The 144,179-nt window shown below is 43.3% G+C and overlaps 2 protein-coding genes across 6 annotated transcripts; one reads left to right on the top strand and one right to left on the bottom strand.

The window, feature by feature from the left end:
• Positions 1–40,573: 40,573 nt before the first annotated feature.
• Positions 40,574–86,068, top strand: CHD1 (chromodomain helicase DNA binding protein 1). 2 transcript variants are annotated; one of them, XM_082191386.1, is made up of 37 exons: positions 40,574–40,726; positions 42,454–42,653; positions 51,141–51,342; positions 52,135–52,239; positions 52,753–52,820; positions 54,236–54,385; positions 56,201–56,469; positions 56,909–57,134; positions 61,298–61,398; positions 61,667–61,845; positions 62,311–62,438; positions 63,307–63,523; positions 66,485–66,574; positions 66,844–67,034; positions 68,347–68,535; positions 68,703–68,865; positions 69,304–69,456; positions 69,564–69,635; positions 70,015–70,164; positions 71,576–71,724; positions 72,333–72,429; positions 72,510–72,605; positions 73,419–73,595; positions 73,736–73,896; positions 74,831–74,872; positions 75,900–76,030; positions 77,300–77,438; positions 78,106–78,256; positions 79,361–79,483; positions 79,564–79,701; positions 80,431–80,688; positions 81,090–81,230; positions 81,820–81,998; positions 82,946–83,042; positions 83,201–83,255; positions 84,336–84,546; positions 85,282–86,068. In XM_082191386.1, the coding sequence occupies exons 2-37, from the start codon at positions 42,601–42,603 to the stop codon at positions 85,622–85,624; spliced, it is 5,394 nt and encodes a 1,797-aa protein (XP_082047512.1). In that variant the 5' UTR covers positions 40,574–40,726; positions 42,454–42,600; the 3' UTR covers positions 85,625–86,068. The 2 variants fall into 2 exon arrangements, with proteins under 2 accessions (XP_082047512.1, XP_082047511.1); XM_082191385.1 differs by having other exon boundaries at positions 40,575–40,726; positions 83,198–83,255.
• Positions 86,069–91,329: 5,261 nt separating this feature from the next.
• RGMB (repulsive guidance molecule BMP co-receptor b) lies at positions 91,330–134,130 on the bottom strand. Of its 4 annotated transcripts, none has more exons than XM_082191489.1 (5): positions 133,995–134,130; positions 131,912–131,998; positions 125,566–125,792; positions 113,777–114,288; positions 91,330–95,502 (listed from the first exon to the last, which is right to left on the bottom strand). In XM_082191489.1, exons 2-5 carry the CDS (start codon positions 131,914–131,916, stop codon positions 94,837–94,839), a joined length of 1,410 nt encoding a protein of 469 aa, XP_082047615.1. In that variant the 5' UTR covers positions 131,917–131,998; positions 133,995–134,130; the 3' UTR covers positions 91,330–94,836. The 4 variants fall into 4 exon arrangements, with proteins under 4 accessions (XP_082047615.1, XP_082047617.1, XP_082047618.1 ...); XM_082191491.1 differs by lacking the exon at positions 133,995–134,130 and adding an exon at positions 133,229–133,968; XM_082191492.1 differs by lacking the exon at positions 133,995–134,130 and adding an exon at positions 132,526–132,542.
• Between the last annotated feature and the right edge of the window lie 10,049 nt (positions 134,131–144,179).

Raw genomic sequence — 144,179 nt, 5'->3', positions numbered from 1 at the left:
TTATTTTATTTTTAAATGTGGAGAATTGCATTTAAGATTAGGAAAAACAAGAAACTGAAATTGACAGCGTCTCCCATCTCTACCTATATGCATTTACAAGGGCAAAAGTGCCAATTGATTGGCACAGGATTTACTCCTGTGTAGCCCTCAAACTGTTAGTGTATGAATGTAAAGAAAGTTTAAAGCCATTTGACCAGTGAGTGCTTTGGCCTCCAATACACGAAGGTGTGATGTTACACTAAAAGCAACTCCAGTCCTCATATAGCAATTTGTCTTTTTAATGAACAATTTTAAATGTCATTTTGGAGTTACACAATGGGGGGGAGTAAACCCATAGAATGAAGCATCATTAATATTCATAGAAACAAGCAGAGTTCACATTTTGCAGTGATTTGGAATTTGACTGATCGCCATACAAAAACTCGTCTCACTTGAAAATAAAAAAAAGATTTCTTTCAAGTTAAGGATTGATATTTGGCACAGCTCCTCTGGCAGAAAGTGCAGAAAAACTACTTCAAAAGTCTGTGTCATCAGTTTCTACAGAATAAAAAGATCAATCTGTCCCCATTCGTCGAGGTCAGTGATGATGGTCTGAAACAGTAATGTCTGCAAAAGAAAGAATATTCTGTGATGAACAATCAAATAATTTCATGCCCTCAAGTGGAAGAACTCTGCTTTGATAGTTAAATTTGACAATAATAATAATAAAATAGTGAACTGAGGATGTTGGTTTGTTTTCAAGGGTACTTCTAGATGGGAGCAATATCTCATATAGATGGGTCATTCCAATCTGAGTTTTTTGTGCTCATGATTGACACACAAGATTCAACACACACAGCTTAAGTCTTAACACACTTCAGAGCTATGGCATAGTCTCCCACCCACATCAACGGAGGGTGGTGGTCCTTGAGATAATGTTTCCATGCTACCAGGCATTTAATTCTTGATTACTACTTTGTACTTGTGCTCACGTTTCTATATTCTCATATGCATGACTTTTTTTCAGCTGGAGTTCACCAGAATTCAGTTCCATCACCTCTCAGATGAGCTCCATTGCCATTATAAGAGAACAAGGGAGGTGTTTGTGATGAATTCTGGCACTTCTTTTTCTAGAAAAAATAGCATAGCTCATACTAAATCTTCTTGGACAGAGACAAAGAAAATTACATAGCCAGTTTGGGGGCCATTTTACTACCCTGAGCCAAATTCCAGTATTTCTCAAGATAGCAAAATATCCCTTGTGCTGTCTCAGGAAGAGGACATTGGAATCTAGTGGTTAACATTGGCTGAGACAAAAAAAAAAAAGACACACCATCAATACACTTCTAGATTTGTTTTTTCTTTAGGGCACTTTATGTGTATAGAAAGAAAGTCATTCGTTGTATAGGCAAATATGGGAAGAACACAAAATGTGTGCAAGGAAACAAAGGGATGTAACGTTGAAACAGCCTTGCTAATGCTCCGTTCAGCTGTAGATTTTATTCAAGCATGCACCATTTAGGAAACAGATGACATATCAGTGGGAAACTTAATTTACAACAGTGGCATCAATCAACCCTTTTCCCTGCTAATGAAAAAGCAATTCATCTTGCCTCTGAGCATATGCAAAGTGCCATCCCTGCACCACTGAGGAGCACTCAAAGCCTAGGCCCACACTCACTTCAATGGGACGTATACAACTAACTTGTTCCATCCATGGATTTCCGCTTGTGCAATGGAGCGTCTTCTCTGCCTCCATCCCACATGCTTCTTAAATCTGTTCTGGGGGCTCCCCAACCCTCCAGGGCAGATTTGGGGAGAGTGTGGTCCGTGCATGGGGAGAGGAGGTAGGAAATCCTGTTGCATGCAGCTCAAAATCCTAGCTCTGATAGAATGAGTTAATTGGGTATTGCCCAATGGCCAGAGAAACTTCCTTAGAGGATGCCGACCATTAATACTCCTTCCTTGTGTAATCAGAACTTCATAATGGGGCTGGCTTGTGCAACACAGACCCATGCTGAGTCTGAATTTGAGCTGCACTGTGAATAAAAGCTACTCTCGTAAAACTATACTGATGCTCTGACAATTCAACAGATGCTCGTTTCATCATCAACAAGGCAGGCTTTGTTTCTTTCCAGCAATTTGCATCAGGAACTCTACTCCCCCTTGCCATTTGGAGCGAACAAAGCACCACGAGTCCTCTTTGGCTTCCCGTATTTAATTCGAGGACTGGGGCTAATTTATGGCACTCCTTTGAAATATTTTTATATTGGGCCACTCCACTAGGACAACATAAAGCAGAGAGTAATTTATTTCTATGCAGTCGTTACAACAGCAAGTGCCTTGATGGATAGGGCTGAGTGCCGTGATGAGATATTTAACGATCACTAGTGATCATCATGAATAAAGTCCATTTGAAGCTAAAGCAAACATCGCCATCCACTGCAATCAATGACCCCGGCAATCAGCTCAGTAGTCCAAACGAAGTCAGCAGGAGTCTGGCATGAGATTTCCCAGAATTACAGCCAAGAATCCAGAAGCAATGTTGTCAGGCGTGGAGAGTCCTCCCCTCCCTTCAGCAACTTCACAGATTCGAATTAACAAGCAGTTGATAAGATTTATGGTCCGTTTATTACAGCATCATGTTGCAAGCATAGATACACAGCTCTCCTCAAGGAGGGCAGTTGGCTAGTCTAATCCCCCTTCCGACTTCCACAGCATTTTGGGCGCCAATGGGGAGTCCCTCCCTCCCTCTGACTCCTTTGCTCTCTCATATGTTTGGGCCTCCAAGTCCGTGGTGAGGGGAGGGGTCCCCCACGCTCTCAAGTGATGTCTCAACTAGCTGCCCCCTCCCTTCTGGTTCTGTTGTCATTATCTCATAACTGGGTAACTCCTCCCTAAGCTGTTCAGCTCCTGTCTCTCTCTCTGCTTCTGAACATGCTGTGGACAAGTGGGAGCGACTTACCCCTCCAGTTCTCCATTGAAGAGAAGCTGGTCTGCCATAGAACACATTCGCCTGTCCTCATCCTCAGATCATTCCCTCACAGATGTTGAGCATGAAGAGAGACTAGGCAAGAGCTTCTTACCCTCTGGTATACACAGGGAAATGACCCGTGACTCCACGTAAACCACTGTTTCTCTGCCTGCAACACAGTCAAGCAAATATATAGCCATTTTGTTAACTTTTTTTTCAATCATTTGACAGTTAATAATAATAATCAAAAAAAACTCTGCCCCAGATGAAGTTACTTCAGATCATAATATTCTGCAAGAATATATATATACACATAAAATTATGTTAATAATCTCAGAGCTGTTGATTTTGCTAAGCAAGGTTTGGGTCAGCTGACTTTCCAGATGTGGAGATTCTCCACATCTCCACATCTCGTATAACTTAGGAAACCATGCTGAAATATCTGTAGGGAAGTTTTCACATCAAAGAGGATGCAAAACAATTGTTCCAAGGGTTTGCTATTTTTCCCCTCTTGAAACAGAGGCAGCCTATGGTTCTGTCCCCAAGCATGTTCTTCCATTTTAAAGTCAGTAAGAAGGAATTAATAGTTGCCTCCAGTTTTTCTGGATGATGACTTGGGTAAATATTAATGATGGGCAAAGCTCAAGAGAGTTGAGGGCTTGGTTTGGAAGAGTATCCAAAACCTAACTAAAAGAGTGTACCTTCTTTGATGTGGAAATCAGGCTGGAGATCTCAGAACAAGCTATTATGAAATTAATGCTGATTCTTTGCTTGATCCGGATCTGAGTTACCTTGAATGTTGTTTGGAGTGTGAGAGCAAGATGCCTTTGCTGTTGAAAAGTGTTGCCAAGGTGGAGTTTAGCAAATTTTCAAAAGTTATTTTCTTTGTCAGATAATGTTTAGACTGAAGAAAATAAAAATCACACTGGTAGCTTTACATGTTTTTTTAATGATAGCTGAATATTTTTCCTGCTCTCTTTCACGCTATGTGTTAGGTCTGGCCCAAGGATATTTAGAAAACAAATGTTTAAAACTACCCAAAAAGCAAAAACTCCAAGCGCTATTCTCTACATTCTTTTTTTCCAACCCCACATTCACTGCAGTGGTTGGAGAGAGAAAAAACTGTGTAATGTGTTTAAGACTGAGTGCAAGTCAGGGACTTTTTGCACATTATGCACAAGTCTCTGGATTAAAATCTAGGGAGCAGGTTTGGCATAGAATGCTGTGAATCAGAAAGCCACTGGTTTAAATCTCACTTCTGCCATATGCCTACTGGTTGGCCATAAAGCAAACCACTTTCTCTCAGCCTCAGTGTTGCCATTTGCGATTACAATACAGTGGTACCTCGGGTTACAGACGCTTCAGGTTACAGACTCCGCTAACCCAGAAATAGTACCTTGGATTAATAATAATAATAATAATAATTTATTATTTGTACCCCGCCCATCTGGCTGGGTTTCCCCAGCCACTCTGGGCGGCTTCCACAGAAACCAAAAAACACTAAAATCATACATTAAAAGCTTCCCTGAATAGGGCCGCCTTAAGATGTCTTCTGAATGTCAGGGAGTTGTCCATCACCTTGACATCCGATGGGAGGGCATTCCACAGGGCGGGCCCTCTGCCTGGTTCCCTGTAGCTTTGCTTCTCACAATGAGGGAACCGCCAGAAGGCCCTCGGCGCTGGACCTCAGTGTCCGGGCAGAACGATGGGGGTGGAGACGCTCCTTCAGGTATACTGGATTAAGAACTTTCTTCAGGATGAGAACAGAAATCACGCAGTGGCGGCACAGCGGCAGCAGGAGGCCCCATTAGCTAAAGTGGTACCTCAGGTTAAGAACAGTTTCAGGTTAAGAACAGACCTCCAGAATGAATTAAGGTCTTAACCCAAGGTACCACTGTACTTTACAGGCAGTGCTTTTCCCTCAAGAAAACAAGTGCCAAAACTCACCATGAAGTTGTTACAGTAAGTTGCCAGACAACTCCGGGCAGTCCTGAACAGATGCCGGTTTGACAACAGCCACATTCACCACCTGCGGAGGTGCTAAGAACTACAGCAAGCTGTCTCCCTGTCTGGTTTGGGGGTCACTCCTGGTGCTGGTGCAGGACAAATAAATGCACCACTGCCTCCCTCTATGTCTTAGATTCAGGCAGATGGCTAAGGCAGCCCTCACACAAACACACGTGTGTGCAATGGTAGAGGCCTGGCAGGAAAGCTTGAAGTCCACCGCTGGTACACAGGAGATGGACTGAAGAAAAGGAAATATGAATTGGCCCCATTTCATAGCTTGACCAATTGTGGCCAGGAGTGGCTAGGAGCTAGATCTAAAAAAAAGTGTAGACTGGTCAGTTTCTGTTTTGACTTGAAATATTCGTTTTGGGCTTCTCGGAAGTATGTAAAGGCAAGATGTGGGCTGCGGCAGCAGTAGCCCTCAATGGCACTCACCTGAGAGGTGCCGGAACTGTACTCTGACGCAGAAAAAAAAGCACTGTTTACCAGATTGTTGTAAGGATTGCAACTAAATAGGCACAGGAGGGGAGCAAGATTTGGAGCTGAGATGCTGCAGAAGAAGAAGAAGAAGAGTTTGAATTTGATATCCTGCTTTATCGCTACCCTAAGGATTCTCAACGCGGCTAACATTCTCCTTTCCCGTCCTCCCCCACAACAAACACTCTGTGAGGTGAGTGGGGCTGAGAGACTTCACAGAAGTGTGACTGGCCCAAGGTCACCCAGCAGCTGCATGTGGAGGAGCGGGGAAGCAAACCCGGTTCCCCAGATTACAAGTCTACCGCTCTTAACCACTACATCACACTGGCTAAATGGTGGTTAGCCCTTTCTCTGACTACAGCTTCCCACACCAAACTGGTCCTTAAAACAACTTCCACACACTTCGTTCCAACGGTGTTCAAAATGCATACGTTCATTTTGAAACCCACCACAGCGGGGATGAAAACAGTTTGGGGCCATTTGGAATGGGGAAGATGTGAATGGGAAAGGGTTTGGCACCAACCCATTGTTTTTTGTTTGTTTGTTTGTTTTGTTTTTTGTCTTATGCTCTTATACCTATGATGTACTTTTTAAACTTTTTTTTTTTGCTTTAAACAGGTACAAATAAATATAGACAACCAAAATTACACAGGAAAATTCCTTAATAGTAATGGGGGGGACTTTAAACACTACAAAAAATATCGAAACACATGACACAGAACATATAAGCAATTATGGGAAAGATAAAAGAAAAGAAAAGAGGAAAAAGAGGGGGGGAGAAAAAGGAAGATGAGCCAAAGCAGAAGGCTCGTCTATTGTACACTTCCGTCAAGCTCACAACAGATCGTTATTCTTATCAATTATCTCTATCTGCATTCCAAAGGAATCCCTCATCTTGGTATCAGGGAACATATCTCTATGTGGTATCATTCTAAACATAGCCAGATCTTTCTTGCTAAGCCCTTGTCCCCTAAATAACTATTTAAACATTCCCATTCTTCTTTCACCAATTTTTTAGGTTTATCTCTCATTGCAACCCATTGTTTTTAAAGAAGTGGCTTGCTTTATAAAATAATAAATAAATAAATAAATAAATAAAGGCAGACATGTGTGTGCATAACATTTGTTTGCCCACTCTGAGACGCGAAAGTTCCTGTGCTCAGTTCCTCAGTATCTCCTGTTGGGCTGGGAGGGCCCACTGTAGTGTAGACAGTATTGAGCTATATGGACCAACGCCCTGACTCAGGCTGGATCTAGACACATCAAAAAAAGCGTTTCAGGAAAGCGCATTGTAAACGTCATATTGGCAAATCACATTTGCGAAAGGCGGAACTCTACAGCGCCATCTGGTGTCAACGGTGTTATAATAATGCATTTAAAACTATTTCTCTACTAATGTAGCTGAGTCCTCAGTAAGAGGCAGCTTCATAATTTCTATTGTTTTTAATGCATATCTCCGAGTTCATTCATATTATCATAGAATTGTAGAGTTGGAAGGTACCCTGAGGATAATCTAGTCCTTGCAACGCAGGAATATGCAGCTGTCCCAAATAGCGATTGAACCTGCAACCTTGGCATTATCAGCATCATACTCTAGGTAAAGGTAAAGGGACCCCTGACCATTAGGTCCTGTCGCGGACGACTCTGGGGTTGCGGCGCTCATCTTACTTTATTGGCCGGGGGAGCCGGCATACAGCTTCCGGGTCATGTGGCCAGCCTGACTGAGCTGCTTCTGACGAACCAGAGCAGCGCACAGAAACGCCGTTTACCTTCCCGCTGGAGTGGTACCTATTTATCTACTTGCACTTTGACGTGCTTTCGAACTGTTAGGTTGGCAGGAGCAGGGACCGAGCAATGGGAGCTCACCTCGTCGGGGGGATTCGAACCGCCAACCTTCCGATCTACAAGTCCTGGGCTCTGTGGTTTAACTCTAACCAACTCCTTATCCAGGCTAATGCACATCTTAAGCCATTTTCCGGCCATCCCAAACTTTGTTAATATTGGGATGGCTGTTTGTAAGGTAGTTGGTGGGCGGTGGAGGGTGGGGAGAATGAGAATTTCTAAAGGAACATCTTTGCCAAGGTCTGTTGTATGTCATTAAAATGCATTTAACGTAACAGTGCCCTAGGCTCCGTGCTATTCAAGGAATCTCTCTCGCTTTTTGATAAGTGAAAAGAAAAGTGGCCTTGAAGAGCTTAGAAACAATCCGCCTTCCTGCCGAGCTCTTCTCTCAACATCTTAACTTGAAATGGTGCAAATCATTTGTAGGACGGAATGGCAGAGAAAGGCAGGGAGAGGAGTACACAGCGAGGAACTCAGGAGAGGAAAATAGACATGATCAGCAACAGCAGGGACATGGTGGGGTAGGACTAGATCAGGGATGGGGCACTTTCAGCTGTTGGTGAAATCCAACTCCCGTCAGCCCCAGGCAGCATGGCCCAATGGTCAGGGCTGATGGGAGTTGTAGTCCACCCCCCCTCATCGTTCAGCCTGGAAACTGAGGTCCAGCTCTGGTGGTTCCCTCCCTGCGAGAAGTGAAGCTATGGAGGGCCTTCTCGGTAGTGGCACCCGCCCTGTGGAACACCCTCCCATCAGATATCAAGGAGATCAGTAACTACACAATTTTTAGGAAACATATGAAGGCATCCCTTTGTAGGGATGTTTTTTATCTTAGATATATGCTTTTATATGGGTTGGAAGCCCATCCCCCGAGTGGCTGGAGCAACTCAGGTGGGTGGGGTACAAATAATAAAATTATTGTTATTTCCTCAGAAGTAAGCCCTCTGAGTTTGATGGAGCTTGCTCTGAGGTACATGCATCAAGGATTGCAGCCTTAGCTGGCATTTCAGCTGATTGCAGCTGTATTTTACAGGCAGGGGGGAAAATCCAGTTTGATCCCACGCTAATTATATACCTGCATGATGTTCTTTTAAGAAATGAAATTACGGTAAGTGTTTTAAATATTATGAGGTTTTGAAAAAGCCAGTAATGGAAGGAATAAATGGTTTTGGAAACCATTAAAGCCTTTTGACAAACACTGACAAAAGCAAAGAAATGAAAAGCGACGCTGAGTCCTTGTAGCCTGCTGTTTGTCATTTGAGGTTTTTCTTACTTTCGCACCACCACTCAGCATAATTTAAAGGAACGGGGCCGATTCGATCAACAATTCATGATCGTTTCATTGCACAAGCCCTGGGGAGGAACCTCTTTCTGTTAGAATGCCTCAGCTTAGTGCTAGGTGTTCCGAATCAATGCAGCTTACCTAGAATTGTAGAGCTGCAAGGGACACGGGGGTCATCTAGTCCAACCCCCTGCCATTATTCCAAATTCTGTATGAAATGAACAGAAGCTAAATGCAGGTGCTTTGGGGGCATTATTTGACAAGGACTTTAAAAGTTACTTCATGAAATAAGAGCTGACAGTAAGAGCTGTCAGGAAATCCGCTCGACTTCCTAGTGGGGAGGAGTTGTGGTGGACCACGTGACCACCCACTCCCCCCAGGGGCAGGGGACGAAGTTCTACATTTGCCCTAGGGATCCCGGCCATGTCAGCATGCAGCCAGCCAATCCGTCGGCTGGGGGGGCTTCCTCTTGGCTCGTTTCCTGAATCTCCCACCCTCCGTGCCTTTTGCAGGTTTTCATTGGCCTTGCTATGGACCTCGGTTGATCGCCGTTGAGGGGCCTGGTAGGAATTTTTCCACTTGGCAAAATTGGCACAGGCCATTTGGTTTTCACCTACCTTGTAGCAATCGTCACAACTTTGTGAGGTTCTGTGGTTAGGCATTGTTTGACCTTTTGATGGGGGAGGGGAGGTGTGGCCATCACCTGCCCCTCCAAGTTTAAGGGTATTCCATTAAAGGAATCTAGGGGCATGGCTCTTGTCCAAAGTCCGGGGCGGGGCTAGGGCCATGACATGACCCCGTCGGGAACACCTGGGGGAGCTCGAGTTTGTCTGCATCGATGGGGCTCCCCCTTCTGGTGGTTTACTGTTATGTGGCACTGTGGGTTAAACCACAGAGCCTAGGACTTGCCGATCAGAAGGTTGGCGGTTTGAATCCCCGCTACGGGGTGAGCTCCCGTTGCTCGGTCCCTGCTCCTGCCAACCTAGCAGTTCGAAAGCATGGCAAAGTGCAAGTAGATAAATAGGTACCACTCTGGAGGGAAGGTAAACGGCATTTCCGTGCGCTGCTCTGGTTCGCCAGAAGCAGCTTAGTCATGCTGGCCACATGACTCGGAAGCTGTATGCCGGCTCCCTCGGCCAGTAAAGCAAGATGAGCACAGCAACCGCAGAGTCAGCCACGACTGGACCTAATTGTAAGGGGTCCCTTTACTTTTACCTTATAAAAAGGAAGGTGGGGAACATGTGGCTCTCTAGATATTGTTGAATTTTAGCTCCCATCAGCTGTAACCAGCATGGCCCATGGCCAAAGGTGATAAGGGCTGTAGTCCAACAACATCTGGGAGCCACAGGTTCCCTACTCACATATTAAAACTGTTTTATTTAATGGCTTCTCACTGCAGGCTCCTGGAGTATTTTTATGGGGCTATAATAGCAATGGAATAAATAATGCATTCAGCTCATCAATAAAGCTACATATCAACCTCAGCAATTTATAACATTGGGTATTTTTATTCATTTAAAATATTTGTATCTCCCCTACCAAGCAACAGTTCACAAGACAGCTCTGTAGAATGTCTGATGGTTGCCCGATGACAGCTATGCCTCCTGACTGCTAAACATAATGTGTGAGTTATTTCTTACACTTAAGAAAAGGCAGATTAAGAAATGTGGGGCAAGATGGGTTCTATTTCTTATGCAACTGATTCCACGAATGAGAGTTATGCATTTTTACAATGTAATCTTTGCATCGGCACTTAAAAAAAGAAGACAAGAGAATTAGGATCAGATTGTGTTAACTTAAGTTTGAGTGCTGCTTTGAAACAAGTTCTGCAAGTAAAAACCAAAGAAGCTCATCACAAACCAATTCACTTAGGATTCAATTTCTGTTGCACAAAGTAAGATATCATTTGTAGCACAATGTGATGCTTCTTCTGAGCTGACAGAAGGACCAGAGGCCATTAAAAGCATATAAAATGTGTATTTCAGAGGGATCTCACTGTGTGCATTAAGTATGTTATTTAACACAATCCTGAGGGCTTCTACACAGGATGTGGTTGCCATGTTGAAGCCACTTTAAATTGCCTCCTGCGGTAACGGGTTCTGCGTGGCAAGCTACCTGCGTCCAAGCCCACCCAGGGATAGCTGTGGGTGGTATTCCTGCATTTCAGGGGATTGGACTAAATGATCCTTGGGATCCCTTCCAACTCTACAACTCTGTGATTCCATGATTCTAATGGGTTGCCATGTGATATGGGGATCTGTCCCATATCTTACAGAAATGATTTGGTCTCAAAAACTACCTTCAGAATTTCTTCATCAAGTGTTAATGTCAAATATAACTCGATATATTTTGAATATTCAAGCAGTCACTGAATCATCGGTATTTGACACCTGGTGACATTTGATTTCAGTACTTGACAGCCTTTTATCATTGATTTGCAGTGATATTTAGCACTGGACTGTGGAACAGGTGGCATGCAATGATATTTAGTATGTGACAGCCCCAGACAGACAACATGCAATGGTATATACATATTATTTGACAGTTGGGAGATTGATAGCTACTCTATTAAGCACCTGCCAAACACAAAACAATCAAAAAGTGACACCTCCAAAATTCAAGCTTGAAACCTAAATGCAGAAATTAGGAATTCTTTTTATAACTTTCTTAAATTATCAAACTTGGTCACCAAAATTCAGGTGGAGGCATCCCTGACACAAAAACTGCCCCTACATGCTGTCCTCTGTACTCCTTGTTTCACATTTCTGAACTCCAATTCCAGGTGCATCATTTCCAATGAAGCAAGAAAACTCTACAATTGTACCTTGCTTTTCGAACAGCTTAGTTCTCGAACGTTTTGGCTCCCAAATGCCGCAAACCCAGAAGTAACTGTTCCAGTTTGCGAACTACCATATTGTATCTTCTCATATCATGTCATACTTCTGGAACATATCACTTTCAGTCGGTGTCACCCCTAACTTGGGGCGTTGTCCACATTCAGCATCCCATTTTTGCTTTCTGAAAATCGAAAAGTATGCATTGGATTTCACAGCTAGCCAGACACGCAAATATCAGGGCATTCTAAGAAAATAAAAACAGAGCTCCAGCAACATTTTCCCCAAATCAGCTCTGCCGTTGCCACCACAGAAAGATAAGCCCAGCAATTCATATGAAACTTAGTATAGACGTGAATGACGAAAGAGTTTCCATTTCTTATTTCAGAACCAATGGAAACTGAATAGAATGGTTCCTATTTGACTCGATTTTTCATTCATGGCAAACAAACACCTCCAAATGTAGGACAAATGCCTCGACTGTTGCATCACACTGGAATACACTTGATTTACAACCCGCCTGCCCAATTTGAATCCATACATGCTGGCTCAGTAGGGGCTTGATAAACTTCCTGTTTTTCATCTCTGCCTTGAATGGTAGAAATCCAAGTGTTTTCAAGCACCTGGTCGGCTACGCTCCATGGCTGTAAAGTCACAAGTTGTTCAGGAGCAGATTACAGTCTTTAAATTACAGTCTTTATATAAAGTTTCGCCAAACCCCTGCTCCCCTGCACTAGCTTACCAGCAGGATGTTTTCCATCTCTTCTTTCCATTCATTTATACCTGTAAAGTGTGCGTGCAAAAACTGTGAATATCATGACTTGGTATTCTGATTTGAATCCACATGCTGCAAGAAAAGAGGCACAAAAACAAAGGGTTTGATAGAATGATTTTTAAAGGGAGTTTTTAAATTATATTTGTTGTTAAACATTTTGCTGCCCTGGGCTCCTTGGGAAGGAAAGGCAAGTTATAAATTATTACTATTATTGATTAAATTTGTATACTGCCCCTATACCTGCAGGTCTCAGGGCGGTTGCAACGTAAAATCGCAATATTAAAAGCACACAGTACATAATAAAAAACAAAACAACCCAATAACGCCCCCCTAACACATGTTAAAAAGGCATTGGGTGAATTGAAATCATCATCATCATCCAGCTTTCACGGGGCAGATTATAAATTTTAAATAATAATAATACAGCTTTCACATTTCAAATACTGGAAAGTATTAAAATAGAAAAGACACATCCCTCAACTTGTTTTTCTTTATAGCCTTTTAAAAAATGTATTTTCTCTCTTGCGCCCCCCCCCCCGGCTATTTTCAGAGAAGGAAGAACTAAAGGGCAAATTGCTCCAAAAACAATTATAACTAAAGCATCGTCAGCCTGTAAACCTACTTCAGCCTCTAACAAGACCAAGATGCTCTCTCACCTCCATCGTGGGGAGAAACGTTCTTCATGCACCATTAGATGAGCAAGAAGCACTCAGAGCAGTTAATGAGGCACAGGTATTCTAAACTTAGAACAGGCAACTGATTATAAGCATAGGCATTGACAGTAAACAAAGAAAAGCGGAGGTCAACTGATGTTCAGAGACGAAGCTAAACACCACAGTACAAGCCTAACCACGTCTACTAAGAAGTAAGTCTTGTTGACTTTAACGGGGCTTACTCCAGTTAAGTGGTGCCTGGGTTGCAGACTCGGACTGGTTTAAAGGAATACTCACAGGTAGGTAGCCGTGTTGGTCGGCCATAGTCAAAACAAAATACAGTGGCACCTCAGGTTACATACGCTTCAGGTTACATACGCTTCAGGTTACAGATTTCACCAACCCAGAAATAGTGCTTCAGGTTAAGAACTTTGCTTCAGGATGAGAACAGAAATCATGCTCCGGCAGCGCAGCAGCAGGAGGAGGCCCCATTAGCTAAAGTGGTGCTTCAGGTTAATAACAGTTTCAGATTAAGTACGGACCTCCGGAACGAATTAAGTACTTAACCTGAGGTACCACTGTAAAAAAATTCCTTCCAGTAGCACCTTAGAGACCAACTAAGTTTGTTGGTCTCTAAGGTGCTACTGGAAGGAATTTTTTATTTTGGTTAAAGGAATCTTAGTGAACCGATGAGGCAATTGACTCTGCAGAATTTTGCGTATCAGTAAAAAATGATTTGGAAGAAAACACATCACCATTATTAATATTATTATTATTTTAAAGAAATAATCTGAATTGTTTCTCCAAACAGACAATAATAAAAAAGAAGAAAACAGAAGAAAATATAATTCCTTGGAAACAAAAACTAATGTACACTGAAACTAATAAGGTAACAATGTGCTCCTCCTGTTTATTGCAGATTTGCCTTGATTTGCTTGCAGCACTTATGAGGAGGTTAGACAATGTCCAGTTTTATGGAGCATTCGCTCGGATTTGCTTGCTCTCACAAACATGTGACAATGAGTATTCATCCTGAGTTCATTGTGATTTGCTTACATGGTTATATGTACATTTACCTGTCACTTTTCTAACCACAAAAAGTCAGTCTGGGTTGTTGTTGCTTTTTGTGGATTTGTTGCATCAGAGTGCTTTAATCCACTTTAATTGCACAAACCTATGCAACTGAATCCCTCCTGCAAAATGTGGGCAGTCTGGAGGCAAGCAATATGAAAAGTGTTGAACAAATTCCAGCAGCATAAACTTAACATGGAAGGGAACCAGCAAAATATACACTGCTGGGGGGGATTTTTCACCAACCATTTGAAGTAGTGTGATGATATTTCAGTGTAGTGAGAGATCAGTGGGACAAGTGGCGTAGCGTGGGGGGTGCCAGGGGTGCCGGCCGCACCGGGCGCAACATCTGGGGGGGCGCTCGCTGCCTCCGGAGTTGCCGAAGAGCCTCGGGCGCAGGCTGTAGCGGAGCCGCATGTCTCGCGGAACCGATGAGCTGTGCGCGCATCCGGGCTGAAGGCGCCCGGCAGGCAGCGGCTCTCAGCGCTCGCCGCGGAGGACGCGCCAGGCAGCCCCTCCTCACAGCCCCGCCTCCCCCGCTGCTGCTGCAGCTGCTGGGCCATGTTGCATTTTCCTCACCTCTCTGCCCCCCTCCTCCTCCAGGCAAGCGGCGTCGTTTGGGCGGCAGCGCCAGCGGCAACTCGCAGGTTAGGGGTTGGGGGGGCGCAAATTACTTGCCTTGCCCCGGGTTAGGGGGCGCAAATTACTTGCGTTGCCCCGGGTGCTGACAACTCACGCTACGCCGCTGAGTGGGACAACTCTCCGTTTCACTTCTCACTAGAGAGAATGCAACTACCAGTATAGGAAGAAGAATTTCATTTTCTAGATGTTAGCTTATACCACAAGGCGTATCTTTTAACACAAACAATGGGCAAGTTCCTTCTTCTATTAATATCCCAGCACAGTAATTTTAGAGGTGATTGCATGAACACCCTTCCCAGGATAACTAGCTTTTAAGTACATAAAAGGAAAGGACCTATACCACCTGCAATTTTTGCAATGAGAGTGGCATAGTGTATCTTGTCTGATCAATTACAATTCAACCCATATGCTAGAAAAAACTTTATGGGGTAATCCAGATTTGAGGATAGGGAGGCAGCTTTTTGTAGAAGGAATGATTGTGGGGTATATGCATTAGATCAGCTCATAGTTCCAGATGTAATTTTTTTTGCCATTTTCCATATTGTTGTTTAAATATCATTTACCGGCGAGTGCTGAATGGCAATACTGTCAATGACAACACCTATTACAATGTCCGTTTATGGAACACCTGCTTTGAGTGCTTCAGTATCTCCTGAATTATTTAAGTGAATTATTGGATATCCTAATAAAGCTGAAACCATGACTGCTGCTTATTCAGAGAGTTCTGGAACAGGGAATTAGAATGTGCTGTACAACCTAAACAATGGGAAATTGTTTTGGAATCTACACAGAACATTTCTCTAGAGTTGAAATGTGGGGGTGGGTATCGTTTTGTTTGTTTGTACATTAAATATTTTTGTGTTTTTATACTGTAAACTAACCTGTGATCCATGGATGAAAGGTGGTATATAAATTAAATGGATGGATGGATGAGATACTGACCCACCAGTCTCAATTTGAGTCCACAATGTTTGTACTGGAAGGCACTGTCTAATAATTATATGATGAAGGTCTAATGCTAAAAAGGCTTTATTGAGGCATATGATGTATCTGGTAATATATTCATCCTAGCCTGAAATTGTTACCCATATGAATTGTGTACTAGCAAAATCTTCAGTATTGCCAGATGTTCATGTCCTTTTGAACTATATTTCTACAGTATGGGAATTAATAGCAGCACAACAAAAGTGGATGTTAGAATCCCTTATGGTTGACAAGAGACTTGCACTTTGAGCCTAGAAGAATCAATACCCACCATCCATTATGCAATGGTCTGAGGACCTTACCACCCTTGCTGCATTTGAACATATATATTTTTAATAAATACCAATTCTGTGTGGATACCTGTTTGGACATCTAGGGGGCTTATATTGATTTATATGTTTAATTTTAGAAGGAAAAGCTTGTGGCTATTACAGTCTCAAATGAACTCATAGTGTGTATTGTTATTGTCGGGTGTGTGTCATCCCCCCAACTTTTTTTAAAAAATCTATCTTTGTTATTTGTTGTTTCTTTGTTAAATTTGACACTTTTTCAAAAAAGGCCAGGTCTTCGCCAACCACCTGAATTAGTGTTGCGATGGGGCATGATGGAACTCACTCAGCAACACATTTTGGCATGAGGGAAATGGCTGTTTACAACCCATATAATAACCTTGGATGCAAATAGACTACCTGACTGCTAAGAAGCAAAGTTGCTTTCACCTTCCAGTGTTTCGTGCAATGAGTGCAAAAGCACAGGTATAACTCACAACCACTAGGGCATTGTAAAACATCCCACTATATAACCTTTAAACATTTTCTTATTAAGATTCAATGCAATAATTTGAAAAATATCAAAGCCTCTGTTCTTCTGCATTAAGTCCTGTCTCCGTTGGCCTCCTCACCACAACAATATCTGCTGAAGTTAGATAATTCTGATGCAGCCTAGTTGTTCTCATAGAACTTAGGGGTCACAACTGCATGTCACAAGGTGCCACGGTTGCTGGCTTAGCGTGTTTGATTTGGAAAAAGCAGCATGTTGGTGTTCACTGCCCAGTCACCCCCACTTCATTCTTTCCCTGGTGTGATGGGGAGAAACAAACCAGGACGTCTTGGCTTCTCACGGCACCTGAATGTCGGGTCCTGGTGTCTTCCTCCCAAATTAGTAAGTGATCCTGGATTGTACGGAGAAACAACCACGATCCTGGATTCATATGTCATAGAAAGCTTAACCGGCTTTCCTGTTCACGTACCATCCAACATTCCTCATAAGAAAATAGTGACATTTCTCACTCCCAACCCCCATTTTTTGTCATCTCACCTGCCCGCAGAGCATTCCTATCAGAAGAAGGCGATTGCCACCCCTGTTTACTCCAACAGGACACAACACACACACTGTCCGCCATCCTGAGAAAACAACTTAATCCCGATTTTATTTTATTTTATTATTTGGTAGATGTACAAAAAGGAAAACATACACCAATAAATAGATTTTAGAAAGGAGCAAGATTAGACATGAGTGCACAAAGCACTTTTTTAAAATCGAGATGCATCATACTCTGCTCCCCCTTTCTTCCTGCCCAGGGCGGCCCTGCCCTCTGCCTGCCCCTTCAAGCTGGCATGTCAAGCCTTGCTGGGAGCAGGCTCTCCTCCTCCTTGCCCACGCTCCTGAAGCTGCTACAAGGTGCCCAAGGGAAGAGGCCAGCAGTAAAAGGTAAAGCTAAAGGACCCCTGGATGGTTAAGTTCAGTCAAAGGCGACTATGGGGTTGTGGCACTCATCTTGCTTTCAGGCTGAGGGAGCCAGCGTTTGTCCACAGACAGCTTGCCGGGTCATGTGGCCAGCATGACTAAACCACTTTTGGTGCATTGGAACACCGTGGCGGAAACCAGAGCGCATGGAAACACTGTTTACCTTCCCGCTGCAGTGTTATCTGTTTATCTACTTGCACTGGTGTGCTTTCGAACTGCTAGGTTGGCAGGAGATGGGACCAAACAATGGGAGCTCACCCCATCGCAGGGATTCGAACTGCCAACCTTCTGATTGGCATGGGGCTATGGAGAGGCAACAGGATGCTCAGGACAAGTGCCAGCTCATCCTCTTCCCTAAGCTCTCCGACAGTGGTGCTGGTGGGGGAAATAGGGACATTCCAGGATCGAATCAGAAGCCAAGATGGCTTTCATGATTCTGGGACTGTCCCTGGAATATAGGGATACTTGGAGGGTATGTATTCACTCTAGGCAAAGTGAAAACAGGCAGCCTGCATGAGCACAATGCTCATTCTCAATAAACCATGATATGCCATTACCTCTGGTTTATCCTGATGTATAAACAATGTCAATCTGTACAGACCCAGGAAAAAAATAAGTTTTAGATTTTCTAAATCTGCACTGATTTATACTCAGTCAGACCACTGGTACATCTGACTCAGTATTGTCTACCTTTGGTCTTCCAGATGTTGTTGAACTACATCTCCCATCAGCAAACATGGCCAAAGGTCCTCCCCACATCTGGTCTAAACTGACTGGCAGTGACTCTCTACTTGGAGATGCAGAGGATTATACCTGGGACCTCCTGAATGCAAAGCAGATGTTCTACCACCAAGTTAACACCCTTTTCCATTCAAGAGGATGGAATGGAGCAAGTGACCAATGTGGGAGGAGGGAACACCCAGAAAAAAGGAACCATACGACAAAGTGTGATCTGAAGTCCTGTAGTTGCAGACACAGCCTCCCCTCCTTGATACAGTGGTACCTCGGGTTACATACACTTCAGGTTACAGACTCCGCTAACCCAGAAATAGTACCTGGGGTTAAGAACTTTGCTTCAGGATGAGAACAGAAATCACGTGGTGGCAGCAGGAGGCCCCATTAGCTAAAGTGGTGCTTCAGGTTAAGAACAGTTTCAGGTTAAGAACAGGCCTCCAGAACAAATTAACTTCTTAACCTGAGGTACCACTGTATTGTTGTATGCACAGCTAAAAAAATGCTGGATAGAGGTTGATGCTATTTTGAAGTTAAAAGGCCATGTTGAAATAGCAGGAAATACTAGAATTTGCCTACTTTCTGGCCTTTAAAAAATGCCCATTCCCTAACATGACAACATGAAACAAGATAAATATATCCAAATCTCTGCTACTCCATGGAACTTCAGGGCCCTTTGGAATGATGTGATTCAGGATGAATCACATAACATTATTTAATAGGTTGAACTCTAAAAATAGGTTAAAGATTCTGCAATTGAAGTTTGTTTTTCTCTGAACACTCGGCTGCAGTTTGGTCTAGTTTTCCCCCAAATATTAGGAAGCAGGCAAGCTGGGCAACACAGAATCTCATCTAGGATAGCTGTGGGATCATCCTTCCACACTACCATCACAGAGGTCTGTAAAGAGCTTGTGGTTCCACCTTCAAATTTTGGCACTTGGCTAAGGTATGCCTCAAGATGACCTCTTCACACACCATGTAAAATGACTGAGTTGTTTGCCACACTGCATCAGTATTAAACTGGTGTTTCCTTCAAGAAATCTAAAGCACAAAAGGCAAATGCGTGAAATATGCTGTAGAGTTGTCCGCAGAGAACTCTTGCTATCTGGGCTGCCTGACAAACCTCCTGGTGTACCAAGCCCCATCTTCAGAATGTATTTAAGCAGTATCATGCCGCTTTAAACTGTCATGGCTTCCCCTCCCAAAGAATTCTGGGAACAGTAGTTAAGGGTGCTTAGAGTTCCTAAGAGAACCCTATTCCCAGAGATGAATTTAGGAGAATTTGACCCGTTTGGTTGCACAGGCATGGAGCCTTTGGGGCGGGGGCGCCAGGGGGTGCTGCAGCTATGATATAGAATGGAAGGTGAGAGGCAGGGAGAGCCAAACTTTGGTGTTTCACAGGGTGTCGCTGAAATTAGACACCCCAGGTTCTGCCACTGCTATTCCCCTCTTCTAGCTACAATTCACAGAATAGTTGGACAGCCCATGCCTCTTCCCAGGGAATTGGGAACTGTAGCTCTGTGAGGGGATTAAGGATCGATCACCTAGGAACTCTCAGCATGCTTAACAAACTACAGTTCCCAGGATTTTTGCAGTGGGGCAATGGCTGTTTAAAGTGGTATGTTGTTGCTTTACAGGGGGCCTGTGACAAATATGTGCCTTTGACAAATTATGCACACAGAAGCACTGCAAGAAGCACTCATGGAACCATGGCAAACACAATTGCCATGTCAAATGGCCTACACAATTTCAGAATCACTACTCTGACGACACCACAGAAAGTAGTCGTGGATTATGTCTGTGTTCTCTATATAATTGCTACATTTTCAAATACAGGATTTAAGTGGGCACCTAGCATACAGGATTTAAGTGGGCAAGCTTTGTGTCGCTATTTATCAATATTTACTGGTTGTTCCAGCCAATCAGTTTCCCTACCCACCTCTGTGCACAAAGGTATTATGTTCATTTTTACATCAAGATCACTTTTCAAAGCAACAACTGCAAGCTTGATAGTTTAATGATACTTTGTTCAAGAACTGGACACAATGCTTAAAAAAACCATATAATTGGGATATAGTGACAGCTGCTCTGATCCTCAGAGAATATCCTAAGTCACTGCTTTGAAGTTTGTTCTACATGTCAGCACCACCAAGCTCACTCACAATGGATAAAACACTGATAAGCACTAGAATTGCAGCAACCCAGAGAGATATATGTTGTAGGAAACAGAAGTGCTGAAATCTTTGTTGCCATGACAACAAACCCCTAATTCCATTTCCAAGGGGAAGCTATTTCCTAAATGGGGAGGGGGGAACGACTCTGCTTCTCTAAGCAAAAATAGCATGTACACATTTTGGGGGATCAATGGATCTGAGAAACAGAGGGAAAGGGGAGCCATCTATAGGCAATTTTGCCGAAAAACAAAGAGCAGTGTTATTTTTATTATTATTATTTTTTAGAAAACAAATTACTTGCTGTTATGCAAACATCCCATGTATGACTGAAGCAGAGAATCGTTTCAAGTGTGCCCAGGGGTTGCATTTCAAGAAATGTATTCAGTTCGCCAAAACTTGTTCATTATAAAACCTCAGACAGATCACCGAAGAGCCAATTAGAGGAAGCACTGAAAATATTCTCTTTCTCCTCACCCCAAACTGCCGTTTTCAGAGGATCATTTCAATAGATGAAACTGTCATAAGGGCGGGGGGGTGGATTGCTGTCGTTGTGGATCTGTTCTGTTCCCAAAACCTCTAAGAAAAGTCCAGTCCATGCTGGTTTCTACCAGTTCACAGCGATAGGGCTGTGAATGCAGAGTTTTGCACCTTCCCACTCCTAGCACAGGGAGGGAGGTGTCTGTATTTTTTCAGGGACACTTCATTTCTGACTGTACTGGATGGACTGCCAAAACATGAGCTGACTAATCTACCCTTAGCGCTCTCAGCCCAAAGCGATGAAACCTCGCCTGGGTTGTGTCAGCAGCGTTAACAATTGGGAAAATGACAAGCTCAAGTGTGCAGAGGCCGTTATGTGTTTATTTTGAAGAAGGAGAGGAGCAGAAATGCCAGCTGATGCCAAAGGCTGCAGCACAATCTCCATCCCTCACCCCCACTCTCCCACAAGCATAGAAAAGGGTTCCCCATGCAACTGGGAGCCCTGGGAGGAGGAAGCAAACTCCCTGCAACTGCCTCTTCACTGGCCAATAGCATACCCTCCAACATTTCTCCGATGAAAATAGGGACGTCCTAAGGAAAAGCGGGACATTCCTGGATCAAATGAGAAACCGGGATGGCTTCTGTAAATTCAGGACTGTCCCTGGGAAATAGGGACACTTGTAGGTTCTACAATGGATGGAGCCAGACTAGTTTTGATGTGATGATCTTCTCATGTGGCAGGAGGTACTAACTCCCAGTGGCTCCTAACTTGTGGAAGAAAGCAAAGTGTACCCCACTTCATCTCCACAGTCCCAGTTCAGAGACAAAAACAGAGTTCAGGGTAAGGAGAGAGAATGCAAATAAAGTTATTCCAAATTTAAAAGCACCCCGTGGAAGTGCAAGAGGAGTGGTTTTGTAAAAACAGAAATTATTTCTTCTAGAATCCCATTCCCCCCGAAAGGCATCTTAATTTAGCTGATATGTGCCCCCCTCAACCTCCCCCCACCACTCATTCTCAGCCTTGTCTTATCCTCAGTTCTTGTTTCCAAAGTCTCCTGACCCAAACTTTCAAAAAATTCCCAAGCAGCAGTTTGAGAAAGTTGCAGAGGGTAAACACGAGACTACCCACAATGCTTCAATCCAACTGACGTGCCCTTTTCATTCCTACTTCAGCCCATGTATGTTTCCACCTCTCTGTTGCTTTGCCCTTTTGCTCATTGGTGCCAATCAGACAAGTCCCAGAGTTGCTCATGTTGTGCGATAAACATATCTTTCTGAGCACCTTGCTAATTCCATTGGGCTTTTTAACACCTGAAAGGAACCTCCACGAGCCATGATTTGAAGGTACTCTGGCTAATTACAAGGAGTGAAATGTGAAACACAAATACCAGGGAAACTGTAATTTGAGGACAGAGCTGTTGTGAGTAGGCAAGCACGATGATAAAGTGTGGCACTGAGGACATCTACTGACAGCTGAAGAGAATTATTTCTTCAGTAAATAGGACTCTGGCGAGAGAAGAAAGAGCAAGTTCTTTTCCTTTGGTCATTAGCTTTAGTTAAATCTCTGATAAGGGTCTTAAGTTTACAAACTGAACTCCATTGCTAAATTTGCCGTTTGGCCAATCATTTTGCAGTTCAGGGCACTAATCTTTTATTATACTCATTTGTTCTTTCCCCTTTAGAGAACATAAGAAGAACACAGCTGGATTCGCCCTCAAGGCCTGTCTAGCCCAGCAGCTGTTCTCACAGCAGCCAACAAGATGCCTTTAGTAAGCCTGCAAGTGAAATCTAAGTGCAACAGACAGAGTGAGGATGCACATTCAACTGCCTAAAGGTGCCCGGGTCACACAGGAGATTGCAGTCACTGAGATAAGGAATAAAGAGTCGCTCCATTGTCTGGAGAGGCCACTTCCTGTTTCACACAGATAAGCTGTTTTCAATGAAGACCAGTAACAGAAGCACACAGCTATACAGTGGTACCTCGGGTTACATACGCTTCAGGTTACAGACTTGGCTAACCCCAAAAATAGTACCTCAGGTTAAGAACTTTGCTTCAGGATGAGAACAGAAATTGTGCTCCAGCGGCGCAGCGGCAGCAGGAGGCCCCATTAGTTAAAGTGGTGCTTCAGGTTAAGAACAGTTTCAGGTTAAGAACGGACCTCCAGAACGAATTAAGTACCTAACCTGAGGTACCACTGTAAAGGTAAAAAGTAAAGCAGCCCTGGACGGTTAAGTCCAGTCAAAGGCGACTATGGGGTTGCGGTGCTAATCTCGCTTTCAGGCTGAGGGAGCCAGTGTTTGTCCACAAACAGCTTTCCGGGTCATGTGGCCAGCATGACTAAACTGCTTCTGGTGCAATGGAACACTGTGGTGGAAACCAGAATGCATGGAAATGCCATTTACCTTCCCACTGCAGTGGTATCTATTTATCTACTTGCACTTTGATGTGCTTTCGAACTGCTAGGTTGGCAGGAGCTGGGACAGAGCAATGGGAGCTCACCCCGTTGCGGGGATTCGAACCGCCGACTTTCTGACTGGCAAGCCCAAGAGGCTCAGTGGTTTAGACTACAGCACCACCAGCGTCCTACAGCTATAAAGGTAAAAGATAATGGACCCCTGGGTGGTTAAGTCTAGTCAAAGGAGTTTATGGGTTTGCAGCGCTCATCTCGCAGCTATAAAGGCAGCGGTGTAGCGTGAGTTGTCAGCACCCGGGGCAACGCAAGTAATTTGCGCCCCCTAACCCGGGGCAAGGCATGTAATTTGCGCCCCCCCTAACCCCTAACCTGCGAGTTGCCGCTGGTGCTGCCGCCCAAACGATGCCGCTTGCCCGGAGGAGGAGGGGGGCAGAGAGGCGAGGAAAATGCAACGGCCCAGCAGCTGCAGCAGCACCGGCGGAGGCGGGGCTGTGAGGAGGGGCTGCCTGGCGCGTCCTCCGCGGCGAGCGCTGAGAGCCGCTGCCTGCCGGGCGCCTTCAGCCGGGCGCCACAAGACATGCGGCTCCGCTACAGCCTGCGCCCGAGGCTCTTCGGCGACTCCGGAGGCAGCGAGCGCGCCCCCCCAGATGTTGCGCCCGGTGCGGCCTGCCCCCCTTGCACCCCCCACGCTACGCCACTGTATAAAGGTAAAAAGTAAAGGACCCCTGGATAGTTAAGTCTAGTCAAAGGTGACTATGGGGTTGTACCTATATTGAGGCAGCACTGGGTATTGTAAATTTTGCACTCCTAGCAATTCTCCACCTGGGGCAACCATCCCCTGTGCTGTCCTTCACACATACTAAACCACTGCCAGTAACTGAGCAAGGGCTGTGTGAAGGGGAAGATCCCAATTTAATCATGAATTCTTTAAATTGATAGACAATTTGTTGGGATTCGAAGAGCTTCCTTGGTTGCAACTTTTTAATTCATTTTCAACAGCACAAAGAGACCAGCTGAATTATTACGTCTGCAATCTGGTCAGAAACGTGGAAGGGAGCATATCTAGCTCCTCTTTGCCCCCCACCCCTGATGTCTTGACCCTGCCTTTGCAGGAGAAGCAGCGGCAGCGTTGGTTTCCAGGTTCTCTCACTTCTCCTGTGGTGGTAGTGGGCCACTGCTGGAACCCAGAAGCTACCACCAAGGCCACATGACTCTGGTAAGCGAGGCTTGGGGGGGAGCATGGGTGGAGCACCTTACTGTTTTGCCCTAGGTGGTAAAACGGGACAGGCTGCCCCTGGCGCATCTATTGAATGAATCAACCCTGCCAATAAAAATTTCCTGTTTGAGGAGCAAGTGAGGAGTCCAAGTATTGTGTGCATCCCTTCCCCGGAAGCTGATTTGCTGGCAGAGTGAAGATGATCTATTCCACATGGAGATGTTCTTGATCAGGGGAGATGCTGGGCCTTCACTGCTAACACACACACACACACACACACACACACACACACACACACACCACTTCATAGTATTACTCCAGCCTAAGACACAAACAACTGAGCATATTTCTGAGCTGTACCACATACAGTGGCAGAGGAAGCCTTTTGGCCACCTGGGGTGGTGCACCCAGGAGCAGGGCAAACCACCCATAGGGACTGGACACACCGTGCCACGCGGTGCCCATAGGGGCTAGGGATGGGGCGTGCCACACCATGCCCATAGGGACAAGCAGAGGAGGAGCTAGCAGCGGCGCTGCGCATCCCAGGGGTGTGTGCTAGCAGCAATGCGCATCCCAGGTGGGGGCGCCAGCGGTGGGGAGAGTTACGGGGGGTGCCGCCTGCTGGAGATGGAGGCTCATACGACTGGGGACAAGGCAATAAAACTTATCGTTGGGACAGAAAGCTGACTTAAGAAATTGTTTCAATATACTGCTGGTTTTACATATACTGATGTGTATTATATCTGTATTTGTTTTTAAAGTTTGATTTTATCTGTATTTGTTTTGAATATTTTATATTGTCGTATATAAAGAGCTTAGAGGTTTTTGCTGATTAATCAGCACGATCATATCTTACGCACATTTAATTTAGTTTCAAGAGATCCTTCTGGAGCTCTTCCCAATCCATCTTTGTTTTAACCCTGAAGAATTTAGGACAATTGGCAAACTTGGCTACCTCACTGCTCACCCCCAACTCTAGATTGTTAAAGTTAAAAAGGGGTTGTCCTAAAACAAACCCTTGATGGGTGCCACTTTCTACATCCTTCCATTGGGAGAACTGTCTATTTATTCCTACTCTCTACTTCCTGCTACTTAACCAGTTCCTGATGCACAAGGGGACCTCTCCTCTTATTCCTGGTAAGCCTGTTCAGGAGTTTTTGGTGGGGTACTTTTTGGAATTCAAGGAACACTATGCCAACAGCATCACCTCTGAATATATGCTTGTTGACATTCTCAAAGAACTCTTAATAGGTTAATGGAACAGGACTTGTCCTTTCACAAGCCATGCTGATTCTGCTTCAGCACCTACATATTCTGCAGTTTATCTTCAACCATACTCCCCATCCATTTTCCTGGAAGACACATAAAGCTAACTGTCCTTCAATTTCCAGCATCTTCACTGGATCCCTTTTCAGAAATTGGTCTCATATTCACCACTTTCCAGTTCTCAGGTATGTTGGCTGGTCTTTGGGGCAAGTTGCTTATTTTTGTTAGAAGACATTCTTTGGAACACGAACGGACCTGATTTGAAAAGTTTATAAATATAAAATTTAACTGAAATAGTTACCCATTTCCTAAATTTTGTTAGTTTTCTCCCATCCCCCATTCCCCCCCCCCCAGTCACTTTCCCGTCAAATCACTTTAGAAGCCATTTTCGTCCAAACAGGCCTGTAATGTCTGGTTTCAATGTTACATCCTCCGTTTTGTCTAGCTCTACCCATTACTGCACCTTTGAGAACTTTAAAAGTCCTAAGCAAACAATCAGCAACACACCATCTGTTCCGGAGTAATAGAACTGGAAGCACGCAAGTCCACGCACCTGCTAAGATCTACAGTCTGAATATTTATATTTACTTTTATTTGAGTTGATTGTTCGTGTGAAGTTACCCCAGTGAGATTGAGTCAATAACAACATAGAGATTTACCCAATTACTGCTTAATTATAGCTATTATAAAATCAATAACCCTTGTATTTTGATCCTAAAATCTCACACCTGCAACAGTTATTTGCCTTGCATAGGGGCTCATTTTCTAGATGAATGGAGGCTTTCACTGTGTAAATCATTAATAATACTCTTAGTTGCTATTTAACAGCCTCAGGCAAATCTGGAAAAAGATTGTGTGTTTTTTAAGCACAAGTAGCAAACTGGAGCATACATATTTATTTTCAGAGAAAAATTATAATCCTGAAAAACAGATTGATTAAAATGATAGAATATTGTCTAGCACAATTTTCAAATAAAACATGTATTGACATTTCATGGTCTACCTACATATCAGAAATGCAGATGTATTCCTATACTTATACAGCAGTGATGTCATTAAAAACAAACACCCCAATCCACAGAATCATAGCATAGACACATTCCTAATTATAAAGCAGCTCACAGAATGGGTATAAGGAGCTGCTTCTTTAATTAGAAATGTGTATAAGCTATTATTCCACAGGAAGCGATACGGGGAAGGGAGGGAAATCAGCTTCCTGAGAAGCTCAGGTTTCATTTTTTCAAAAGGTTTTCTAGCCCTCATGAGGGTAAAAACTAGTTTGAAAGTATGTGGGCAATGCTTGCAGAAATCTCAAAATCCAGCAGCACATTTTACCCCTTGCCATGATTAGCTATGCAAAACCAAACAAAAGCAGAATTATAATAACCCAGTAAAATATAGAGTGGTTTACATTGCAGTGTTTATGCAGCTCACAATTATTCATTTTATGCTATTTTAAAAAAGAGCACATGTAGATGAGGCCATTGGCATACTCTGACCAGCTGTAAGGTCTCAGCCACAGGTCTTTTGTAGCTTAAATACACAAGATTCTTTTAGCTGAATATATCAAGGAACGAACCTGAGACCTTACACATACAAAAAATGTGTGCTTTATTAATGACCAGATATTCATCACCTGCCAGGGAAAGAGGGCATGCAAAGTGGTACGCATAGTCTTCTGGAAAACTCACAGCATGCCCAAGCAAGATGCAGGAGTCAATGGATTCTTGCCCCCATTTTCCTCTGCAGCACCTTCTTGCAAATGATAGACTCACAGAGTTGGAAGGGACCCTGAGGATCCTCTAGTCTAACCCTCTGCAATGCAGGAATATATACAGCTGCTCCATATGGGGATCAAACCTGCAACCCCGGCATCATCAGCACCACGTTCTAACCAACTGAGCTATGTATGAGCTGTATGTATGCAGTAGCCAAGGGTCACATGGAGAAAAGTGTGCAGACTGCTCTTTGCTGAGTTGTGGCCATCTTTTACGATTAGCTGATTTCCACTGGTAAGATCACAGCAAGGGATGATGTCTCTTATCCTCACCTTTAAAAATATTTATACAGAATTTTAGAATGGGAACTTTTTACAAACTACTTTAAAAAACAACGAAAGATTTTGGCAGATTTTGAATAAACACACACAAATTTATTATTGTTAACAAAATAGACAGATAATTTAAGGATCTTTACAATTTTACAATATGCAGAGAATAACATGGGTTGAAAAAACAGAGGAGCTGAGGGAAGTCTGGGGGGGAGGGAGGGAGGGTTTTTCTTGGGGAGGGGGGAGGGGAAAAATGGGGGGAAATGATGAAGATGATATGTTTTTGATAATTGTTATGTTGAAGTTTTTAATAAAAATTATTATACACACACACACACACACACACACACACACAGAATTTTAAATGAATACAGTGGTACCTTGGGTTACATACGCTTCAGGTTACAGACTCCGCTAACCCAGAAATAGTGCTTCAGGTGTAGCAGGAACCCCCCACCCCAATCATTCAGTTTGTACAAACTTCACACACTCACACTCACACACTACATATGGCACACTTCTGTTATAAATTCATAGAAAAACCAACCATACATCGGATTTGCACTGTTCCATTTTTGTTTTACTCCATATGACAAGGACTATCAAAGGGGGGTGGCTTGGTTCTGGTCAGCCATAATCCCTTCACCATCCCAGCACATCCACAGGAGCCCTGCCCAGTTGCTATGCCAACCCTGATGGTCCTAGACAGAAGACCATCAAGATCACAAAGAACTTGCATATGGGAGTGGACTGAAACAAAGGACAATGATCAGATCTTCCCTCTGGGGGCAGGAAACTGCCAACTCCCCTTTGTCTCCTGGAAGTGACTCATGGGGAGGGGGAAAGGAGGAACCAGCCAGGTGACAGGACACTCAGGTTACCACCACAACTCCTCCCTCAACCCCTCCTTTCTGTAATGTATGCATGATGTTTCTGGGGGTGGGCTTGACCTAGAGGATGGGAATTTCAAAAGTTTTTATAAGGTCTTGCACACCATCTCTCTGGGTCTTTCCTCTCTCCTGCAAGTGAGGGGAACACCCTGTTGCAACAGTTCAATAAAGGCCAAGCCTACAGGCTGCTGTTTTGCTCCAAGTTATCCTGGTTGGTGTCTTTGTTTTTGTCCAAGGGAGCCCTCGGATTTTCCTGGTAACACAGGTTAAGAACTTTGCTTCAGGATGAGAACAGAAATTGTGCTCTGGCGGCGTGGCAGCAGCAGGAGGCCCCATTAGCTAAAGTAGTGCTTCAGGTTAAGTACGGACCTCCGGAACGAATTAAGTACTTAACCTGAGGTACCACTGTATGGTGCTTAATAATCCTTACTAGAGATCTGAGGCCACAAATTTGCCTGATTATTTCAAACCAATGTGGCTCCTTCCTTTTCTCTACAGCTCCTCGCCATGTGTAGCTCTCATATCTCCTCCTCCTCCATCTGCATAATCCTCTTTACCAGGGGGTGGCTAGCCTGCGATCCTCCAGATATTATTGGACTACAACTCCCTGGCCATTGTTAGGAGTTCAACATCTGGAAGGAACTAGGTTCCCCATTCCTTCTCCATACCAAGCCTTTGGCAGCCAAGTACACTCCTGCCTGCTGAATCCCTCTACCATGTTAACCTGACTCAGTCAATTGAGGCTAAAAGTTATGCCACCCACAGTGGTACTGTGGATGAGATGCCTCTCTTGCAAGCTGTGTTGTACTTCGACTTCTCGAAAGACTTAGTAAAAACGAGCTATCAGAGAAAACTTAAGACTTTCATAAAAAGTCACTAAGAAATGTTGCGGGTGGGTGGGGTGGGGTGGTAGACAAGCCCGGAGGAGCTGGTCTCCAGACTTCTCTGCCAACCTGTCATTTCCCCAAGCAAACTTGCTCTTGCAAAAGAGGATGTGTTGGCAAACTTGGTGGCTGGAGGAAGCAGAAGCTGCATATGGCTCATTCTCAAGGGCTCTGTCAAGGAGATGCGTGGGAATTGTAAGTGCCAGTGCCTACCAGCACAATTTATGAAACTGAGTGGAACTGGAAACCACAATTCCCATGCTTGTGGCAGTGGATACCCCAAGAGTATACATGTTGAAATAAATTAAAGCATTCTGGATTGAGCATTTTGGACTCAAATGAGGGTAGTTCTGAAATACTGAAATTTGTCACCATCAGTAGTTTTCACCCATGTACTTGGTGCTTCTTCTTCTTATTATTATCATCATCATCATCATCATCATCATCAATGTGCAATTACCATTCTTTTTTAAATAATCCAGTCAACTCTGGGGAAAAACTAGCTTTGGGGACAAAACGGTGGCAAAGGAAACAGTGAAGGGAGTGTTTAATCCATATGGCATAGAACCTTCATATACTTGGGCTGAAGGATGGTGGAGCAAATAGGGGTGCGGCAAAAGAATTTACCAGCACTTATAGAATCGTAGAAAGGGACTCAGGTGGCGCTGTGGGTTAAACCACAGAGCCTAGGACTTGCCGATCCGAAGGTCGGCGGTTCGAATCCCCACAACGGGGTGAGTTCCTGTTGCTCAGTCCCTGCTCCTGCCAACCTAGCAGTTCGAAAGCACATCAAAGTGCAAGTAGATAAATAGGTACCGCTCCGGCGGGAAGGTGAACGGTGTTTCCGTGCACTGCTCTGGTTCGCCAGAAGCGGCTTAGTCATGCTGGCCACATGACCCGGAAGCTGTACGCCGGCTCTCTCGGCCAATAAAGGGAGATGAGCGCCGCAACCCCAGAGTTGGCCACGACTGGACCTAATGGTCAGGGGTCCCTTTACCTTTACCTATAGAATCATAGAACTGTAGCATTGGAAGGGACCTGAAGGATCATTTAGTCCAACCCCCTGCAATGCAGGAATATGCAGCTGTCCCATACAGGGACCAAGGATGCGACCTTGGTGTTATCAGCACCACACTCTAACCAACTGGGCTATCCAGGCAACCTTTCACTGTCCCTTGAATCATCCATTCACATATTAGAATACAGTACGCCTTGAGAAAGATGATTTACCAAACGCTCCTCAATTTTGGCCATTATCACAATGAACTGAAAACTTAGCTGCCCGAGCCCAACAATGCTTGATGTAATGTTCTCTGTTGCAGTCGCTTTCAAAGCTTGCAAAGCTGGAGTTGAATGAGATGGCTATTGGCAACTGCTGGATAACGTGTCTGCAATTAACTTATCATTTGTTAGCGTTACATTTTTTAAAAGTGCCATAGAAAACTCTAGGGAAGGAAAAGGGAACCAAAAATAAAATCACGTTTCCCCAAACGACCATTACCAGTAAGAGCAAATTGCTCAATCTATTCCACCTGCTCATCTTCTGAAACGACTCCTTGTGTGTGTATTTTGCCCAAGGCCATCCCAAAGAGACTTGTAATGTCAGCATGGGGCCACGTGCAGACTCATTACGATAATATTGTTCCTCTGGTGGAGCTCTAGCCAGCTAATCTGCATCTTATGAGCAAAACAAAATCCCATGTGCCTTAAATTAGTGGAGCACGACCATTAACCTCTCACTTAAAAAGCACAAGTGACACACAATTATATTGATATAGTTAAGCTTAACCTAGCAATTAGACCTTAATGACCAAGACACGGGGAACTTCCTGGGGATTAATGAGTAGAATTCACCTCAGGTCAGCAATTCTCTTCAGAATGGACTAGCCTTTGAAGAAGTCACTGCAACCAGTTATTGTTGTTAGCCTCCTCAGAAGATAGATGCTTGGCCTTTTCTTCTTATTCAAGATGTGGATTCCATGAGGCAGGTGAGGAGAAACACGCAATTGATTAATTTATTGTTGAAATTACAAAATACCCAATCCACTAACGGAGATACATATTTTGTAAAAGGGCCAAGGGGAGAACGGATGCAGTTACAGCCTCTTCTGTCCACCAAAATTGCCTCCCGCTCTCCTCATACATTTATTTTTGCTGTAGGGCAAAATTAGAGCCCTGCTCACAACAGGAAGTGGGGACAAGGGTCCAGGCCTAGGGGATGAAAAGGACAGCTGTTCTACTGCCCCAGTCTTCTTCGTCATAGGTACATCCCTGTCCGAGATCTAGCAACCTGAGTCAGAATTTTATTTGCTCCATAGAGCGCATATCAAGCATGATAAGTGTTGGGGGCTAAGAAGTAGGAACAGCAAATGGGTACCGCTGTGCTTTCTTACTCTGAGTTGAAAGACAAGTTACAGCCAAGTGGTTGAAAGCTTCTCTTCACCAAATGGATGGCCTTAGAAACATAGGGCTTCTCAACAGACGATGGAATGAAGAAGGGAGTCCCAAAATCACCTCAGCTGTAAACTCAGTTTGCAGCTATAGTTACGCAATTCACATGAGGAAGTAGAACCAATTTCATAACAACTCTCTTCCCCGGATGTTGAGTTGGCAACGTCACAGAACCTGATTGAACCAATTCAGCACAGGTAAAACTGCAAGAAGCCCGCCTTTGCTTTTAAATCTTACAAGGAAGGAGCTGGGGATAATGCCTAGAGAAGCCTTTCTCCTCTGTTCTGTTAAGCCAAGGCCTTTGTTGGAGCAGTGCCTCAGATACTAGTGAACTCCAGACACATGGATTTAGGCTTTTGTAGGATAATTACCAGGGAGCACCTATTCTAACCACCTTGTCCTAAGATTGTTTATCATTCCTCTGTACTCAGACTCAGTGCCACACACCCCCAGCTTTGTCTATATTGCGTTCATATATATTTATCCTAAGAAAAGGAAACCAACTTACGTAAGCCGGAGGAGGTGGCAAATGGGGCTTAACATTCTCAATGGTTTTCTACACAAGGCTTTCTGGGAGATGGGTTCTGACCTCTATTCACTAAACCTGATCCCTGCAAGCCATGTGGCACTCAAAAAAAGATAAAAATTTAAGTTTCTAGCAGTGGAGTCTTACGAACAGTTTCCTTATTCCATGTAGGAATGTGTTGCTTTCACATATAGCTATGAAATTCTACATGTGACCTCTCACATGCAAGCATTTTATACATCGATATTTGGTATATTTCAACTAACTTGGGACAATTTCTTTCTTTCCTATCTCCAGCTATCCTTACACACATTTCTCCATTAGAGGGAGTCAGGATCTGCAATGACTCAGAACTATTGAGCCACAAACAGAATTATGTTCCTCTCATTTGTTTTTTACAGCTCGCAAGCCCCAATATTATGAAACTACTTAAGAGCCTATAAAATTAGAAGCAAACAGTTACGATTTATGAGCTCAAGTTTAATTTCAGAATTGTAACCTGAACATGTAATTAAAAGGTTAGAAGAGCTTGAAGGTGTTGCGTGGGACGAGGCAAATCTACACTTTCTCAGGACACATTTCCAAATGTAATGAACTTGTTGTGTAAGATTTATGATCAAGTAAAAGGGGGACAGTTGGAGTTCTAAGGTTGCAGATGCTCCATTCCATTCCAGCTTCTCTCACAATTGCAGGGGGTTGGACTAGATGACCCTCGTGTTCCCTTCCAACTCTATGATTCTAAGTGAGAATTCCGAGCTCACTGAGCATGCTCAGTCCTCACTGGGCTACTTTTGGGGTCCTCCCCTTCAGCGGTTTTTTTCTACAAGTGTTTTATACAATGCAAACTTTGGTGTCCTCCCAAGCCCTCTTGTACTTTGATGGCACTATTCTGGCAGCGTAAAGAACAACACTGAGAATCAAAATGATTATTAGTATGAATGTGGATCTCCTTTTTTTCAATTAAAAATGCATTCTGCTTGGTATTGCTATCCCATTCTGAGACTGAGGCAGCAGCAGACTTTCTCCAGTTAGCTTTGATTCACATCTTGGCAGATTTAAATCCACATTAATAACACTGGCAAGTCCTAGAGGTATTACTGCACTATTTCAGGATCTTGCAGTCACTTCATTGATACCGTTTGAAATAATAATCAAGAAAGGGTGCTGTAGAAAAAACACAGAAAAGTTCCATTACCAACAAAAATACTATATTCTCTGCAACAAACAAATTTGTTGAAAAATGGGCTATTACGTGCAACATTTTGGAACTACTTATTTCAAGAAAACATCCACTTAAATGTTGTGTTTTCTTTGCTGTTAGTTTTTGATACAAAACAAAGAAATACATACTTAAGCAAAAAAACCCCAACAACCTTAAAACAGTAACTTTTGGCAGGTTTGACATGTTTTAACAGCATTGATCAAGTTAAATAATCAGAACTGATGTTTATATCATAAATTGTCATAATGATTTCAGATAACAACATGGTTTGGACAACTGAGTCAATCTTCCCTCCACCTCATCTGCACATTTATTTATTTGGTATTATTTTGATTCCTTTCTTCAGCTTTAAGATCAGTAATTCAAAGCCTGTCAGTATGCTCTCGCTTCAACAGATGACTGACCTTCATGCATTTCTCTTAATGCCATTAACTGATATGCCATTGCCCAGTTTTGCACTGACTCTGTGCAGACAAGCATGTGTCACAGCTTTTTCTGATATTGCAAACTGGATGGGTAGCTCAAATCTAAAAAACTGAACACTTAGAAGTGAATTCAGATGTCCACAAGCAGTTTTTCTTAAGATTCAAAGCTGCTTCTTTATCATTTAGAAAGGGTCTTTCAAATTACACCACAAAGAACATTGTTTCAGAGCTGAGTTGTCACAGAATCTGCTAGATCCCCTTTTCTTTCTTTTTTTTAAATATAATTTTCATTATTACAATTTCCAAAATCACATTGACATTCAAATATACATCTCCACTGTTAATATATTTCTTTATACAGTGGTACCTCGGGTTAAGAACTTAATTTGTTCTGGAGGTCCGTTCTTAACCTGAAACTGTTCTTCTTCCACTGCCGCCGCCACACAATTTCTGTTCTCATCCCGAAGCAAAGTTCTTAACCCAAGGTACTATTTCTGGGTTGGTGGAGTCTGTACCTGAAGTGTCTGTAACCTGAGGTACCGCTGTAATGACTTCCCTTCTTCCCCTTCCATTTAGTTTACTGTCTCCCTTTATTCTTCATTATATATTATACTGTTGAATTTACCTTAATCGCTTGTTTAGTTATTTTCCAAATACTCCAAAAATTTCCCACTCCTCTTTATATACTTGATCTTCTTGCTCTCTTATTTATTAGACCTACTAACTCTACATATTCTATCATTTTTGATTGCCAATCCTCACTCACCCACCATTTTGGGGCTAACGAGATCTGAGCCGCTGTAGCGGCATAAATATTTTTTTCTGATACCTGGGTACTTCCATCTGTACCATTCCCAAAAGGAATGCCTCTGGGTTTTTTTTTAACATTTAGAACCTGCTAGATCCTGAGCTGACCCTGTGACACATGGCAGCAACAGGCCTGATCCAGGTCTCTTTGCTGCAGCAGCCTGAGAGCTTTCCTACATACCCCACACCCCATGAAACTTCTGTGGATCCAGCACCAGTTGCATCATTCGATTAAGGCCTGCTGCTCTCAGCCAGCAGCTATTGGGTCATTTTCTTTGGATGAGATAGCACTGGAACTTATAGTAACTTTGCAATATTTCTCTTATTAACAAATGCAGTAGAGCATAAGTAGAGGCATTCAGATTAAATAGCAACTCTGCTCCCCGCCCTAACAACACAAAGTAATTTTTTTTACTGCCAGTTATTCCACCTTCAGACAACTCTGATGTGCACCTCTTTTAATGGATTGCTTTCCGCACAGTTGCAGTGTCTTCAAAACTACCTTGGTAGATTTCAGACAACAAAGCAATGTACTTTGTGTATGTTCACCATATACAATTTCTTTATTCTTCATTATGGACCGCTCAACAAAAGCAAGAAGACTTTAAATGCTTTTTATGTGCCTCTCTCACAATATCCCATGTCTTCTTAGCTTTCTGTTACAGTGCTGCTGCTTTTTTTCTGGCATTTAGTGCAACATATACCATGTGGTTTAGACCACGTGGGTGGCGCTGTGGTCTAAACCACAGAGCCTAGGGCTTGCCGATCAGAAGGTCAGCAGTTCAAATCCCCGTGACGGGGTGAGCTCCCATTGCTCGGTCCCCGCTCCTGCCAACCTAGCAGGAGCACATCAAAGTGCAAGTAGATAAATAGGTACCACTCTGGTGGGAAGGTAAATGGCGTTTCCGTGCGCTGCTCTGGTTCGCCAGAAGTGGCTTAGTCATGCTGGCCACATGACCCAGAAGCTGTACGCCAGCTCCCTCGGCCAGTAAAGCGAGATGAGCGCTGCAACCCCAGAGTCGTTCACGACTGGACCTAATGGTCAGGGGTCCCTTTACCTTTATACCATGATAATATGCCTTTTTGTCAATGAAAACAGCAACATTTATACATGTCAACATTCAGTTGCTTCATGTCCCTTTCAAGGTGGTGGTGATGTTGTTGTTAGGAATCTATGTAACTTAGTGCTTTCACCCATGGATGAAGGATTCATGATTCTCAGGTCAGTAACTCATGAAAGCTTTATTGATAAAATCATCACACGATCTTAGCATCAACTCCAAGTACAGTACAGGTTCAATCGTAAGCAGAGTTCCAGGATACATGGCTAGGTATAAGCAAAACTGTTGTCCCCAAACTGTTGACACATACAGTCCAATACCTACCTAGCTGTTTCCTGCTTCTGATATATTTAATGCAGTGTTTATTGTTTATCTTTCTTGCCATTTATTTATTTCTTACTTTCTTTCCCCTCCCACTTATTGTTACCTGCAATTCTTTTTCCCAGTATTACTGCTTCTTTTCATTCTCCTTGCATGAACAAGACCCTCCAGGCTCCACGGAAGCCTTCTCAACTATTATAGCTTCCCTGACTCTACTTGTGAACCATATTGACAAACTCTTGGATTGTTTGCAGCTTTTCAATCAGTAGCATACATGCTTGCCAAGCTTCTGTTATTGTGGTTTTAAATACCTTCCATGCATCCTAAAGAGAATTGGCCCTCTTGACACCCTCTTTTAACCAATTTCCTCACCCCCCCCACTTTGAAATTAAATGTGGCTATGCCTTCCACTTACATATTTGTTAGCACTGTGATTACTGTTTCCAATCAGTCTGACAGCACATATATCTCACTTCAGATCTTGGGCATCTCTTGGGATGCAACCCTGGACTGAATCCTATGATTAAATGTTCCAAAGCATTTACTGTATCAAAAGGTTGTGGGTCTTTCCAAGAATTCCAATGTGCACTTTCCCAGTAACTGAAAATAAAGAACCATTTCAAGATTATTCTCATAGCTTTGGCAAAGGCATGACAATACAATTCTCGTATCAAATCTACCTCCCTCAGAACAAAGCAAAGCATGCAAGTATGTTGCTGCTACATTCCTCCCCTTTTTCATCTATGTCATGTCATGACTTCTTGCATATTCTGCCCTATCGTTAATTATATGACCTGGAAGACTTACACCATTATTCTTTATGGAAGGATCATCCTGAACCCGATGAGTCTAAGCTCCTGATGGCTTTCAAACAGGAAAGAATTTAAAAGCTGATCTGCAAGCTTTCTGATATCAAGTGGCAGTTTTCCAGTTCCGCAGTGGTTTAACCACTCTACCAGCTTTGCTTGAACCAAAATTTCCCCAGTACCCATGCTATATAAACCCTTTCCCCACACCACCACCCTGTTATCCACTCGCTGAAAGTAGCCCCGGATTTGGACATTTATAAAATGTCCTGAAATGCTTCTTTGGAGATCCTGAATTTAAAAATCTTAGCTAAGTTTTCTTCTTCTTCTAGGACTGCAGCACTACTTTTCTCAACAGCACTGGGATCAACGTGCACCAAAGCCACGGATTTCTCTTCTGCATTTTCTAGATGGCATTCAATATCCATATCCTTCACACTTTGCAGGCAAGTCACCTTGCAGTAAACATGCCTATTACAGCTCCACCTCGTTGCTGTTCATCATCAAATGGGCCCCTTTTAAACAACTATTTCTCTCTTCCTCAGTATGATGCCTTCCTATCCCCAAGGCTCCATTCTCCATCACAACAGATTATATTGTGCCATAACCTTGAAGATCTCATATACATACCTCTCTTAGCTTCTCCAGGTTAGCTACCCTAGCCTCAAGGGAACAAAGAGCCAGGAGCTCATTGTCTTAGGGACACACCAACAATTTGTTCCCTGCCAGCAGACAACCATACATGTGATGCCCTGTACATTACACAGGAAGTTACCTATTCCTGCTGACTTTCTATCTCCATAACTGATTGATTAAACTGAGTATTAACCTGTTTTAAATTCAAGAGTTAAGGACTAAACCCAACAAAGTTAGGCATGGTTAAGCCTGCTGAAATCAGTGGGATTAAGCATGTCTCCGTTGGATTTATGCCTAAGCATTTAAAGGGGCATCATGAATAATATAAATACTGTTGGCTGCAAATTGGTTGGTTATATATTGCATAACCTAAGTATAAACAAGGAAAGAATGCCTTCTTGAGAAACGTCTTCTTGAATATCTGAAAGCTTTGTAGTTTGTACCTGGAAGAATTGAGTTATTCCCCTCAACAAACACCCTGTATTCCTCTTAGAAATCTACTGTGATTTGCAGGGATAAGACAGGGATGAACAGTCTATTGCTGGACTACAACTTCCTTCATCCCTGGCCATTGACCATGTTAGCTGGGGCTGATGGGAGTCAAACAACATTTGGAGGGCCATAGGTTATCCACTTCTGCCTTAAGACCTATGCTACAAACAAACTTAACAGCCATAGATTCTTTCCAATGAATTTTGGAGTTAAGAGTCTTTGAAGTGTGGGAAGCAGGCAGGAATCTAGCAGCCTTGAACACAATTTTACTATCTATAAAACTGAATTCTAACCAAAACTTTAAAAAAGAACAACCTATAGTTCTCAGATTTCACTGCAAGAAACCAAATTGATCTTAGTTAAAACAAAGTTGGTAGCATACAGATGCCTTAAGACTGGATGTGCTGTAGAGAGCAACAGATCTCTACTGGATGAGGGGTGACCCATGTATTTGCTTCATCTTTCAAATGTCAGGAGATGTGCTGGAAGCATAGCTATATTCATGACAGCTGTGCTTTTAGAGATGACAATGGCCATAAAACGTAAGGTAGGAAGAAACATGGAAGAAGCTGGACAGAACACATGTTTTGCTGGTGTGGAACTCTCTTTCGTAGCCCAGTTTTGATCTGAGAGATGAAAACTATTATTGTGCTTTACGGAAAGTTTGTCTCAGAAAGGGGGGGGACACAAGTTGATAATTAAGAGCAGGGAATTAAGTTTGAATTCTGATTCTGAAATCTCACTTGAAATCAGCCTTTCCTACCACAAGCATTTGCCAGATGTGAAGTGTGGCTGTGAACTGAGCTGTTTTACAAACCTGGCACTAGAAGGCTATATTCCCAACCAAATTTTGGGTTTCCCAATTGTGTCCCAGTATTAATCACAGCTTCCGTGAACTCAACCACAGTTCACAGCCTTACATAATGCTCCTATTAGTCAGCTACTCTGAGGAATACACAGCTTGAGCAGTTTTCCCGCCTTGAAAACCAGTGCACATAGCCTTCCAACTGGAAAGGGGAGGGCAATATAGCTTCCACAAGCAGCAACTACATCTTTTCGAAGTTATAAAGCACATACACTTTAAAGGCATATGAATGGGGGGACTTTCACCAACCAAGCACGGAAGCCTGTCCCTAAGTAAGCTAACTCCAGAAGAAAATAGCCACTGACTTCAGAATTGCAGCCTGAAACTACTAGAAGGAAGTAGGACACAACTATTGAGTTCTCAAGCAGCTGAGAAGTGGAAAATACAGCAAGTAGGGTTGCCACTTTTGGTTGGGCAAAATATGGGGCAGGTCAGGCAAAGAAAAGGCAGGTTGTGGGGGGGGGGGGATTGGGGTACTTAAAAGTGCAAAAATGATTTCAAAGCAATCTATTACAATGATCAAATGGAAGCAAAGTTCAAACTGTAACAGCAAACATTCCAACAACAATCCTGAAAGGAAATCCTCCCCACCTGCTGAATTTCTGCCTGCTGGAAGGATGAATGTAGAAACCCAAACACAAAAAAAGAGAAAGGGAGGGGGGAAGGGACGAGAGAGACAGCAACAAGTTCTGCTTTTCTTCCTCACAGAGCTTTGCCTTCAACATCGTAAGCAAGGCTTGCATAACCCCTCATCTAGGTACAGTGAATTTGAGAGATCGTAAGTTTTGGGGAGAAGAGAAAAGCAGCGGTGCCAACTTGAATATAAAAAAATGGGAGGGGGGCTCCCAGGTAAGCCCCGCCCCACATAATGCATCACATGATGCGCTGCACACACACTATGTGAATGGCAATGCCCATCAACTGGGGGTGGAGGGGCTCAGCCCCTTTAAAAATTTGAGTGGTGGGGTGAAGACACCCTCGGCCCCTAGGAGTCGGCTGCTATGGAGAAGAGTAGGCAGCAGCAAAAGCGGGCAGCAAAAGCGAAGTGAGTTTATAAAGTGGAGTCACTGACGGCGCCCTCCCTCACCCCACGAGCCGCAATTCCCACAGACCCCTCGTGACCACTCCACGCGCGCCACAGGCTCCCCGCTCTCTTCCCTCCCGGCAGGCCTGGCGCGGCCCTCTTCTCCTGCTCCCGCCTCCTCGCGGCCGCCGACGTCGCCACGGTCGTCCTGCGCGAGCCGCGCCGCCCGCTTCCCTTCGCCCGTGACTCCTCCCTCCCCTTCCCGCTCTGTCCCAGGGCTGACATCACGCCCGGGGTTTCCATCGGACGAGGGGAGGGGAGGGGGTGAAGGAAAGAGGAGGAGGACGCTGTACGGAGCGGCTGCGGCAGCGTGATGGCGGCGGCGGCCGGGAGGACTTAAAGCAACGGCGTCGCGCGCCCGCTCACCTCGGGGGTGGTTTTTTTAACCCGTTCTCTTCCCTCCCGCCGCGCTCTTCCCTATTAAACCGCTTCTCTCTGTTTCTGAGGGGGCTCGCGCTGCTTCTCCCTCCCTCCCGCCCCCCTCTTTTTTTTCCGGGTAGGCCAAGAGGGAGGGCCAGAGAAGCGGCAGAGGGAAGAGGAGAGAGGGAAGAGATCCCGGCAGGCCCCGGAGCGCTCCTTCCTTCCTTCCTTCTTTCCTCGAGGCCCGGCTGCAGCGCTCTCCCCCTCGCTGGCTCCCTCAGGAGAGGCCCAGGCAGGCCTGGCGGTAAGTGCGGCCCGACGGAGAGCGAAGGAGGAGGGCAGGCTGTGGGGATCGGAGAGAGGCACGCCATACCCGGCCTGGGCGCCTTGTGTAGGCCGCGGTGGGGCAATGGAAGGGCGGAGAGGGAGGGAGCCAGCCAGCTAGACGGGAGTTGGGAGCCGAGGCTCCGGCTTGAGGGAGGAAGGAAGGAAGGAAAGGGCCCGGCCCAGGCGGTTTTGCTCGGTTCTGTGTGGAAAGCGGGCGAGCTGAGGGGGAGAAACGCCGCTTTTGTTCAGCCGCTGCGCCTCAGGCCGGTCCGTTTGTCCGACCGCCTTCGCTTCCTCGCTCTCAGCCCCCGCCCTCCACCCCCATATAGAGGCTCGCAGGAGCCGACCGCGGTGCTGCTGCTGCTGGTTCTTTTCCCCCCGCCATCTCCCTTTGTTTACCAGGCGGCCGAGGAGAGGCGGTTATGCAGGACGCAGCGAGGCTTTCGCAAGCGGGGCGAGGAGGGGAAAGGCGGGAGGACCGCGGCCGGCCTAAAAAAGAAGCGGCGGCAGTAATAGTGGGAAAGGCGCCCCGCGAGGAGCAGCAGGAGACACCCGCCGCGATAAGGGGGGGAACCGGAGGGAGGGGAGAAAGCCCATTTGTTTTGGCACCCACTAAATCCACGAGGCCCGCTGCTCATTGGCTGACAGGCTGGCTATCAGGGACTCGGTGCGGTGCCTTCCTGCTGCTCTGATCAGTGGCCCCGCCTTTTGCTTGGGTTCCCTTAAATAAATATATATATATATATATATAACTGGGTTGATTGAGACCAAGTGGATGATCTTTGCTGCTATGGTATTCCCTGTTAGCTTGTATGGTGCCCAAAGGACGCAGACTTTCTAAGTAGCTAGAAATTGCTCTTGTGCTGGTGGCAGTAAGAATTAGCAGCACAAGAGTAATTCCAGCTACTTAACAGAGCTGGCCTTAGTATAGGATTTTGAAAGGGGCAATGCCATAGAAATCATAGTTGGGATCTGTGATTTGTACATTCACTATGGGTCAGGAAAACAGTTTTGTTATAAATCAGTCTTACCTATGTTTACTTGCAGTTTCAGTTCTCAAGTAAGCAGTCAGGAGACTGTAGTTTTAACGGGAGTGAGCAAGCTGCATTTTACTGGTGCTGCAAATTTATAAAATGGTTCATGTATGCATGTTGCTTACAACACAGTCCTATGTATGTTTACTCAGAAGTCAGATGAATTGTTATAATAGGGCATGCTCTAGTGAGTTGGTTTAGGATTGCAGCTTTACTTTCAGAAGAAAATAGTTCCAGCCTGCACCAGTACTACTCCCTTGCTTTCCCTTGGCACTGCCACTAATGGCACTGCTAATTAGATCAATGTCAGAATGCTTCAGAAAGGATCAAATTGGGTTTTCCTGTGTATGAATAATACTGACCCTGCTGTATGAACTTACAGGGTAAAGATCACTGAGAGAATCCATTATTCAATGTCAAACTAGGACTGGAGAGACTCAGGTTCAAATCCCCCACTCAGCCACATAGCAACATTGGGCCAGTCACTATCTCATGGGTTTGGTGTAATTTGAAAATGGATGGGGGATGGGAATGCAGGGTTATAAATGTAACAAATAATTCAAGAATCTGATGAACTGCACATATCCAGCTAGTTTACTGCAGTGTCCTCAAATAGATTACAAATTTGTAAACATTTCACATCTTTATTATTTGTGTATTCATTTTTTAGGGTAACTTGGGAAAAACAAATAACCGCTGAAGTTACATGTGAAATATCTGAAGAGCGAGGAAGACGACTCTCTTAAGTGGACATTTCATATCCAGCTTCCAAACTGGAAGAACTTTATTTATATTTTTATTTTGGTGAATATTTACAATGAATGGGCACAGTGATGAAGAAAGTGCAAGGAACAGTAGTGGAGAATCAAGGTATGTACTTAAAGATTTGTCTCTGGTAAATCTTACATTTTTGTGAAAGTGAAGCCTTTACCATAATTAAATTGTTTATTTTGAAGTATCGGACCAAGCATTCTTATTTCAAATAAGGACTCTGGAAACTAATTGAATTTACTTGGAAATAAGAGTGTGCACAAGGCTCAGGACCCAATTCTAGTGAATCCATTAATGGTGTGCCTCAGGCAGTAATGGAATATGGTTAACTAACACTCAAATATGCATGTCTTTGCAACAACAGTATGCGTAATGGTTTAGATAGGGTGCTTAGCCCAGCCTGTCATATGTATCTGATTACACAGGACTAAGTGATCTCCATAGGATACATTTTGTGACCATATCTTAGACAGATTCCTGCTCCAGAATCATGTTCCTCACTTGCATTTCTCACTTTCTGTCTCAGTGGTACTTCATGTCCTCCTTGTGTTGTGTTTTAAGGGTGAGAGGAGGGAGTACCACCTCCATATTTGCATGGAACCAAGGAATGGTTTCATCTAGAGTGAGTGCTGGAATGGTTTCATCTAGAGTGAGTGCTGGAACTGGAGTAGCTAATTCCTGCATTCCATACTTACCTGGTTAAATAAACTTGAATCCAATTCTATACCATCTTAAGATTTGAACCTTATTTCAGAGTAAACCCATGTGAAGTAGCACATAGTATCTTGGGACTTGTACCAGTGAGGGTTATGTTCATTCTCTAGTGTTGCAGGCAGTATGCATTTGAATACTGGAAATCACAGGTGGGAAGGCTGCTGTTGTATTCAAATTCTCCTTGTGAGCTTCCCATAGGCATTTGGTTGGCCACTGAGGACAGGCCTTTGGCCCAGTCCAGCGGAGTTCTTATATACACTTATATGCACTTGTGTGTTACCCAGCCTTGCAGATAAAGGATCCAATCCTATGCCATCTTATTTGCAAGTAAACACTGTTGAATGGAACTTAAGAATATATATATTGAATTGTACTGAATTGTACTATAGTGAATTGAATTGTATATATCATGTAGTTTTCCTTGTATGCTCATATCTTACGTGCTATAGGGTGTCTTGAGCAGTGGTTCTCACAAGCTAGATATCAGAACACCCCCTAGCTGAGTAGCTAGCTGTAAAATTGGACTTGCCTCTGATAAGAAGGCCTGTCCTAGAAGGCCACTTAATGTGTCTCTTTTTGTTCTTTAAGGGATTCCAAAAAACAAATGGATACGTTTGTTTGTTCATGTATGTTGAAAACACTACATGTTTATAAATTGGAAGCTTTAGAGAATGTAAGAGGAGCCCTGCTCTAATCCAGCATCCTGATCACAGTGTGGCTATACAGTGGTACCTCGGGTTACAGACACTTCAGGTTACAGACTCCACTAACCCAGAAATAGTACCTCGGGTTAAGAACTTGGCTTCAGGATGAGAACAGAAATTGCGCGGTGGCAGCGGGAGGCTCCATTAGCTAAAGTAGTACCTCAGGTTAAGAACAGTTTCAGGTTAAGAACAGACTTCTGGAATGAATCAAGTTCTTAATCCGAGGTACCACTGTATGTAGTGAATTCTTCTGGAAAACCCACCAGTAGGACATGAAAGGAATAGTCCTCTCCCCACAACCCAGTAACTGCTATTCAGTAGCATAGCGCCTCCGAACCTGCATGCACTGCGTAGCGTATATTGATGGCATGCCTCTGAATACCAGTTGCTGGGGAACGCAAGCGAGAAGAATGCTGTTGTCCTCATATCTTGCTTGTGGGTTTCTCATAAGCATGTGAGAACGTGATGCCAACTGCTGCTTATTCCTGTACTTCACGACCATCTAATCCTCCTTTAAAGCCATCTCAGGTAGTGGCCACCACACCAAATTTCAGCAGTGAATTCTATAAATTGTGTTGTATGGAAGATGTAGTTTGTTTTCTCTCTCGAACCTACTACCACTCTGAACTTAAAATGTGAGGAACAGCTCAATTATTTTCATGGTTCTTGTAGATTAAAATTACAAGGTTTCCCTTTGTCCTAACACTCCCATGAATATTCTGTATTTGGTAATGTTTTGGTACAAAAATAATGTGACCCCCCATTTTTATTGTAGTATGGAAACTCAAGGGCAGCTGTCATTTGAGCCTTAGCTATTATGGCACAGACAGCTGTGTCACAAAGATGGTTACTTGATTTGTAGATAGGTGATCCCCATCAGTACTAGTTGTGGAAGCAGCCTGTAATTACTAGTGAGGTTTGGCATTGCCTGTTTCTGCAGCCTGGTGGAATGTGTAGCAGAAGCTACCCAGAATTGCTCCCGCTTTCCATCCCAGCCTTCATCTCCTGCAGACTGCAGATTAGTAGTTTGTCATTTCTCTTAATACATCTGGAAATATATTGGAGACTTGGAAGTAGTGCATGAGAGGCAGTATAATTGTGCTTATATGGATACAACTTGGGATGCAGATGAAGTTGCCCGATTATGTTCTGTTTTAAGAATTTTGATAGTTTGAGTATGCTTTTCTTTAAGTGTATTTGGTAGAATAATTCATATATTTTCCATATTAGTGGAATATAAAAGAGATTCCCAGTTCATGCTCATTGGCAGGCTAATATGAAACAAGATAAATTTGTAATCAAGCCATTCTTATCATTTATAAAGATGCTCTATATGTCTGAATAATCAAGTCTGCCTGTCTACTTGCTGTTCTTAACAGCTTTGTTGCATTCGTGGGAAGGTTTTGGTCAGAAAGTTGTGGAATGCAATAGAGTGTCTTTGTGGCATCTGACTTCTCAGCTGTGGAAGTGCCCCTTCAAAACCCTCCCAAAATGTCTATTTCCCTCAGGGAACTACATTGAGTAAAATCACTTTAAGGCAGCCTGAGAAGGCTTTGTGATATTGCCAGCCACTACCACTTCAGTCCCATGCTTTTGTATTCTTTCAGCTATTTGTATTCTACTGAGAAGGTGTATTAGATAGCCAAGGATTAACTATAGCTATGTAAGACAGGAGGAAAGATGACATGGAGAGAAGTGGGCTAGGGTTAGTTAGCAGACAGAGGCCAGGAGGCTGAGGAAATGAGAGAGGAGGAGGCTGGAACAGTGTCTGTGGAGTGGTGGGGAAATTAGAAAAGCATGACGTACCGTATATGGTTGTAGGAGAAAATGAATGTAGGATGTATGTACTCAGGGATGAGGGAGGGGAAATGGGTTCTGACCAGGGGCATAGCATGGGGGAGGACTGCTGGAGTGATTGACCTGGGTGCATTTTTTCAGGGGAGGGGTGCTGCTGCTCACATCGCCCTCCCCAAGCCAGTCCTCCCCAAGCCAGTCCTCCCCAAGCCAGCCCTGCGCTGCTTTGTGAGGCTGGGATCATTCCAGCCTCACAAAACCGCTCAGGGCTGGTGCTGCTCCAGTGGCAGCAAGGGCTGGGCTGGTGCGCAGTGAGCTCCTTTTGCCTCCTGCACCCGTCCCCCCAGCGCATGTGCGCCCCAGGCACTATTAAAGCATGCTCCGCGGCTAGTTCTGACTCTTGCTTACCGCATTAAAATACATGTTCCCATCTGAATGTCTCTTCTGTCATGAATTTATAAGATGGTCCCTCTGTCTTAATCATCATTTGTGAAAGCAGGGCAATACCAACAAGCTACCTTATGGGGTTTTCTTTTCTTTTTGAATAGTCTGATATGTATGTATGCATTTGAAACACTTTAGAGACTAAAGAATGGAATAAATGTGTGTGGTTATTATTAGCAATTAGCATGATGATACTACTTTTCTCTGCTGGGTTTGCCACGCTGATCCTTAGAAGTATACTTAATTAAAATAATGAAAAATTTTGAAATCTGGGTTTAGCATTTGATATCTCAATTTATTGTTTAGTAAATGATCTAATTATTTGATTAATCAAAGTAGCATATTGTAAATCTGTATTCAAAAGAATGGAATTTCTTGATTGGTTGACAGCCCTAGTAATAAGTAAATGTGTCCTATCCGACAAATAGTTTGTTGGGGTAGAGCCTGTTTTATGTGTCATGTGCATATTCTGACTACTGATTCTAGATTCTCAGTCTCCCCTGGAATCAACAGATTGCAGCCTACTGTCTCTAGTTCTTTTGTCTGAGACAGTTTTAATTATAACTTAATTTATAAATTATAAATCAGGGTGTTTCCCCCCCCTATTGGTACACTGCCCTTTTGCCTCAACACTGCTATGATCCAAATGAGCTGTGACATCTGTAGTTACAAAACTGCTTTGAATTCAACCAATTTGATTTTCAGCGGAGCCTGGGAAGCACTGAGTACTTTTTTCAACTAATACATTGAACAGGCTTTATTGGTTTGGTAGTGCTTCAATTCTTTGCAAGGCAGAACAATAAAGCTAGGCTTCTAAGGTCAGTTTAAGGTCTTTAGTAGTCAAATCTGGTCACAGGGGTCATATTGTGGGAGGTAAAAATTTTTAACTTGTGAAAATTGGATAAATGTAAAATCTGTAGTAGAGATTATTTAAAAGTGCCAATACATGTACAGGAAATAGTTTTGAACTTAAAAGTTCTTTTCTGAACTTAAAAGATTAACATGGCATAAGTTTTAGACTGAAAATAGTAAGTAGACTCTGTTGGTCTGCTTATTTAATGTGCATTTGATCCTGGTCCCATTGCACTGGGTACCAATTAGTTTCTAGGCCCAAATCAAAGTGCTGGTTTTTACCTATAAAGCCTTAAACGGCTCAGGACCACAATGCTTCAAGGATTGCTTCTTTCCATATGAACCAGCTGGACCCTGAGATTATCTTGTGATGCCCTTCTTCGTGTGCCTCCTTGAGAGGTCAGGAGGGTGGCAACATGAGAATGGGCCTTTTCTGCAGTGGTTCCCCGTCTGTGGAATGCTCTCCCCAGGGAAGTTCGCCTGGCACCTTCACCATACACCTTTAGGCGCCAGGCAAAAATGTTCCTTTTTAACCAGGCTTTTGCCTGACCTGATCAGTCTGTAACCTGAAGCATCTGTAACCTGAAGCGTATGTAACCCTGAAGTGTATGTATACCCAAGGGTATAAATTCTATACCCTTTTTAAAATGCTGGCTCTTTTTAAGGTTTTTTTAAATTCGGTTGTTTGTATTTTGATTTTATGTATGTGATCCTCTATGTGAACCGCCCCGAGACCTTCAGGTATAGGGCGGTATAGAAATAAAATTAATAATAATAATTAGGTGGTCTGCTTTTATGAGCAAAATATTTTTTAACGTGAGGTTTTTGAGACTTAATTTTGTTGGTGCAGCTGTTAGTATGTAAAATCATTAGCTCTTTGCTTTCAGTGTGACACTGAAATGTATCATAACGTTGTAGATCCTACTATTTTCTGAAATGGTACCATTAGTTGTATGTACTTTGTATTCATTTGAGACAATGTTACTTTAAAACGTTTTTATTTTCAAAGGCCTGTTTTTCGATCAAGCTGTGTGTTTGTTTTTTTAAAAAAATTGATAATAACAATCTGCAGCAAATCTTGGCCTCACATATTCCTCCCTTTTCCATTTGCAAGGGGAGGAGATTGAAAGATTCCATGTTAAATTGCACTTGTTTGGATTCTGTGAGTTCAGATTTGAGTTTGTTTGAACTAACAATTGGAATAAGCCAGTTTCCTGATTTTGGATATCACAGAAAACGTACGTACAGTGGTACCTCGGGTTACATACACTTCAGGTTACAGATGCTTCAGGTTACAGACTCTGCTAACCCAGAAATAGTACCTCGAGTTAAGAACTTTGCTTCAGGATGAGAACAGAAATCACGCGGTGGCAGCGGGAGGCCCCATTAGCTGAAGTGGTACCTCAGGTTAAGAACAGTTTCAGGTTAAGAACAGACCTCCAGAATGAATTAAGTTCTTAACCCGAGGTACCACTGTATTGAAAATAGTAGAACAAACGTGAACCAAAATTGCACATAATGCTTTAGAGACAATTGAGGAGCTCATGAGTTTTCATATTAAAGTTAAGGATTGGATATTATGCTTGCTCCAACAAAGTCCATTCTTGGCTAATTTAAAATACTTTTACTGATAGTGTATGAAGTAAATATAGCAAGATACTTGTCTTGTTTGGATGATCATATCTCAAAGGATATATGAATGAGACCTGTTCCTCCCCATGCAGCTATTTCATGTTGCATGAGCAAATGAAAAGCCAGGAAGTTTCAGTTAACTATAGTTTCTCACTATATCCAAACTGGCCATAACAGGTTAATGGTTTCTAAATATGCCATGTTATGAAACTAACTTTAAACTGTGATTTTGTATCTTGACTTTTTTAGAAGCCATAGTTTCCTAGTTCAGTAGTAAAACTGATTCTGAAAATTCCTGGTTTATTTCCCAACCTGTGAGAAGGAAAGAAAAAATTGTCTATGTGTTTTTTTGTTACTAGGCCAAGATGTGATCATCTGAATGCAATCTTATACTCAAATATGAACACAATGATGTCTAATTAGTTTGTCTGAAACACTTACAAATTTAACTGATACTTACATAATTGCTTTTTATTAACTGATTAGTAGGTGAACAGGAAACTGAAAGCTGATAATGAAATGCAATGAGGGAGGGGGAAATGATATTTCAGTCTGGAGGCACTTGTGTAGTATGGTCAAATTGATTAAATCAACACCTTAGCTAGCTTGGGAACAGATGAATAATAATGGATCCTAGCCAATATAGAAATTGTATATAACATCAAGTTTTAGTAGGGAAATTACATCTATCTAGTTAGAAAAAACATACTGAAATAATAGAAGTTGAGATGTAGCAAATAGTAATGAAGAGATTATTCTGCTACAGATGTGAAAGCTTAAACACATAAAATAAAATCTTTGCATCAACGGACCTAGGGAGCTTATCAGTAGAATAGCCCCCTCCTTGACCTGAAGAAAATCATTGTTTCCAAGACTCAATGTTAATCAATTTAGTATTTGGAAATCATTGGAAATCATAAATGGAATAGTCTTATCTCAAGTACTCTGCAGACCACCTGATACTTATAAACATTACTAATGCAAGCTGTGGTGATGAGAGAGAGAGAGTGCGAGCGCACTCCTACTTTATTCAAACGACCATTTGGAGGACACCTCATTTCCATTGGATGTGTAGGTGTGATAACATTTATAATAACATAAAGAGAGCCCCTGCTGAAAACAGGCCACCATCTGATTTTCCACAGTGCCATACTAGATGTCCCTTGACAACAATGGCCTTCACCTTTTAATGTTCTCCACCAACAGGTATTCAGAGCCATAAGATCAATAGCTATTGTCACTTATAATTATTGATGGAGACCTTTCTGCAGTGCTATTTTCCCATTAAAAATAGTATAAATGGAAACAGGACCAAGTCAGAAAATTACTTAATGATGCTGAGCCAGAGTGGAGTACTAGAAGTTTGTTATTTCTCTTTCAAATTTACTGCATTCCTGGGAGTTTATGGCGTTCTGCTCGTCAGAGGAGGAAGGGAGGAACATTCATCTCTTTCAAGACAGGCAGTGTGGACACTGTCAACTGCTGTTTCAGTGACCATGTTTTCTGATGAGTACAGTTCTTGATGGTACTCTGCCCATTGCTTCATCTGCTTGTTGCAGCTTGTGATGATCTCTCCCAACTAGGTTTTCAGTGGTCCATTTTTCTTGACTGTTTGTACAAGGCTTTCTTCATGCCTGCATCCATTTTGCAAGTGTTACCACTGACAGTAGCAAGTTGAATGCTCTGGCAGTAGTCATTGGCACATTGTCTGGCAATCCACTGGGCATCACTCCCTGCCTGTCTTAGTACATCTTCTTGCAGGGTGCACACTTGTAGGTCATAAGAGCTCTCACTTTGCAAGCAATAACAGGCTCCATTTCCTTAATGTCAGCCTCAAACCAGTCGGAGATCTGTGTCTATCTCTCCGTTTGAAATATATCGACTATTGGTTGCCAAGCTCCACAACACAAGCCATTAGAAAAACTACATTTTAAATATATGAGTCTGAAGTTTAAAACACATTTTTGTCTGTCTGTTGGAGGAAGTTGCTTGTGTGCAAATGTAAGCAAAAGCATGCAACTGCACGTCCATAGCTCTAAAGCATGTGGCAAATTAACATTTGAGCAATTGTTACTTGGATGGGGAAACATTAACATTCCTGTGTCCAGCATGCAGTGTTCAGTTAACTAGCAACTAGATGTCTAAGGTCATTCCATTCTGTACTTTATCCTATGTTCTAAGTATGTGTGTTCAAAAAAAAAAAAAAAAAAAAAGCATATTCAAGGCTCCTTAATTCATTGACACTCCATTTGAGGGATTTATTGGGAGAACTCCAACTTGCAGATGCAGGCATTACTGCAAAGACTGATAATCAGCTGGTCATACTGTTGAAGCAGCAACATTTACTATCTAAGGCTAACACTTAAGGGGCTTTTAAATGGGGACTGCACACCTGAATCTGTTCTTCAACCTTCTTATAATATTTACTTTTAACTTAAAATTGCAGCCAGTCAGATGACGATTCTGGTTCAGCATCAGGTTCTGGATCTGGTTCAAGTTCTGGAAGCAGTAGCAATGGAAGTAGCAGCCAGTCGGGAAGCAGCGATTCAGACTCTGGTTCAGAGTCTGGCAGTCAATCAGAATCTGAGTCTGATACATCTAAGGAAAAGAAAGTCCAAGCTAAACCTCCAAAGGTTGATGGAGCTGAGGTAAGGTGGACTCTCTCCACAAATGAGAAACTCTATTTAAATGGTTGTTGTATTAAGTGAGCATCTGCATAAATAGTGTAAATTAGAAAGTACTTAAGTAATATGAAACATTGGAAATGCTGATAAAAATATCAGATGGCAGCAGTGCCAAACTTTCACCTTTCTAAGAAATACCCAGTGTTGACATTAACACTGCCTGGGTTATTTAGCAACGTGTGTTGTATCCACTGCTGCCATTCTACTTGTGGAACAGACTTGCGCTTTCACAACTTCACCCTCCTCTCCCATGCACCCTCAAAATCTGCTCCAGAGGATTGGAACACCCTCCAGAGCAGGTCTGGTGGGTGCAAGGATTCAAGAGGAAAGAGAAGTACCACATGTGGAACTCAGTTCATGCAGCAGTGAATACATTGGATGTTTCTGGCAACTCTTAAGTAAAAGTCTCTTTTAAGTTTAGAAGGAACTTACAAAATAATATATTAAAGAATCGTGTCTAATTTTTGCCACACAAAAGGCAACAGTATTATAGCCTTCTAGATGCAATTTTGACGATGGCATGATATCCTTAGCATATCAATATAACTGTAACCGTTTCAGTTGAATCAAGTCCCCAGGCCACCCCACCCAGTGGAAGAAATATATTTCAATTGCGTTCATTTGTTTCTTGATAACTTTTATTGTATTTTGCATCTACCTGTTACTTGTAAAGTTTGTGGACTTTACTGAAGAATGTATGTTATTGCTTGTGTTTTATGTGACTACATAATTGTTTTTATTTGAATTCTGCTTTAGTTTTGGAAATCAAACCCAAGTATTCTGGCTGTACAGAGATCAGCAATGCTCAGGAAACAGCAGCAGCAGTCAAAAGCAGCATCCTCAAACAGTGGCTCAGAAGAGGTGAATAGTTAGCTAGTATTTTAAATATAAATGTAAACACAGATCTTTACTAGCCAATGCCAGTATTTTAAAAGAAAAACTGGAGTCAAAGTATCCTTTAAGTAAAGTACCTTTCAAATCATTGACTTGTATACTACTGTAGATGCCAACTGTTACCTTTCTTGGGGCCAGCACAGTATCTTTAAGACTGTATGTCATACTTGCTTTCAGTATTCATAAGATTATAATATATGTAGTTGAATTCCCTTGTAAAAGAAAAAAGGTGTCGAGTTCAAATGGGCTGGAGGACCAATTCAGGGGCTAATTTGACAAGCAGCTTTAATGAGGCAACCAGTAGTTGGACTGAGGATCAACTTTTCAAATGTCCCTTGCCATCCAAACTTAATGGGCCATCCTTCCTCATCTTACCTGCAAAATTTCCTGCAACTTCGGTGTTGAAATGGAATAGCAGTGTTAAGAGAATGACTGTTTGTTTACTTCCTTATGGACCTTATATTTTGTTTTTCTATGCAGGACTCATCAAGTAGTGAAGATTCTGCCGATGACTCATCCAGTGAAATCAAGAGGAAGAAACATAAAGAGTAGGAAATTAAGTATTGCATAGCTTGATGTAGTGTTTTAAAATTATCTGATCAGTAGAGCACATGACGTTATCAATGTTATTTTATCTCAGTGGTTGCTTAGTATCCAGTGAATAAACTACTTGCTTATCTGTATACTTGTATGGCTATCCATATAGTGACATGTTAGGATTTGCATATTTAAGATCTTTGCATGGAAATATTCTCATTTTAGAAACAGACAACTGCAACAGTATTAGGAGTTTAATTGCCCAGAACATATTTCTTTCCAAGAGGTTAAAGTCCCTTAAGCATCATCTGGTGAATGTTTTCTGTGCAACTGGCCAACCAAAATGTTTGCTTTCTATCACCCCATCATTCTCTCACTGAGGCAGATCAGGTCTCTGACATCACACTTTTATATATACTCATAAAATGCCTCAAAAACATGTTACTAGCTTAGGAAAATTCCATGCCCCTTCCCTCCTGAGCTTGATACTGAAGGGAGAGAGAGTAGTCATCTCTGCAATCCCACTGCAGTTCTGAAGCTTTCAGAAGTGCATCTGATGTTGAAGGAGCTCTAACTGTCCTTTTGAATTTGGAATTTGCCCCTGCCCCTTCTCCCACTGTCCTTTCTACTGAGCTTAACCTTAGAAATTATCCACCCCAAGGAATTGTCCTTTGGATTATCCAAAGTTGTGCTTTACTTCTAAGGGGCTCCGGGTGCCTCCAAAAAGCAGTACAGTACAATTACAAGGATGGTCCCCTACCTCCAGCTACAGAATTAGAAGGAAGGCTGAGGCTCATCAGGGTTGGGGAGAATTTGGATCATGGCCAGTGCTGCTAACATATTTGTGGACCACAGCAGGTCTCATTAAGGTTCATATATTCAGTTCATATTTGGGTTTTTTAAGTAGCCCCTTGCTTCACTGAGATTTGCTTCATTTAAAAGTTTTTCCTAGAATTTACATATTGCTTTGTTTATTTAATATATGAAGGTTTGAGTATTGATGGCAGCGAGAAAAAGTCATTAATGTGGAAAATCTGTATAGTTAGCATTTCATTTTAATGAATCTGGAATTATTCCAGATAGTTCTCCTATTGTGTGAAAGCTGTAGAGACAGAATTTTTAAAGAAAGTGGCAAATAACTACTTACCGAAATATTCACAAATTCCTGTAAATCATTAACTATTCATTTTAGTCGTGCAAAGTTAAAGGTTTAACCCTTTTCCTGTTAAAGGTTTAACCTTCCATCTACATTAAATTTGCTGCTAATTTCACTTGTTCAACATTGTTGTTTTCAAAATGTGTGAGGATAGTGGCTCACTCCCTTTAAAATTTTATACTAAAAACTTGATTTTGTAAGATTATTCTTACTTCTATTGATCTACATTTAGGTATATAAATGTTCTTTTTGTAATTTTAATTTATGTAGTGAAGACTGGCAAATGTCTGGGTCAGGATCTGTCTCTGGAACTGCTTCAGATTCTGATTTGGAAGAAAGCAGAGATAAAAGTAGTTGTGAAGAGAGCGAATCTGACTATGAGCCAAAAAACAAGGTCAAGAGCAGGAAGCCTCCAAGCAGGTATGTGAAAAATATTTTCGATTGTAAAGTGTCCCCCTTGTTTGGATAAAAAAATATAAATATCCTCCCTACATGTTGCCATCTAGGAGTCCAGTAAGTAGATGAGGTAGTCTTTGTACACTGGGATGCAGAAGAAAGAAAAGTTGTCTTCTTGCTGAGGGGGCATCTCCCATTTTCTCCATATATCTACTATTTTTCTTGCCTCCATTGCAGAATGATCTGCTACCTAGTTTAGACTGCTTTAGGCCAAAGCTTCTCTTGGTTTGCGAGCTAGAAAGAAAGAAGGTAGAAGTCTTTTTGAGCACTGAACCTACTTGGGCTGAGTTTGTGTCTTGCAATTTTTGTGTTCCAAGGACAGGTGGAGTCTATTTTACAGCTGCCTGTCTTCCTCCTTTATTGAAGATAGTTAAGAAAAATTATGATGATTATGGTAATTATTAGGTTGGTGGTTTATTACCCACTGTTCATCCTAAAGTCCCAAGGTGGGTTACAGTGCTACAAGCAAACAATTTAAAACAACTTTTAAGAACAATTTATTACATTAAAAACAACTTAAAACTTTAAAAACAAGGTGCGTCCTTAAAACATACTAATGGGAGATGCTTCCTAGTTCAGCCGTCAGCTTAGTTTTTCTTCTAAAGAATTTGCTTTCTATTCTATAGAGATATCGCCCTGTGTCTGGATCATTTTCAGATGAGACAGAAGGAGAAGGCACATATAAGCTAGTTCTCTATTTTACAGTGTTCAAATGCATTCCTAGGTCCTGTCAATATTATATTTTATTCCTTTTGATTGATCGGAGTGGCAGCAACCAGAGTACAGAAAGCATTGGGCTGTGGCAAAGTCAACTGATTAGAATGTGGTGACAAAGGCTTTAGAAACTAATATGTCGCTCGCAATGGCCGTTCTTATTTGGGTAGTGTGCAATTGGGCCCGTTGAATCCTTTGTCCATCTGCTTTGTTTTGCTTTTGGAGAATGTGATGACTTTTTATTTCCTAGCGAGGCCAGGTCCAGTTAAGGCTCTTCTGTGAGAAGCTTGCAACCTCAGGCATGTTAATTCATGCTGATGTGCTTCAATGTGGCAAGAGGAGCCACAATGCTTCTTTAGGGTGGAGCCTAGAAGCCTGACCTAGAACCCAGCTGCTAAAAGAAACCGGACCTGTTCAAAAAGAACCATCTGATAATAGAAAGATGGGAGAAGTGGTTGTTGGGAGCTCTTACCCCACCCCCAAAGAGAAAACCTTCAACCATGTGTTTTCTCCACTTGGAGCATAAAAGTAATAAAACCCAGCAGATTAACTGTGTGGGAAGCTGGCTGTCGAGAGAAAGCATTTTAGTTGTTTCCCTGTTGTGGCTGTCGCTGTACTTCAGAATCCATCCACAGTAAATGCTATGCCAGCAATGTCTGCGGATTAAAAACAAAACAACCAAGGTTATAATGTTTCTTAATGCCCCAAAGGGCTACTCTTTTCACAACCTTGGCCCTTGCCTTCTGATGTGTTCAAATTCCATTGGCATGGTATAAGAAACTGGCTAGACTCAACTCCTTAATGGTGTTGGGACGGTTGGGTATTTTATTTGAATAGACAAACATTTAGTATAATAAAAATGTTTTTAAAATGTCAAAGAAAAGAAAAGAAAAGAAATCTGATAGTCTGCAGATTCAGAGATTTACTACAGGAAGTTAATAAAAATTGGTGCTCCGGCACAACCTACAGGGTTCTGAGCATCTTTGCCTGCCATTTATTCTAGGGTTTTTACTGATGAGTGTTATGAAAGTCTGTTTTTATTTTGTTTTTCTTCAAATGTTTAAGAATAAAGCAAAAAAGTGGAAAGAAAAGTGGGGGGCAGAAGAAAAGGCAGCTTGACTCATCAGATGATGATGATGATGATGATGACGATTATGATAAAAGAGGATCTCGCCGCCAGGCAACAGTAAATGTTAGTTATAAAGAAGCTGAAGAAGCAAAGACAGATTCAGATGATCTGCTGGAAGTCTGTGGAGAGGATGTCCCACAACCTGAAGAAGATGAATTTGAGACAATTGAAAAATTCATGGATAGCCGCATTGGAAGAAAAGGAGGTAATGTTGACTTATATTTGTAAAACTTCTCAAGCTGATGAATAATGTTTCAAATTATTTCTATTGGATGAAATATATGAGAAGTACATGTTGTGAATGGTACAGTAACTGATACTTTAACAACCTTGTTAATAAAACTGTTAGGGTTTTTTGTATGTATTACAAAATATTTTGGTTATATATGTTGTTTCAGTGCTGTCCTATTTTTCACTTTCTTTGCTGTAGTTTTGCTGTATATGTTGGTGTCAACACATATTTTTGGCATTAATATAGTTTGTATTGAACTTTTAAATAGCACAGCGATGTACCAGCATTCTAGTACAACTTCATGGAGTGATTATAGATGCTTCTGTCATCTAAAACCAATCTAACAATGTTTGCTGTGCTATCTAAAGCCATTTAGTATTGCAGTTGATGCTGTTGTCATGCTCTTTTTCAGCAACTGGTGCTACAACCACTATCTATGCAGTTGAAGCTGATGGAGATCCAAATGCAGGATTTGATAAAGCAACAGAACCTGGTGACGTGCAGTACTTGATTAAATGGAAAGGCTGGTCCCACATCCATAACACTTGGGAAACGGAAGAAACCCTGAAACAGCAGAATGTTAGAGGAATGAAGAAACTGGACAACTATAAGAAAAAGGATCAAGAAACAAAACGGTGGCAAGTATTGTTTATTGTAAAAGTATAATACAAGCACATATTGTATATTATTGAAGTATTTATTTGGCACATGTCTTTATTCATGCATGAACATAATTGGCAGAATGCTGAATAAGGCAGATGTAATTTATTCATAATGTTTTTTTAAAAAAATTCAAAGTACTATAGTACTGTTGATCTGCAGATTTAAGGTTCAGCATTATGCAGGATTCTTAATGGTTACTGTGTGCTGTATCCAGTTGTGGCTTTGTGCCAGCAGAAATGCTTCCACTACAACGAGGTGAGGTACCCTATTTTCACCAATCCCTCTTCTCAGTTGCAGCCCTTTAAGCCATATTACAGGGATAACCAGTGTGGTGCCCTCCAGCTGTTTTGGACTACAGCTCATATCATCCTGGGCCATGCTAGCAGCGGTGATGGGTGTTGTAGTCCACAGCACTTGGAGACCACTCCTTACTGTTCCAGAAGAACCAATAGCCTTTTGGTAGGATGGAGGGGCTACATTGGGTAAGAAAGAATTAGTGAAAATATGGATTCCAATATATTTCTTCGACTCAAAACACTAATAGTAGTTACTGACTTGTCAGGGTTGCCAACAGGATTCATTGGATGTAGTTCATTGAATGCAGACTGAGCTCTCTGCATCTACACACACACACACACACACACAGCGCCCAATCTATTGGCAAGAACCTCTTATGTACATATATCAACTGAACCTCATTTATGTTGTGGGACTGTTGCAAAGATAAAAAGAGGAAGAGGAGAATAATAGAATGTTGCCTCCAGGTTGTGCTTTCTAACTTTATAGATTTCCAGTTTTGTTGTTGTTGTTTAGTCGTTTAGTCGTGTCCGACTCTTCGTGACCCCATGGACCAGAGCACGCCAGGCACTTCTGTCCTCCACTGCCTCCCGCAGTTTGATCAAACTCATGCTAGTAGCTTCAAGAACACCATCCAACCATCTCATTCTCTGTCGTCCCCTTCTCCTTGTGCCCTCCATCTTTCCCAACATCAGGGTCTTTTCCAGGGAGTCCTCTCTTCTCATGAGGTGGCCAAAGTATTGGAGCCTCAGCTTCACGATCTGTCCTTCCAGTGAGCACTCAGGGCTGATTTCCTTCAGAATGGAGAGGTTTGATCTTCTTGCAGTCCATGGGACTCTCAAGAGTCTCCTCCAGCACCATAATTCAAAAGCATCAATTCTTCGGCGATCAGCCTTCTTTATGGTCCAGCTCTCACTTCCATACATCACTACTGGGAAAACCATGGCTTTTACTATACGGACCTTTGTTGGCAAGGTGATGTCTCTGCTTTTTAAGATGTTGTCTAGGTTTGCCATCGCCTTTCTCCCAAGGAGCAGGCGTCTTTTAATTTCGTGACTGCTGTCACCATCTGCACTGATCATGGAGCCCAAGAAAGTAAAATCTCTCACTGCCTCCATTTCTTCCCCATCTATTTGCCAGGAGTTGATGGGCCCAGTGGCCATGATCTTCGTTTTTTTGATGTTGAGCTTCAGACCATATTTTGCGCTCTCCTCTTTCACCCTCATTAAAAGGTTCTTTAATTCCTCTTCACTTTCTGCCATCAAGGTTGTGTCATCTGCATATCTGAGGTTGTTGATATTTCTTCCGGCAATCTTAATTCCGGCTTGGGATTCATCCAGCCCAGCCTTTCGCATGATGAATTCTGCATATAAGTTAAATAAGCAGGGAGACAATATACAGCCTTGCCGTACTCCTTTCCCAATTTGGAACCAATCAGTTGTTCCATATCCAGTTCTAACTGTAGCTTCTTGTCCCACATAGAGATTTCGCAGGAGACAGATGAGGTGATCAGGCACTCCCATTTCTTTAAGAACTTGCCATAGTTTGCTGTGGTCAACACAGTCAAAGGCTTTTGCATAGTCAATGAAGCAGAAGTAGATGTCTTTCTGGAACTCTCTGGCTTTCTCCATAATCCAGCGCATGTTTGCAATTTGGTCTCTGGTTCCTCTGCCTCTTCTAATTCCAGCTTGCACTTCTGGGAGTTCTCGGTCCACATACTGCTTGAGCCTTCCTTGTAGAATTTTAAGCATAACCTTGCTAGCATGTGAAATGAGTGAAATTGTGCGGTAGTTGGAGCATTCTTTGGCACTGCCTTTCTTTGGGATTGGAATGTAGACTGATCTTCTCCAATCCTCTGGCCAATGCTGAGTTTTCCAAACTTGCTGGCATATTGAGTGTAGCACCTTAACAGCATCATCTTTTAAAATTTTAAACAGTTCAGCTGGAATACCATCACTTCCACTGGCCTTGTTATTTGCAGTGCTTTCTAAGGCCCATTTGACTTCACTCTCCAGGATGTCTGGCTCAAGGTCAGCAACCACACTACCTGGGGTGTACGAGACATCCATATCTTTCTGGTATAATTCCTCTGTGTATTCTTGCCACCTCTTCTTGATGTCTTCTGCTTCAGTTAGATCTTTACCACTTTTGTCCTTTATTATGGTAATCTTTGTACGAAATGTTCCTTTCATATTTCCGATTTTCTTGAACAGATCTCTGGTTCTTCCCGTTCTGTTGCTTTCCTCTATTTCTTTGCATTGCTCGTTTAAGAAGGCCTTCTTGTCTCTCCTTGCTGTTCTTTGGAAATCTGCATTCAATTTCCTGTATCTTTCACGATCTCCCTCGCATTTTGCTTGCCTTCTCTCCTCCGCTATTTGTAAGGCCTCGTTGGACAGCCACTTTGCTTTCTTGCATTTCTTTTTCATTGGGATGGTTTTAGTTGCTGCCTCCTGTATAATGTTGCGAGCCTCCATCCATAGTTCTTCAGGCACTCTGTCCAGCAAATCTAAATCCTTAAACCTGTTCCTCACTTCCACTGTGTATTCATAAGGGATTTGGTTTAGATTGTATCTTACCTGTCCAGTGGTTTTTCCTACTTTCTTCAGTTTAAGCTTGAATTTTGCTATAAGGAGCTGATGATCTGAGCCACAGTCAGCTCCAGGTCTTGTTTTTGCTGACTGTATAGAGCTTCTCCATCTTTGGCTGCAGAGAATATAATCAATCTGATTTCGATGTTGCCCATCTGGGGATGTCCATGTGTAGAGTCGTCTCTTGTGTTGTTGGAAAAGCGTGTTTGTGATGACCAGCTTGTTCTCTTGACAGAACTCTATTAGCCTTTGCCCTGCTTCGTTTTGATCTCCAAGGCCAAACTTGCCAGTTGTTCCTTTTATCTCTTGATTCCCTACTTTAGCATTCCAATCCCCTATAATGAGCAGAATATCCTTCTTTGGTGTCACTTCGATAAGGTTTTGTAAGTCTTCATAGAACTGGTCAATTTCAGTTTCTTCAGCACCAGTAGTTGGTGCATAAACTTGGATTACTGTGATGTTAAAAGGTCTGCCTTGGATTCGTATCGAGATCATTCTATCATTTTTGAGACTGCATCCCAGTACAGCTTTCGCCACTCTTTTGTTGACTATGAGGGCCACTCCATTTCTCTTACGGGTTTCTTGCCCACAGTAGTAGATATGGTAGTCATCCGAACTGAATTCGCCCATTCCCGTCCATTTTAGCTCACTGATGCCCAGGATGTCAATATTTATTCTTGCCATCTCATTTTTGACCACATCCAACTTACCCAGGTTCATGGTTCTTACATTCCAGGTTCCTATGCAATATTTTTCTTTACAGCATTGGACTTTCCTTTCGCTTCCATGCATATCCACAACTGAGCGTCCTTTCGGCTTTGGCCCAGCCGCTTCATCAGCTCTGGATCTACTTGTACTTGTCCTCCGCTCTTCCCCAGTAGCATGTTGGACACCTTCTGACCTGAGGGGCTCATCTTCCAGTGTCATAACTTTTATATGCCTGTTGTCTTTGTCCATGGAGTTTTCTTGGCAGGGATACTGGAGTGGCTTGCCGATTCCTACTCCAGGTGGATCACGTTTGGTCAAAACTCTCCACTATGACCTGTTCATCTTGTGTGCCCTGCTCGGCGTAGTTCATAGCTTCTCTGAGTTCTTCAAGCCCCTTCGCCACGGCAAGGCAGTGATCCATGAAGGGGATTTCCAGTTTACTTACCTTCTAATCAGTCTTCCTGTACTTCTGTTGAAAGTTAGAAGAATCGTAAACTATACATTCTACAGGGTTATAATGAATACACTGTGTAATTTCATTCCAGGTTAAAAAATGCTTCTCCAGAGGATGTGGAATATTATAACTGCCAGCAAGAACTCACAGATGATTTGCACAAACAGTATCAAATAGTAGAAAGAATAATTGGTAAGTGACAGGTTTTGAAACTAGAAATAATGATGATATACCAGCATAATGCATGCATTTAAGTTTTTCTGTGTTCATGTAGTTGGAAAGAAGTTGTATCTCATCGTACTTTATAAACTATTTTAAAGACTTTCAATGTACATGTCAGTGTCCCTACAGCTATATCCATAAGTTGTTCATCTATTCATGAGTTGTTCAGCATAGTGCCTTATTTGAGCCTAATTATGTGTCAGTGTTAAATTTCATTTTAAACATATATTTCCCACAGCTCATTCAAATCAGAAGTCAGCAGCAGGTTATCCAGACTATTATTGTAAATGGCAGGGTCTCCCTTACTCAGAATGCAGCTGGGAAGATGGTGCTCTCATTGCAAAAAAATTCCAGTCACGCATTGACGAGTATTTTAGCAGAAATCAATCCAAGACAACTCCTTTTAAGGACTGTAAGGTGGGTACCTTAGTGTTTCTTTTAACAGTGTCTCCTTCAGTTGAAGTAATATCTGGTGTCAGGCTATACCACTGCCATTTTGCGAATGGCAGCTCAATTCAGAAAGAAGAAGAAACCTGCATAGAATACTATTGATTAGGAATAAGGGATTAAGTCTAACGTTCTTCCCGACATCTTATTTTCTGTGTCAGAGAATTATTTTGTATAGAGAGGCATTTGACTGAATGATGCCAGGCATAGCTTTACCACTTCATCTGCTGTATGTGAAATCTAATCCAACAAGAAGAAGTATAAGCTTTAATGGTTTCAACTATTTAAGAACTACTTTTTTAAGCATGATGCTCAGGGTGGAAGTTGGTCCTTGGCTGTAGTAGATTCAGTTTTTCACTTGCATAACGATTGTTTTAATTTTCTACACTTGAATTGGAAGAAGAAGTGATATTCTCACCACTCCTCTTTTGTCAGGTTTTAAAGCAGAGGCCAAGGTTTGTGGCCCTAAAGAAACAACCATCTTACATTGGAGGGCATGAAGGTTTAGAGCTAAGAGATTATCAGTTAAATGGACTGAACTGGTTAGCTCACTCTTGGTGCAAGTAAGTACATTATAAAAATAAAATGTTGCAATTATATGTTAAATACACATGCATGTTTTATTTTACAAGCTCAACAGGAGCACAGTCATACACATTTGCCACTTAATAAATATATCTCTGTGTGTGGTAGTTATGTTTAATGGATTGTACAAAAATAGTTATTTATATCCCATTCTTATTTTCATGCAGACTTTTTTTTTAAAAAAAGCATGATCATCAAAAATTGAAAGCTAGTTAAAATCTGAAGATAGGACTTAAACTTACATGGTTCAGTTTTTATTGTTTGATATGTGTGTTTAAATGAGCGGTGTGTGTTGATTCTGTGTGTACCCTGAATTACAAGTTGAATGGAAAAAAATTGGGGAAGGTTCTCAGATCCTAGGTCAGATTGTGCCATTAACAAAGCATTTCTGTCCTGTCAGTGACTACCTAAGCTTCTGAATCGCTTTGCTGCACCCGTTGTCCGATGGTACAGATGCCCATGACCTAACCCCACCAGTGACATATGCTGAGGGGGATATTTCCATATACTAGACTTTCCTGAGAGTCTGGCCTTTTTTGCCAACCTTTCGCACTATGCAGTGATGAAATTTTGTTATCCTGGGGAAAATAGAGGCTATATCCCCAAAATTCATTGTGGGAAGGAACAGAAGCCCCTCTCAAAATCCTTGGGGTAACAGGGTCTTTGCTAGGCTCTGAAATGTCCTCCTCCAGTCTTTCCTGGGGAACTATTGTCTTTTCCCCACTGCCCCCCCCCCCGGATGATTCCTCTTGTACCCACTGCAAAATGGTGAAATCTGCTCTTGTGGGAGAAATACTGCAACTGTCATTCTGAAATTTGCCATGTTTTATATACCTCACTTTACAGGAGCAACAGTTGCATTCTTGCAGATGAAATGGGCTTGGGCAAAACAATACAAACTATCTCCTTTCTGAATTATTTGTTTCATGAACACCAGTTATATGGACCTTTCTTGCTGGTAGTACCACTTTCCACTTTGACATCTTGGCAAAGAGAAATCGAGATATGGGCTCCCCAGATGAATGCTGTAGTTTATCTGGGGGATATTACTAGCAGAAATGTGGTAAGTGATCAAATTCTACAGTGTCACTGTATTCTTAGTAGATCCAAAATTAGTGCTTATACAGAGATGGTATTGGAAAGATTAAAATTAACCAAATTTCACATTTATTTTAAAGAGTTGCTTGTTTTTGGTAATATTTAATATTTTTGTAAGTAAAATAAAGTGTGTATTCTCCAATATTTTGATACTTGGTTGAATTACAGAGAAATATTAGCCTTTCATTTTTGCCAAATACATTGCTGCTATCTAGGAAATGGCAGAGACTCTTCCATTGTCTGCTAAGACAAAGGGAGGCCAACTAACCAAAAAGCAGTATTCATTCAAGCTTTAATTTACTGAACTCACATAGTTAAAATGTAATAATTGATTACTTTCATTAGAGAGGTATTTACGGATAATAGCTTTATTCAGTAATGGAATGGACTGTAAAATATGAAACTATAGGTCTTAGCATGTTATATTTGAAATTTGCATTATGCTTATCAGTTCTTTTGAATCTACTACAAATGCAACTGAAAATAATACTTCCATTCATTTTGATGTAGTCTTCTTTGTTACCCTTGAACTAAGCAATATTTTAACAGTCTTTTAATTTACAAATTTTCTTAATAAAATTCACTGACTGCTTTTTGCTGTTTGTTAAAATAAACTTCCTCATAGTTGATCAAGAAGTAAAGTGTTATACTGATCAAGCATTAAGCACATTTAACTCTGGTACTCAAGGAGCTTTAATTCTTTCTTGGGAACAAGACAATAGTTTGAGCTACTTTGAAGTCAATCTCTCTTCATGGCGGAATGCAGGATTCAGATTGACAAGTTATTCACAAAGTAATTTATTTGCAGGGGTGAAATGCTTTCCTGCCTCTAAAGAGAAAGAAGTGTTTGGAGCAAAAGGGTGGGGGAGAGAGAAGGAAGGAAAGCTAGGAAACAAAAAAGAACTGTAGAATAACAGTTCCATCTTTCAGTTCCTCATTTGTACAGTAAAACAGGGCAGGTGTGTGGTGGGGCAGATGACCACTCTGAGGAACAAACCATTCAGGCAAGAACATGATTAACTGTTACTCTTTATCCCTCTTTCTTCCGGTGTAAGATATATTTAGCCAGGTAGCAGTAGTGACTATAGCCGTGCCAGAAACAATCCTGTTCCACAGAACTTCTCCTGTCTGTCACTATCATGATTGAGCCTTCAGGCAGTACTCACCTAGACTCAGAAGGACCTGTTTATAGGATCTCCCAACTCACCAGATACCCATTTTCGAACCAATGAAATGTTTTCATGTGTCTCCCTACAGATCCCCATCACGCCATAGGACCCAACTCTCCTAAAGGCCCAATAGCATAATCTGGATTAGATGTTACTGTCTGAAGAGAAGGGTGTGGTGGGAATTGCGGTAGTGTAGCAACTTCAGGTATCAGAGGATAAAGGGCTAAGTATCTCAGTGTGCTTTCTAATCAGTGGCACTACCCTCCTGTCCTGCTTTGTAAGTGGGCAGTCATTTATAGCCTTTGCAATCTGAGAGATGACAGCATCAGATCAGTTGATCCTGGAAAATGTCAGAGAACAGTGGATAATAGAGTGATGATACTAATCTAGAAATTGGTTTGTGCCCAGTACATGATTGAAAAGCCTTCTCGGGCACTTGTTCAAAATCAGTCATATCTGCTTCAGTTTCAAGCTTTAGAAATGGTTCCAACCCATGAGGCATTAGGCATATTTTTTTACCATGCTGGAAATCAGTAGGAGGAAACGAGCCATTCTGTCTCTTAAGTACTTCAGCAAATTGCTGGAGAAAAGGTGCTCCAAGTTGTGGATGCTGAAGTTCACAGCAGCACAACCAAGATATTTCCTTGCTTTGTAGATACAACAGAGGTCCGTTGCTGTATTCATCACCACTTGCCTGGGCAAATTGTGTTACAATTTGAATTCCATAGAATTCCTCAGAATTCATTTGAGTCAAAGTATATGTTGAGCTCTAAGCAGTGCTGTTAAGTCTCCTGGAATTTCAGTATCAGTTGGCAAATAAACAGGCGTAATTCATATAAACAGGTGTACTAACAAGGTTTATATTAGCAGGCAGTTGAGCAACAGAAACTTGTCTCATTAGGTTATTTGGCACAGTTCCTAGGTCGGCATCTTGAAAAGGTGGTGGGTTGTTTTTTTACTTGCGGACTTCTCATATAGTTATGAACCTTTGTTTATAATTATCTTTGTAAGCCTACACACACTTCCACAGATAGTTAGATACAGGTTTTACATAGGTAGAGATACATGGATATAAAATGTGTGTTGATAAATAGATATAATGCAGCATTTTAATACCACCAAGAAGGTCTGGGCAACCTACTTGATTCTGGTCCCCATTCCAATTTTATCTTCACAACAACCTTGTGGAAAAGGTTAGGCTGATAAGTTAATAAATTACTTTTCAATGGACCTAAGAGAAAGCTCTTCCCTCATCAATCTTAAATCTTGCTTCCTCTCATCCCAGAGGGAATAACTTTGCCACAGTCTGGGCTGTTATCTTGTTTCTCAAGGGAAATAGAGATTTAAAAGTAAATAAAAAGACAAAATATGCATTTTCTTTTCTGAAATGTGCTTGTAAATAAAAGCTAGTTCCCTGGCTTCTGCCTCTGGTTAGCGTAGGATCTTTCTTCCATAAAGGCTCTAGAAGGACCAGAATGAGCAAGGTAATTGCTTGTGTTGTGTACTGCATGTGTGGTTTACACTCAAAGTTGGATCAGTTTCTCTGCTTTGTAACATAGCTGCAAAGGGTGCATTGGTTGTGCAGCACTAGCTGCTTTCTCAATAGGTAGCTATTCTAATCCGATCCTACTTACTCACTTTCATATTTATGAGCACTTAGCTTGTGTGTAAGCTAATGTTTAGAAGCTAACAGCATCGAATATTATCAGAATGTGGGTTATTTCATAACCTTAATTTCTCACCAACTTTGTCTGCAGATAAGAACACATGAATGGATGCATCCGCAGACCAAAAGATTGAAATTTAACATCCTTCTGACAACTTACGAAATTTTACTGAAGGATAAGGTAAGTAATTTGACCACCACTCACTTCTCAAAATGAAAGCAGAATACTGAAGGAACTAGACTTGCCTGTCAACAGTTCTTAGGTTCAATAGAAGAAGTGACTTGTGAATTTTATTACTGAAAAAGGCAGTCGTTTTCAATTTTGTGGAAGAAGGTAGAATTTTTTTTAATAGATTAGATGCTCATTTTTCTACAGCATCACTTAAATTGCCATTTTAAATGCTTAATCTCTGAAACAAAAAGGCATTCATTTTTATTTTATTTGAACAGTCATTCCTTGGTGGTCTGAACTGGGCATTTATAGGAGTAGATGAAGCCCATCGATTAAAAAATGATGATTCCCTCCTGTACAAGACGTTAATAGACTTCAAGTCCAATCATCGCCTCCTTATCACTGGAACACCTCTGCAAAACTCCCTGAAAGAGCTCTGGTCCTTGCTGCACTTCATCATGCCAGATAAGTAGGTAAACTTACTATACTAGCCATGTACAGTTAGGAGAATTATTTAACTAGCACTCCTTGAAAAATGGTAGGGACTGCAGCTTTGCTGGTTTGTCTATTGCTTTGTTTTGGTGCAGAATGTCTGGAGAGTTTATTTGTTTATGGTGTTAGCCTGCTTTAAGTGACACTGGAACCATGTTAAAACAAAACAAAAAGTCCAATGCCTCTGGGAAGCTTACAGGCAGAACATAATGGTAACAGCTATCAGAGGTCACCTATTTTAGCTGCTTTGGCTTGTGTCCACCTAAGTTCTGCTATTAATGGGCATGCCCAATTTATGTATACTAATTTCAATGGGTCTACTCTTGAGTAGAATTTAGTTGAGAACAACCCTTTGTTTTGTATATTTTCAATATAGTCTCGCAATAGAGGTAAATAATGGTCTTCTGATATATTGGCTACTTTTATCTGTTTATGTAAACCATACATCTTCAACATAGATTTGCTTTTAGGGTAGCGAAGCAAAATAATAAGAAACAGGAAATTAAAATGATAGTAATGATTATTCTAATAATACAGAAAACTAATATATCAAATAAAAAAACCCCTCAAACAGCAACAGCCAATTTAAATAAATTAAATAGAATCACTTAGACCAGTTTAATTTTAAAGGGTGCTATACTAGGAATCTTGCTGGGGATTATTGGAGAACCCTTTGAAGACGGGGTGGGGTTTTTTGTATCCGTATGATCTCTGCCAGTAGAATCGTTTATATCTCTCCCGGTAAAGTCTTGTTTGTTTACCTTTTACTTTTCCTTCAGTATGTTGAGAGAGTGACAACAGCCTAAATATTGCTACTTGCCCATATTTTTCTTATGGACAAGTATGAACAAAGTGGAAGGAAATTAAAATGGGGATGAACTGTCAGAAAAGAAGGGAGAATAAATTAGCAGAGCTTTTTTTTTCTTTTTTGGCGTGTCACTCGGAAGTAAGTCCCATTAAATTCAAGTGGGACTTACTGCTAAGTAAGTGTGTATAGGAATGTGTACAGTGCTTAAGCTGCTTTAAAACTAAGTAGCATAGAACTTAGTGAAATGTTTAAAAACAAGGGTCATTTATTTTTCATAATTCAAATTTTCTATTGGCTTACTAACTTGGCTGATTACACGCTTGTTTTTCTCAAGTCTGAGAACTTGTGTGTATGTCCAGGATGTCATGTATAATAGTACAGTAAGACTACTGGCATAGCATGTATGTTTATTTTGAAAATCTACCACAATGGTTATACTGAAAATTTGCCACAATTTAGAATGTTACATTTTATATTGAAGGTTTTCTTCTTGGGAAGATTTTGAAGAGGAACATGGGAAAGGAAGGGAATTTGGCTACGCAAGTCTTCACAAAGAACTCGAACCATTTCTATTAAGGAGAGTTAAGAAGGACGTAGAAAAATCTCTTCCTGCCAAGGTTGAACAAATTTTAAGAATGGAGATGAGTGCATTGCAAAAGCAATATTATAAGTAAGTAATATATTGTGGCTGTCAAAATAATTCATACAGTGAAAAGTGAGCAGGTTTCTTTCATACAGTAAAGAGTTTGCCTGCCTGCTTGCCTGCAAGCATTTTTTTAAAAATTTTCTGTTTTCCACAGTTTCATTACTGACAATACACTTTTTTTAAAATATCAGGTGGATTTTAACTAGGAATTACAAAGCCTTAAGTAAAGGTTCAAAGGGCAGTACCTCGGGCTTTCTGAATGTCATGATGGAGCTCAAAAAGTGTTGCAATCATTGCTACCTCATTAAACCACCAGATGATAATGAATTCTATATTAAACAGGAGGCCTTACAGGTAAAATTTCACGTCTTGTTCTGTATATAAAACAAATTAAAATGCAATGATCAGATTACTGGGTTTTTAAATGTTAATTAAATAGCCTAGGAAAGATTATATTATTATTATTATTATTATTATTATTATTATTATTATTATTATTATTACCACCACCACCAAGTAAACATATCTGGGGAGGAAGTTCCACAAACATGGTACTGCAGCTGAGAATGTTCCCCCTGGTTGCCCACTGCATAGTGTAGCTTTTTAAATCTAAGAATTCTGTGCACAGGAATAGATGTAATCGTGTTAGGCATATTCAGACTTCCTTAAATTTTTGATTTGTGGTTTCTACCTTTGGTTTCTGGTAGTTCCCACAAAATGCATTAACGTTAATGTACAGACATATCTTCCATGCAGTCGTTGATTTTTTTATGTCTTGTGTTTTCTTTCAAGAATTTAATCCGGAGTAGTGGGAAGCTCATTCTTTTAGACAAGCTGCTGATTCGCTTACGAGAACGTGGCAGCAGAGTGCTTATATTTTCTCAAATGGTGCGGATGCTGGACATCCTTGCTGAATATTTGAAATATCGTCAGTTTCCCTTTCAGGTAAGAGCTTACTGTTAAATTATATCACTGTGCGCACATTTATTTGTTGGCCTCATGCTGTTTACACACTAGCACAGTCTTAGTCTAATTGGTCTTTTTCTCTCCAGAGGCTAGATGGGTCAATAAAAGGAGAACTGAGGAAACAAGCACTGGACCATTTTAATGCAGAAGGTTCTGAGGTAATGTGTTCACTTGCCTATTTTGTGTTTTGTTTTATCTTTTAAGGAATGTGTTTTGTTTCTAGCAGCAGAAAAGGATATTTCCCATCTTATAAACAACTATAACAAAAACTTTCATAGTGAAATCCAGGATTTTATGTTACAAAATGGAACTGTAGTACTTTGTTTAAGGTTAGCAGTTTATTTTACAACATTGTTTGTGTTGGAGACAAATGTTTTGGTACAGTTTTGGGCAGTTTTAGAATAATTGCATTCTTAAGTAGTTTAAAACAATTTTAATGTATACAGTACTTTGAATGTCAAAATGTATCAGTTAATTCTCCTGTTAGGTATATTTTTACAGTTTTTGTTTCAGTCTTCCCGTCTCTCTTACTTTCAGGACTTCTGCTTTTTACTGTCTACCAGAGCTGGAGGTCTAGGCATAAACTTGGCATCTGCAGATACTGTTGTTATATTTGATTCTGACTGGAACCCTCAGAATGATCTGCAAGCACAGGCTAGAGCTCATAGGATTGGGCAGAAGAAACAGGTACATATGTCTTGTTTGATTTAGGTACTTGGTTGGGGACAGGAACAAATTATATGAAATCCAGTTTACATATATACGTGTGTTTATTTGTGTTTATTCCCCCCGCCCCTCAAGTGACGTGGTTTGAATGTCTGGGTCATGTTTTATGGAAGTGTTAGTTTACTTGTCTTTATCAATATGTGGTTTGTTTGGGGTGTGTGTGTGTGTTAACAATTAACTAAAGAATTCAACTTTTTAATAGAAAGACAACTTTAATGTGCCCAGTTCCCAAAACTAGCAGCCTGACTCCAACAAACACAGTACTAGCATATAAATTTTTATGATAGAATATATTTAAAAGAGTGCAAGTACGCTTCATATACCTTGGCTGCAGTCCACCAGCAGTGAACTGTGTGTGCTCCCATCTCCACAGAGACAGAAGAGCTCTGCTCTCCATAAACTATGCACAAAGCTTTCAGGCTAGCCATGGAATTCTGGAGATATTCCACCACTGTGATCAGCCTAACATCTCCTTGCATCTGTGCAGTGAAGATTCACAAAAGGGGAAAATGCTGATAGCAAGGCCATAGGAAACTAGATTTGGGTTTCACAGCAGCAACAGCACTCACATATTAAATTTTATTTATTGATTGCCTACCCTTCACCCTAAGGTGCCAGGGCAGATTGCAACACTAAAACACAATATGAACACTAGTTTAAAACAACTTAGAATCACAAAAATAAGGTGGATCCTAAAAATATATACCTCAAATGTAAAAGCCAGGGTTATAAGCTGCACCTTCAGTGTTCACCAGAAGCTGTACATTGAAGGTGCCAGACACACCTCTGTGGGGAGGGAATTCTACAACTTAGGCGCTGCCACAGAGAATATCCTCTCTGGGCCACTACCCCCTGTGTTGTTAGAGCAGAAATTGATTCTCACTGCAGAATCGAGGGCTTGCATGGTTTCTTGTTGTAGAATTGCAGCCTCTGGAGGTAGAAACATGTCTTGTTGGAATATACTGTTCATTCAAATACCTCTAAAAAACTGTCACATAATTGCTCCAAGCGCATTACACATTTAAGAGGAGTTAAAAATATGAATGCCATTTTAAATTTAATATACAGTCGTACCTTGGAAGTCGAACGGAATCCATTCCGGAAGTCCATTCAACTTCCGAAACGCTTGGAAACCAAGGCGTGGCTTCCAATTGGTTTCCTATTGCACAGGCGCACCGGAAACAGTAGCGGACGTTCAGCTTCCAAAAAATGTTCGGAAACCTGGAACACTCACTTCCAGTTTTTGATCATTCAGGAGCCAGAACGTTCAACTGCCAAGGCATTCTGGAGTTTTATTTGTGACTAAAACTTCACATTATTAATCACTTTAGTGATTCCCGTAAATCTTTATTTTTTGTTTGGCTGTTCACAGGTAAACATTTATCGGCTAGTCACTAAAGGATCTGTAGAGGAAGATATCCTGGAAAGAGCCAAGAAGAAAATGGTTTTAGATCACCTTGTCATTCAGAGAATGGACACTACAGGAAAGACTGTGCTGCACACAGGTTCTGCACCTTCTAGGTATACCTTTGGGGATGAACTGTAAGCATATCTAACAGACAACTTCCCAAAAATGTGCAGATAATCCTTCACAATGTTAAGGGAGTTATGTTGACATGTCCAAGGTTACAAAACTTGCCAATTATCTTCTTTCTCTCAGGATGTCAGGGCTAAATCTCCTGGCTCCTGAAGCTAACAGATAGGCATCACCTGAGATATCACTTGCTTTCCCATCATGCAGTCCTTTCTGCCCTTCTCAAATGATAGAAGATGGCTTCAGACTGATTCCTTTCTCCCTTATTAGAGCAATGGTTCTGAAGGAGCCAAACTGAATTGACCCAGAACTGCTGAAAAATATAATAATAGAAAGATAAACATAGGGGAGGGTTGAAGAAAGGAGGGCAGTAACCAAAGGAAGAGAATCCCTCTGCCTGACGTTTTCCCTATTGCTGTGGATTACGGTGACCTAAGAAGCTTAAGGAACCAAGACACAATTCTAGGAGAAACTCTGAATTTATGTTATTGATTGAATGTGTCAGCTCATTGTCTGTGGGCATCTAGTATCTTAGAGACACACATTTTTGTGCCTTGTGCTGAGTAAAAGAGTAACATGTTCCCTTTATTTTTAGCTCTACTCCTTTTAACAAAGAGGAGCTGTCAGCTATTTTAAAGTTTGGTGCTGAGGAACTTTTTAAGGAACTGGAAGGTGAAGAACAAGAGCCACAAGTAAGGTTAACATCCTAGCATTTGATTTTTTGGTCTATTCAAATCAACATTCCACCGGTAAGATTTTTTTTCTTTTTCAGGAAATGGACATAGATGAAATCTTGAAGAGGGCTGAAACACGGGAAAATGAAACTGGCCCATTAAGTGTCGGAGATGAATTGCTTTCCCAGTTTAAGGTACTGTACTTTTTCATTCCATAATTATGTTAAGCAAGAATTATTAAAAGCAACTCCATTTTAGAAATGCTTTCTGTTAAAAGCTCCAAGTTTTTCCTCGGGAAACAGTTTTTCAAAATCTGTTTAGAAGAATGTGGTCACCTCTACCCCTTTTTAAACACCTGAATGTTGAAATTTCTTTAATTTTTTTGAAGTTCACTAAGAACTTTTGTGCCTCTTCCCTGTATGCAGACCCATAAAGGGGGAGGCAGGTACACTTGCCTCGGAAAGCTAAGCTGGCAAGGGCCCCCCACCAGGGACCAGATGATTTTTTTGTTGTTCGAGTTTATAACTTTATTCTAGCAAGACTCCTGCCCTGGGCCTCAGACAAACACTGCATGGTCCTACCTGTATGGACTCCAGAGAGAAAAGAGGAAAGCTTACTATTGTTGTTAGAAATTTCCTTGAGTTTCTGGAGAGGTATAGTGTGTATAAATAAATATATAATCATCTGACACTGTGGCTGCTATCCTGTGAGTAAGTATTGAGAGTAAGTAATTGGACTTGCTGGAACTTAACTTCCACATTAGCATGCATAAGATTGGTCTGTAAGTTAGCAGGCCCTCAGTAACTTTATGCTAGGGCCTCTAACACAGACAAGCAGAAAAGATGACCAAAACACATTTGGGGAAGAGTGCACAAAGGATAGGATCCCAGATTAATCATGCTTAGAGTTGACCCATTGAAGTCATGATGCTTAGGTTAGCTCTGTTTCTTGTATTTGGAGTGTGTTGTCATTTGTAATTACTTTTATCAAAACTACCATTTTAACAGGTGGCAAATTTCTCCAATATGGATGAAGATGACATTGAACTGGAGCCTGAACAAAATTCAAGGAACTGGGAAGAAATCATTCCAGAGGTCCATAGGAGAAGATTAGAAGAAGAGGAAAGGCAAAAGGAACTGGAAGAAATTTATATGTTACCCAGAATGAGAAACTGTGCAAAACAGGTAAAGATTACTTTTGAGAGGCTTTCCTTCCCATTGCCTTTTGTGTTGGAACAAATTGTACTTGAAATGTTGGAAATTTGCTTTAGTTTCAGAAATGGAACACTTAAATTTTGCACTGTTTTTTAAAATAAAAAATACAGATCAGCTTCAACGGAAGCGAAGGCAGACGTTGTAGAAACAGAAGGTATTCTGGATCAGATAGTGACTCCATCTCGGAAAGAAAACGACCCAAAAAACGTGGAAGACCACGGACTATTCCACGGGAAAACATTAAAGGATTTAGTGATGCAGAGATTCGGCGGTAAGAAATGGGGAAGGGGGAAGATCTACAAGGGGAAAGTAATAGGAAAATTCTTCATTGGAAGTTTGAAATGCTTGTATGTTACATGTCTTAAAAATCACGCTTCCTTTTTAATTACTTTGATAAATACTGTTTCACACATTACATTAAGCTATTACATTGAGGGTACATGTTTGTTTGAATTCAAATAGAGTGGTTACATTTACAGAATTTTGGGTTTATATCGCAGTACCTGCATCTTCCCCACCCCATTTAAAGTTCTACAAGCCATTTTAGAAAGAAACTCAAATTATTTCCTTTTGCTTGGGTTGCCAAATAGCATGGATTTTGGATTGAAATAAATTAATATTTATATAATCTATAATGGCAATTCAGTATAGAGAAGGTTGTAGTCCAGCATCTCTTTCTCTCTGCATGGCATCTGGTAGTGTATGGAAATATTTAATAGTATCTATTTTGACATATTAGACACTTTACTGTAGTAAACATGAATCTGGTTACTTTCATAATTTAAAAAGTATTCTTACTCTCCATTGCCAAATTTTGACAACCTAAAACATCGGTTTCTGAAGTGACTTTGGTTTCAATCCCATCCCCACAAAAAGCTCAGTGGAACCTACATTTGAGTAAATGCATATAGGATCGAGACCTTTTTTATATTATTTGTGGAAGATAGTACATTTTTTAAAAAAGAATTTTGAAACTTAGCTTTGTATTTACACATTATATTCTCTCATATAGATTCTTTGTGGGCACGCTAACTTCAGTAGAATATCCTTTATAGATTGCCTTTATTCACTGAAGTTACCAAATATTTTCCCTTATCTTTACGTAGTGTATTTTTCTTGCATGCATATTTTACTGGTTTATCTTGAAAAAGATATGATATAAGGACCACGTAATTAACATATCACTTTTTGTTTTTACAAAAAAGGTTTATCAAGAGTTACAAGAAATTTGGGGGACCTCTTGAAAGGTAAGCTTGCCTACCTAGCAGCTGAGAACTTTTAAAATTATAATGAAGTATTCCTGCACTGCATTTTTAAAAGACAAAAACAGCATTGAAGTTTTGGTGATCATTCATTGAAATGGTGGTAGATATATTTTTCCAATGCAAATATGATTGTAGGTATTAAAATCCATTTATTCATGGGAAAGTATAATTATTATTACTGCTCCTTGCATGTTCAAGGAGCACAGATAAGGTGGTTTTGCTATTTTGGGGGGAGTCAGTAAACTGAGTGGTGCAGTTCAAACAAACAAAACATAGCTTAGTGCAAGCTTTGCCTCAAACCATGGCATCTTCATTCTGCTAGGCCCCCCATGATAAATCAGGAAATCTATTTCTTGGTTTGAAGTTGGCTGGAGACCCTGGCTTGTTCTGAGCATGGTGACCATAGTTGCCATGTTTGGACATAACGGGAGACTTGCACTCCAAAGATGTAAGAGGCAGCAAGCAAAGTCAGAAGCATAATTCACACCTGAGATGTTCAGTAACGTGATATTTTTCTAACACAGAGCAGGTGTGTGCTTTAGAAAGAGAGAAAAATTGTCCTAAAGCTAATTTACATTACTCACTTAGCAAGGGACTATGTCTAATCAAACCCTCTTTCTCTGAAATTAGCAGCGGGCTCCTACTGGGTGTGTTAGAAGCTTGGAATGGGAGGAATCTACTCATATTGCTGAGGGGAGATCAGCCGCTGCCAGAACAATGGATAAGGAATTTGCCAGTGCAGTATGCTGAGTGACCAAAGAACAAGTGTGCCTTGTTAGAGCACCTGGGGAGGCTAGTGTAGAACTGGTATTTTTTAAAAATAAAATAATATGCATCCATTGCCTGCTGTGACTACCAGGGAGTGCTACCACAAGAGGCTATTGGGGAGGGCTGACATCTTGAATTTCCTCAATAAGAAGGTTGTATAAATATCTAGCATTAATGCATATTCTGTTTTTCATTTCTCACATACTGATACGAGAGCTATGATACTTCTGCTCTGTTGCAGGTTAGATGCCATAGCAAGAGATGCCGAATTAGTTGATAAATCTGAGACAGACCTCAGACGGCTTGGAGAGCTGGTACATAATGGATGTATCAAGGCTTTAAAGGACATCTCATCTGGACAAGAAAGAGCAGGTACAGCTTCCAGGGGGCGGAGGGAGAGATTGCTTATAACCCATGCCAAGAACTAAAGAAGTGAGCCCCTGTGACACTTCTTTTTCTGCCCATACAAGCGGTCCCAACCTTCCTTGGCCATGTTCCTGAGTGGACAAACACAGCCTTTGAACAGAGATATGGGATTGGCAGTAGTTCCCATGATTGTTCTGGTGCTTCTTCCTAGCTCCAAACCAGCTATACTCATAACTGTACAAATAAATACAATTTCCAGTAGCACCTTAGAGACCAACTAAGTTTGTTCTGGGTATAAGCTTTTGTGTGTATGCACACTTCTTCAGATGCATGCAGGAGAGAGCAGGAGATGGGATGCAGAGCCCTCCATTAACTGCCCAGAGACCAGCTCCTTTTGTTCCTGAACTGTTTCCAAATCAGCCTGTTTTCATAAGCACTTTAAAAACTGGAGCCCGGTCTTGCTTCCCCACCCCCCAATCTCTCTCCCCGTTCCTTTTTCATTTTCTGTTGTGTCTGTTCAGATCAGTGGTTTTCAACCAGTGTGCCATGGCACCATGGGGTACCTTGAATGATGGTCAGGGGTGCCACGGGCAACACTGGCCTCTGTCCCTCTTTCCTTCCCTCCCTCCTCTGATGCCCTCTTGCATCTCTGCCTTCCAAAGGCTTGCACAGCTATTAGTTGCAGCAGCGGCTGCCCGGCGGTCTCCCAAGGAGAGGAGATAGAGGAGGCTGAGGGAATGCTCCACAAGGGAGGGTGTTCAATAAAAGGGTGAGACGCTGCCAGCTCTGCAGGCAAGGGGTGACATAACTGGGCTCCTGAGCCCCACAGGAGTGCCACAGAAAGAATGTAGATGGTCAAGGGAGCCGTGAACTCAAAAAGGTTGAAAACCTCTGATGTAGATTATAAACCTCAGGACAGTAACTTGCTTGTTTTTAAAACTGCTCTGGGTGTCTTTTTGGCTGAAGCACAAAAGCTGGATGTTACCAATTAATGGATTAAGTTATGTTGTGATAAGATTTATGTAGATGTGTGAGGTATAAATGAGGCCATATTCTTCACTTGACCTGAAACTGTTAGTCCATGTCAGCAGCACTCCTTGTTGCTTTTTTTCTATCTGGCACAGTGTTGGTTCATGCCCTTAAAGCACATATGTATTGATTACCTCTTCCTTCTAGTGACCTCATGTCAAAAGGGCATCTTGTTCCTTCACATTTTGGAATAGTGATGCATAAAACTGACCTAACATTTACCTGTTGTATATTCTTATTTGAAAGGGGGCAGACTTGGAAAAGTTAAAGGCCCAACGTTCCGAATATCGGGAGTGCAAGTAAATGCAAAACTAGTCATCTCACATGAAGAAGAGCTAGAACCGTTGCATAAATCCATTCCTTCCGATCCAGAGGAAAGGAAGAGGTTTGTTACATTTGTTTTATTTTGATGGGGGGGGTGTATGTTGCTAGGGAGTTCTGACCACATCATTGTTCAGGAGTTTGAATAGCTCCATTTGCATAACAGCACCCTCTGCTTTTGCCACAGCTGATCTAGCTTTTTTCCTGTTCTAGCCACTCATATGCACAGATCTGAGGAGTGAGACCCATGAAGAGCAGAGCAAGTGTCGTATAGTGGTTAGAGTGCCTGATAGTTCAGGAACTCATGGCCTATTTGGTAGAGCCCCCTTTCTGATACCAGCATTGTTGCAACTTACCTGGGAGGGGGTTGGGCAGAGGCGTGGTGAGGTCAAGGCTATGCAGATGGACCAACAGAGTCAGTATGGCACTCTCACCAGTGTGCCTTCACGGTTTTGTCACTACGTTTCTCTCCCCTCCCCCCCCAGCCCTTCCAGGTAATTTGCAGCAGTACCAGAGGGTAGCACCATGGCTTGCCCCACACATGGGTCACTATTGCTCATAGCACTGATGTAAAAATAAAATGAAAGGGAACCATGTGTTCTACACTGAACTCTTTAGGGGAAGAGTGCCATTAAACTTCTGTTTTTGCTTCCTTTTTTAATGATTATATTGTATCTAGCTGCCAGTAGAGGTAATACAAATAGCTTGTGAACTTGCTGTTTTTCATTTAGATACACCGTTCCTTGTCACACTAAGGCTGCTCATTTTGATATAGACTGGGGCAGGGAAGATGACTCTAATCTTCTAATAGGCATCTATGAATATGGATATGGTAGTTGGGAAATGATCAAAATGGACCCAGATCTCAACTTGACACACAAGGTAAGTCCTGCTGTCTGCCTGAACATAATGTTATTCAGGAGATCAGAAATTGCTGGTTGAATGGTTACGGGGGTAGCCAAGTGGACTGTATTCTGATTTGAGACATTTAGATGAGACTGACTGTTGTATCTCATTTCTCACACTCTGCATTCCCACTTTAGTCTTTTATATTTTTAGTTATTCCATGGTATCCCTGGAAAATTTTACAGAGGGCTTCCTTTGTTACTGGTGCATTATTATTGTCTTTCCTCTCTAATGGACAGCATGAGAGCCAACAAATTGAAGCTTCATCTAGATAAGATTGCGGCACTTATTGGGCGGTTCCCTAGACAGTGTGGGTGGGAGGTTGCCTGCTCTTGATGGGGTTACACGCCTTCTGAAGAAGCGAGTATGTAGCTTGAGGGTACTTCTGGATCCATTGCTGTTGCTTGAGGCTCATGTGGCCTCTTCAGCTAGTGACCCAGCTGCCCCCCTATCTGGACAGGGATAGCCTAACTTATCAATGCTCTGGTAACTTGTAGGATAGATTACTTCAATGCATTATATGTGGGGCTGCCGCTGAAGATGGTTCAGAAACTTCAGCTTGTGCAGAATTTGGCAGCCAGGTTGCTCACCAGGGTAAGACAGTTTGGGTATATTACCACAATCCTGGGTCAACTGCACTGGCTGCCAATTAGCTTCCAGTGCTGGTTTTTACCTTGAAAGTCTAAAATGGCTCAGGACTGCAGTACCTCAAGAACCCCCTCTCTCCATATGAACTGACTCACCCTGCGATCATCAGCTGAGGCTGTTCTTTGTGTGCCTTCTCCATGAGAGGTGCAGAGGGTGGCAACATGAGATCAGGCCTTTTCTGCGGTGGCTCCCTGTTTGTGGGATGCTCTCTTTGGGGAGCCTTTCCTGGCGCCTTCATTAGATATCTTTAGGGATGAGGTGAAAACCAGGCCTTTTAAGAACTCTTGTGTTCCATTTTTGGTAAGAAAAAGAAAGTTGTGCTGAAAGAATCTAGATTCAGACAGCTTCTCCCAGTTTAGTGAATCTTTTCTTATCCATAAAGCTGATAAAACTCTCTACTTGGAAAAGAAACATCTTAAATTGCCCTTTCAGATTCTACCAGATGATCCAGATAAGAAACCCCAAGCCAAACAGTTGCAGACCCGTGCAGACTACCTCATAAAATTACTCAGTAAGGATCTTGCAAGGAAGGAAGCACAAAGACTATCTGGGGTGGTAAGTTATTTTCTGTGTATTATCTTTTTAAGTGCACCTACTTGAACTTGTATCTAACATGGCACTTTTCTGATATTCAGGGAGGCTCAAAAAGAAGGAAAATGAGAACTAAGAAGAGTAAGACCATAAAAGCAGCAAAAATTAAGGAGGAGACAAAGAGTGATACATCACCACCACCTTCAGATAAGTCTGAGGAAGAAGAGGAGGAAGATAGTAAGGTGAATATCTAGAAGTTTGAATTTGTGCAAAAAGTAATAATTTTTAAGCATTAGATTTATTTGTTCGATTGGCCATTTTGAAGTTTTATCATTCAGATAGCCCCCATATTTCAGCCAGGGGGCTGTAGTGAAGAAAATAGTGGTTTTCCTCAGACCACAACAAATTCAGATGACATTTCATCTCATGACTTCACCCCTCTGGTGAACTAGCTCTCTTGACTTGAACCACTATCAACTGAAATATGGCCAGAGTATAATTGATTGGGCATATAACAGACAACTTGCACCTTGCATGGTAATTAGGTTCAAGGGATTGAGCATACAGCTAAAACTGCACATAGCCAGAACAACCCCAGAACCCCCACCCCACCTTTCTGGAGCCGAGTGGGCCTTGTCTCCCACATGAGGCAGAGTGTTTCTAAGCCCTGCCTATCTTCTTATCCAGCTCTGGGAGGCTCCCATGAGAGACCGACAGTAAGTGGAACAAACTGAACATTGAATTTAAATTGGAAGTGGGTGCACCAGTCTGCTGAAGCTTTCTTTTCCATCTACCTCTGCTCCATTGAATGTGTAGGTGAAAAAGGAGCAGCTGTGGCAAATAAAAGTTTGGCAGTAGAACGGAATGGAGGGCTATGTCACCAAAAGAAATGACCAAGTACTAAATGATTCTAATATTTATATCTGAACTTCTTAAATTAGCATTTTGATGTACATGCGTGTATGTTCCAGGATGAAATGGCTGCAGTAAAACATCCAAGCAAAAAGATAAAAGCAGAAAAAGAAAATGAAGAAAAATCTGATGCAGATATTGTCCCGAAGAAGGAGGCTGATGACAAAAGAGAGGCCAAGGAAAACAAAAGGGAGCTGAAAAGGGAGAGAAAAGAAAAAGAGGACAAAAAAGAATTAAGGGAAAAAGATGCAAAAGAGAAGAAGGAAAGTAAAGCAAAAGAGTACATGCAGAGAGAGAAAGAAGTAAAAGAAGAGAAGGTAATTAAGTCAGAGCCATATTAGACCACTTCGTGCCCATAATAAGCATGCTGTGTTTTTAGTTCCTCTCCCGCAGGGGTGGGGTCTGAAGGGGGGGTAGGCCTGATGCAGAAGTCAGAACCAGGTGGAACTTCCTTACTCTCCTGTACTCTTCACATGGATTGTGACTAAGCTCTCAAAAGGAAGGGAAAAGCCTTGTATGCTTCATTTTGCTCTCTAGTAACATCATTGTGTACCCAGTCTATATATGTTATGTGTGAAATGCTGCTTTACCTTAATGTACATCACTCTGCTTCAATGGTGGTTTTTGGTTTTTCACAATCAAGCAGTATATGATTTTTTTTAATGAAGTGAATATTTAGCACATCACTTCAAAAATTTTGAATCTCTTTAATTTCTAGATGAATGAGTCCCGATCTGAAAACAAAGACAAAAGCAAGAAATCTCCTTCGGCAGACACTCCTGTTCATATAACAGCAAGTAGTGAGCCAGTTCCTATATCTGAAGAATCTGAAGAACTGGATCAGAAGACATTCAGTATTGTAAGACTTCTTCAGAATATTTTGTCATTTGGTCATACTAATTGGCATGAGGCATGTGATTCACTGTTAGCAGAAAAAGGCGTTCATTAGGCCGTCGGTTAAATATGGCTCTTGAAAGATGATGGCTACCCAGTTTGTACTCTGCAAACTGTCTTTAAAAAGTTTTAAACCATGCTTTATATGTTCATATGGATTATTAAGTTTGATTCTCCATAGAAAATTTAAATATTATTTTATTTGTACCCCGCCCATCCATCTGGTTTGCCCCAGCCACTCTGGGCAGCTACCAACAAATACAAAAGCATAATAAAATATCAAACATTAAAAACTTCCCTATACAGGGCTGCCTTCAGATGTTTTCTAAAAGTTGTATAGTTATTTATCTCCTTAACCTCTGATGGGAGGGCAGTCCACAGGGTGGGTGCCACTACCAGAAGGCTAAATTGGCGATAAATTGCATTTTCTTAGAAAACACAGTAAAAGCAAGAGTGGTGGGCAGAATCTTCATGTTATAGATGTCTAGTGTCTATAAATGTCACTTTATGTGGATAGAATGCCAGATCTCTGAATATTTCTTTATTTTTTCCAGTGTAAAGAAAGAATGAGGCCTGTCAAAGCAGCACTGAAACAGCTGGATAGACCAGAGAAAGGTCTTTCAGAAAGGGAACAACTAGAGCATACTAGACAGTGTCTTATCAAAATTGGAGATCATATTACGGAGTGTCTAAAAGAATACACAAATCCTGAACAAATAAAGCAGTGGCGAAAGTAAGTAATCTCTGAGGTAGGAAAAAAATTGTCTTCTAAGTGCCCCTGTTAGCACCTATGGGCCAAACCTCTATTTTGCAAAAAAAAAATTCCCAACCTGTGGAAAAGCACTTGGAGGTGTTATCATGAGAGAGAGAGGCTACTTAACCTTTTGCCAGCCGTTTCTTTGATCAGGACCAGCCACTTCTCTCTGTATGAGGTGAAAAGCAGCCTTTGTAATTACGGTGGTGGAGGTGGAGCGTGTCAGAGCCTGTCATGGAGATTCCTAATAGCATCTTTAATTTACAAATTAATGAAACCTGTTCAGAAGGTTCAGCATGGGTTCATACATCTGAAATTCCTGCAGTTACTGGAGAGAAGAGATCCAGAAAAACAGTCTTCTGAAAACGCTTATGTGTACAAATGCCCCATTTGTACATAAGGTTCAACTATTCAGTTTTAATGGCTGTACGGAAAAAGCAGTATGGTTTGCTGCCTAGCTAGCTTTTTTAATGCCTAGGCACTTTCTTTTTAATTGCCTACTCTTTATGGCCATGTGGAGGGAAAAGTAGTAAATATTGCTTGAAGAAAATGTGTTCAGCCCATTTACAGTTTGCAAGATGACAGCTAAATTATATTTTAATTTAAAGTTATGTGAACCAACAGAGCTACATATCTGCTATATCATAGTGCAGTCTGTATACTAACCACTAGATGGAGGCTCAATTCTGTTATATCTCTGACTAGCTTGAGGTATACTTTGCTATGCAGATTTATATATGTGTAACTATTTCAGAGTTACTTTATAAAATTATTTTTTGTTTTTAATATGATGCAATTCACTCCATAATAGTAAAAGCAATAACAGTGATAGTGATGTACAAGTAAAATAATGTACTGCAGAACCAGGAATGTGACCTGCTAATGATCTTTTTAAAAACTATACCACTTTTTCTCTTCTATTCTAGAAACCTGTGGATTTTTGTTTCCAAGTTTACAGAATTTGATGCCAGAAAGCTACACAAATTGTACAAACATGCAATTAAAAAACGCCAAGAAACACAGGTATTAATAGACTGCCAAGTAATACAGAACAAATAAGCTTTTACCTGTGTTATTCTAACATTGCTATTAGTACTTCATGCAAATGAGACATATTTGGAACTTTATTATTTCGGTTTAATTTGGTAATAAAAAATTTCCTTATGTTTTTTCCCCAGCAGCACAATGACCAGAATATCAGCAGCAGTGTGAATACACATTTGATTAGAAATACAGGTAAGAACCTCAGTGTTGGGATGCTAAATTTTATACAATAAACAAATAGTTCCCATTCTAGATAGTAGGTTTGATGTAGAGAAAATTGCATGAATGGAGCTGCTAGAAACTGACTTCCCCACTCCTCACCCCAGCAGCTCTCCAAGCCACTCCACCCAAAGAATTGGGGACTGGAAGGGGGAAGGACTGAAGGGAAAGGAGTAGTCCCTGAAAGACAGGCGTGTTCTCTGAATGAAACCTGGGGGGCTGTGCGAGCTGCCTAAACATACATATGTGTATGTGAGTGAAGCAGGGATACTGGTGGCACTGTGGGTTAAACCACAGAGCCTAGGACTTGCCGATCAGAAGGTTGGCGGTTCAAATCCCCGCGGTGGGGTGAGCTCCCGTTGCTCAGTCCCTGCTCCTGCCTACCTAGCAGTTCGAAAGCATGTCAAAGTGCAAGTAGATAAATAGGTACCGCTCGGGCGGGAAGGTAAACGGCGTTTCTGTGCGCTTCTCTGGTTCATCAGAAGCGGCTTAGTCATGCTGGACACATGACCCGGAAGCTGTACGCCGGCTTCCTCGGCCAATAAAGCAAGATGAGCACCGCAACCCCAGAGTCGTCCACGACTGGACCTAATGGTCAGGGGTCCCTTTACCTTTGTGAGTGAAGCTAGCATCATATCAGTGTGTAGCGATGTACTGCTATCTCAGGTGGCATGTATAAATTATTTGTTTGAGCAACAAGTCTTGAGATTAGCCTGCAATTTACTCAGATCATTAAAATGCATGGAAATGGGTAGTTCTCATTATGAATTTTAGCTTATTACAGCCAGCCATGAGAACATTGGGAATTGGTGAGACTTCTTTACAACTAAGGGTTTTAAGGATCAGGCTGCAAGTTTCAGTGCTTTTGAATCAGGCTTAGAATGTGTGGGAAAAGCGAAAGCCTTCTCTTTAAATGTTGTCAAATGGATTATTTAAATACATTAATTTAGTTCTTCACTTTTTCAGCCCATTTGCTGATCTTGAAAGCATTCACCTGGTAATTTATGTTGCCTATTTACAGCTAAACAAATCTCTCTACTTTCATTTAAGCAGATGTGGAACGCCTAAAAGAGAATACGAATCATGACGATAGTAGCAGAGACAGTTATTCCTCTGACAGACACTTATCACAATATCACGATCATCACAAAGACAGACTTCATGGAGATACCTACAAGAAAAGTGACTCTAGGAAAAGGCCTTATTCCAGCTTCAGCAATGGAAAAGATCATAGAGATTGGGATCACTATAAACAGGATAGCAGGTGAGTTTGTGACAGCCAGCCACGTAACCCTGTTTTCCCAATTACTTCACAATTCTTCTGCAATATTTCTCACTAACGAGATGATTAGGACTTTTTGCTCAGAAACTGTTGGCTGTGTGTAGGGCAAAAACATGCATGGTGATAATACATGTCTGAACGCACTGCTATTTTTGGTTTTATATTTGGGGAAAGGGGTGGCCAGGAGTGTGATAGGGCTGCAGTTTGTTGGTGTGCAAACCCCACAACTGATGCAGTTAGCATTTTAGAAGATCAGCAGCTTAGATGCAAAGATCTGTTTCTTGCAAGGGCCCCCAAACTAGTCCGCAAGCTTCAGTTCAGGCGATCTGTGGCATGTCTGTAAAAATACGAATAAAAGTCATACATAGCACATTACAATTTCAGCAACAGGCAGATATAACATTAAAAGGTCCGTCGGCTCCCATAGCAGTTTTCAAGTGGTCCATCCAAGGGGAAGTTTAATGTCACCTGTAGTTTGGTTCACAGTTGCATTGCTAAGAGAGAAAAGTGATGCAATGCTACGCTGTGCTATCCTGTCCACCTCACAGAGCACATCAGGATGCTAGAATCAGTTGGTTTTTTCCCTTAGTTTTCAGGAATCTTTTATTGTTCTTAGAAGAAGGTGTGTGTGTGTGTGTGTTTTTAAAAATCCTGTTGCGTTTCTACAAGGCCTACTCTTTTAAGATAGCTTCTACTAGTATTTATTTTGTGTTTCAGATACTACAGTGATGGAAAGCACAGAAAGCTAGATGACCATAGGAACAGAGATCACAGGTCCAGTCTGGAAGGAAGCTTAAAAGACAGTCGGTCACACTCCGATCATCGGATACACTTAGACCATCGATCCAGTTCAGACTACAGCCATCATAAATCTTCGAGGGACTATAGGTATCACTCGGACTGGCAAATGGACCACAGAGCTTCCAGCAGCGGTCCTAGGTCACCATTAGATCAGAGAGCTTATGACTCCAGATCTCCCTTAGGACACAGATCTCCTTTTGAACATTCATCAGATCACAAAAGTACACCGGAACATATGTGGAATAGCCGGAAGACATAGCAAAGACTAACATTTCCTGGACTTTTTTTTTTTTTTGCCATACACAATAAACTAACACAGCAATTGCCTTACATGACTTGAAAGACATGGACCGTATGTGCTATGAGTAGCAGTATTGTTACTACTTTCCAGTATGCTAGGTCTATTACCCCAACAGAAGAGAAAATATTTTTGTATTTAAAGTTTTAATGCTGCACTGTGCTACAAATGTTGTAGCGCATTTTTTTAAAGAAAATATGTTTACTTTTTACAGGGACCTCAACACTGCCCCACTCAGACTGGATCTTAATCTGAACTCCTCCTCATCAAAGTGGTTTTATTCTGAACACAATTTAAATTATGTTTTTAGATGAGCATTTACATGTTGACCTGTGATCATATTTCAGGAAAGAATCAAGAGGTTGTTGTTGTTTTTTTTAAAAAAATAAAGATTCAAGGACTCTGTTCACTTTCCAAAGCTACTTGTTTACATTGTACACTGCGACCACCTTGCCGCTTTTTCTTCACAAGCTTGAATATTTAAATTCTGTACCTAGAATTGTAAAATAGCCACATGTTCCCCAGTTTGATCAGTTGTAATGCCCTTTTACAAAATGGCTGTAAATTATTGTAAATTAATTAAATGAGCTTCTCCTCCCCCAGACATTTCCGTTCAGACTTGGCCTACCTTCCTCAAATGTGAAAAAGTATTAATTTCTAAAATAAAATATCTGATGCGGAGTCATTGTTCAGACTAAAACTGAGAAAAAGTAACCTCTTTACCATAGCTATATAATAAGATATTTTATTTACATTATTGGTTAGCCTTTTAAAAACTAAAATTCTGCTTCTTTGATGTTGTAGTGTGAGAACTTCGAGTGATGCTTGGATATTGTTTTTATAACATAAACAAGTCTCACTAAGTGAGCATGGATTTGAAGATTGCACATGCATAGTCATTTCAATAAATTTTCATCAGTGTTTAAACACTGGCCATCACAATTTCAATTAGTTTGAGATAATTCATTTTAGCAAGACTAAGCAGTACATAGTTACTTTAGATTTCTATTTCTGCTGTTCCCTAAGGACTGAGATTGACAGCTTGTTCAGTACCAAAATGCAACTTCGAATTGTATCCTGAATCAGAGGACCCTGGCTAATGTTTTTACTTTACCCTCAGTGCCAATTTATAAATATGCTCTGGTTCGATGCAGCGATTTTACTGGTTGGTACAGTACTGACTATATTCATACTACTTGAAGGTCAAATGAATATTTTAAAAGCATATGTAGTCACCATAGATGCTTACCATTACAGAGCAGGCACGTTCCAGAATTAACAGGTTGAATCAACAATGTTAATTTAATCCATGGTACTTCTGAACTGGAGCAAGGAGAAGACTACAACCCAGATGTTTCGCTGCTCTGCTATAAATATGGAGACGCAATCAAAGGGGGCGTGGGGTTCCCTGCTTCTAATTCTGGAAGACAGTGACCAAGTCCCGGCAGATGAGTACCATATTTTTCGCTCTATAACACGCACCCGACCATAACACGCACACAGTTTTTAGAGGAGGAAAACAAGAAGAAAAAAATTCTAAACGAAACAGTGCATGTATGATTTTTGTGGTTCATGCTGTGGCCACAGACATGTGATCTGACAGTGAGTTTGGAGTAGCCCAATGCAAAAATCCTGAGGATCCATGTGGATCCATGCTTTGTAACCACGTTTTTGCACCAGGCAACAGTGGGTGCGTGATTTTTTGGGTGCAAGATGTAGCCATGGACATGTTATGTGATCTGATGGTGAATTTGGGGTGACCCAGTGCAAAAATCCTGAGGATCCATGTGGATCCGTGCTTTGTAACCATGTTTTAAGTGGGGAGGGAAGGAGAAGCACTCAAGGGACAAGGAGAAGGATGCTGCTAATAATGAAGAAGAGGGGTTTAAGGGGAGAAGGCTCCTCTCCCGCTTTGCTCCTTTGAAGCAAGTAGGCTCTGCTTTTCTCCCTCCCCGCTCATCCCCGGCTTAGCGAGCTGAAAAACTTTGCTGCTATTTAGCGAGCTGAGTGGGGAGGCGAGAGGGACAGAGAGCCTGCTTGCTTTAAAGGAACCAACCGGACAGGAGCCGCTTACACTCGTGTAAGCGGCTCCTCTCCTCTCCCGCTTTGCTCCTTTAAAGAAGCAGGCTCTCTGTCCCCCTCTCCTCCCCACTCAGCAGCTCTTCTCCTGCTTTGCTGTTTCAAAGTGAGCCACGGAGGAGGGAAGGAAGGGAAACCATGGATCCTCTGCTCACGACTGCAGCAGATCACCCCGCCACCCGTAAGCATTCCCTCCATAACACGCACAGACATTTCCCCTTACTTTCTAGGAGGGAAAAGTGAGTGTTATGGTGCAAAAAATAACGGTATTTCAGTTTTGTTCTGCACGGCTTGTGTTAACATCCTTGCTGAATTATGAATATACTGAATAGTCTTGGGCCCTTTCAAGTTCTTGCTTGTGAAATGGGAGTAAGAGTGACGCTGGAAGCTCATGTAGTTTGAGAAATGCTGTATGAAGGGTTTAGCAGGGGTGCTGTGCCAATTATATAGCAAATATAAGATGACACGCCATCCTTAGTAGTCCCTGTGTTTTAATGCACATGGAGTATGTTTGCAGCAAAGTGGATTCAGAATGTTCTGTCAAGCTACTGAAGAGGGTTTGGCTTCTACTACTTAGATACATTCTAATTTAACTGTCGCCTCAGCCACTGCTGCTGAGATGGATGGAATTTCTTGAGTGCTTAAAACCTGAAAATATTTCTCATTAGCTGAGACGTAATTGGCAAATTTTGCTTTATTCAAACTCAAAATTCCTACCTTTTGGATTCACAGGTTCTTGCAAGCCGCTGTTTTTTACTGACCTGCAGTTTGATGAGCTATGATTGTGTTGGCAGCAGGTGAACTTTGGTAAATTCAGCACAGATTCAGCAACATGAGTGACGGGGGTGGGGGTGGGACCGGGATATCGAAATGATTTATCCAAGTGAAACCAAGAACAAAGAGAATCTGCGAAGAAAAGCATAAAACCAACTGAGGTGTGCAATTTTGAAGTCAATTTTATCTATACAACTTGTCCACCTTGAATGGAGAGGACAGGTTGTTCGGGGAGTTCACTGAAGCCAAGCAGCTACACAAGGAATTGGCTGCAGGAGGATTTGTCAGATGGTACCAAGAATTCTCCATCCCGGGAGAATGGATGAAACTAGTCCAGGCTAACTTGCTTGTAGTGTCAGAAGCAGAACAGCAGGTGGCAGTAGTGATAGGGCAGCTAAGCTGTGGCTTGCCATCTTTGAAATGCTGTCTGCCAGCTCTTTGCATTTTTTAAATCACCTGGGGAAGAGCATTTTATTTGCCTAAACCTTTAAAGACCTTCCCCCCTTTTCTACTTGCTTTCAGAATTTTGTTGATTTTAAATTCATACGTTGCTCTAGGAATCCAAGCTGAAAAGCTGGTTGTTACGATTTGGCAACAATGCAAACTTTGGATGGTAGCGCTATGTGATTATTGCAAAGTGAAATTGGAGATTCCCCAGGAGATCTTGCGATCTGTAAGCATATGAAGGGATCCAGTGTTCTTGCTGAGCAGAATGCTGTTGAACTGTCAAAAACAAGAGGAGTCGCAGATGTGTTAAAGCATGCATTACATCAAACTATAAATGGACTTTAGGGAAATGATCTGAATTGCTACAAATGTTTTAGAAGCAAAGGTGATAAAAGTGAGTAACGGCATGGTTCTCTTCTTTCCGGTTGTGAGAGACAATGCTGTGGAACCCAAATCCTGTGTCTGTCTGAGATGCAATAGTACTGATTGCCACTGGGCTTTTGAACCCAGGCAATCCTCATATATCAGGATTTTCTGGTGCTTCACCCTGACTCCAGAATTAGTGACTGAACCTAGTCCCACAGAGGCAACTGGCATGAGCAGGCCTTTGCTCTCAAAAGACTGATGTGAGGCAACCCTTGGTTTAATCCAAGACTTCATTCAACTGAACGCGTCAAAAATCGTGTTACATCATGTTGAGCATACATTCATATTTACTGTTGTCCAGGGATACAGCGTAAGAGCCTGCTAGGATGAGGCTGATGGCCAATCTAGTTCAAGCATCTTAATTCTCACAGTGGCCAACCCGATGCCTGTGGGACTCCGGCAAGGAATCTGCTTGTCATCTAATGGGGGGTGGGGAGTGAAATCCTACTTGGTTCAAGCAGTCTAGAGAAAGCATGGGGAAAGCCCGGAATCACAGGTTTCCTTGTCTCAATCCCAATGAGTTGTGGCAAAAAGAACCATGTTCTCTCTGCAATTCTCTGCACATGTAGAGGCCTTCTGTAGCCCTAGCTGAAGCAGTCTAAAGGTAAAGCTCATCTTGTCCTTAGCGCAAACAAATGAGTTATCCTTAATGATCACATAAAGAGGTTGTATGGTGCCGCTGCCCGTTCATTTCCACCATTCTTCTTTGCAGTATAGTATGTGCAAGATAACAGCCTTGTTTCAAGCATCTTTTTATAACGGCAAATAAAGTTTTGCTGAGAAAGGAGGCCTCTAAAGGTGGAACCCAAAAACACAACAAAGTGATTCCATGTCCTTTTTTTTTTTTTTTTTAGAATGACTTGGAACCATGAAAAATAAAACACAATTATGGTATTTTTTATTAAAAAAAACAATTTACGTACTGCTGAGGAGGAGTTGTAATTCTTACTGACGCCTGCAGTATCTTTTTTTACTTTAGTGTGCTGACCTTTATAGCAAGACATTGTAATCCTATGAATTTGTAGTGGAAGGGGATGTAGCTCAGTGATGGGGCCCTTTGCATGGGAAGGATCTGTTCAATTCTCCACCTCTCCAGGTAGGGCTGAGGAAAGATCCCTGTGCGAGACCCTGAACAGTCACTGCCAGGCAATGTCAACAAAAGAGCCAGAATGACCAATGGCCTGACTATAGAACACAGATTCCTACATGCTCAGCAGTGAATCACATTGGAAAGCTGGCTGCTACTGGGAAAGGGGACCAGGGTGGTGCTGTGGTCTTAACCACTGAGCCTCTTGGAAGGTTGGTGGTTCAAATCCCCATGACGAGGTGTCCCAGCTCCTGCCAACCTAGCAGTTCGAAAGCACACCAGTGCAAGTAGATAAATAGGTACCGCTGTGGCGGGAAGTTAAACAGCGTTTCCGTGCACTCTGGTTTCCACTGTGGTGTTCCAATGCGCCAGAAGCGGTTTAGTCATGCTGGCCACATGACCCGGAAAGCTGCCTGCGGACAAACGGTGGCTCCCTCGGCCTGAAAGCGAGATGAGCGCAGCAACCCTATAGTCGCCTTTGACTGGTCTTAACCCTCCATGGGTCATTTACCTTTTACCTTACTGGGAAAGGCCATAGTGCAGCAGCGGAGAACATGCTTTGCACACTAGAACAAAAAACAGGTCCAAATCCCTGGGATCACAAGACCCATTGAGATCCTGGGGCAACGTAGACAGTGCGGAACAAAACTGCCCTATGCCTTGGCTCAGGATAAGGCTGTGTTCCATCTTCTTAACACGCAGGAGGGCAGAAGTTGCCTTGGCACAATGCAGCTGGCGCTAGAAAAAACCCTTGTAGCCCAGCCCCATCACACAGAGCTTATGAACATTACCCGTCATCTCGCGTGTCATATACTGATGTCCACCAGGGGTCAGTAAAACCACATTACAAACATTCCACAACATGGTATGTAGCTTTATTCTATCATAATAATTTAAAAGTATTTGTACACTTGCATGGTCACTTTGTTTTTCTTTGTTTTTACACAAATGTATACTTATTTGTATATCCATGAACCACATCTAAAGGGGGCTTTGCAAAGACTGGGCACAACTGTGGGTTCTTTCTTTTTCTTTCTTTCTCTTTCCTTTCCCCCCTTTCTTTCAAGCATAAAAATAAGTTTGAAGCCTTCAGGGAGAGAGAGAGACAGCCAGCCGTTTGGAGTGTCTGTGAAAACTAGTGTTCCTTCTAAGCGCAAGCTGTCCCCAGACACCACTCGCTCGCTTCAAACTATCCATATGTTTGGCATTAACCAAAGCTCTCTTGACTGTGACGGACTTCGAGAGCCAACATGTGCAAATAACATTTTCTCAAGAAATCCCACAGCAGGAACAAGAAAGAAAGAAAAGAGAAGAAAAACCCCACACACTCCAGGTTCTAACATTTCTGAAATATTACTTATCTCTGGACTTTATGATTTAGATATTAGTGTACATAGATACTCGCGGGGCTTGGGAACACAGGAAATTAGCTAGCACACAGCTGCTCTTTACGATGGGATCACACAGCAGTTACACCTCTAAGCTTGTCTATCGGGCTTCTTCCACAAATACCTTTCCACTTGGCACACAAAAAAACGGGAAAATCCAACTATTCTAAGACCATCAATGTTTCTCTCCAGACAAGATTCAGGGGAAGGGGGGGGGGAGGTTTTGCTTCAAATTCTGTGCTGCCCTGACCAACAAAAAAAAAAGGGACAGCTTTACACAAAATTGCCGTTTTAAAACCATTCTGGCAGTGAGGAAAAGAGGACTAAGCGGCAAATTCAGCGCTATACTTCCGAGCACCAGCCCAATTCATTTACACAGTGGCCAGAAGTTTCACCTCGCCTAGGAACTTTTCCAAAAGCATTTCCAACTTTTTCCACAATTATAAAAAAAGGATGTAAATATTCTTCTCCCAAAACTGATCAGGATTCCCACGAAGGGAACCAAATATTATGAAGCTTTTGTTTGGCTTTATTTCAGTTCTTCTTACTTCCTGAACTGGTCCTGCAATGCAGGCCAATATTATTATGGCCACATTTTAGATTTGAGGCAAATCTAAAAAGGAGAATCTTGTCCAAGGGCGTTAGTAGGTTCACAGCTCATTCTGCTGAACAAATGGCATCTAGCCTCATCCCAACAAGGCAATCCTCACCTGTATCCCCTAGCCTAACCCAAGGCTAGTCAACATGGCTCCCTCCCAGTGTTGTTGACTACAACTCTCATCCCTTTGTCATTGCCATCTGCATTTCAGACAGAGGAAATCTGGCCCAGCCCAGGACCCCAAAAGCCAAAGAAGCAGGTGGGTGGAGCCACAGGTCGATGTCAGATTGCACCTCTGGGTACTCCAGTTAAAATGGCCTGGGCAAAATTCTTCATGTTCATCTAGGACCAGGTTCTTTTGCCAAAAATTATCCAGGAGAAGAAAGCAAAAATTTTCAGGAGTTCAGGAGTTTGTTTCTTTTGAAAAAAATATTTCAGGAGTTTCAGCTAAGCCCTAGCTCCGTACCTTCCTTTACTTAGCAATTTCAGCTACCCTACCCCTCTGCTCACTAAATCTGGAATGAGGTTGGCACTTCGATGCTATGTGAGTTTTGCTACCTGCCTAGATGCCAACCTAGAGCTCAAAGATTCTCCCAAGTGTCCCAGTGGGCTTTCCCAGGTAAAAAGGGAGGGGGGGAGTACTCTTAGCTTCCTCACCCCCAGGATGATGACGAGAACATAGGGGGGAGGGAAAACATGGCTCAGTTGACAAAGAGCCTTTTGAAAAAGAGCTGGGTGTGGGTCCAACTGCAGCTGCAATATGCCACAGGGTCCTCTAGCAAAACACAGGAGTGGGAATTGAGCCTCTAAACATGAAATGTGTGCATGATTGCCTGCGCCATATGAAAGGAATGATCTTGGGGCACCTCAAAAACTTAACACGACGTACACTTTCATGGCTGCACCCCGAGACAGAAAAGTTGCAGTTCTCCAGTTGTTGTTGCAATGTCATCCGCTTCTGCCAGGATGGCCGACGTCAGGAATGGTGGGAGGTAGAATCCAGACATGTTTAAGGTGGACTGCGGCTTCGTGGGTTACCGCTTGCATCACCAATCTGGTAAAATCAGTCAGATCTTTAAAGGTGCCTCAATTTTCTCTTTCGGTGTCTGAATTTTGTAACAGAAGAAGCTACTGCAGTTTAGCAAGTTGCAAACAAAAAACTAGATCTGGGAATGACGAACAGACAACCTCTGAGCAAATGCTTCTGTTGCCTTAGGCTGCTCAGGCTCCAAATGTAAAATATAGGCTGGCACAGCAAGCTTTTCGGACCAAACTGTGGGGTTCCCTTATTTTCTCCTTTTTTTAGACAAACACCTAAGTCAGAATTCTTAAAGGTTATCTCCAAAGCTTTGGGATTTTTTTTTTTTGGTAGGTGTTGCAAAAAACTGATTTAGGTAGGCTGAGGGTGCCTACATTTTGGGGGGGATGGGGGCAAGGAGGAGAGAGAGAAATCAGACGTGATTAACCCAGTGAGGCCTACCACTATCATAGGGAACACACTTAATACAAACCACTTGAAGATATCCATATAATCGATATATATTAAGAGACCAAGCCCCAAAAACCTTGGCGAGTTTTGGGTTTCACACGCGTACGTTTGGGAAGGAGACAGAGACACCGTTTTCTACGTCCGTGCCCTTCATGACCCGAGGCGAGAAATGCATTTTGCACTTGGCGAGTCAATACCCGAGGCACAAAATGCCACCTCCCCATCACACGCAAGAAAGCAGTCCTCAGGAGAAGGGGGCGGGAATCGTCTGCATCAGGAATGATGCAGCAAGGGGCAGTTCCAATTGTGAGGATCAATATCAAATGACCTTTTTGTTCTTATGGAACACAGGCTGGCTACTGGCCCAGGGTCCAAAAGGAAGAATTAGCTCATCCCAGACCTGCACCTATCTTTCCCCCCTCCAGCCAACTTCTTGGGTTTGCCTCAAAAGGCGAAGCAGAGAGAGGAGGGGGAAAGGAGCTCGTGAGTTCAGCTAGGTAATACTTAGAGGGAGCACTGGGTATGATGTATGTACACGTGGCTAAATGCTTTACATATTACCTAGATACACATAAATATTCAATATATAAAAAATAAAGTGCTTTCTATCGGGTCCTGATGAAAGGACATTATAAAACATTTCACCAACTGCAAAGCAAGAAATTATTACAATCAAAAAAAGAATATTACATCCAACGTACATGAGGAAAGAAAAACTAACACAATATGTACAATCCGCTGGGCGTCCCAGGAGGAGGGGGTGGGAAAGGCGGAAGCATCCCTTCATATACATGGTATATACATATATAATCTTTAAGTCAATATATTATGACAATATATATTTTTAAACCTTTGTTCTCGGGGATGGGGGAACCCAACACAACCCTACAAAAACACAACAAGCATCAAGCACACGAGTCCAAGACTAAGACACAAAAGCTGCTGCCCTTGGCCAGCTGCCCCGTTGTCGGGGAAGATGTGCCACCGCTCCTTCCTGGGGTGCAGAGCCTCGACGTCTTGCAAGGCACTGTGGGCAGCTGCCGTGAAGTTGGCATCGCCGGTGGTCAGCAAATCGAACACGCAAGAGTAAAAATAGATGTCCTTCAAAAGCATCTTCTCGTGGCATTTGGCCGTGGCGCTCTCCAAGGTGTACACGGACCGGGTCTGGCTGGAAGCGCCCGGAGGGAGGAGCTGCCCCATCACGGGCAAAGGGAGGTGCCCGCTGTCGTCGATGCGCTCGCTGGAGGGGCAGCCGTTCACACAGAGCTGTAGGTCTTGGCTCTCTTCATAAGCCATGGCGAGCTCTTCCGGCATGCGTATGGCGAGCGTTAGGTAGCGGCCCAGCTGGCGCACAAAGACCGTGGTCCCAATGTACCGGGCGTGCATCTCCACATACTTGCCACTCACTCGCTCCACGATGTGCAAGCTCTTGGTGTCGCCGTCGCCACCGCTGGTCGTGCCGTCGACAAAGGCGGCAGGCAAATCGTCGGTCACGGCCTGGTACACTTTCTGATCTGTGCAGTCTTGGTAAGATTTGAAGATTATGGTGATCTGCAGAAGGAAAGGGAAGCCAAGAAGAGCAGAATTAGAGCAGGGAACGACACGACACACCTCTCGGCTATGTGCAGCTGTTTAAATTCCACTCAAAAAGACTCCATTCGCTGCCGGGCACCAAATTCAATACCCGCTAGGATGCTACCATTAGCACAGTCCAATTATCAGCATGCAACATTCAATGAAACAGAAATCAACCTTGCCCCAAAGTAGTCTTGGGAGCATCACAAAATGGTGTATCTGAATTGTATGTCATGGTGCAAACAACATCTTCTACCAGCGTTTCTCAAACTTGGGTCTCTAGCTGTTTTTGGACTACAACTCCCATCATCCCTAGCTAGCAGGAGCAGTAACCAGGGATAGATGGGAGTTGTAGTCCAGGAGACCCAATTTTGAAAAACACTTTCAGATTATCCTTTTCCCCAACCTGATGCCTTCCAGATTTTTTGGACTGCAGACACCAAATGTCCTAAATTCTAGAAATCACAAGCAGATTAACATGCAACCTTTCTAAAGGTTCATTCCCAGCGCTTTGGCTTCCTACTCCAAGACTGAGCAGTTCATTAGAATTAGCAACTCACTGTATTGTTAAGTTCTAGCTGAATTGCCAGTTAATGGACCGAGAGTATGCTCAAACTCCAGAACTATTGAATGATACTTTTACAGAGTGATAAAAAGAGAGTTTTATGCCACAGTAAAGATGGCATGAAATAAATGTGCATTAGTGTGCTTATAGTGAAGACAAACTCCTCGGGTTTCGCTACAGGCCAGGAGTCAACTGTAGGAAAAACAACACCCCTTCAGAGTGGCCAAAAGAGTTTGGGGACACTGAGGGATGAAGCAGCAAGGTTTTTTTTTTCTGAGGGCAACCACCTGTCCCATGCTAAGCAACCAAGAAAGATTCACTGCAATGATTGTGAGACAGGCTCCCCGGCTCCCACAAATGGTTCCATGAATAACTTTCTGACTGTAAAAGCTGTTCAATGGTAGAATGATCTCCCGCGGGAGGTTGTGGGCAAATTTCCATCCTTGGAGGTTTTTAAGCAGCGGTTGGAGGGGCTTCTGTTTTAACTACTTTAGCTGAGATTCCTTCAATGACCCTCGGGGGCCGAGTCCACATAACACCGGTCTTGAAAGACCAACATTGGCTCCCAGTACGTTTCCGAGCACAATTCAAAGTGTTGGTGCTGACCTTTAAAGCCCTAAATGGCCTCAGCCCTGTATACCTGAAGGAGTGTCTCCACCCCCATCGTTCTGCCCGGACACGGAGGTCCAGCGCCGAGGGCCTTCTGGCGGTTCCCTCATTGCGAGAAGCAAAGCTACAGGGAACCAGGCAGAGGGGCTTCTCGTTACTTGCGCCCGCCCTGTGGAAGCCCTCCCATCAGATGTCAAAGAGATAAACAACTACCTGACATTCAAAAGACATCTGAAGGCAGCCCTGTTCAGGGAAGTTTTTAATGTGTGATATTTTAATGTATTTTTAATCTTTGTTGGAAGCCGCCCAGAGTGGCTGGGGAAACCTAGCCAGACGGGCGGGGTACAAACAAACAAACAAACAAATAAATAAATAAATAAATAAATAAATAAATAATAATTCCAACTCTACAGTTCTACGATGCCCTCCTGTGAGTATGAACGCATCCCTGGGGAAGTGGATTGGGAAGCTCTTAGTTCTTTGTGAAGTACTGGTTTGAACATTAAAGCTTGGGGAAGCTTCCTTCAGGTATTCCTATACAGACAAGCTGCCTGAACCCTGAGTTTTCAGAGAGCTACGCAGCAGTAAGAACTTTAGCAGATGGTGGGGGACCAAGAAATAATGTTGAAGGCAAGTAACGTGTTGCCCTGTAATACGCTGCCTGGAGAGAGAGAGAGACTTGCAGCCCATAGGAACCCCAGGAAAAGCACTCTGAAAAACATGCAGACTTTGCAAGGCCAGAGGGTCCCAGACCAGGCCATTTCAGCACACTGAAAGAGACAGAATTGGGGTGCCGCCAAAATCCAGGAAGCCAAAGTTGGGGAAGGAGAAGAAGCGAACCCTCCAAACTCAGAAACAGAAGGTTACAAAATGCCCTTCCACTTTTCAGCCTACGCTCATTCACAGGGGCAAAGGGATTTTCAGATCCTTCCATTGAAGCCTTTCTTATTACTGAGCCCTTTCTTTGGTGTGCTGGAGGAGTCTGGACTCAGCCTGGGGGAACTGGCTGTTCTCTGTTATTGCCCTCCCCTCCTTAGCTGCCCAAGATGGCTGCAGAAGACAGGACACTCCTCCCTGGAAGGGCCACAGATCTACACACATATTCCAGGGCAAGATGACAAAGAAATTGAAGAAAAGAGGTACGCAGGAGGGCTCCCCCACCATGACATTAAAACAAAAACCTTATTCCACAAAAGACCAATTTTTCCCATTTTGCTTTCGCCACCCCATTTGTGCTACAAGAAAAGTAGGTCTTCGGCACAAGATAAATGCAACCAGGTTGCCTATTAGTCTGCACAGCTTATCCAGACCTTTGCAGAAGACAGGACATTGAAAAAAGTGAAATGTGAATGCACCAGGAGAGTTTTAAACACCCCTTTGCCCTGACATCCGCCCTGCCCCCCAACCCCCCTCCCTCCTCTCCACCCCAAAACACACACCCTCATTATTTCAGCACCACATGTTCCCACCGGTGCTGGGTGACTGGAATTTTCCTACGGTTTCCTTCGGTTTAATCACTTTGACGGCTATCTGCAGACCAGCTGCAGCCAAGCAATCTGTTAAATGCATAGCCGGGGGCCACAGCTGAGACCAGTGGGGATTTCTCCCCCCTTTGGCGGGTGGGGGGAAGAGAGCAGTTGACTTTGAGTGTTGTCTGGATTGGAGCAAGAATTCAACCCCTTTCTACTCCACTGGAGCAACTCGCAATCCCTCTTTTGGCATTAATCATGTTAAAGCTCCGTTTGAGAACCCTGAGGGAGGATATGCTGGAGATTGTCTCTCCGAGTAATTTGTTGTGTAGCCAACTTCTCTGCCGAGGAGCTCTCTCTGAAGAGAGAAAAAGAGCAATCTGAAAACAGCTGCTTTCCCCCCAGAACAGGAAGCGGAATGATCTAGCAGCTCCAAACACAAAAAGCAACATGACTTCGGGCCTTTCTCTGCAGCCTCGCTAGTGCCGCTCAGCGAGGGAAAGTTAATTTTGGCAGGCCGGATGAAATAAGTGCAAGTCTGCTCACACTGAAGTGAGAGATTAGCAGGACAAATCACTTCTAATGAGACAGAACTCTCTCCCCCACTGCCATCTTCGCTTTGCATGTGCCATGAAATTGACACCAGCCATGATGAAGGGGAACATCTCTCCGAGAAATCACAGAAAGGGGCTTGTTTTCATTTATCAATCAGCTAGTTCTATCCTTGGGAGGAACTTGATTTACAGTGGTACCTCAGGTTAAGAACTTAATTCGTTCTGGAGGTCTGTTCTTAACCTGAAACTGTTCTTAACCTGAACCACCATTTTAGTTAAGGGGCCTCCTGCCGCTGACGCGGCCACACGATTTCTGTTCTCATCCTGAAGCAAAGTTCTTAACCCGAGGTAATATTTCTGGGTTAGCGGAGTCTGTAAGCTGAAGCATCTGTAACCTGAGGTACCACTGTATAAGAATTTTGGGGGTGTGGGGTAAAAACAGAACAAAAACCCAAACACCGTTGCTCCCAATATGTGCCTAATAGGGCTGGCATGGTGAAACTGTGTCCCTCCGAATGTTGCTAGAACACAATTCAGATCCTTCCTGACTATTGATGATGCACGCTTGGCCAGCAAGATCGCGAGGGTACCAGGTTGCAGAAGGGTAGAATCATAGCATTGGAATAGACCCTGAGGATCATCGAGTCCAGTGTTTCCCCAACTTGGCTCTCCATTTGGACTACAATTCCCATCATTCCTGACCACTGGTCCTGCTAGCTAGGGATGGTGGGAGTTGTAGTCCAAAAACAGCTGGAGATTTAAGCTGAGGAAACACTGAGCTCGCCCAACATCCTGGCACCGAAGTCCCACTAAATGGGGGGATGCGTGTACCATGAAAAGGACAATAAAAGGTCACCTGCTCTCTTTTGGTTTCTGCATCTCCACCCCCATTGTTCAGCCCAGACACTGAGGTCCAGCTCCGAGGGCTTTCTCGCGGTTCCCTCACTGCGAGATGTGAGGTTATAGGGAACCAGGCAGAGGGGCTTTTCGGTGGTGGTGCCCACCCTGTGGAATGCCCTCCCATCAGATGTCAAGGAAATAAAACAACTATTTGACTTTTAGAAGACATCTGAAGGCAGGCCTGTTTAGGGATGTGGCTAAACTACAACTCCCATCAATCATTGGGCCATGCTTGCTAGGACTGATGGGAGTTCCACAACTTCAAGGAGCAGCACATGTTCCCCACTCCTGGTATTCACCAACAAATGCAAGGGTGAGAATTAAGCCTAAACAAGACCCAGGGAAGTAGAGCTTTGTCCACAGACCACTTAGCCTTGAAAAGGTGCCAAGCAATTGTCTGCCTTCCTGCTGCCCTGAGTGCAGCACTGCTCTGCAACTGGTCTCTACAGGCCACACAACTCCTATTAAAAGGCAGCAAAGTTTTCCAAAGTCTGTATTAAGTAGGGTAGTTTTTTATAAAAAGAAATGGATGCATTATGCAAGGCAATGTAAACATCTCTCTCTCTCTCAATTTAGAAACCATAATGCAATATAATCTGAAACGTATTAGTATTCTTGGCTGAACATCCCACCTTTGGGATAAGGACCTTTTAAAAAATATATTAAACCACACATTTCGAGTTGCTGCTTTCCAGCAAGGCCAGAATCAAGCAAATAAATAATCATCTTTCATGGATTTAACTTTTAAATCAGGCGCAGAGCTCCATTATTAACAGGTCTACAGAATATCCTCAAACTGCCCTACGGTATTAAGGAGTCACAGATTGCGACTCAACTGGCTAACCATTTCTCAGCTCAAGGACAGCATTCCCTTCTAAGCAATCTTTCAGGAGCCACATGCCAGTGGACGATGGGGCCAGGGGCAAAAGTGTGATTAAACTATGGAAATCGCTGTGGTGGTCCCCAACTTGAAGGTTTTTTTTGAAAAGGAGCAGACAAATTCAGAGAGGAGAAGGCAAGCCAAGGTTACTAGCCATGATGGCTATGCTGTGCCTCCATGGATTGGAGAATACCATTTCTGAAAACTACAGCAGAGAAGAGTGTTCATGTTTCCTACAAGGCTTCCATAGTTGGCCACTGCAAGAACAGGAAGCTGGATCAGGTAGACCTTTGCCCTGATCCAGCAGATTCTTATGTTCTTATAATTTTTACCTTTGTACAGTACAGTGGTACCTCGGGTTAAGTACTTAATTCGTTCCGGAGGTCCATACTTAACCTGAAACTGTTCTTAACCTGAAGCACTACTTTAGCTAATGGGGCCTCCTGCTGCTGCTGCGCCGCCAGAGCACAATTTCTGTTCTCATCCTGAAGCAAAGTTCTTAACCTGAGGTACTATTTCTGGGTTAGCGGAGTCTTTAACCTGAAGCGTATGTAACCTGAAGCGTATGTAAACCCGAGGTACCACTGTAGAGGGACGCGGGTGGTGCTGTGGGTTAAACCACTGTGCCACTTGGGCTTGGTGATCGAAAGGTGGGCAGTTCGAATCCCCGCGACAGAGTGAGTGCCTGTTGCTCTGTCCCAGCTTCTGCCAACCTAGCAGTTTGAAAGCACATCAAGGTGCAAGTAGATAAATAGGTACCTCTCTGTAAGGTAAACAGTGTTTCCGTGCGCTGCTCTGGTTTCACCAGAAGCGGCTTAGTCATGCTGGCCACATGACCTGGAAAAAACTGTTGGAGGAAGTAGACAAACGCCGGCTCCCCCGGCCTGTAAAGCAAGATGAGCGCTGTAACCCCAGAGTCCTTCGTGACTGGACTTAATTGTCAGGGGTCCCTTTACCTTTACAGTAGACTAACTTATACACACACTCCTATCCTCTATTCAGGAAAAGAAAAGGCATTATAAGAGTTCAAGATGGCATTCTAGCCAAGCCACAACTTCTCAAGGAGGGTACAAAGTAGAACGGTAAGGGATATGACATATGGAGAATTCACGGGTTAGTTAGAGGGATACATTTTGCCCCCGGATCTGAGGTCTTCCATTCCTGCTTCAGGGCACTGTCCAACGTCAATCACACTCAGAATACCACCCACTGAAAACCATAGACTTAAGGCCATTCATTTCAACGAGTCTACTCCATGTAACATTGGACATTGTCTAGTAACCAACTGCAACATCCAATCCTATCACAATTTCTATTTCAATGCAAGGATGCTTCAGACTAGACCATAAAAACAGCCTTCCCCGACACTATACCCTCAACACAACATTGTTGGGTCAACACACTCCAGACTCCCCAGCCAGCAACACCAATTGTCAGAGATGACAGGAGTTGTAGTCATATAATGTAGTTACCTCTATTAGTTTTTAAGGGTTTTGCTGATTTTATCGGTGCTTTACAGACAGTGATTTTATGTATATTTGTTTTTTCAACAGCTTTGCGTATTTTAGCTTGGCTGAAATCTTTTTATTTATAAAGCTTTGTCATCAAGCAGCTAATGAATCTTTCTAAATAAATAAATAGTCCAACAACATTTCAGGAGAAAAAGGCTGCTTGCAGACCCTCCAAATGTCCATAATTTCCAGGGACAGTCCAGGATTTACAGAAGCCATCCCAGTTTCTGACTTGATCCTGGAATGTCCCACTTCTCCTTAGGGCGTCCCTAATTTCATCAGAGAAATGTTGGAGGGTATGGAGTTATGCAACCCCCGAGCCAAGGAGATAAGTGACTATACAACCTTTAGAAGACATATGAAGGCAGTCCTGTATAGGGAAGTTTTCTAAATGTTTAATGTTTTATTATGTTTTCATATACAGTCAAGCATCAGTTGTCGAACGTAATCCATTCTGTAGCCCATTCGGCTACCGAAATGAACATTTCAGAGGCGTGGCTTCAGATTGGTTGCAGAAACTTCCTGCACTCAAGCGGAAGCCGTGTCGGATGTTCGGCTTCCAAAAAACATTTGGAAACCAGAGCATTTACTTCCGGGTTTTCAGTGTCCGGGAGCCAAAACGTTCCAAAACGGAGGCGTTCAGGATCTGAGGTTTGACTCTACTGTATGTTGGAAGCCACCCAGAGTGGGCAACCCACTCAGATGGGTGGGGTATAAATATTAGTAGTAGCAGTAGTAGCAGCAGTATTGAACAGGACGTTCCTATTTTCATCAGAGAAATGTTGGAGGGTATGGGGTCTTGGCAGAGGCAACCAGCTATTACTGTAGCAGACCCGCCGGCGAATGTGCTGTTTCGGTCTTTGCTATGAAAGAGAATCACGGTATGATTTACTGCTCTCCAGGTAGCATTCAAAGTCCTCCAATGGTCACTAACTGCTTTCCAAATTTAGCTAGCAGGCTCCCAATGCAAGCAGGCCCAGCCCTGGATGAGCTATGCAAGCACATCCATCTTTGATGTAACTGCAATACACAGGAACTGCAAATGCATTTTTTTCCAGGATGCTAGTCCGTGACAGAGTGGGGGAGGTATCCCCTCAGGATAACCCCATCCAAGCTACAGACTAAGTTGCTGTGTCAATTACTGCCCCTTAAAGGTTGCTTCCCACACACCCCACACCAACCCACCTTGAGGAGGCTCCTGCAAATGTTTTTTTAGTCACTGAATCTCCAGACACCATCATCCGCATTGCTTACTTGTTTCTCTGACCTAATCCATAAACTGCAATAACTTACTCTGGCACATTTGGTCTCTTACCACACCATTTATTATTAATAGGTAATATTGTTGTGCATTTAAAACATCAATGCCTTTGTTAAACATTTCGCCTCTCCCCCCCCCACCCCAACTTTCCTTCCGAACTACTTTGGCTCATTCATTTTTAATACTTCCATTCCACTCGATCCTCTCAGTTCACCAGCAAGGAGCACTTGCCATAAATCCCAGCTCTCCTAAGACAACCTACGCCACACAAACACCTGAGTTCTATACTTAATGCGCAAAGTTCAAAGCTCTAATCGGTGTCACCTCACTGGGTGGTGCTAAGCAACCTCACCCGCTCTCAGCCTGTCAAAGGTTACCTATGAAACAGCGTTCGAAGCTCAGGTATACAGTGGTAGCTCGGTTGTCGAACATAATGTGTTCTGGAAGACCGTTCGACTCCCGAAATGTTCGACAACCAAGGCGCAATGGATGGTCGGCAAATTCCATTGAGAAAATGGAGAAATAAATAATAATAATAATAATAATAATAATAATAATAATAATAATTTATTTATACCTCGCCCATCTGGCTGAGTTTCCCCAGCCACTCTGGGCGGCTCCCAATCAAGTATAAAAACCATACAGAGTTAAATTTTAAAATGCGCCTTGGAAGCTGTTCAACTTCCAAGCCGCGTTCAAAAACGGAAGAATTTATTTCCGAGTTTCGGTGTTCGAAAACTGAAACGTTCGGCTTACGAGATGCTCAAAAACCGAGGTTCCACTGTATAAGCGAATCGCCAAATGGCACCGTAAACCTTTGTTGCAGTGGCCGCAATGGAACGTCTAGGCACCTTTCCCATCAATGGGATTTCTTTTTTACTGTTATTGATATTCTTTTCATTTCTATACTGCTTTATATTTTAAAGGGGGGGGGATCTCAGAAGTGGTTTATAATGCATCAAAACATCCAATAAAACAATCCAGAATCAAACAAATTCAAACAAATTCAAACTTCAAGGAAAATATTTTGGATCCTTCTCTCTAAGGGACATTTGGCTTTCCCTATACAGTGGTGCCCCGCAAGACGAATGCCTCGCAAGACGAAAAACCCGCTAGACGAAAGGGTTTTCCGTTTTTCGATGCGCTTCGCAAGACGAATTTCCCTATGGGCTTGCTTCGCAAGATGAAAACGTCTTGCGAGTCTTGCGATTTTTTTCACTTCCCCCCCTTTTCTAAGCCGCTAATAGCCTTTTAGCCGCTAAGGCGCTAAGCCTTTAATAGCCGCTAAACCGCTAATAGTGCTAATCCGCTAAGCCACTAATAGGGTTGCTTCGCAAGACGAAAAAACCGCTAGACGAAGAGACTCGCGGAACGGATTATTTTCGTCTTGTGAGGCACCACTGTATACCTATTCAATTTATAGAGCTGCCCTGCAGTAGAAGTACTCTAGGAAGTCCGTGTGGTGTTGTAGTTAGGGTGTCGGACTAGGACCTGGGAGATCAGGGTTTGAATCCCCACTCACGCATGACCAGAGAGAAAAGATCTATTGCACAAGGAAAATCTCTTGCGCTGGTGGAAGGAGTTAGTTGGATATGACCCATGTATGTTCCTATTGCATAGGTTCAAATTTAAAACTGGATACTGGGACACCAATTCAGCATCCCATAGCAGAGTTTCTAGGCCTCATGGGTTTCAAAAGTATGTTTTGATAATACAGAGGCAGCTTCTAATGCCACAGGTAGGTCTGTGCATGATTCCCAGGAGCCAGAGACTGAAGCTCCAGTGCCCCACGGAGCACATTGTCCCTGCACATCAGTAGGTGAATCAGACTATAAATTACAGAAATTTTCCATAAATTTGCTTATGTTTACATAATCCATGCAAAACAACAGTCTCAACGCCGGTGTTTGGTTTCTAAAAAAATAAAACACACAAGTTGTCCTGGTGAAAGTTTTTGTTTTCCTGGGCTCTTAGGAAACTGCCATTTTCACGGGCGCAAGCTGCCCCGTCTGAGACCCTTCTCCAAGGTACATCAACATCTTTGAAGTCCCAGCTCCTATTTTTCACAGAGGAGGAACATCAGCAGCAGGAAGGAACCGTGCCCATTAGAACAGGGAGTGCTGGCCTAGATGGGCTAATTGCCTACCTCAATATAAGGCAACCTCTCACAACTACAATCAAGGAGACATTAGCTCTGAAGACCAATGACCGAGAAGCTCCTGAGTACATTTACAAGTGCCCGGATCTTACGAAGCAAGACATAGGCTGCGTACAAAACCACACCTTCAATGCACAAAGCTTCTCCCAAAGAATCTTGGGAAGTGTAGCTTACCCCCAGTGTTATAATTCCCAGCGCTCTTAAGCTACAGTTCCCAAGATTCTTCAGAGGAAACTCATGCGCTTTAAAAATGAACGGTGTGTACGCAGCCCTAGAAATCCTCCCCTGTTCTGCCGCCAGCAAGATCTCCGTGTTGTCTAGTCCCTCCTTGGAAGGCTTGACGTTTGCTTGGGAAAGACTCAGGGCTGATAAGACCAACCTAATAATAATAATAATAATTTATTACTTATACCCCCACCCATCTGGCTAGGCCTCCCCAGCCACTCTGGGTGGTTCCCAACAGAATATTAAAAACATGATAAAACATCAAACATTAAAAACTTCCCTAAACAGAGCTGCCTTCAGATGTTTTCTAGAAGTCAAGTAGACTTCTAGAAGACATCTGATGGGAGGGCGTTCCAAAGGGAGGGCGCCGCTACCAAGAAGGCCCTCTGCCTAAGTTTTTCCAGGCATCCTCTAAGCCAGTCTTTCTCAACCTGTGGGTCCCCAGATGTTGTTGAACTACAACACCCATCACCCCTAGCTAGCAAGGCCAGAGCTCAGGGATGATGGGAGTTGTAGTCCAACAACATCTGGGGACCCACAGGTTGAGAAACGCTGCCTAAGCCATAGCAAAGAGCCAGCAGCACCTTGTCTATCGCTACAGAAAGGTAAGTTTGCACTCAAACTTGAAAAGAGAGAGGCAGCTGTCTCATGCACCTGCTATGGGGCAGAATGAGGGCAGAGTGACCTGCTGCTCTGAGATGCAGTGTAGGATACTGTCCCATCAAAAGTAAAGTAAGTAAAGGACCCCTAGATGGTTAAGTCCAGTCAAAGGCGACTATGGAGTTGTGGAGCCCAACTCGCTTCAGGCCAAGGGAGCCGGCGTTTGTCCACAGACAGCTTTCCGAGTCATGTGGCTAGCATGACTAAACCGCTTCTGGTGCAACAGAATACCGTGATGGAAACCAGAGCGCATGGAAGCGCCACTTACCTTCCCGCCACAGTGGTACCTATTTATCTACTTTCACTTTGACGTGCTTTCGAACTGCTAGGTTGGCAGGAGCTGGGACAGAGCAACAGGAGCTCACCCCGTCGCGGGGATTCGAACTGCCAACCTTCTGATCACCAAGCCCAAGAGGCTAAGTGGTTTAGACCACAGTGCCACCCTATTGTCCGAACAAGAGTATCAAAGATCCACCACTAGCCTGCTCTGCTTTTGTATGAAGAACCAGATGGTGCAGGGGTTATATTGCCCTCTGACCCAGACACACATATGCATTCAAATGGTTCTGTGCACAAGGCCTAAATCCAGGTGCATTTTCTAACTACAGAGGTAGATAAGAAATGCAAATTCCTTTTCATGCTGATGAACACAAAGGTGTTTCCTCGCCGTACCCAAGAAGGCCTACTGTATATTTTACTGTACCAAATTCTCTTCCGGAAATGTGGCTGGCATGCAAGTCAAAGGCAATCCCTAAACAGGTCTGTCTAGCTAGCATATCTATCTATCTTTTCAAAAGCACAGTCGTCATGCAGGCTGCTGAAATGGCACTCTGACTCAACAGGAGGCCCACATATGACTTTTTGTGTGTGTGTGTTTTTACTCCTTGTATTTTCTGACAGATATTATCAAAAACAATGCCAGCGGCCTAATGCCATTTTTGAAGTACAGAACCTATGAATGTTACTTACCAGAACAGACGGTTACCTGGATTTACCTGAAATAAGCAATCCCTTGAGAAGAGCGAAAAGTGAGGAAGGATGGAAAAGAACAAGATCCCATCAAGATAGGGCAGTGACTCACTGCGCACAGGTGCGAGCAGTTACAAAACTGGCATTTCAAATGACACCGAGAAACTAGACAACCAATCTCCTTTTTTTTTCCTTCAAGGAAGTGAAACCAACATAAGGACAGAGAAGGTAACCCTGAGGTCAAACTTATTTTCTTATTTTGTCAATGCCAGCGTTCTCCCTCCTTGTTCTTTTGCTACCTATTTATGTTGATTCCAGGTGAGATCTAATCAATTTGAACCATCTGTTAACTTCGTCAGAGCAACGCTGGAAAGCAGGTCAGAGAGATCCAGTGCTCTGCCCTGTAGATTTCAAGAAGTCTGCATTTACAATGCTGCCAAGTAAAGATCTTGCTGAGTTCACCTGCGGCAAAGACAGCAGCAATTCAAGCTTTTGTGGAGACAGCTCAACCCTTCCCCTCAAAATTAAATACTGCACAGAAACATAGTAAGTGATGGCAAAGGTGAATTCAAGAAGGTGGATAATACACAACTCTTTGGCCTCAGTGTCACAGAAACCAAAGATAAAGCTAGTCTCAACCAGTTAAGTAAATTGTGCCTCCATTACTAATTGCCAAGCTCTGCGACTCACAGAAACAGGCACTAAAAGAAGCAATTTATGCTTCTTTCCATGAGTGCTTTAGTTGAGATTCCTGCATTGCAGGGGGTTGGACTAGATGACCCTTGGGATCCCTTCTAACTTTACAATTCTATGAAAATGAACAAATTGTTGTAAAAGTTGATGTAAGCCGCCACACTCTTGACCTGAAACCTGATCTGCTCATCTTCTACAGATAAAAAAGGGCATGTGGGACACAACTGGAGATTAAGAATCTCCTTTATTTCAACCATGTTACACAACAAGCACCTAAGGTGCCAATTGTTTGCCTCCTATCAGAGAGATGCACATTTGCCTGGAAAATTAAAGAAACTGCAACAGAAGGGACACGAAAACAGCCATTTACCAAACCGTAAGAGTCAGAGCCAGTCAGTGAAAGGCAACAAAGGAGACCACGAGAAAGGCGAACTCTTTTGCAACACAGATTGTTTACAACCTTGATGACTGCATCTGCTGCAAGGTACTCCCAACCTTGCAAGAAACCAGCAAAGGAAATGAAGCTGACCTCTTAAACCTACCCTGATTGGAAGTAAGCATAAGATCATCAAAGCTACAACAGGGTGTGTCAGGGAAGAGGTTTCCATAGAATGCTGTGTTAATTCACAGCAATCAGTAATGCTGTATTACTCTTGCAGGGAGATGAGTAACTTTTATGTCCAGTCTCCGACTCGCTGGAGATCTTCTGCTGCCAGCCAAAACCCATCACCACATCAGAAGCACATTCGGAGATTCCACAGTTGTTACTGAAAAACCCACACTGGTGCCTACGGGAATACAGTGGTACCTTGGGTTACAGATGCTTCAGGTTACAGACTCCGCTAACCCAGAAATAGTACCTCGGCTTAAGAACTTTGCTTCAGGATGAGAACAGAAATCGTGTGGCGGCGGCAGTGGGAGGCCCCATTAGCTAAAGTGGTACCTTAGGTTAAGAACAGTTTCAGGTTAAGAACGGACCTCCAGAACGAATTAAGTTCTTAACCCGAGGTACCACTGTACAACACTTGCAAAGTTCATTCCATGCTTCCTGATTTGTAATGTGCATATTGATTAAGAAGAGCAAGGCATTCCCCACCCCCACCAACTCAAGACAGGGGGTGGGGCTTTCAGGCCTTATGAGTCAGATGTGAAACATGGGCCGCCAGTTCCCCACCCCGTTTAAATTTGTCATATCTCTAGACAACGTGAATTACTGCTCCTGCCTATTTTCTCCAAGGTCACCAAACATCCAAATTCATTTTAGTGTGCAATACAAGTGCCCAGCCTCACTTACCACATATATGCGCATCGCAGGGAAATAATTAACTAGTTCAATTCAAACCCAGAAATGGCGGGAGAGAGCTGAAAAGTCCTCACAGCTTGAGAGGAGATGCTCCCCCAAAGAGGACGTCATTGAGGGCAGAGAAAGCCCCTAAGAAACCAGAGGTGCAGTGGGGCTTTGCTTACGCTGCTCAGCCTCCCCGCCTAACAGCTGATGTGTGCAGTATCGTAGCAGCAACAGCCTCTGCTTCCTTGAGCTGTCTCCAGCCAGCCCCAGAGCTTCCATCCTAGTTGTGGATATTTCTGGATACAGTGGTACCTCGGGTTAAGAACTTAATTCGTTCTGGAGGTCCGTTTTTAACCTGAAACTGTTCTTAAGGTACCACTTTAGCTAATGGGGCTGCTGCTATGCCGCCGGAGCACAATTTCTCTTCTTATCCTGAAGCAAAGTTCTTAACCCGAGGTAATATTTCTGGGTTAGCGGAGTCTGTAACCTGAAGCGTCTGTAACCCGAGGTACCACTGTATCAGTATTTGGGGTCTGGATTGGAGAGAGAGGGGGTTCAAAGGGTGCTCCACACTTTACCCGATTTCACTTATGTGCACGGAAGTAACCTCCATGTAAGTGGGGGGGGGGGGAGAGCTGCCTGTACTGTGTATGTTGTTTCTTTTATCAGATAGTTAAAATGGTATTGCCCTCCTTGAGATTAGGTAAATACATTCCCCCTTGGCTAATGCTGAAAGAGGGCTCTTACTTTCAAACCTAAAAAGACCGCTGCTGAAATTCCTGCTGCTTTAACCCACAACCAAAGTGAGCAGTCTGCTCTGGGGGAGGTGGGGAATATTTATTCCAGTCTAAATTCAGCCTGTTCTCTTTTTAATGAGAAATCTATACTGCTTAGCAGAACTTGTAATATGCAGACTTTAATTCCAAAGACTCGTTCTTCCAAACAAAAGGTGACCGTTCTCGCTCGCTAGATGTCTTGTTTGGAGAGATCACTTTTGACAGCAAAATTATTATAATTATTATTATTATAATTATTATTATTATTATTATTATTATCATTATTTAACCGGGGGGCGTGGCGTGTCTTGTTAAAAAGAAGAGAAGCGACTGACTTGTTGTCATTAAGCTACCCTGAAAATGGTGGATGCTTTATGCAACTTTGCATGGGTAAACAGGAGAAAAGAATTATAGAAAACGGAAGACTTTTCCATAACGCATCTTTAAGAAGGGAATGTTGAAGCAACAGAACTCAAAGGGTTTCAAGTAAATGCATTAAGGCTTTCAGAGGTATGTCATGCACGGCTTCCATGACAGCACAAAGGTATTCTGATAAAAGCCTAATTGCCTGGCAGTGGAAGCAAAACCTCAAGGTCTGTGTAGCATCCAATAGAATCACCAGTGCCAAGAAACCTCTTTCAGATATCCTACAGTCAAAGTCTCTTTAATGAACACACCCACATCCCATTAGTTGCTTCTGCCTATTTGAACATCCCCTGTGGATGCAGATGCACGCTTTGGATCAATCACCTCTTAACATTGACGATGGTATTTTCATTTTCATTTTTTGTGCTTGCCGGCTTCTGTTGTTAAAAGGCAGGGTGTTGAACGCAGCGCTTTCCCCAGGATTGCGAGCCTGGGCAATGCAACTTCAAAACCACATTAAGTAGTAACAAAAGACACAGAAGAGCATCCACTTCGGTATCTGACAGCTCACTTATTCAAACCTCTCTATCCAAGAGAACTAAACGTCACACAGAAATTTATTTTAATTTCACCTTTAGCCATTTTTCAAAGGGGAGGGCATTCCACAGCTGGGGTACCACCTAGGAGAAGGCCTCTCTCAAGTTGCTGAACTATGAGCATGATTCAGAGATGGTGTCAAGAGCCTTCCCAGTAGAACTTTAATCCCTGACAGGACAGAGTAAGGAGAAGGGGGCCTTTGGATAACTGGGTTCCAAACAATTCAGGGCCTTAAAAGTCACCATTAAGTTATTGAACTGGGCTTGATAGCATGTTGAATAAAAGGTAAAGGGACCCCTGACCATTAGGTCCAGTCATGACTGACTCTGGGGTTGCGGCGCTCATCTCGCTTTATTGGCCGAGGGAGCCGGCGTACATGTGGCCAGCATGACTAAGCCGCTTCTGGAGAACCAGAGCAGCGCACGGAAACGCCATTTACCTTCCCACCGGAGCAGTACCTATTTATCTACTTGCACTTTGATGTGCTTTCGAACTGCTACGTTGGCAGGAGCAGGGACCAAGCAATGGGAGCTCACCCCATCGTGGGGATTCAAACCGCCAACCTTCTGATCAGCAAGTCCTAGGCTCTGTGGTTTAACCCACAGCACCAACTGCATCTCTTAACATGTTGAATAGTTAGGTCATAAAATGACTCCATGGCTACACACACAAAAAAAGCACTTTGGAAGGTCATGAGGGTTTTTTGTTTTAAAAAAAACATTAACACACCCCAGATCAAATTGTGTGTGCAGCTTCAAGCTGATATGCAGGCAGAATTTTTTTTTGGGGGGGGAGGGGAGCAGGGGTTGTGGTAGGATCCTCAACACCAAATTACAGGCATTAAGGGTCAATTATGCATAGAAAAGGACCAAACATATTGATCTTCCCAAAATACTTATCTTACAAATTGCTAATTGTATGCTTCCACTGGCACTCTGAAAGCAGCATTACGTCACTTTTGTGTTGTTGTTTTTAATAACCACCCTGCACTTCAGATTGCTCTTTAGCCCAAAAGCCCAGAGGCACTAACAGCGTTTCCTTAATGAAGTCATTCTCAGAAGCAACTTCTAAGACAAATCTCCATTTTCCCCTCCGCGGGTCTTAGCATTTGAACTCAGGTCTCATTGAACTTAATGGACTACAACCCTGGCTCAATATGGGCCAAAGCCATAGGGAAGTTCCCCACCCACTAGAATAATGTCAGACTAAATCTGCCAAGAGCAGTGACCCAGAGCCTCCACCTTTTTAATTCATACAAACAAGTCACGTCTTTCATACAGCTCTTCTCAGTCGGAAATATTCCTCATAAGGGGGGGGGAGGTTCATTTCAGTGTTTTAATCCTACCACTCACAAAATTTAAGACAATAGATGGCAGAAGTGCCATTTATCCCACTAGCATCAGCACTGTATAATTTAATTTGAATGTATTTATTTATTTTAATCATACTAATAATAAACATTTAAAAAGAAAACTTAGCATTCTCGTAGCCCAGCACACTTTAACACATCTCTGTCGTGTGATCCCAAGTATGTACTCTTGCTAAAGAACAGAATAATTCGTAGAATCACAGAACTGTACACTCGGACGGGACACCAAGCATCATCTAGTCCAACCCCCGGCAGTGCAGGAATATGCAGCTGTTTCTTATGGAGATCGAACCTGCGACCTTGGCCTTATCAGCACCATGCTCTATCGTGTCAAAATCCATCTCCTATTGCACTCAGACGCCAGGCACAACACAGCCAATCGAAAACTGGCTAGTAGAGCTCAATCTCCTTTCCACCAAACCTTATTTACAGACTGTACACCAACAAATGCACTTCGCCACAATGCAATTCCTTCCAAGTTATTCCCAACCACACCTTTCCTTCGGGATTTGGAGACCTTTAACGCTGCTCATATACCCTCCAATCTTCATCAACTCTCAGCCAATGTTCTCTGCCCACAGCACAAGGGACCTTGCCTTGGTCACTGCATAGCATAGGCAGGTGAGCTGCTCCTTAAAACCAGCAGTCTCTTCTTGGCCAACTATCTGTGAGCATGCTTAATGATTACATATCCTCTAGTCTGAAAGAATTAAACATGCATTCACATGCAACAGCTCTGCTTTCTCGCCACCATCACCAAAAAGGGGGAGGGAGGAAAGTTTCGGATTTAAAATATTGTTACAAAGATCGTGTGCCGCCACTCTCTGCAAGATCCCAGGGGATTCCGGGCACTCACCCAGGGTCAGTATTCCTTTGCAGAACTGAGACACGTCAGAGACTGCCGCAGCTTTAAGAAATCTGGTTTAATCACCTATTTACCAATTCAGTCTGCGGGGAGGAAGCCCGGATCTTACAGCATGGTCACTTCAAGAGGGGCTTGTCCCCCACAGCAGTGAAGCCAGCCTTCAGCCAGCCTGCCCAAGATGGATCCCAGTCTTTCTTCTCCCTTCTTCTTCCCAGAACACCTTGCTATAAAAAAACCCAACAACTCTCTTTTCCTGTCACCTCAAAAACGTACCCCACCACCTCAGCAACATCTGTCTCTCCAGGCCAAAGGATTCCTCTGGGGTGACCCATGGACACCCTTTTGTCATGCTAACAGATTTACTAGGTCAGCCAGGCTGGTTCGCATAAGCCAGCCTAGGGATTCCTTGCCTGGCACAGCTCTGTGGCTTGTCCTTTCTTCCATATCGCAATTCATCAAAATCCTGCCGTCTATAAATTTCAAATTCCACTGTAACTTTTTAAAGAGGAAAATAAGGCGTGCGCCTTGAACGCACCTTATTTGTGGCAGTGGCGCTGGATCTGGGGACCACGGGCACATTTGTCACCTGCACCGACAAGTAGTTGTTATCTATGAGGGGCCACGCCCCTTCCACTTTGCACGTCTGAAAGTGATCCTTAAAGGTCCGCAGGTGTGGGTCTCCAAACAGGCCACAGAAAAAGTACGTGGGCGGAGTCTGCTCTCCTCCCCCACGAAGTTCGCCGGCTCCCTGGCGGCCGCTGTAATTACACGGGTCGTGGGTGATTTCGGGGTTCGTGGAGGAGGTCGGGCCATCCTTGGAGCAGTTCCTCTGGCTCATGAGATCGCTGATCCCCAGCACAGCCGAATGGTAGACCAGGTTCCCGCGGCAGACTTTGGAGTTGCGGTAGGTGCAGGCGGAATAGGCACGCAAGGCTTTGCAGAATTCCAAATCAAAGCCATCAAGGGCAGAGTTCAGGTGAGAAGTCAGCGACACAAAGTCCGTGGTGCACTTCTGGATTCGACATGGCGTCTGCAGCTGGCAATCGCCTGGGCAAAAGAAGAGTGGACATTACTGGGCGTGATTCGTTTTCATAAAAGAAACAACAACAACATTATTTATATGCCACCCATTTGACTGCCCCAGCCACCCTGCACAGTTGCTAACAAAATATTTAAAAACACAATAAAACATCAACCATTAAAAAATTCCCAAAAGGGCTGCCTTCAGATGTCTTCTAAAAGTCAAATAGTTCCACAGTGAGGGTGCCACTACAGAGAAGGCCCTCCACCTGGTTCCCTGTAACGTCACTTTGCAGTGTGAGGAAACTGCCAGAAGGCCCTCGGATTATATACAGTCATACCTCGGGTTACAGACACTTCAGGTTGCGTTTTTTGGGGTTGTGGACGGACTGCCAAAACCCAGAAGTACTGGAACGGGTTACTTACGCGTTTCGGCAGTCGCACATGCGCAGAAGCGCTAAATTGCGCTTTGCGCATAAGCACCAAATTGCAACCCACACATGCGCAGACGCGCTGCTGCGGGTTGCGGAGACTCTGGGTTGCGAACATGCATCCCACACAGATCACGTTCGCAACCCGAGCGGCCACTGTATATGATATGTTCAAACAGATGGACTTTCAAACAGTAGGACTTTCAGCAAAACTTTTTTTATTACTCCATGAGAGCATGCTCCAAAAGGGCTTTTTCTTATCCATGCTCAGTCAGAAGAAGCGACTTCAGAGAGGCTAACTCCAGATGAGTGAGTTGCAGCTTCTATTGTCATCTGGCTCAGTCGGTAGAGCATGAGACTCTTAATCACAGGGCAGTGCGTTCAAGTCCCACATTGGGCAAAAAGATTCCTGCACTGCAGGGGGTTGGACTGAATGATCCTTGGGGTTCCTTTCCAACTCTACGATTCTATTAATATCCAACTTGGCTGAAGGCTGGCCAAGATGCAATTCCCAGAGTTCCCTGTGAAAGAGGGATTGACTATTGAACCCTCTGGAAATTGTTGCTCTGCAAGGGGAACAGGGGACTCCTAAGAACTCTCTGTACCTTTACCAAACTACAACTCCCAGAATTTGGTGGGGGCACGACTGAATAAAGTGGCGTCACAGTGTTTTAAACATATGGTGTGAATGTGACCATGCACATAACCTGCACATATTCTACAAAGCAGAAAGAAAAGAGCCTGTTAAGTCACACACTTTATTTGGGAGAGTCCAGATTTTAGTCTTACTTTCCTTCATGGCTGAAAGCTGAGTACTTGGGGTTTATTTTTTTTAAACAGAGATTTTGCCCCACCTCTCCCTATCGACCACAGTCCCATAATTATTTAAAACTACACTTAATATTTGTTAACTACGGAAACCACATGCTGCAGCTTTGCCTGGCTAGCCTAAGGGGGAGACGGGCTATGGAATGCAGGTGGTAAATTTACAATTCAATTCACATTTAAATAAAAAAAACCAGACTCTCCCAACTTCACACTATTTCATGACTGCCTGGGTTTTTTGAGGGGGGCAGGAGTCTGGCTCAGTAAGTGCCTGGAAAAGTGTCCCCCCCCCCTCTCTCTCCCTCTCTCTCTCATTCTCAGTTATTAAGGAAACTCATAGAATAATAGAATTGTAGACCTGGAAGGGACCCTGACAATGATCCAGTCCAACCCCCTTCAATGCAGGAATTTGTCCCACACAGGGATTGAACCTGCAACCTTGACATTATGCTCTAATTCATGGGTAGGCAAACTAAGGCCCGGGGGCCAGATCTGGCCCAATCGCCTTCTCAATCCGGCCCATGGACAGTCTAGGAATCAGCGTGTTTTTACACGAGCAGAATGTGTCCTTTTATTTAAAACGCATCTCTGGGTTATTTGTGGGGCATAGGAATCTGTTCATTCCCCCCCCCCAAAAAAAAAATATATAGTCCGGCCCTTCACAAGGTCTGAGGGACAGTGAACCGGCCCCCTGCTGAAAAAGTTTGCTGACCCCTGCTTTAACTCAACTGAAAGCCCGCAAGCCAGGAGAGCCCTAGTAAATCAACACAATAGGCCATCTCCATTTGCACTCTGGGACCGCTATGCACATGATGCTTTTGACAGGCGCATGTAGAGCACATGGCCAAACCATAATGCGCGAGGGAGCTCCCGACCTGTCAGAGGTCCCCTGTTGCACATATGCTTCTTTAAACCACGTTTTCCAAGAGCATGGAAGAAGCCAACTAACAATATGTACCTCAGCCAGAGAACAGCAAGGAAATCGTGCCGCTGAACAGGACTAGTTTTCTAGCTGCCCTTCCAGAGGTGCTTAATGCTAGTCCCTCGAGGGTCTCTTGCTCGCTCCCCAATGATGCAGCCTAACTCATAGGGTTGTTGCAAATATAAAATGGAGGGGTGGGGAGGGGAAAAGAAGAGAGAGCCGCGTGCCATCTTGAGCGATTTGCGAGAAAAGTGACGTACAGTGGTGCCTTGGTTCTCAAACACCTTGGTACTCAAACAACTTGGAACCCAAACACTGCAAACCCAGAAGTGTTCTGGTTTGCGAACTTTTTTCAGAAGCCGAACGTGCTCCGTTTTGAGTGTTACGCTTCCGATTTGAGTGCCACACTTCCCGTTTTGAGTGTCACGCTGAGGTCTGTCTGATTTTTTGCTATTCCTTCTGCGTTTTTGTGGCTTTTTTTCTTTTGTTTTTGTGACTGTGTGGAACCCAGTTCAGCTACTGACTGATTGTGTGGCTGCAGTACATTGTTTATTGCTTTCATTTTATGGATCAATGGTCTCGCGAGATAGCAACATTCATGTTAAATTGCTGTTTTAGGGGTTGTTTTTAAAAGTCTGGAATGGATTAATCCATTTTGCATTACTTTCTATGGGTTTTGGAATGCTTTGGTTTTGGAACGGACTTCCGGAATGGATTAAGTTTGAGAACCAAGGAACAGCTGTATACACGAAATAGTAAAGTGAGCAGGGAAGGAACACGTTTTAGGATACTGGGGCAACTTCCGCCCCCTTAAAAATACATAGTGCCCGTATTTAATCCTAGTATCAGACACAATGCTTTTATTGTAGAAAAAAGATACTGGTACTGTGTACCCAATGCTTTTTTTTCCAGCCGGAACTCTCCGGAACTTAGTTCCAACACCTCTCAGGCGAGCCTCATTGTCATTCTAAGAGTTCCTGGTGAGTTTTATCTAGAAAAATAGCACTGCGCGTACCCCTGAGTACCTCCAGAATAAAAGTACTGATCCAAAGCTAAGTAATTTAGAAAAGCTAGCATTCATTGTTGGGCTCACAGAGATATGTTATGCATAAGCTTTAAAAGACAGTTGTTTTTTTTAAAAAAAAGAACTTAATTATGATAAAGAATATAATTTCATGGCTCACTTGTTGTAAATTTTAGGGCTTTTATCATGTTACTTGAATACATGTTTCAGTTAAACCAGTTTGCAGATGTAAGACTTGATGGGCTGTGTCCACAACTGGGGGAAGGGAGAGAATTAAGAACATGCCCTTTTAAAAATAAAAGAGAATTTATCATGCTAATTTGAAACCAAAGAAGGCTGCAAGGGAATTAAGCTCACCCCCCCCCAAACTGACGAAATCTTGAGTGTTTTTCTGCATCTTTTAATGCAAACTTTACACATGTAATTCTTACATGTTTAGTTTTTTAAAAGGATACTTGAAAAGAAATCGGAATGTCCTAGACCTGTGGAATTATCTTCAAGCCTCCCAAAAATAAAGCTGGCCAACACACATATAAACTTATGATGGAGAAGGGAAGGAATAAAATGATATTTTCTTTATTATAAATTTGGATTGCTTTTCACATTTGGGGGGTTGGTGGGGAGGCAGTTTAGAGGAGAGAGAAACGAGAGAAGTGCTCTAGAAGTGCTATGCACCGACATAATTAAATCCAGTTTTTTGCATGCTCACTGCGCAGCTAAAGGGTGTAGTCTCAAATATCTTGAACACTTGTCTTTTCATACTCTCCAGCATTCCACCCAGGATAAACTTCTGAAGAGTCTAAAACACCATTCCACACACAAAGCCTTGCCACTTTTCAAAACAGATTTAATTACATTGCCCAGTGAAAAGCTAGCCATATTAAATTGCCCTGCATTTTGTGCTAAGGATATGCTCATTTAGCGAAAGCTATTTCTAAGCCATATACCATGGATTTTGCTTGAGCATCACACGGGAGCATTTCAAAGGAGTGCCATAATGTGCTTTGCTCTCTTAAGAAAGGATGGTGTCTTGGGAACTGTAGAATCATACAATTCCTAGTCCAAACTCCCTGCAATGCAAGAATCTCAAATAAAGCATCCATGACAGATGGCCATCCAAACTCTGCTTAAAAACCTCCAAGGAGGGAGAGTCCACCACTGCAAGCTGTAAAATTCAGTTGTGCTCACATTAGTAAGCAATTTCCCAACTAATCAAAATGCCAAGATGAAGAGCAACACAGAAACAGTAGGGCATCTGTGTTTGGTTGTAAATGGAGAAAGCAACCGAAATAAATGACAATAGCATTCATTTCCCCCTTTTAATTAACTGGTTTCCATGGACACCAGAATGCAACGGCTCTTGTTTTCAAACTCAGATTAAACACAAAAGTGCACCAGGGAATAAAAACCCTAATAAGGGTAACGCATGACGTTGAGGGGTTTTGTTGCTGTTGTTGGTTTCCCTGTTCACTGGGAAAGAAAATCAGTGTCCTTCTGCATTACGATTTATAGATCGGCCTGTTTCGTCACATCAACAGAAATAAAGAAATAGACAGTCTCTGATTGCATGGCAATAAAAGCACTTGTTTCTGAGAAGAATCTGCTTTCTAAGAAACTGGGGGGGGGAGAGAGAGAGATTTGAGGGAGGGAAAGAAAAAGAAAGAAAGAAAGAAAGAAAGAAAGAAAGAAAGAAAGAAAGAAAGAAAGAAGCATTTTAGGAACTTGGTCTAGTGGGGATTTGAACCCTGGTCTCCCAGGTCCCAGTTCAACCGTCTAGGCACTGCACTCACAATAGTCCCTTTAAGACCTGTTATAGCACTCCAACAGAGAGCCTACTTCCTATTGCTGTGGGAGGAGTGTTGCAAGCTAGAGCCTTTTGTGAAATTATTGTGAGGTTTAATAAGTTAACTGTTTATATTTGGACAACTTTTCTGCTGTACCTTTATTGGAAGGAGAAAAAGAATCATTTCCTTAATAACAATTCAAACCATTTATTTAACTAAAACAATAACATTACAGCATATCTATCCATGTTTGTTTAACTGATGTGGTTAAACAATTTTAAAAAAACAACTTAGACTGAGTTTTAGCAAACATGAAAAACTTAAAACAAATCCTTATTTCCTGATAAAAAGCCTTTGGACTATAATGTAACTTAAACAGAAAACTATCTTTAGAAAGATTTTTTCTCCAAAAGTATTTTATTTAAAAATCCAATCTGATTTAAATCAAATAAATCCAATTTAAATTTTAAGAAAATCTGATTTAAATAAAAAAATCATTCATATATATACACACACACACATACACACACACCCTATATCATTGATTTTTATCCACCCTGGTGTGTACTGAAAATAATAAAAGATTACAGGCCTACAACTTCATGACCAAGTACAGGACAGGGCCAGCAGCAGGTCACAACAGGAAGACCTGCAAGACTGAGCCTCAGGAAGCAGAAAGAAGCTCTGCCAGAAGGGGGCTGGAATTGGGTGGAGGTATTCACCCTGACCCTTACTCCTTTATCCCCATGTATGAAAAAACCTGAAGTGTACCCACCTTTCTGCTTGAGCACACATTGAAACATCAAATAAAACAATCCAGACTATAACAAACTCAAGCTTCCAAGGAAAGTATTTCAGATATAAGGGACATTTGGCTTTCCCCATATTTCTTTGCCTACTTAATTTACAGAGCAGAAGTACTCTAGGGAGCCAGTGTGGCATAGTGGTTAGAGTGCAGGACTAAGACATGGGGTATCAGGGTTCAAATCCCCACTGAGGCATAAAGCTCGCTGGGTGACGTTGGGCCAGTCACTTACCTCTTAGCCCACCTCAATGGGTCTTTGTAGGGATTAACTGAGGAGGGGGTGAACCATGTACCCCTTGAAGGAAAAGATGGGGCGCAAATGCAAAAAAAATATAAGTTCTTCTGTTTCAGAAAGCTGGAGGGGCCAGCCAGATGGAGATGTCAGTCGCCATCCTGGCATCCAAAGATCTGCACATGGTCACAAAAAGCGCTTGGCGCCTGGCTAATTTTGAACACTGGGTTCTTTTATAAATCAAAACATGTTATGTATATAATACTGTACTTTTCCTGCATGGAGCTCTTCCAACAACTGGTGGCATTGATAAGTCGTGGCACATGAGGGGGCAGAGCTGCAGTGGTGGGACTGAGGTGGTGGGCAGCTTGTAGGTGTGCGCCCACCTGCTCCAAGATGGCAATGTAACCAGCCTTGAACTCACAGGTGCTTCATTCCAATGCAACCCACTGAGTTGGCATCGTTTTGGAGTAGCCACAGTCAACATCTTGCTTCTTTCTGCACACGTTTGCATTTACAGTGCTATCTGTAAAAACCTGTTTACTTATATATCAGATATACCAGTGTGGTGTAGTGGTTAAGAGGGATGGACTCGTAATCTGGTGAACCGGGTTTGATTCTCCACTCCTCCACATGCAGCTGCTGGGTGACCTTGGGCTACTCACACTTCTCTGAAGTCTCTCAGCCCCACTCACCTCACAGAGTGCTTGTTGTGGGGGAGGAAGGGAAAGGAGATTGTTAGCCGCTTTGAGACTCCTTAGGCCCAAACTCCTCCTCCTCTTCTCCTCCGGTGCAATCAGACTTACTCCCAGGTAAATGTGCCTAGATTTGCAACCTTACCATAGGATTTCTCATCAGGTGCCAGTTGGAAAATCTTAACAGGGGTTCCTGGTGTCTTTAATGTACATTTTTAAAATATTCACTATCCCGCAGAAGTATGTCTGTTTTGGATGCAGTTCTGCATATTTAACATACCCCCAAGAGGGAATCAGAGATACCATGTTGGAAAAATAATTTCCAGTTCAAATGCTATTTTAAGCAGCTTGGTGTTTTTGTTGCAGCCCCATCCTCCTCAAAATGTAAATATTCAATGCATTTACGGCTGCAGTTATACAGATTAATCCCACTGAACTCTATAGGACTTACATCTATGTAGATGTGTATAGGATGGTGCTGTATGTAAATTAAAGCAAGCCATACATACTTTTAGGAATAAGAGACACTGAGAATTTTGTATTTACAGTATTTTAGTAACTAAAATTATGATGTTACAGAAGTTGGGGTTTTTCATTTTAAAAATTGATGTTTTGGTTAAAGATTAAGAAAATGCAGAATAGATGAAAAGGGTAGGTCTACATTCCACTTTCTACCACAACTCTTTCCATTGAATGTTAATCTTGGTAGGGAACAGGAAATGTAGCAGACCCAGCATGCCTTGCCTTGTTGCCAGTAAAAGGAATTGCTTCAGTGATGCACTTAATAAGCATCACTGAAGCCATTTTCTTTTGATGGCAGCAAACATGTATGTATACATACTGGAGATGTACCCTCATTGAATATTGTACAGTGGTACCTCAGGTTATATATGCTTCAGATTACATACGCTTCAGGTTACAGATTCCGCTAACCCAGAAATATTACCTCGGGTTAAGAACTTTGCTTCAGGATGAGAACAGAAATCGTGCTCCGGCGGCACGGCAGCAGTGGGAGGCCCCATTAGCTAAAGTGGTGCTTCAGGTTAAGAACAGTTTCAAGTTAAGAATGGACCTCCAGAACAAATTAAGTACTTAACCCGAGGTACCACTGTATGTGAGTTTACAACTCAACTACTGCATACCAATGGGACATAAGAGTGTACACCTGTTGAATGCAGCAAGTGTGTGGTGTACATTTAAGAGTGTTTGTTGGGAGCCCAGGGTTCAAATTCCCCACTTGGCCATAAAACTCACTGCATGACCTTGTGCCACTGCCAGTCACCATCTCTCAATCTAGCCTACTCACAAGATTGTTGTGAAAAAATAAAATGGAGGCAGAGGAACCATGTACACCACATTTAACCCCTTGGGGAAGGGGGAAATGTGGATAGTTCAGTTGGTTAGAGTGTGGTGCTGATAACACCAAGGTTGCAGGTCCGATCCAGTTGCATTGCAGGGGTTTGACTAGAAGATCTTGAGGGGCCCTTCCAACTCTACAGTTCTATGATTCTAAAGTGTAATAAATAAACTGAATTTAAAACAAAACAAAACACCATATGAACTCTCCCTTACTGTTTTGGTTCATAGTATTTGTTACAAAGTTCCAAAAGAGACAGGACTTTGCTCTAGGGCCTCTTTGTAAACAGAAAGAGAAGCTCTGGATCCAAAGAAACAATATTTCTGAATATTTCATAAAGGAAGTCACAAAGAGAATTTGTTCTTTGTTCAGTACTGACTTGTCAGTGCTACACCTTCTGCAAACAAAAACCTCACACATTCTACGGCTGCCGGGTTGGTAACTTACACACAAGAATCAAAAGCCACAAACACGAGTTCACTTTTGATTAAGGACCATCGCTTCTCTCAGTGGACCACTGAGAGCATGAAGCCTATTGAAAGCTAAGCTACTCTACCCCCGGAATCCTAAATTTAGCTGGTGCTCTCAGATTGGGACAGGAGCCAGTTTGTCAACACACTCTTCCTTAAAATTCAAGAAATGTTGGCCTCTAGTCCTTCAATAAGTGGTGTGCTCTATCAGAAGCTGTATAATACAGTTTCATTTGGTTAAATCTCATTGGGAAAACTAAAATCAACCCTTTCCTTAAAACAACCACAGTAATACCACTCTCTTATGCCTTGGACAGACCACACCTGGAATACTGTGTCCAGTTCTCAGCACCACCATTTAAGAAGAATATCGGCAAACTGGATTGTGTGCAGAGGAGGGTGACCAAGAAGATCAAGGGTCTGGAAATCAAGCCTTATGAGGAATGGTCGAAGGAGTTGGGTATGTTTAGCCTGGTAAAGAAGAGACAGAGGAAACACGATTGCCCTCTTCAAACATCTAAAGGACTGTCACATGGAAGATGGAACAAGCTTGTTTTCTCCTGCTCCAGAGGCTAGGACCTCTATCAATCAATTCAAGTTACAAGAAAGGTGATTCCAACTAAACAACGGGAAGAACTTTCTGATGGTAAGAGCTGTTTGACAGTGGAACAGACTTCCACAAATGGTGGACTCTCCTTCCTTGGAGATTTTAAAGCACAGGTTGGATGGACATCTGTTATGTATGATCTAGCTGAGATTCCTCCATTGCAAGGCATTGGACTAGATGATTGACCCCTTCTAACTCTACAATTCTACAAATCTCTGACACGGTGATCTCACTGTGAAATGTCTCTAGTAAGCTCTTCTCACAGCAGTCCAAGGTTGTATTTACTGCATAATTTTGTGCAATCTAGAACTTCACAAAATACATCTGTGTAGATTTTCATTGGGATTCATGCATCTGATCTCTGCTTTTGCACCAAGGAACACCCAGAGTGGGCCTCTCTCAAGTTTCTTTCTACTGACTGAACAATATTTTCAAGTATTTCTACGAACTGTTGTGGTTTTAAATAGTTTCTAATTTGATATTGTATCTTATATCACTGCTGTCACCTCCAGAGCACGTTGTCCAGAAAGGGAGCCTACAAATATTTAAAACTGTATGCCTGACCAAATACCCCAGCACAAAATCCTATTGATTTCAGAGACTTTTTATTTTTGGGAAACTTCTTGGGTGCTCCCACTCCCTCCAAAATAAAGAAATGCAGTAATGAAATCTTTAAAAGCAAGACATTCAGAAGCTGAAAATTGCTATGGTGTGTCAATAGCGACAGGAAAAGTTCTTACTTGATTTGTAAGCAAAAGTGTGAAAGGCACAGAAGCCCTATCAGAAAAACAGTTGGGGACCCAGATCCCCTTCACACACTGATGTAAGAAGCTTTGCTAGGAAGAGCAGACGAAATCTGCCTTAGTCAGGCAATGGTCCATCTACCTCTGCACTGCCAACCACTGACTGGCAGAATCCCACCAGGATTTCGGACTCTCCCATCCCTAACCTAGGGATGGCCAAGGATTGAAGCTGGGACCTGCTGCACACAAACCAGACTCTGCCCTTCCCCATACACACCATAAAGTCCCCCCACCCACCCAATCCATGCTACAAACCCAACCTTTGTTCATGAGTTTGCCTGAGACGGAGGAGTCCTTTGCCCAGCAAGCTTCCCTAGGCGAAATGAAAAGGAGAAGCTTACAAGCCAGCAAAGGTTTGGGCTCCTACAGGAAGGCCAACAGAAATACCATTTTTTTAAAAGCATGACAGCTGACAAGACAGAGGCATCTTGCAGAAAACATAACAGGAGCAGCAAGCCTCATCCCGTTGCACCATTGGAGCAAAGAAAAGAAAAAGTGGGAATTCCAGCCGCGCAAACAGATCCGCATTCAAAGTTCAGCCGCTGGGAAGAAGGGAAAGCGACGACTTTTCACCGAGATCGCCTCGCCTTCTCCTCCCAAAATCCTTCAACGCCAGCTGCAGATTAGGAGAGCCCAGGCGCTCTCTTTCCTGCGTCGCGAAGGAGGAGGAGGAGGCGGCGGCGAGGAGAAGAGAAACCTGATCTCGGCGCTGACTTAGTAAACACCCGGGCAGGGAGGGAGCGGTGCCAATCAAACTCACCCAGACACGGCAGCCCCCTCCCCCGCTCCGTCGAGCGGGGCCAGCTCCGCGCCCCCGCCTTGCTGGGGAGAGAAGGCTCGCAGACTTGCTTTTTAAAAGCAGAGACCGCGGAAAGGAGAGGAGGAGAAGGAGGAGGAGGGAGAAGCCTTCGCGTGTGTGTCAGATTCCTCCGGGCTGCAAAACAAGCGTTTTGGCACAAGCGGCTCCCACTGGCAAGAGCAGCCTCGGAACACCCCGCGCCTTCAGCAAGGAGCCGTCCGCCCCGCCTGCGACGCTCCAGGTGGGTCGCGCAAAAACTTCAGATTCCTCTACACACACATACGCGCGCGCGCACTTTCCGCGATCGCGGGCTTTCCACTTGCTCCCGAGGAAGTGAACTCCGGATCTGGGCAGCCCAGCTCGGCCACCAAACGTCCCGTTAAAAAGAAAAGAAAAAGGGAACCCCCCCCCCAAACCAACAACTCGCGAACAAACACGTCTCACTACACAGCTCCGCAGCCATCGGGGCGTCGCTTCCCGCTCCATCCCGGCCCGTTTTCTTGGGGGCTTCCACCCTCCACACCCGCCCAAAGAGGGGCCCAGGCGGTACCTGTGTGTAGGAGCAGCCCCAGGCTGAAAAGGACGAGGAGGGCAGGCGGGGGGCGGCGCTGCTGCTGCTCAGCCCTGGCGGCGTTGGCGGCGGCGATGGCGCAGAGAGGGGCCGCTCTCCCCATGCCCGTCCATGCAGCTCGACGGGACTCCAACGGTGGGGCGGCGGCGGCGATGGGGCTGCTGCATGAGCAGGCGATCGGGCCTCCGCGCTTCCTCTTCTTCCTCCTTCGGATCAACCCCACGGCGGAAAGAGGCCGCCAGGCCACACGGGAGCAGAGGCGGAGGCCAGCGAGGGCGGCATCGCGGAGAGGCGGCGGTTGGTTGGAGGAAGGGAGGAGGAGGAAGAGGGGAGAAAGAAGAGAGACACAAAGCGGGTGAGCGGAAAGCCACCGAGCAGCCCCGGAGATGGTCGGCCCCGTCCTCACGCCGAGCGGAGCGAGACCTGGCAGCAGAAAAGCAGACCGACACCCTTCCCACTGGAAGCAATCTCGGCTCTGCACACACACTCACATCAGGCTCGCCCGCCCGCCCCACTCCTCCCGGCGCGCTCCCATTGGCTCCCAGAGCCCGTTCAGCCAAACAAAGGCAACCCTCATAGGAGGCCGGAACTTACCTCCTCCTCCTCCTTCTCCCTCCTCCAACTAACTAAACCAATTTCTGGAGTAGATTTTTCTTCTCCAAGGAGCCAGTACTACTTGCTTAGGTGTTTACTGTTTGCAATGGCTGGCTGTCGGTATTATTATTTTTGCTCTGGCCAATTGCACAAAACAAAAGCGGAAAGCAGGCTGCAGATTTAGTGCAGAGTCTCCTTACGCTAGGAGAGAAAGGACCCGCCTGGAAGAGACTTTTTTGTTTTTACTGCGGAGCCCTCACACTCCAGTGATTCCCACCCCCCTCGCTGCCGGGAAGTCTGCGCCTTTACGCACCACCCCCGGGCCGCGTCTCCTTCCTCCCAGCGCACACATTCCTGCCGAGACTATACAGTACTAGAGATCCGGCCGGTGAGCGCTGGCTTGATGTAATCTAAGCTGTTCTTTCGAGGGGAGGGGGTCCCCCACGTGATTCAACTTTTTTCCCCTTTTTAAGCGGCCAATCATGTTCCCGGCCCAGCGCAGCCCTGGACTCTTCACACTGGAACGTTGACTAGGCAAACCTTCCAAATTAGAATCCTGAAACAAGGTTGAAGGCTGCTTGTTTTCAGCAACACGGTTGGAAAGTAGGGGTGGGGTTTGCCCGTAGGATTCTGCCTGAAGGGGTCGAGAGAGCGCTGTGTCTTCTCCCCAGTAGAGATTCAGCTTCAGGTTAAATTTCCTGTTAACTTTTTGCGTCCTCGATTTAGCAGCGAAGTTATTTGTTAGACGGGGAAAGTGGGGCATACGACTTCCTTAGGCATCCCTAAAGAAAGGGCTGGATTTTAATGTTGCCATCCTAAGCAGGCATGCTTTGAAATTAGTCATCATTAGGACTGAGGCGTCCTCCAATTGGTCACTTCCAGTTCTCATTTTAAAAGGGTGTTGTTTTGTTTGAACTGGTATAATTAATCCGTAACAACCACCCTTCTCTAGTGACTTGCAAAGAACAACAAGGAGACCGGAAGCTCCACTTATATATATTATCATGCGGGGGGGGGGGGGATCTATAATTAGCAACCTGCCTATTCTTAGCTCGAGTGTATTTTCTAGAAAGAAAGATCGGGGGAGAGAGGGCTACACACACACACAAGGACAAGCAATTGGTGTACGGTTGGTGCATTAAAGCGGCTTAACAGGACAATTTAAAGAGCAACTAATCCGCGTTACGCTACCTTGACTAAGCATCTATAGAATAATCACTTATTGACAGGAGGGCAGCTCTTATTGAAATGGTTTATGGATTGTGATGTAAACGTTAGCAGCACTGATCTCGTACCGAGCTGCTGCTTCTGTCTCTCTGCTATCCAGAGGCTGAAGGCAGTGTACTAAATTGCTGCCAGGCACGCGGACAAGGAGTCTGCCGAAGAGGGACGGGATATACACAACGTGGAAGCGAGAGGGGGGTGTCTAACAGCATCCAGTTTCCTTATCTGTAAGTGTGAAGTGGAATCTAATCTTCACGAATTGCTTTAACACTTGAATACACTTTCCTTTTCATCGGCTCGCACGCATATCTCCTTGGGGCAGTCAGAAGGGCTCCTTTTTTTAAAAAAAAAATTAACCCTCTTTCCTCCAACCTGGATAGAGGCTGTTTCTTGGAAGAATTGTTATGCAAAAATGAGAGGCCTGGAATTGAGCCAGAGGAAATGTTGATGATCCTACTTTAACCTAATCCTGAAGTCATTTAGGCAAGAATTTGCTATTCGTTGCAGTCACAACATCCCTGTACCCTCACTGAGTCCAAGGGGAGTGACTCTCTAGCAAGGGCACAAGGGCCTTGTTAAACACGTGGCCTCAACCCCCAAAATATGTGTTTGGAAGTCCCACCAAGGTCACAAAAACTAACTTGAAATACCACCATCATTCTCAAGCTATTTGCCTTTGGAGTGATTTGAGGGAGTGTTTGAGGTTTCACTTATAAACAACAGTACATATAGTCACACATTTCAAGCAAGCAATCCAGGCAATTTATTTTGCAATTGTTTTAACCGATGCTGCTCCTGTGCCTTTGGCAAAAATCTGAACTGCACAAGTTGATCAGATAAAGTCCCCCAACCCCCCCATTGATTATATCCATGTCAATAAGAGAATGCAAACCTACCTATACAGTGGTACCTCGGGTTAAGAACTTAATTTGTTCCGGAGGTCCGTTCTTAACCTGAAACTGTTCTTAACCTGAAGCAGCACTTTAGCTAATGGGGCCTCCCGCTGCCGCCGCACGATTTCTGTTCTCATCCTGAAGCAAAGTTCTTAACCCAAGGTACTGTTTCTGGGTTAGCAGAGTCTGTAACCTGAACTGTGTGTAACCTGAAGCGTATGTAACCCGAGGCACCACTGTACAGGCAGGGAGTTGTGAACAGTGGTGGCTGGTTCATTGGGGCAAGTGGGGCAGTGCCTTGCCAACCAGCCCCCACCTGCCCATCTTATTTCTCACGACTAGTGCAGTGAGTAGTGGGAGAACCCATCAACTTCTTCCTTAGTCCCAGAGTTGCCCTTGTATAATTTAGCAGGAAAGAGGATGATGGGGAAACTAAAATTAGTTGACTCTGTCTGGTACTGGCTCAAGTGCCACCTACTGTTTGGGATCCCTGCATTCTGCCCTTCCAACCTCAATGGGCACCAGCCATCTCTGTTCACACAAACATGGGCCAGTAGTTAACACTCAGTTGGTTTATATAACAGCTGGTGGTCTAGCAAGATCTGAAGCGGGATGGGGAACCTCCACATAATATTGGGCTACAGTTCAGCTCCCATTAACCCTGGCCATTTTCTCTGCTGACTGGGTCTGTTGGTAACTGAAGTCTGACAACATCTAGTGGACCACAACTTCCAGATCCCTAATCTAGTTTTGAGGACAGTACACACTGCACATCCATCAAGTTATAATGACTAGCAAAAGTGGCTTTTGAGATGCATGAACTCCCACAGAGAACCTGTTGTTTCAGTTCTTTACCACTTATGTGGAAGTAAGCTCAATTGAACCCAGGACTTCCTTCCTGAGTAAATATGTACCAAACTGTACTAAATAGAGTGTATTTAATTACTGCCTCAAAACCAGGTGCTTCTCAACAAAGTCATCGCATTCATTGGATACATTTGTGAGGCAAAGTAAACCACTTAAGGTGTACAAATTTCTAGTATCACCATAAAATCTTATAAAACCACTGTGTGATTTTAGCTAGTTTACAGCCCATCTGTTTCATTCCAAGTCCCACAGATTTCAGTAGAACTGAGTCTGCAGTTATATACACATCTACTTTTGACTCACTCCTTTTAAATTCAGTGACATACTTCTGAATAAATATGCATAGGAGTGCACTTTGCCTAAATAGTAAAATATCTGTTTTGCCAGAGATTCACAAACCATTTGTAATTTTTTTAAACAATAAAGAGACACCGGTCACAACTTGTGCTATGCCTCCACCTGCGTTAAGACAATTATGCATTTCTAAAGTATGACCACTCGAAGAGTTGGGGTCCTGCCCTCTTTAAAGCTCTGTTAACTGCTGTAACCTGTACTAGATTCAGGGTATATAGAGAAAATAGTTCAAAGCCAGAAATAATCCAACCCATAAATGAATTGAAGTTGGAAAAAAATCAATGTCAACTTATATAAGTATATTAAATGCAAGTTGTTGTTTTTTTTCAGGGCACTTGACTCTTCAGCATAGATTACAGGAAGACCATCACTGAATGCAGAAAATTCCTTTTTTTAGAAAAAGAAACGCTGGAGGAAAAGGCTCTCTCTTCTCTCGTTCTACTGCATGGCAGCCCTTCACACTGTAGAGGGCGCTCTTGAGTTATTGTAAACACACAGGTCATGAAATGTTACAGCTTTCATTCAAAGAAGCTACAATTCACCAAAGGGGGCTTGATTGTTCAGTTATAGAGAGGCTGGAAAATGATGCTTTTCAGTTGCATCTTTTGCAATGATATAAATGCCACTGTTAAGAGATGTGCTACATATACATTCTCTTTATTTATTTATTAAATATGCTGATGCCGACATAATACCCCTGAATTAGAAAGGTTACTCCCCCCGCTTTAAAAATAAAATAAATGTCCACTAATGAAGTCTTATTTAGATCTGTTGTGACCAAAAGTTTGGTGTTTGAAGTGCTGGCATGTGTTTGCAAAGTTCCAACAAAACCATCAACTGGAAATAAACCACTGAGCAGTTCAGTTTCTCCTTATGCTGACGGAGGACCCCCTTAAGTTTGGACCACATGTGTTCCACATGTTACCAGCTGCAATAGTAGATGCTGTGCGTCATCCACCAACCATGTTCCTATGGCAGGAGCCTTTTGGAGGAAATGCCATGGTCACCTTGATTGCTAATTCACTAGTTGGCCCTACTTAATTCAGTGTGACTTAGTTTTGAGCCTAAATATGGCTACTCAGAAGAATGTGTGTGTGTTTTAAGACAGGGATGTGGAACCTGCGGCCTTCCAGATATTACTGGACTCCAACTCCCATCAGCCTCAACCAACACGGCCTATGGTCAGGGGTGATAGGAGTTGGCCTCCATTTGAGGGCGTCTCCATCCCTTGCATAAGGCCGGGACTTTGAGAAAGCAAGAAAACGCTGCCATCCACTGGTGGAGGAAGAGGAGTGCAGCGGAGCGCATCGCCCCCAGCAGCATGATCCCGGTGGGGTCCCATCACAGCTGCCCCCCTCCCCGTGCTGGGTGCCACGCCCCCAGGACGCATGTTACGCCCCTGCAGGTGGCACGCCACGCCCCCGCCTGCTCTCTGCCCCCCCCCGTGTTCCGCCACTGCTGTCATCAACAAGACAGATCCACACACAGCTTTAGCTTAAATACACACAAAGCACCAGAGCACTTCAGACTCCTACTAAATCCATTAAATTGTAACAAGATCACTCGGTTTTTTACCTCTCATCCTTAACCGCCTTACTTGGCGGAAGTCAAACGGCAAGAGCCCTGAGCACCATAATCTTGTTTATTTGCAAGTTTATTGGCAAGTACACCTCAGATGTACTTACAAGTAAAGAGGCATTAAGGTCCCAGTTTTGAGCACTTTCCCCTGGGAACAGATCCTCTTGAAAGTAGACGCTTTTAGATAAAGTATCTAGGGGTGAAATCTTTCCACCTGAAAGTGGCTCGCAGCCACTAACACCTTGCTGGTTTGCCCAGCTAGGCTGGGAGACCCTATATGAATGAAATCTTAACAGGGGATCCAGTCAGCCTTCCTTCACACTTAGGATCCAGCAGTTACTGTCCAGGAAGGAGGCATCAACATGTAAACAGAAAACCCGAGGGAAGGGGAAAGTGAAACTTGAAGGATAGTGTAGCTGGTCATGTGTCAAGCATATGCTAGGAACGTTAGTGAAAGAAACTGTGGCTTCTCTTTCAAACAACACTAGTCCCCAGAAGGAACGCGAGCTGCTTGAACTGCCCCCCTGTGGATGCGATTTCCGTTTGCAGAACTGTTTTGCCAGCACACCATTCTGAATCCTGGAAACTTGGTGGATGGGGTCTGTGTGGGGACAGATTCAGTCCGCAGGGGAGTAGTTGTAAAACTCGAACCCAGAACTCCCGGGGTCCCATTCCATCTCCCTCCATTGCTTCTCTCCTCCGGCCATCTGGGGAAGGCTGGGCACAAACGCGCGCGCGCGCGCACCCACCGCGGAGCGCTTAATAAATCCGCTTCGGGCGAAGAAGAAGAAGAAAAAAAATACTTGGCTACTTACATCATCTTTAACCCTTGCGGCGCCGAGAGAACCGAGGGCGTCGTCAAACCTGCATCTCCGAGGATGGGACGCCGGGTAGTTCAGGACCTGATCGGCAGCGAAAACAACAGCAATCGTAAATAAATAAATAAATAAATAAAACAATCAAGGTAGTGGTGAGACGGCCCCTCTTCCCGGGGCCGGGGGAAAGGGGCTTTCTGCTCGAGCCAGGCTGGAAAGAAGTGATGCGATCGCGCGGGTGGGGGGGGGAGGTTTTTTTTTTTTGCAGCGCCGAACTGCAAAAATGCAGAGTAGCAGGTGCAAAAAGCATTTGGGAGCCGCTGGCCAGAGAGCAGGGGAAGCAATTTGCTTCCTGCCCATTTATCTCAGGAAACCAGCACGCTCGTCCCTCCGAAACAAAGTTTAACCTCTTGCTTCCCAGCAAGGAAGATAGAGCCCTTTAATGTGATTTTCAGGCTCTTTGCTTTCCTAAAAACGCGGGTTATGAAGGCTGTCAGGAAGACGGAGGGTGGAGAGGGGGGCTCCCCGCACTTTCTTTTCTTTTTTTAAGGTAGGGTCCGACATTGCAGATTAGCTGCCCTGAAATTGATAAGGACACATCAGACGCAACTTACTCCGCGAAGCTCAGTTAGTTCCTGGGCTTGGTGCTCCCTTCCTTCCAGCGTCAAGTGCGGGCAAAACCAGTTTCCCTCCCAGTTTGGCGAAACCGCGGAAATGGGCACGCTTTACTTGGAAGAAAGAGATCTCAGAAAACTCTTAGAATCCCAGAACTGTAGAGTTGGAAGGGACCACAAGGGTCATCTAGTCCAACCCCCTGCTATACAGGAATCTGTCGCCCAACGTGCGGCTCAAACTCACGACCCTAAGATTGAGAGTCTCAGTGTCTCCCAAGTATATATTACATGCTAGGATTTTACCTGCCAATTGACCAAGGGTGTTACGGAACCAACCTCCCCGCCCCCCCCCCAGCCTCCGGCTTTGCTTAGAAGTATGGAAGTCCACACTGAAATCCTTGCAAGGAGGGGTATTTTAGGAGCGGACTGTGGCATCACCACGCTCTGAAAATTGAAAGATCGCAGCCTGACGCTCCCGAGCCTAGATTTTATTCCCAGGAAAACTGGATTTAAGGATAGCAAAAGGCTTGAGAATGACATTCCAGGGTAATGTACACGGGCAGCTTCCGAGGAAATCGCTTGAGAGCGAGGCAGTGTGGCATAGTCGTTAGAGGGCCAGACCAGGACTTCGGGTTTCACACTCGTGCGTTCAGCCACAAAGCTCGTTGGGTGGGCGCACTCTGCCTCTCTCAGCCGAGCATACCTCTCAGGGTTGTTGTGAGGATAAAAACGGACAGGTGAGAGCCAATGGGATGTGGTTGCTTCATTCTCCGCAGCAAGCTGGCTGCTCTGACCCCCGCCGCCTTCCCCAGAAGTACAAAAAAGAAAATTCTTCCAGGTGCTTTGGAAGGGGAGGGGGGTAATCTCAGTTACTGATAACAAAAGATCGCTGCTCCTTAGTGCTACAGCAGGTGCCGGTTGCTCGACCCAGGCAGGCACTGGAGATCGCTGGTTACAAAGAGATCCTTTTGCAACGACGATCTGGTCACTCAGTATAAAGGGATCCTTGTGTAGGCATGACCCGATCACCTCAGTCTTCGAGATCCGCCATCTCTTGACTGCTTACTGAGAAATCCCAATGTGTGCGCTGGGCTTGCTCCCGGGTAAAGCGCGTGGTCAACACTAACGAACCCCCCCCCTACTTTGAAAGCAGTGTGGCTCAGGATCCGGCTGCGCGGCTCCTCGATCCTAAGCAGCTTTCTCTCCGCAGCCTTTCCCTGCCACCGGATGAGGCTCAGACAGAGCCAGGCTGGCGCTCCGAGCCTCGCATGGACGGAGCACTTTTTCCCGCCGGCGCCTGCAAACTCCAGGTGTGAGGTTGGCCCGCGGCGAATTCCCTCCACAAGTGATTTCCCAGGTTCTATTTGAGGCGGGGGAGAGGCCGACCCCCCGGCGCGAAGGAGTGGGAGAGGCAGGGAAAGTCCACCTCCCTCCCGCTCCCTCCCTCCCCCGCGGGAAAAGAAACTCACCGCGAGCATCGCCTCGTCACTTGCATCGCTGACGCTCCCCGCGCTGCCAGCCAGCCAGCCAGCGAGGAGGTGCGGCTCCTCCGGGGTCTCCGGATCCGCCACCAGAAGCGCTCGCTCCGCTCCGGCCTCCTGCGCTCCGTAGCGTTGACACAAAGGGAGGGAGGGAGGGAGAGACAGAAGGAGGGAGGGAGGAGGCAGGCGACGAGGTGCCTTTAACGACAGCGCCTCGGTCTCTCCGCAAACAAATGAGGGAGGCGAAGGCAGCGCTGCTCCCAGTCCCAGCCTCTCGCTCGCTGCTCCCTCCCCTCGCGGAAACCGCTGGAATGTACCTGAACATCTGGACCATCAGCTGGCTGCCCCTCCTGGTCTCTGCCATGAGACAGGAAGCGACTTTCTTGCCTACCTTTTGCAACTCTTTCTTTCTTTACTCTGCTCACAGTGCCTGTCACTTTTTTTTTTACCCACCAGGTTCCCTCTTTTAATTCCAGATGTTTCATTCTCCCCACACCTCCTGCATCCCTTCCCTTTCTGATTGCCAGTCAGAGCAGTTGTTATTATCTGTTGTTGTAGTAGTTCATTTCTGGAGCCGGATTGCATTCGGAATGAATGAATGAATAAGTAAACGACATTTCCCCAAGGCAGAATAATCGGAAGGCAAAGGAAAGTCCAGGGTCCCTTTGTTCCCACACCACCATTGCTTGGGTAGCTTTTCTGAATTCACTAGGGCTTCTTATGTTGGAGTAAACTTTCTTTTTTTATTTTTCAGAGAGCATCCTTACCCTCCTGGGAAAGTCAGGCAGAGACTTTGCCCTCCACACGTTCTTTGAATCAGAGGTCACTTCTGAATTTCACAGCAGGTATTAGTTTTCCTCTGTCCCCTCTTCAGATCTGGGACAAACAGAGAAATCAAGAAGTGAAGCTACAGTAAAAAAAATTAAATAAAATCAACAATTAAAAGCAATTTCGTGTGTAAAAACAATTTTATGTATACAAGCAACAAAAAGCATTCCATATGCTTAAAAGCATTTTCATATGTAAAAATAATTTTGAAATTGGTGCAGGGTTAAAGAGCCCAGTTATCTTATTCCAGACTTGGCTTTGGTTTATTTATATACTTACACTTAAATGGCTCCCTCAGTGCAGCTCACATGGGGGATCTCAGTGGCCCTTCTTCCAGATATTAATCAGCCTTGGCACCTCCAGGATAGCAGATTACCTAATATATATATATATAAATTTTATTTATATCCCGCCCTCCCCAGCCGAAGCCGGGTTCAGGGCGGCTAACAACAATAAAACAGTACAAAAGTACAGCATAAACAACATTCTAAAATCATTCATTATAAAATTAATTAATTCAAGCCACTGGCAACCATTGGGCCAGAGCTCCGTGAAGATTGCCAAGGGAGGGAGTCAGGCTGTGCCCTGGCCAAAGGCCTGGTGGAACAGCTTTGTCTTGCAGGCCCTGCGGAAAGATGTCAAGTCCTGCAGGGCCCTGGTCTCTTGTGACAGAGTGTTCCACCAGATTGGAGCCACAGCCGAAAAAGCCCTGGCTCTAGTTGAGGCAGGGGGCAGATCACTCACCAGTTCACCTGTGCCCTATCCCAAGACTTGCCAGCTACCAGCAGGCAAAGATTGGCAGCTGGATATGTGGAATAAGATGCCAGGCATGCAAATTATCCATAGATCTCTTTATGGTCTGGAAGACAAAGCCGTAACATCTCTGAGACATGATATAATAACTAGGAGTGCTGTGGGATGGGAATGCCTTCCGCAACTTCTACAATTTCAACCACAAAGGGGTCAGGGAGGTGCAGAGTACTGTATCCTCATCCTTATTGTGTGCATCATAGAAACTATAAGTCCTGGTGCTGTTAATCTTTCGTTGTTGTTTTTTCTTCTTTCTTTTTCTTTTTCTTAGCAGGGGGCAGATGGGCATTATGAGCAGGATCCTGTATTCTAAGCATAGCTGTCAACTTTTCCCTTTTTTAGTGAGGAATCCTATTCCGAATAAGGGAATTTCCCTTTAAAAAAAGGGAAATGTTGACAGCTATGATTCCAAGTCAAGTAAAGCCAAACTTTGGCAATAACTTGCACCCAGCTCCTACATGTTTAGCTAGTATTTCTTTCTTCGGCTTTGTGTTTTCATTTCAGTGAGTCCTCCTTTCCCCTCTGAATTGGAAAACTAGTATCCAGGAATTCTCCTAACTGCCCCATTGCCTTGAAGTGTGTTAATTGGCTTGCCAACTTGAAATATCCAGATTGCTGTACCGAATTTTGCCTTAAGGCACCTTTGATACAACATGAAATCTGTAGTGCCCACCTGTGTTTCTGCCAGGGTTTGTTTTGTAATTTTTATCAGCTGCATGGCAGGCAGGCATTTAAGACCAGAAGCTCCCCATCACTTTACCATCTTGCTAGGAAAAGCTTCCTCAGTTGACTTTCTGGTTTGCTATTGTTCAAAGCAAATTGTCCCACTTTCAGGAAAAGGGCAAATCAGAGAAGGTTCCCGAACAACTAATACTTCTTCAGTTCTTCCCATGGTGCTCATGCTTTAGGTTTCCAAAACCACATCGGTGACACACGAGAAAGAAATACTGACAGACTCAGGGTAACCTCAAGGGATACACAAGCGCAAGAAAACTGGGGGGGGGGGGGAAGGAGCCCTAAAAGAGACTCTTGGTTCATGAGGAAGGATCCTGACAATTGAATGGAGGGCAGAAATAGAGTGAAAAATATGGAAGAAAGAACCATCTCATTGTCTGGGTAAGTTATTTGCTGCTTCACACAAAGAAGCTGTTTTTAAATGTTCCCTGGGATGGAAGAAACGGCAGGCCATAGACATCCATGGATAAATTCGATAAATTTAATAAAGCTGGGATTGGACACAATTGTGTTCACCCCACCCTGAAAAACAACAACAACAACAACAACAACTTATTTCTACCCCGCCCATCTGACTGGGTTGCTTCAGCCACTCTGGGCAGCTTGCAGCATTTATAAAAACTTAGTAAAACATTAGAAAAATAGAGGGCGGAAATGGAGAGAGACGGGAGGAATCCAGAAATAATAATAATAATAATAATAATAATAATAATAATAATAATAATAATTTATTATTTATACCCCACCCATCTGGCTGGGTTACCCCAGCCGCTCTGGGCGGGTTCCAACAGAATATTAAAATACAGTCATACTTCGGGTTGCAGCTGCTTCAGGTTGCGATTTTTTGGGTTACACACCTGCCGAAACCCGAAAGTACCGGAACGGGTTACTTCTGGGTTTCAGCAGTCGCACATGCACAGAAGTGCTAAATCACGCTTTGCACATGCGCAGAAGCACCAAATCGCAACCTGCACGTGCACAGACTATCCTTTGAGGGGAGTCATTCCACTCCCTTGATCATTTTTGTCACCTACACCTTTTGCAGCTCTACGACACCTTTTTGAGATGCAGTGACCTTAAATGCACACAGTATTCCAAGTGTGGTCACTTATACCAGGGGGATGCAATCAAGAGTGGGACTGCAGTGAGCAGGAAAAGGGTTCAAGCCATGCCACAATTTGTAGATTCTCTCCTAATGCAAAAAGCAGCTTAAGGGGATAAGGGAGGATTTTTATCTGGCCTGTGAGGGTCTTGCTCTCCAAACACGGTGGTTACCGAAAGCAAAAACAGCCACATTAAATGCAACAACTCATTTATTGTGCAGTTTGGCTTTTAAAACAAACTTTTAATTAAGGCTCCAATCTTAACTTACTTGGATGCAAAACTGGTGGAAATCAGCTTGGTCAATATTTTTAGTGTTACGGTGCTCATGTTTTCGGAAGTTCAGTATGAGGGATGGAGCTTGCCTGCTCAGAATCTACTTTTTGACTTATTTCTCTCCCTCCCTGTATAACATGGTGCCACCATAGGTTTTAATAGGATTGTTCTTAGAAGTTTTGAATATGCTAAAGTGGAATGCCATTTTTCAGCATAATTGGAAAGGCCTGTATCTTTATTGCTGGCATGCCAGGAGTTTTCATAAAAGTGGTTTAGTGCCTTTCAAAATGTTTCTGCCCCCCCCCCATACAAAGGAGGTATAATTGGGGAGGGGGAGAGATGTCCTCTCAACAGGAGAGGAGGAGCTTCTGCCTTTTCAAGCAGAGCTGCTTGTTCAGTGTTCAAAGAAGAGAAGAGCCTGGGCAGGGAAGACAGCAGGAGAGGGGCTAGCAATGATCTTTTGCTCTTTGTCGTGTGTGTATCCAAAGCCACTTGGGAGCCTAATAAAAGGCCTGAAACTCCAGGTTCAAAAATTGATCTGTTTGTAGGTCACTGAAGTTCTGCAGTTTGAGGAAACCAGCAGTGATCGTGCTGTAAGAAAGGGCCCTAAAAGTGCAACACCACATTTCTCAACCGGGTAACAGCATTTTAGCTCTTTGGGGCTTCCATAAATATACCAAATGCCCAGAAATGTATCAATACTTTTTTCTCATTCTAGGAATCAAGTATAGATCTCCTTTTTTATTTGTGGAGCACAGTGCATAGACATAATTGTTGTATTTATCTCTTATAGTGATCTTTTATTTGATATTCTAATAAAACATAGTCAAATAACTGCCTGTGTTTCAATATTTTAATTCTCTGGTTCCATTTTCCTTTTAGAACGAAACAAATCTCAGTATAATCTGTTCCGTGTATTGAGTTTACACTTTATTTCCCACGAAAAACAGCCCTAAAGCGATCAACATACATCCGTAGTAAAAAAATTAAAAGCAAACAAACAAACAAACAAACAAACAAACAAATAAATAAATAACATTATTAAAAACAGATTTTATACTGCAATAGCCTACTACTGATGCTGCTCAAATGTCTGGGAAAACAAAAAAGCATTTTCTGGGTGCCAAAATTCATGATAATATGGGTACCAGGCAGTCTTCCCCGGGGACAGCATTCCTGAAAACATTGGTGGGGGGAGCATAGTATAGAGAGAGCCTGTTTTCTCATTGCCACCTTTAAGCCTTACTCAGATACGGCATGCAGACAAGTGCCTCATGGTCAGGGCAGATTTATATGGGGAAATGTGGTCTTTTAGGCATAGTGGTCTTAAAATTGCATATTGCATTGCAATATATTAAATAAATACATCCTCTGATGGAACCACTTTGGCAGAAGATGCGGTGCTGGCCACATGCTCACTGAGCTGAGATACCGTTGTTTAACAATCTGCTTCCTGCTCCCCCAAAGAACACCTTAATTATTGAAGGCAGAGCTCAGAAAACCGTAACCATCATTAACATCCCATTCTCCCTTGAGTACATTTGGAATGACCATCTTTCCGTAGTCCATAGGATGGTGTGTATGGCACACGTGTCCGAGTGACATCAGAAGATCAGATCAAATAAGAGCAAAAACCTGTACTCCATTGTCAAGATGCATGATTATCTTCCAGAAATAGGACAGCCATATCTGTTGTCCCTGATAAATCACCTGCAGGCCCAGTGGTGTTTGTAAACGTAAAAAAAAATGGTTGTCATGTATAGGTCACCAGACTTGAATCTCCCTGTCCGAAAACTCGCTGCAGCAGGAATCAGCAAAGCAGCAGCTTTGATTTTAAAAATCCTGAAGGCAACTTTGGTTGTTTCTCTCTTCCCTCTCCCTCCCCTCTCATAAGCGTAAAAGCTATCCTGTGCATGAAATAATGATGAGGAAGAGTTCAAAGCAATCCCAGGAAGCTTGCCTGTGAGGCTGTTTTGTCATGCTGTTCTAGCATCTTCCCCGTTCCTCTTCCTGTATCATGTCATGAATGAAGGTTTTCTTTCTTTCTTTCTTTCTTTCTTTCTTTCTTTCTTTCTTTCTTTCTTTCTTTGCCTGGCTTGGGAAAAGAGAGAACTCTAGTAAGGAGAAAACCGCTCTTCCCTTTCTCTCAAGGAAGATTAGGCAGCATGTCTAAGTACTTAGCTTGTTAGGATTAAAATAAACACAGTAATGAAATAAACACATTGTAATTCAGTCCAGAATTGGCCCCTTCAGTTCATCATCAACACAAGGGACCTTGGCTTTGGCAGCCGTTCCCTGCCTGATTTTTGTCTGATTTCCAGCCCTTTCTGACACTCAGAAGAATGATCCCCTCTGGGGTTTCCTTTGGGTTTTAAGCAACTGGAAACATTGCAGAAGATGCAATGAAAGCTGCCCATCTTCTTTGGCTAACCTTCAAAGTTAGAGGCAGGAGAGGGGCGGGGGAATCCACAATGACATTAGCATTGGTATAATAAACAGGCTTCTTTGAGCTGTTCTGTACACAGTGGACTGTTGAGAGCAAGCAGAAAGATTTCTCCAGCTGCTGGGTGCTGTTGATCCAACATCCTGATGTACAGAATTGAAGGGTGAGTCGCTTTGGAAGAAAGATAACTTTGTTTTCCGTAAAAGCAGCAAGAAACCCTTAAAGAATAACAAATGTGATGGACTACACTGAAATAGCAAAGGTGACTGGAAAACGCAGGAACCAAGAGGACAAAAACTTTAAAGAAGAATGGGGAAAAATTATAAATTATCTAGGAGACCGCTGCAAGCACATGAAAACATTAGTAGGCTTTGAAACCCACTTGTAATGTAACAAATACTATGGATAAGATGGATTGATTTAAAAAATAGAATATGGAATAAGATGCAGTTGTAAATGTTGACAATAGGACCCATGGAGGGGATGGCGGGGAGTCTTGAGATTCAGAGTAATCTCTATATATGGATATGTATTCGGAATGTTATAACTTTATATTTGTAAAATCAAATAAAAATGATTTCAAAAAAAGAAAGAAGAAATGTATTATGAGATAAAGTTTTCCACATCACGATTCTAGACCTTGTGCCATAATAAATTTGTTAGTCTTTAAGAGGGACACAGGGACGTGGGTGGCGCTGTTGGTTAAACCACAGAGCCTAGGGCTTGCCGATCAGAAGGTCGGCGGTTCGAATCCTTGCGACGGGGTGAGCTCCCGTTGCTCGGTCCCTGCTCCTGCCAACCTAGCAGTTCGAAAGCACATCAAAGTGCAAGTTGATAAATAGGTACTGCTCCGGTAGGAAGGTAAATGGCATTTCCGTGCGCTGCTCTGGTTCGCCAGAAGCAGCTTAGTCATACTGGCCACATGACCCGGAAGCTGTACGCCGGCTCCCTCGGCCAATAAAGCGAGATGAGCGCCGCAACCCCAGAGTCAGTCACGACTGGAGCTAATGGTCAGGGGTCCCCTTTACTCTTTACCTAAGAGGGTCACAAGATTCTTGATCGACTTTGCAGCAAGAGATTAATGAGGCTACACCTCCCAAATTTGTATTTGGTGCACATCCACCCCCCAACCAATCCCTCTGTGCCTGCTTCTAGTCCTCATCATTTTATTATGAAGCTACACCAGGCCTGGAGGCAACACCCAACATCCTTGGGCATTTCTCAGGTACTAGGAATCTGGAAAGATCTACTGCTGCTGGTCGGCTACCCAGTTGCAGATGCACCCATTTTGGGTTCAGCCCTCATTATGGGACAGAATCTGAACCTGGTCACAGCGCTGGATGCCCTTTACCAACAAGAGGGAAAGGGGAAGTGTGAGGTTGTTACTCTTATTTGATTTCTCTGTGGTGATTTCTTTGATCATGGTATCCTTCAGGACTGGTTTGTGAGGCAGGAGCTGGGGGCGCACAGTATTGGGGGCTGGCTTTAGACTGTAGCACTGGGGGATTGTACTTCACCTGCTATGCTGTGATGTGCCGCAGGGTGCCAATTTGTTCCCAGTGCAATTTAACATCTATAGCAAAGGTTTTTAACCTTTTGGAGTCCATGGCTCCCTTGACCAATTACAGTGGTACCTCAGGTTAAGTACTTAATTTGTTCCGGAGGTCCGTTCTTAACCTGAAACTGTTCTTAACCTGAAGCAGCACTTTAGCTAATGGGGCCTCCCACTGCCGCCGCACCGGGGAGCACGATTTCTGTTCTCATCCTGAAGCAAAGTTCTTAACCCGAGGTACTGTTTCTGGGTTAGCGGAGTCTGTAACCTGAAGCATATGTAATCTGGAGCGTATGTAACCCGAGGTACCACTGTACATTCTTTCTGCAGCTCCCCTGTGGGGCAACACGTTCCGAGTCTCAGGAGCTCAATTATGTCGCCCCTTGGTTACCGAGCGGTCAGCCCCGGACCCCAGACTTCTGCCCAAGCAAAAGTGAGAGGTGGTTGTGAAGCCAGTGTAAAGTTCCTTCTGCTATTGTTGCTGCTAATTGCTGATAAACTTTTCCAGGTGCCCACAGATGCCAGAGACCCCTTCACACCTCCAGGACCCAGCCTTGGTCTCCATAAAATGAACATCCCTACTCACATCAAATATCTCCTTTAAGCACATGGAACGAGCTGCTTACTCTCATGTATCTTGAGGAGGGGTGGGCAAGGTTTACCTCGCCTGGGCCGGTTCACTCTGGCGGAGAACCCTCCATGGGCCAGCGCCCGTGCAGACACAATTTCCGGCACTGCAGAAGCGAGTCCCCACGCCACGCTGTGCCGTTTTAGCGCAGAGCGCAGGGACTAGCCAAATGGGCGGCTCGGTTCGGAGGTGGCTCATGGGCCAGTTAAACAACCCCTGTGGGCGCTTGTGGCCCATGGGCCTTAGGTTGCCTACCCCTGATCTTGACTAGTGGTTAAGAGCAGTAGACTCGTAATCTGGTGAACTGGGTTCGATTCCCCGCTCCTCCACATGCAGCTGCTGGGTGACCTTGGGCTAGTCACACTTCTGTGAAGTCTCTCAGCCCCACTCACCTCACAGAGTGTTTGTGTGGGGAAGGAAGGGAAAGGAGATTGTTAGCCGCTTTGAGACTCCTTTGGGTAGTGATAAAGCGGGATATCAAATCCAAACTCCTCCTCCTCCTCTTCTTCTTCTGCTTCAGCTTCTTCATGGAATCCAAGGTGCTGAAGATGTTTGCCTTTGGCCTATGCTTCATGAAAAGGGTGAGGGATCTTTTTCAGCCCCAAAGCTACATTCCCTTGATGCCTGCCTTCCATGGACTCCATCCTAGTGATAGGTGGAGTCAGAAAGAAAAGTGTGAGGAGGCAACTCTGACCTTGGCAGGTTACATTTCAACCTGGGTTCCACACAGATACCTCTCCCCTCCCCTGTCCCAGCCAGGCAAAAGCACCCAAGGGTGTGGAGCAGGTTCATGAAGCAGGGTGCTCTGGGGAGAGAGGGTGTGCTACCCAAGGAGAGTCACAGGGGCCATAGAGAGAGACCTGAGGGCCACATTGGGCTCCTGGGCCGAAGGTTCCCCATCCATGCCTTATTAAATGAAATACATCAGGGCATGGGAACAGTGATTATTTCTACTGAGGAATGAAATAATTTTGCTTTTCTTGGTGAGAGCACCATCCTTGTATTGCAAGCTCCTTGATGACAATTGACCTGGAAATATGAAAGGTAAAGGTAAAAGGTAAAGCACCCCTGGACGGTTAAAGTCCAGTTAAAGGTGACTATGGGGTTGCGGCGCTCATCTTGCTTTCAGGCTGAACCGGCGTTTGTCGACAGGCAGCTTTCTGGGTCATGTGGCCAGCATGACTAAACCACTTCTGGTGCACTGGAACACCTTGACGGAAACCAGAGCACACGGAAATGCCGTTTACCTTCCCGCCATAGCAGTACCTATTTATCTTCTTTCACTGATGTGCTTTCGAACTGCTAGGTTGGCAGGAGCTGGGACAGAGCAATGGGAGCTCACCCCGTCGCGGGGATTCGAACCACCAACCTTCCAAGAGGCTCAGACGTTTAGACCACAGCGCCACCCGCATCTCTTGGAAAGATGAAGCACATGTTGCATAACTTCTATCCAGGATCATCCATGTGTACTTTCTCTTTCTTCTCCAAATTATACTGCATACGTTTGTTATGCTGGAGACACCTGGGAAGATTGATAGTGTGCTCAGAAAGACAGTTTCCACCCCCCTCCAGTTTGCGGATGTCAGATAAGCAATGAATATTAATACTTTTTTTCATGCAACAATGTTAGCATTTCATTAATTTCAACTCAAATAGTCCATTATATCATTTGATAGGGAAGAGATCTCTCGTGGGTCATCTATCCTATCCCCCTATGGCAGAATAATTTGATTGCTATTGAACTTTTTAAATTGATGGGTGTCAGGAGTAACCTTGAAAACGTATGAACTGATAGCAGTT

Source organism: Podarcis vaucheri (genome assembly GCF_965113315.1).
Source record: "Podarcis vaucheri genome assembly, chromosome: 11".
In the NCBI taxonomy this organism is placed as follows: Eukaryota; Metazoa; Chordata; class Lepidosauria; order Squamata; family Lacertidae; genus Podarcis; species Podarcis vaucheri.
This window is presented reverse-complemented; position numbering and strand designations above follow the sequence as displayed.

What these genes read in the sequence shown, in the direction of transcription:
- CHD1 (XM_082191385.1), top strand. Translation starts at nt 42,601, where the DNA reads ATGAATGGGCACAGTGATGAAGAAAGTGCAAGGAACAGTAGTGGAGAA. An exon ending in CCGCATTGGAAGAAAAGGAG is followed by an intron (nt 56,470 to 56,908) that starts GTAATGTTGACT and finishes GCTCTTTTTCAG; the next exon opens with CAACTGGTGCTACAACCACT. An exon ending in AAAAACGCCAAGAAACACAG is followed by an intron (nt 83,043 to 83,197) that starts GTATTAATAGAC and finishes TTTTTTCCCCAG; the next exon opens with CAGCACAATGACCAGAATAT.
- RGMB (XM_082191489.1), bottom strand. An exon ending in GGGGCTGCTCCTACACACAG is followed by an intron (nt 114,289 to 125,565) that starts GTACCGCCTGGG and finishes TCTTTTGCCCAG; the next exon opens with GCGATTGCCAGCTGCAGACG. An exon ending in GCGCCACTGCCACAAATAAG is followed by an intron (nt 95,503 to 113,776) that starts GTGCGTTCAAGG and finishes TTCCTTCTGCAG; the next exon opens with ATCACCATAATCTTCAAATC.